Here is a 108280-nt window from a genome sequence, read left to right on the forward strand (position 1 = left end):
TAGGACCTATCCAGGATTGTGTCTTGTGGCTGCAGGCCTCCCCCTCTAATTTTCTGCCCAATCCGTGGGTATGGAAGTACCTGTTGGCGTTAGTCTCCACAGGGCGGAGCAGAGGTTTTGGTTGGCGGTAGGCCACGCTGGAAATTACGTGAACACCGAAAGCGATGCTCAATGACCGCTGTGTATACAGATCAGGAAGCGCTTCCTGTTCCGGCCCGGTGGTCATGTGACCGCCGTGACCGGAGAGTGCAGGAGCTGTTGGGTCTCCCATAGACCTCGATCAGCCCTGCACTGAGGCTGTACAGCTCTGTATTCTGCTGTACAGCCTCTCTGGGGGGGGGGGGGGGGGGGTATTTACCCTGTAACTGGGGGCTACTATGTCAGCCCCAGTTATAGGAGAAATCAACAGTGAAAAAAATAAAATTAAGTTAAATGTCCCCCAGAGGTCTTGTATGACCTCATGGGGGACGCAAAGTGTAAAATAAAATAAATGTGTAAAAAAAAAAAAGTTTCACATGTTAAAAAATAAAAATAAAATTCACAAATTAAGTAATTAAAAATTTGTTATTGCCGCGTCCGTGACGGGCGGCTCTATAAATATATCACATGATCCACCCCGTCCGATAAACACCATAAAAAAAAAAAACGGTGTCAAAAAAAGCAATTTTTGTCACCTTACATCACAAAGTGCAACACCAAGTGATCAAAAAGGCCCACAAAATGGTACCAATAAAACCGTCACCTCATCCCACAAACAATGAGCCCCTACACCGCTAAAAAAAAAAAAAAACTATGGCTCTCAGACTATGGAGACACTAAAACATCTTTTTTTTTTGTTTCAAAACTGCTATTATTGTGTAAAACTTATATAATAAGAAAAAAGTTTTTTATAAAAAAAAAAAGTTTCACATGTAAGAATTATTTTTTTTCCCAATGAAGTAATTAAAAAAAGTTACAAATAGAAAAAAAAGAAATTAGGTATCGCCACGTCTGTAACGATCTATAAAAATATCACATGAACTAACCCCTCAGGTGAACACCGTAAAAATTTTTTTTAAAAAAATGCTAAAACAACCAATTTTTTTGTCAACTTGTCCCATAAAGTTTAATAATGAATGATCAAAAAATCATATGTACCCAAAAATGGTACCAATAAAAACATCAACTCTTCCAGAAAAAAACGAGCCCCTGAACAAGACGATTGGCAGAAAAATATAAAAAAATATGATGTTCAGAAAAAGGAGACACAAAAACATAATTTTTTTTTCAAAAATTCTTTATTATGTAAAACTGAAACAAACAAACAAAGAAAGTAGAAATATTTGATATCATTGCGTCCGTAACAACCTGCTCTATAAAAATAGCACATGGTCTATCCTGTCAGATGAATCTTGTAAGAAATAAAAACTAAAAACGGTGCCAAAACAGCCATTTTTTGGTTACCTTGCCTCACAAAAATCGTAATATAGAGCAATTAAAAATCATATGTACCCAAGAATAGTACCAACAAAACTGGCACCTTATCCCCTAGTTTCCAAAATAGGGTCACATTTTTGGAGTTTCTACTGTAGGGTTGCATCAGGGGGGCTTCAAATAGGACATGGTGTCTAAAAACCAGTCCAGCAAAATCTGCCTTCCAAAAACCATACAGCGCTCCTTTCCTTCTGCGCCCTGCCGTGCGCCCTTACATCAGTTTACGACCACATGTGGGGTGTTTATGTAAACTGCAGAATCAGGGTAATAAATATAAAGTTTTGTTTGACTGTTAACCCTCGATGTGTTAAAGAAAAAAATGGATTAAAATGGAAAATCTGCCAAAAAAGTAAAATTTAGAAATTTCATTTCTATTTTCCTTTAATTCTTGTGGAACACCTAAAGGGTTAACACAGTTTGTAAAATCAGTTTTGAGTAACCTGAGGGGTGTAGTTTCTGTAATGTGGTAATTATGGGGGGTCTCCACTATGTAAGCCCCACAAAGTGACTTCAGAACTGAACTGGTTCTTAAAAAGTTGATCTTGGAAATTTTCGTCAAAAATTTCAAAAATTGCTTCTAAAATTCTAAGCCTTCTAACGTCCTGAAAAAATAAAATTACCAAAATTATCAGAATGTCCTGGAAAAGTAAAAACGTTCCAAAGTTATTACCACATATCAGATTTGCAAAATAAGGCTTTGTCAGGAAGTGGGTAAATGGCCCAGTCTGGAAGTGGTTAAGAAAAAAAGGCTTTCATCCAGCAGACACACGCTGCAGAAATCGGCTGGGTGAAGCTCCTGAACAACTGAACGCGATCGCAGGCAAAACTGATTGCCTTCGCCTGCGAAATTGCACATTTTTCACTGAACGAATTCGCAACGCATCCGGACCTAATCCGGACACGCTCGTCTGCAAGGGGCCTAAGGGTTACATAGCATCTAGAGATGAGCGAATCGAAGCTGACAAAGTGGCATTCGATCCGAATTTCAGAAAAAATTCAATTCGCAACGAATGAGAATTTCCTCACGCTTCGTGGTAACGAATCGCATTTTTCCCAAAATGGCGGCTACACGTGTGAGGACATGGGGCAAGGAACTCTGGGAAGGCGGGATCACCCAGAGTGCTAGGAAAGTGATTTACAAGTGCAGTGAAAGATTATTTGGGGATCCAAATAGCCGATATACAGCTCTGTCGTTCCAGCTAGTTGTTACTGGGCTGCAAGTGCTATGTTGGAAAGCCTTTGGCTTAAGAGTTGGTGGCCAACGAGTTAACTACAGGGGAGGGAGGGGGGGGCCCACTGGCCACCAATGAGTTAACTACAGGGGAGGGAGGGGGGCCGGCCGCACTGGCCACCAACGAGTAAACTACAGGGGAGGGAGGGGGGCCCACTGGCCACCAATGAGTTAACTACAGGGGGGGGGGGGGGGGGGCGGCCGCACTGGCCACCAATGTGCTAACTACAGGGGGGGGGGCTGCCCCCTGCTGCCTGGCAGCACCTGTCAGGCAGCAGGGGGCAGTCATGTACTCAATTCTTTTAGTATATTCTAACCTGAAGCGTCCCCATCACCATGGGAACGCCTCTGTGTTAGAATATACTGTCAGATCTGAGTTTTCACGAAGTGAAAACTCAGCTCTGAGAAAGCTTTTATGCAGACGGATCTTCGGATCCGTCTGTATTAAAGTAACCTACGGCCACGGATCACGGACACGGATGCCAATCTTGTGTGCATCCGTGTTCTTTCACGGACCCATTGACTTGAATGGGTCCGTGAACCATTGTCCGTCAAAAAAATAGGACAGGTCATATTTTTTTGACGGACAGGATACACGGATCACGGTCTCGGCTGCAAAACTGTGCATTTTCCGATTTTTCCACGGACCCATTGAAAGTCAATGGGTCCACGAAAAAAAACGGAAAACGGCACAACGGCCACGGATGCACACAACGGTCGTGTGCATGAGGCCTTAGTATCTTATTCAGTACGACAAGAAAAACATGTACGCATTTCACTTCTGCAGTTATTTCTGTTGAAAGCGTATACGGGCGTATTTCATTAAAAAAAGAAAAATATATACATACTTCAGTGCACTGTTGCAGTTATTTCTGGTGAAGGCGTATAGGGGCGTATTTCAGTCCTATAAGAAAAATGTATACGCACTGCACTCTTTAAGTTTTTTCTGGTCAAAGCATATAGTGGCCTATTTCAGTCCAACAAGAAAAATATATTCTTAGTTCACTTCTGCAGTTATTTCTGTTGAAAGCGTATAGGGTCGTATTTCAGTACAACAAGAAAAATATATTCTCAGTGCATTTCTGCAGTTATTTTTGGTGAAAGCGTATAGGGGCGTATTTCAGTACTTCACTTCACTCTTTAAGTTTTTTTCTGGTCAAAGTGTATAGTGGCCTATTTCAGTCCAACAAGAAAAATATATTCTCAGATCACTTCTGCAGTTATTTTGAAATAAATATAAAATAAAAATATATACGCACTTCACTCTTTAAGTTTTTCCTGGTCAAAGCATATAAAGTCGTGTTTCAGTACAACAATAAAAATATATTCTCAGTTCTCGTTGGCGGTTATATGTGTTGAAAGCATTTAGTGGCCTATTTCAGTACAGAAAAAAAAATATACACACTTCACTGGTGCAGTTATTTGTGGCAAAAGCGTTTAGTGGCCTATTTCACTAGAAAAAGAATAATATATTCTCAGTTCGGTGGAAAAACAAATTGTAATCAGCGTTTAGCGCTGCAGTTATATGTGGTAAAATCTTATGTGACGTATTTGTCACCGCCAGTTCTGTGAGAAGGTCTGACAGACGTCCTTCTCTACCTCTTGCATGACGTTCTTTGTTTTGGTTTCACTTTTTCATCTCCTTTCCTTCTCCCAGGTGTCACCTATTTACACTAATCGTCTCCCTTTATATTCCCTCCCATACTGCCTCACTTTGCGGTTTATACTACTTCCTGGATGAACTGTTCACTGCTGGAGGCTGCTGCTGCTGTTTGCTCAGATAAGTATTTTCATGTATTGTGTTTCCTTGCTGGCTTGATTCTAGGTGAATCACAGAAAAAATGCACCAAACGGATATGCCACTGACTATACTGGCTAGTCATAAATGCAGATATTAAAAGCTGAGACTTTCGCCAATATATTCCTGTCAGGAAAATATCGGAGCCCATCATGCACCACGTCACGGTCACTCAGCATGGCAAAGGGTCCTACCACTACGCTAACTATGGTGTGAACACGGTCTGAAGGCGATGTAATCCAGCTCACAGCCAGGCTTCCACACAAACGCCTAGCAGGACAACTAGTGCAATGTGAACAAAGCCAGACTGCAAGCCACAGCCATATCAGACCCTGTGATGGAGGTCACCAGGTGCAAAGGAATGTTTGAATGCCAGGTAAAGGCACATACACTACATATAAAACAAGACAAAAACACAGAAATATAGTGGCAATACTGGAGGAGCTGCTCAATCCCTAACACTGTAGCGTGTTTTTCATTGGGGGAGCAGCCCCACCGCATGTGGACCGCAGCAAACGACTATCCCCAGCAAAAAATGCATACGGTGGAGGATGTCGGCGCGGTCCACATGCACCACAAGGGCATCCTACACAAAACGGAGCATTGCACTAGTTGTCCTGCTAGGCGTTTGTGTGGAAGCCTGGCTGTGAGCTGGATTACATCGCCTTCAGACCTTGTTTTACACCATAGTTAGCGTAGTGGTAGGACCCTTTGCCATGCTGAGTGACCGTGACGTTGTGCATGAAGGGCTCCGATATTTTCCTGACAGGAATATATTGGCGAAAGTCTCAGCTTTTAATATCTGCATTTATGACTAGCCAGTATAGTCAGTGGCATATCCGTTTGGTGCATTTTTTCTGTGATTTATATGATTATATTTTCATCCGCACAATGCTCCGTTTTGTGTAGGATGCCCTTGTGGTGCATGTGGACCGCGCCGAAATCCTCCACCGTATGCATTTTTTGCTGGGGATAGTCGTCTGCTGTGGTCCACATGCGGTGGGGCTGCTCCCCCAATGAAAAACACGCTACAGTGTTAGGGGTTGAGCAGCTCCTCCAGAATTGCCACTATATTTCTGTGTTTTTGTCTTGATTCTAGGTGACCCTGACTCCGTCCGTATTAAGTGCAGGGAGCCGGTGGTCGTGTCCCCTCACTATTATAGAGTTTTCAGGTGTCACACAGTCTTAGGTACGTGGCCTTGCATGGGCATAGCAGTCAGGGTGAGCTCTTAGGGTTTTATAGGGCTCACCTATATGCTCCTTAGTTTGGGATCAAGCCAGTCGGCCGTTTATTCATAAGTTCCAGCTATCTGCAACATCATCCCTGACATTATAAACCGCCGTAACCGTATTAAGCATGGATCCGGTTTCAGCCTTGATTGACCGCATGCAAGGTCTTTCGCTGGAGGTAGCAGATCTCCGTAAAACTGTGTCTCAGTTTCAGGTGACTGGTTCTGCTGGCGTTCATGGAGATTGTTCCGAGCCTAAGATCTCGCTTCCGGATACGTTCTCGCTCTCGCTTTAGAGAGGCTGGCAAACTCCATTTTCGCTTACTTCCCCATTCCTCTGGTGATGAGGAGCAGAGGGTGGGGATCATCATCTCGCTGCTCAGGGATAACGCTCAGTCTTGGGCCTTTTCGCTGCCGGTGGGGGCACGACCCCTCCGAACAGTGGATTAATTTTTTGTTGCCCTGGGACAGATATATGATGATCCGGATCGTATTGCTCTGGCTGAATCTAAACTGCGTCTTTTATGCCAGGGTAAACAGTCCGCAGAGATATATTGTTCAGAATTTCGGAGATGGGCAGCTGATACTGGTTGGAATGATGCTGCACTCCGAAGTCAATTTTGCCATGGTCTTTCAGAGGGATTGAAAGATGCATTTGCCTTTCATGAGAGACCAGCCTCGTTAGAGTCTGCCATGTCTCGGGCTCTTCGTATTGACAGGCGTCTTAGAGAGAGAGGAGAGATCACTTCTGCCTGTCATATTCAGCCCAAGGACAGTGGGGCGGTCTCATTCAGTGCGCAGGGGTCTCAGTCTCTCTCAATCTCCTCTGAGGAGAAGGCCATGCAGCTGAGTTTTTTGAGGGTAATAAAAACAAAAATAAAAAAACCCTTTAAAAACTTTCCATTTGCTACTATTGGCAAGGTTGATGCGGAGATTGAAGGTTTGCCGTTTGCTTGTAGTTCCCGTTTTCTCCTACCTGCCAGGGTGGCGCTAGAGAGCAAGAGCATTTTTTGTGAGATTTTTGTAGATAGTGGAGCAGCTGTCAACCTCATTGATAATCAATTTGCAATAACACATGGTTTCCAGGTATGCACTTTGGGAAAGGATATTCCTGTTTTTGCTATTGATTCAGCTCCACTTTCTCAGAAATCATTAAAGGGCATAGTTCACAATATCCGTTTAATTGTGAGTGATGCTCATGTTGAGGATGTGTCATGTTTCGTCCTTAGCGGTTTGCCTACTCCTCTAGTGTTGGGGCTACCCTGGCTCACTAAACATAACCCCACCATTAATTGGCAATCGAGGCAAATAAATGGTTAGAGTGACTTTTGCAGAGAGAATTGCCTCACGACATCTGTTTCAGAGGTTTGTACTAAGACTGTACCATCTTTTCTCTCTGAATTTTCGGATGTCTTCTCTGAGAGTGGTGTTCAGGAGCTGCCCCCTCACCGGGAGTACGATTGCCCTATTAATCTCATCCCAGGCGCCAAGCTGCCTAAATCTCGTTTATACAATCTTTCCCAACCTGAAAGGGTCGCTATGCGTGCATATATCTCTGAGAGCCTGAGAAAAGGACACATACGACCCTCGAAGTCACCTGTTGCCGCTGTTGGATTTAAGAGGGGCATACCAGTGCTCCAGACTAAAAAAAATACCTAGTAGCCATTGGCTCCTGAACTGAAAAATTTAGGAGCCAAATCACATTTTTAGTCGCCAAATCGAAACCGAATCCAAATTTTGGTATCGTGACAACGCTACGCCAATCAGATCGGCGTAGGGTTGTTCTGATACCAAAATTTTGATTCGCTTTTGTCACCATAAAGAAGTATTGCGATACTCAATACCGCGCAAAAAAAAAAAAAACACCAAAAAAAGCCGCGTGCATTTTGCATTTTATGAAACGTTCGGCCCATAATAGAACAGTCCTATATATTTTTTTTTGGGGTGACAAGGTGACTAACAAAATGGCGAATGCTCACCGCATAGGAGATATGTTTATTTATTGTTTATATATTTTATACGGTATGTAAAATTGGGAAAGGGGGGATTTAAACTTAATATTTTAGGGTACTTTCACACTAGCGGTTTTCTTTTCCGGCACTGAGTTCCGTCACAGGGGCTCTATACCGGAAAAGAACTGATCAGTTTTATCCCCATGCATTCTGAATGGAGACTAATCCGTTCAGGATGCATCAGGATGTCTTCAGTTCAGTCGTTTTGATTGATCAGGCAAAAGATAAAACCGCAGCATGCTACGGTTTTATCTCAGGCGGAAAAAACTGAAGATTTTCCTGAATGCCGGATTCAGCATTTTTCCCCATAGGAATGTATTAGTGCCGGATCCGGCATTCAAAATACCGGAATGCACCCGCACTGAATCCGGACCCATTCATTTCTATGGGGCTGTGCACATGAGCGGTGATTTTCACACATCACTTGTGCGTTGCGTGAAAATCGCAGCATGCTCTATGTTGTGCGTTTTTCACGCAACGCAGGCCCCATAGAAGTTAATGGGGCTGCGTGAAAATCGCAAGCATCCGCAAGCAAGTGCGGATGCGGTGTGATTTTCACGCATGGTTGCTAGGTGACAGTCTATTCACTGTATTATTTTCCCCTATAACATGGTTATAAGGGAACATAATAGCATTCTGAATACAAAATGCTTAGTAGAAGGTCAATATAATAAACATTATATACACCCCAGTATAATAAACATTGGTGGCGCAGTGCGCCCCCCCAACACCCCAGTATAATAAACATTGGTGGCACAGTGCGCCCCCCCCAATATAATAAACATTGGTGGCGCAGTGCGCCCCCCCCAACACCCCAGTATAATAAACATTGGTGGCACAGTGCGCCCCCCCCCCAATATAATAAACATTGGTGGCGCAGTGCGCCCCCCCCAACACCCCAGTATAATAAACACTGGTGGCGCAGTGCGCCCCCCCCCCAACACCCAGTATAATAAACATTGGTGGCGCAGTGCGCCCCCCCCAACACCCCGTATAATAAACATTGGTGGCGCAGTGGGCAGTGCCAATGAGGGTTAAAAAAAATATATATAATTAACTCACCTCCTCCAATTGATCGCGTAGCAGCCGGTCTCCTGCTCTTTCTTCCGGACCTGTCAAAGGACCTGTGGTGACATCACTGTGCTCATCACATGATCCATCACCATGGTAATGGACCATGTGATTAGCTCAGTGACGTCACCACAGGTCCTGAAGAAAGAACAGGAGACCGGCAGCTACGCGATCAATTGGAGGAGGTGAGTTAATTTATTTTTTATTAATTTTTTTAACCCTCATTGGCACTGCCCACTGCTTCACTAATGTTTATTATACTAGGGTGTTGGGGGGGGGGGGGGCTCACCACGCCACCAATTGTTATTATACTGGGGGGGGGGCACACTGCGCCACCAATGAAGATAACTGACCTGTTAATACAAATACAGGAGGCGGGTGCCGGAATCAAATAGCAGCTGCAATCCGCTGCAGTTAACCCCTCAGGTGCGGTACCCTGTCATAGAGGTCGGGTGCCGGCTATTTGATTCCGGCACCCGCCTCCTGTATTTGTATTAACAGGTCAGTTATCTTCATTGGTGGCGCAGTGGCCACAGCCCCTCCCCTCCTCCTCCCATCTTCCTTCTCATTGGCGGCGGCAGCAGCACAGGGGGGAGGGAGAGACTCCTTCTCCACTGCGCTGCTGAGAAGAACATCGGCGGCGGGCAGAGAACTATCATCTGTGCCCCGCCGCTGTATTCAACTGCAGAGCTGCGGCAGGTCTAGTCGCAAATGGCGACAAGATTAAAAAGTCTTGTCGCCATTTGTAAATTCTAAGTCGCATTGGCGACCATTTTGGTCGCCACCTGGAGCCCTGCATATAACCTAGTCAGGGTCAGGGAAGGGGACGAATGGAAGACGACCTTCAATACCCCTGAGGGTCATTCTGAGAATTTGGTTATGCCCTTTGGTTTGATGAATGCTCCGGCCGTCTTCCAACATTTTGTGAACAGCATTTTTTATCATTTAATGGGGAAATTTGTTCTGGTGTATCTAGATGACATTTTGATTTTTTTTTCTCCTGATTTCAAGACTCATAGGGACCACCTACGTCAGATCTTGCTGATTCTGCGGGAGAATAAATTGTACGCTAAACTGGAAAAATATGTGTTTGCGGTTCCGGAGATTCAATTTCTTGGTTTTCTTCTCTCCACTTCTGGTTTTCGGATGGACCCTGAGAAGGTCCGCGCTGTGCTTGATTGGGAGCTTCTTGAGAATCAGGAGGCGCTGATGCGGTTTTTGGGTTTTACCAATTATTACAGAAAGTTCATTTTGAATTATTCCTCTGTTGTTAAGCCACTCACTGATATGACTAAAAAGGGGGTAGATTTTTCCTTCTGGTCGGTAGATGAGCTTAAAGCCTTTTCTAGTATCAAAGAGAGTTTTGCTTCCGCTCCCATTTTGGTACAACCTGATGTCTCTCTACCTTTTATTGTTGAGGTGGGTGTGGGTGCGGTCTTATCTCAGGGTCCCTCTTCTGCCAAATGGCGACCGTGTGCCTTTTTCTCAAGGAAACTCTCCTCTGCAGAGAGAAATTATGATGTGGGAGATAGGGAGTTGTTGGCCATCAAATTAGCTTTTGAGGAATGGCGCCATTGGCTAGAGGGAGCCAGACACCCTATTACCGTGTTTACCGACCATAAGAATCTGGCCTACTTGGAATCGGCCAAGCGTCTGAACCCGAGACAGGCCAGATGGTCATTGTTCTTTTCTAGGTTTAATTTTGTTGTCACGTTCCGCCCTGGGGTTAAAAATGTGAAGAAGGATGCCCTGTCAGGTTGTTTTCCGGGAGGGGGGAACTTTGAAGACCCGGGTCCCATTTTGGCTGAAGGGGTGGTCGTCTCTGCTCTTTATCCTAATTTAGAGGCAGAGGTTCAGGCAGCCCAGGCAGAGGCTCCTGATCTTTGTCCTCCTGGGAGGTTGTTTGTGCCTCTCGCTTTTCGACACAAGGTTTTTAAGGAGCACCACGATACTGTCCTTGCTGGGAACCCGGGGAGTAGAGCCACAGTGGATCTCATTGCTCGGAGAGTCTGGTGGCCGGTTCTAAGACGGTTGAGGGTTTTGTGGCAGCCTGCGAGACCTGCGCTCGTGTCAAGGTCCCTCATTCACGGCCATCGGGTTCTCTCCTCCCGTTACCCATTCCTTCCCGTCCTTGGACGCATCTGTCCATGGACTTCATTACGGACCTGCCTCGTTGCTCGGGGAAGACTGTGATTCTGGTGGTAGTGGACCATTTTAGCAAAATGGCGCATTTCATTCCCTTTTCTGGGTTACCCAATGCTAAGACGTTGGCGCAAGCGTTTGTTGATCACATTGTTAAATTGCATGGCATTCCTTCAGACATCGTTTCTGATAGGGGCACGCAATTTGTTTCCAGATTCTGGAAGGCCTTCTGTTCTCGCTTGGGGATTCGGTTGTCGTTCTCTTCTGCTTTTCCCCCGCAGTCGAATGGTCAGACTGAAACGCGTCAATCAGAATCTGGAGACATATCTGCGCTGTTTTGTGGCGGAGAATCAGGAGGATTGGTGTTCTTTTTTGTCCCTTGCTGAGTTTGCTTTAAATAACCGTCGCTAAGAGTCCTCTGATAAGTCACCATTTTTTGATGCATATGGGTTTCATCCGCAGTTTGGGACATTCTCTGGAGAGGGGTCTTCTGGTTTACCTGATGAGGAGAGATTTTCCTTGTCTTTGTCATTTATTTTGGCAAAAGATTCAGGGTAATCTGAAGAGGATGAGTGAGAGATATAAGCGTGTGGCGGATAAGAGACGTGTGCCTTGTCTGGACCTGAATGTGGGTGATCTGGTGTGGTTGTCTACAAAGAATATCAAACTGAAGGTTCCCTCCTGGAAGTTGGGTCTTAAGTTTATTGGGCCTTACAAGATCTTGTCCGTCATCAATCCCGTTGCCTTCCGTCTTGATCTTCCTCAGGCTTGGAAGATCCATAATGTTTTTCACAGGTCCCTATTAAAACCTTATGTCCAACCCACTGTACCCTCCTCTTTGCCTCCTCCTCCGATTGTTGTTGATGGTAATCTTGAATTTCAGGTCTCTAGGATTGTGGATTCTTGCATTATCCGCGGTTCTCTCCAGTACCTCGTTCATTGGGAGGGTTATGGTCCTGAGGAGAGGATGTGGTTCCCAATGGCGGACATTAAGGCCACTCGTCTCATCAGGGCTTTCCATAGGTCTTATCCTGAGAAGGTGGGCTCTGAGTGTCCGGAGTCCACCCGTAGAGGGAGGGGTACTGTCACCGCCAGTTCTGTGAGAAGGTCTGGCAGACGTCCTTCTCTACCTCTTCCATGACGTTCTTTGTTCTGGTTTCACTTTGTCATCTCCTTTCCTTCTCCCAGGTGTCACCTATTTAGACTAATCGTCTCCCTTTATATTCCCTCCCATACTGCCTCACTTTGCGGTTTATACTACTTCCTGGATGAAGTGTTCACTGCTGGAGGCTGCTGCTGCTGTTTGCTCAGATAAGTATTTTCATGTATTGTGTTTACTTGCTGGCTTGATTCTAGGTGACCCTGACTCCGTCCGTATTAAGTGCAGGGAGCCGGTGGTCGTGTCCCCTCACTATTATAGGGTTTTCAGGTGTCACACAGTCTTAGGTACGTGGGCATGCAATTGTCTACCATTGAGACCCTTGCATGGGCATAGCAGTCAGGGAGAGCTCTTAGGGTTTTATAGGGCTCACCTATATGCTCCTTAGTTTGGGATCAAGCCAGTCGGACGTTTATTCATAAGTTCCAGCTTTCTGCAACATCATCCGTGACAGTATTTCGGTGGAAAAACAAATTTTATTCAGCATTAAAAGTGCTGCAGTTATATGCGGTAAAATCTTTATTAATGTATCTCGGTTGAAAAACAAAATTAATTCAGTGGTCAGCGCTGCGGTTATATGTGGTAAAATATTTATTGACATATGTTGATGAACTTCGCGACTCTTCCGGGCTAAAAGCTATCTTGACGCTTTGTCTTCTCAATGTCTGTAGCTACTAGAGGCCTGTTCATGCCAGGCAGGTTCCCCCAGAAGTATCTTGGTCAATCGACACTCTGTCATTGTGCCATTCTGTGGCTTCCTTATGCTGCTGCCACCTCCAGACTGTCATTGTGCTGCTCTGTGGTCTCCTCATGCTGCTGCCACCTCCAGACTTTGTCATTGTGCCGCTCTGTGGTATCCTCATTGTGCCGCTCTGTGGTCTCCTCATTGTGCCGCTCTGTGGTCTCCTCATGCTGCTGCTGCCACCTCCAGATCCTGTCATTGGGCCACTCTGTGGCCTCCTCATGCTGCTTCCACCTCACCACTATGTCTTAGGGCCACTCTGTGGACTTCTTATGCTGTTCCCACCCTCCCCACTTCATGACTGGGCCACTATTTTGCCTTTCGGCCTGGCTGACATAATGATTTATTTGACCTTGTTTTTTGTGGGTTATTGTACTAACGGATCAGAGGAACAGGTTCTGTAGACATCTATGTGGAATCAGCTGAGGACGATGTAAAAGGAGTGCGCTTCTTCATGGCGCTAACATCGACCTGTAAGGCTGAGGTCACACTTGAGTTATTTGGTCAGTTTTGGCCCCATGACTGCCCAAAGTGAAGTGTGCAGTGATTCTAAGATCGACGCCTGTCATCTGCGTGTCATACTGACTCACGGTATTGTTGTACTAATACAGCAGACTCCCTATGCGTGTTACTGCAAGGCACAGTGTTCTACACCACTGCAGCCAGGAAATAGCAGTTTTTAACGCGATTCGCCGCAAATAAATTCGGATCAAAGCTAATTTTTCTGAAAAATTTGGCGAACCGGTCGAATCGATCTCTAATAGCAGCATAAATCAATCTAATGCTATGTGACCCCGGCAGTACAGAGCTCCAGCAGACACACCAGCGCAGTAATATAATCTATTCTCAGTATTCCACAAGACCAGTAGCAATCAGCTCTCAGCCTTCCCGTCAGTCCGTCTTACTGCCGGCAGAATGAGGAGGACTCCCCCGGCCTAGGGGTTCGCTCAGCAGTCCCAAGGCACGCAGATTGAGGAGGAGAGATTGCCGCCTATACTGCGCATGTTCTAGAAAAGGATGGCGATGTCCGTGCGCGGCTCCTTACTGACACGTGGGTGACGGGCAGACAGCGCTTAGCTGCTCCGTTCTGCTCCAAAGACATGCGGTAAAGTTAAAAAGAGGGATAATAGCACTGAAGCAGCCTATTAGGCACAGGCTAGTTCAGCTGCCAGAGGAGGTCCCCTTCGTTTCCCACATCTCTGCTTGCTGGCAGTGAACGGAAACCTTCAAGGTTGACATTCACAGACTGAATGTCCATGTCCGGCCACAGTTACACAGTGAGCAGCACTAGAATATGGGCAATCTTTCCTCAAGAAACAACAGGAAACAAGAAAGGGTTTTCATTCACTGACAGGCAAGCAGTAAAGCTCCCGAAGTATTATATTTTATCTGTTATATTATATTTTTTCTAAATGTAAAAAAACTAAAACAAAAGCTGTCACCCCCCCTTCCCCGTTATGCTAGTCCCGTCCACGAGTGATGCCTTCTGATGTGGTCACTGGTTGCAGTGGCGACTCTCAAGCGATTGCAGTGGGGATAGTTTATTTTAACCCATTCTGTGTCACATATAGAAGAATACTGGTTTGAAACCTCTTAAAAAAAAAAAAAAGGAACTCCTTAAAGGGTTTGCATACACTAATTTCTGAGACTGGCAGGACCTTTGTAGATGACTATACTTACCTGATGCCCAGTACGGGGTCCCCGCTCGTTTGCTCCCCAGCCTCCGTTGCTTGTCTTGATTCCCTTCATGAAAACTTCCTATTTGACGCCGTTGCAGCCAATAACTGACCACTGCTTCCTCAATGGTCATGTGATGCACGGGGAGCAGATCTCCACCGTGGCCAGTGATTGTCTTGATGCCACTTCAGCCAAACGTTTTCATGGAGAAACCCAAGACAAGCAGCGGAGGCCCGGAAGCGAATGAGCCAAGGCCCAGCACCTAGGGATTACCAACGCGAATCCGGCTAGTCTGACAGGTCATGGAAATGAGTGCACAACCCCTTTAACTGCGTGGGCCGTAGCTTAGAAAACCCCAAGCTCCTAGGCATCCCAACTATATTATATGTATTTTAAATTTGGCGACTAAACATTTTATCTGGCTCCTAAATTTTTCAGGTTAGGAGCCAATGGCTCGTTGATATTTTTTTTTTAGTCTGGAGCACTGCTCAGAAAAGAAGAAAGGGTTTCCCTTTTCTAGTTTCCCCAAGCAGAAGTGGCCCTTTGGTAACCAGACTGAAAAGGAAGACTTCAGAGAGTAAAAAGAAGTTCTGAGTGGAAAAGAAGTAATAAATGAATGGTCTCAGTCCTGAAATACTACCCGGCAAAGACACCAGAATGCAGGTCAGAGGCCTGGAAAAATATATCGGCAAGTTCCTGGCTAAAAAGTATTATAAAAGATGGGTACCGGCTAAATTTTGTTGAGCCACCACCATAAGGGTTAAAGGTCCTGTATTTTTGTTCTGATTCAATAAAACACAGATCACTGTTCCAGGAAGTAGCTATTTTGAGGAACAAGTGGGTTCTAAAACCAGTCGTTAAGAGACGAATTGGGGAAACGGTTTTATCGAACGTTGTTTCTTGTACCCAAGTCACGTGGTTCACTAAGGACTATTATACATCTAAAGGACTTGAATATCTTCCTGTCCTACCAAAAATTTCTGATGAAAATAATAAAGAAAGCAATTCAATATGTTTTTCTGGATCGTGTCATGGCTACAATGGACCTCAAGGATGCATATTATTATGTTCCGATATATTTCTCAGGATGGAAGTCCAGACAGGGGACTCAATTCGGCATTTTCAGTTTGCCGCTTTTCCCTTCGGGCTGGCTCAAGCGCCCAGGGTCTTCACAAAACTAATGGCAGAGGTCATGGCTGAGATCAGGAGATTAGACATAATCATTGTTCCTTATCTGGACCATTTACTTCTAGTAGGAAGCTCCCCAATCAATTTCAGGATTCAAATTCAGGAGGTTATTGAGATTTTGACACCCCAAGGATGGGTAATCAATTGGGAGAAGTCATCCCTGTCACCAAATTACCGTTGTACTTGTTTAGGAATAATTCTGGATTCCAGGAAGCAGGTTTCTTTTCTCCCGGAAGATAGGCCTTTTACAAGAGAAGGTGTCCTCAGTAAGTCTTTCCAGAAGGGTAACATTGAGGGAAACCATATGACTGCTGGGCCTAATGAGATCCAGCATTGGGCCCAGTTTTACTCGAGGACACTTCAGGCCCACATCCTGTCATTTTGGGACGGGGTCCCAACATCTTTAGACAGGAAGATTGTGCTCCCTGTTCCAGTACTAAGTTCCCTTGGTTGGTGGAAGAGTTTAAGCAACCTAGGAAAGGGACTAGAGTGGTTACAAACCGATCCTTTGATTTTCACCACAGATGCAAGTCCCTCAGGTTGGGGAGCTCACTCAGTTTTGGGATTCCTTCAAGGTCTTTGGACTTGTTCTCAAAGGAATGACTCTCAGAATGCGAGAGAGCTGAGAGCAGTCCTCAACATACTGTCTCAATTTGTTCTTCACATAGGACACATATACCAATTTTGTTGGACAGTGGTACTGCCGTGAAATTTCTGTTCTCGGAACTGCCTGCTCCCGGTGACCGCATGTGTTTCAGAGCGGCTCGCGGCGCAGGCACAGGTATGGACTTACCTCTGCATTGCCGGGCTTGGGAATAAAGATGGCAGATCGCATGTGTTCGTCGGCGAACACTGCGAACTGGCCATCACTGAACCAGGTCCCACACACTAAATGGCAGTCACTCATGGAGAAGCGGTGTCTATCCCTGACAGTGGTTTATCTGAAGGGGACCAAATGTTCAGGCAGACTACCTCAGTCGTCAAAAGATAAGTCACAGGGAAATGTGTCTCAACCAGGAGGTCCTTGTTCAGATAACAGGTCACTCAGAAGAATAAGAAGTGCAAGAAGTTATTTTCTCTGAACCTGGGGGATCATCCTTGGGGTGGAAGGGGGGGAGGATCTGTGCTTTGCATTTCCCAGATTCATTCAGAAGTTGAGGAAAGAGAAGTCAAGGGTAATTCTGATTGCCCCCTTTTGGCCAAGGAGGGTCTGGGTCTCCTGGCTCAGGAAACTGTCCCTTTCAGATCCACGGGTTGTTGCAGAGAGGACGGATTTATTGTCTCAGGGTCCTCTTTTTTCCATACAGAGGTACGAAGCTTCATCTGATGGCCTGGATCTCAAGACGAAATTGAGACCTTTCAGATGAGGTGATCTCTACTCTTCAGGAGAGTAGGAAAAGAGTCATGTCAGGCATTTACGTTAGAATTTGGAAGGTCTACCTAAGGTTCATTGAGGGAGAGGTAGACATTTTGCTACCTCCTAGTATTCCACTGCAGGTCTTAAAGTACCATCAGGATTTTTGGCCCATTCTACTAGGCAGAAGCTTGGAGATATTTTATATAAAAATATATATGAAGAACATTTCAGACCTATGGATCTTGCTACAAACTGATGATGAAGAAGAGGTCCTGTCATGGGCTCATGGAAAACAGATTACCGGAAAGAGTAATCTAAGTAATTGTGACCACTACAGCCTATCTAGTTTTATGAACGCCAATGGCGGTCACGGGACAGGGCATGGCTGGATAATGTGATCTAATACAGGAAACCTGGACCCTCTAGTCTTCTGCTCCAGAGTCCGAACATCGTATATTAACACTGGAGATGCTGCCTGACATCTGAAGACTCAAATCCAGAGAAACAAGATTTTTTAAATATTTTTATTATAAAAACATATTGAATAAAATTATACATCATAACTTGTAGTGTAAATGTCCCAATAAAGTGTTAAACCAAAAAGAAATCCCCCCCCCCCCCCCCCCCCCCCCCCTACCAATGTCACATTTATTTTTATAGCGGAAATAACCAATTTTATCCATGTCACCCGTCAGGGATGAGGTAGACTCATAGCTCCTTCTATATGTATCACCCTGCAGGAGGAGGGGCAGACTCATAGCTCCTTCTATATGTATCACCCTGCAGGAGGCGGAGCAGACTCATAGCTCCCTTCTATATGTATCACCCCTGCAGGGGGAGGGGCAGACTCATAGCTCCTTCTATATGTATCACCCTGCAGGGGGAGGGGCAGACTCATAGCTCCTTCTATATGTATCACCCTGCAGGAGGAGGGGCAGACTCCTAGCTCCTTCTATATGTATCACCCTGCAGGAGGAGGGGCAGACTCATAGCTCCTTCTATATGTATCACCCTGCAGGGGGAGGAACAGACTCATAGCTCCTTCTATATGTATCACTCTGCAGGAGGAGGAGCAGACTCATAGCTCCTTCTATATGTATCACCCTGCAGGAGGAGGAGGGACAGACTCATAGCTCCTTCTATATGTATCACCCTGCAGGAGGAGGGGCAGACTCATAGCTCCTTCTATATGTATCACCCTGCAGGAGGAGGGGCAGACTCATAGCTCCTTCTATATGTATCACCCTGCAGGAGGAGGAGCAGACTCATAGCTCCTTCTATATGTATCACCCTGCAGGAGGAGGGGCAGACTCATAGCTCCTTCTATATGTATCACCCTGCAGGAGGAGGAGCAGACTCATAGCTCCTTCTATATGTATCACCCTGCAGGAGGAGGAGCAGACTCATAGCTCCTTCTATATGTATCACCCTGCAGGAGGAGGGGCAGACTCATAGCTCCTTCTATATGTATCACCCCGCAGGAGGAGGAGCAGACTCATAGCTCCTTCTATATGTATCACCCTGCAGGAGGAGGAGCAGACTCATAGCTCCTTCTATATGTATCACCCTGCAGGAGGAGGAGCAGACTCATAGCTCCTTCTATATGTATCACCCTGCAGGAGGAGGGGCAGACTCATAGCTCCTTCAATATATATCACCCTGCAGGAGGAGGGGCAGACTCATAGCTCCCTTCTATATGTATCACCCTGCAGGAGGAGGGGCAGACTCATAGCTCCTTCTATATGTATCACCCTGCAGGAGGAGGGGCAGACTCATAGCTCCTTCTATATGTATCACCCTGCAGGAGGAGGGGCAGACTCATAGCTCCTTCTATATGTATCACCCTGCAGGAGGAGGGGCAGACTCATAGCTCCTTCTATATGTATCACCCTACAGGAGGAGGGGCAGACTCATAGCTCCTTCTATATGTATCACCCTACAGGAGGAGGGGCAGACTCATAGCTCCTTCTATATATATCACCCTGCAGGAGGAGGAGCAGACTCATAGCTCCTTCTATATGTATCACCCTGCAGGAGGAGGGGCAGACTCATAGCTCCTTCTATATGTATCACCCTGCAGGAGGAGGAGCAGATTCATAGCTCCTTCTATATGTATCACCCTGCAGGAGGAGGAGCAGACTCATAGCTCCTTCTATATGTATCACCCTGCAGGAGGAGGGGCAGACTCATAGCTCCTTCTATATGTATCACCCTGCAGGAGGAGGAGCAGACTCATAGCTCCTTCTATATGTATCACCCTGCAGGAGGAGGAGCAGACTTATAGCTCCTTCTATATGTATCACCCTGCAGGAGGAGGGGCAGACTCATAGCTCCTTCTATATGTATCACCCTGCAGGAGGAGGAGCAGACTAATAGCTCCTTCTATATGTATCACCCTGCAGGAGGAGGGGCAGACTCATAGCTCCTTCTATATATATCACCCTGCAGGAGGAGGAGCAGACTCATAGCTCCTTCTATATGTATCACCCTGCAGGAGGAGGAGCAGACTTATAGCTCCTTCTATATGTATCACCCTGCAGGAGGAGGGGCAGACTCATAGCTCCTTCTATATGTATCACCCTGCAGGAGGAGGAGCAGACTCATAGCTCCTTCTATATGTATCACCCTGCAGGAGGAGGAGCAGACTAATAGCTCCTTCTATATGTATCACCCTGCAGGAGGAGGGGCAGACTCATAGCTCCTTCTATATGTATCACCCTGTAGGAGGAGGGGCAGACTAATAGCTCCTTCTATATGTATCACCCTGCAGGAGGAGGGGCAGACTCATAGCTCCTTCTATATGTATCACCCTGCAGGAGGAGGGGCAGACTCATAGCTCCTTCTATATGTATCACCCTGCAGGAGGAGGGGCAGACTCATAGCTCCTTCTATATGTATCACCCTGCAGGAGGAGGGGCAGACTCATAGCTCCTTCTATATGTATCACCCTGCAGGAGGAGGGGCAGACTCATAGCTCCTTCTATATGTATCACCCTGCAGGAGGAGGAGCAGACTCATAGCTCCTATATATATCACCCTGCAGGAGGAGGGGCAGACTCATAGCTCCTTCTATATGTATCACCCTGCAGGAGGAGGGGCAGACTCATAGCTCCTTCTATATGTATCACCCTGCAGGAGGAGGGGCTGACTCATAGCTCCTTCTATATGTATCACCCTGCAGGAGGAGGAGCAGACTCATAGCTCCTTCTATATGTATCACCCTGCAGGAGGAGGAGCAGACTCATAGCTCCTTCTATATGTATCACCCTGCAGGAGGAGGGGCAGACTCATAGCTCCTTCTATATGTATCACCCTGCAGGAGGAGGGGCAGACTCATAGCTCCTTCTATATGTATCACCCTGCAGGAGGAGGAGCAGACTCATAGCTCCTTCTATATGTATCACCCTGCAGGAGGAGGGGCAGACTCATAGCTCCTTCTATATGTATCACCCTGCAGGAGGAGGAGCAGACTCATAGCTCCTTCTATATGTATCACCCTGCAGGAGGAGGGGCAGACACATAGCTCCCTTTTATATGTATCACCCTGCAGGAGGAGGGGCAGACTCATAGCTCCTTCTATATGTATCACCCTGCAGGAGGAGGGGCAGACTCATAGCTCCTTCTATATGTATCACCCTGCAGGAGGAGGGGCAGACTCATAGCTCCTTCTATATGTATCACCCTGCGGGAGGAGGGGCAGACTCATAGCTCCTTCTATATGTATCACCCTGCAGGAGGAGGGGCAGACTCATAGCTCCTTCTATATGTATCACCCTGCAGGAGGAGGAGCAGACTCATAGCTCCTTCTATATGTATCACCCTGCAGGAGGAGGAGCAGACTCATAGCTCCTTCTATATGTATCACCCTGCAGGAGGAGGAGCAGACTCATAGCTCCTTCTATATGTATCACCCTGCAGGAGGAGGAGCAGACTCATAGCTCCTTCTATATGTATCACCCTGCAGGAGGAGGGGCAGACTCATAGCTCCTTCTATATGTATCACCCTGCAGGAGGAGGGGCAGACTCATAGCTCCTTCTATATGTATCACCCTGCAGGAGGAGGGGCAGACTCATAGCTCCTTCTTTATGTATCACCCTGCAGGAGGAGGAGCAGACTCATAGCTCCTTCTATATGTATCACCCTGCAGGAGGAGGAGCAGACTCATAGCTCCTTCTATATGTATCACCCTGCAGGGGGAGGGGCAGACTCATAGCTCCTTCTATATGTATCACCCTGCAGGAGGAGGAGCAGACTCATAGCTCCTTCTATATGTATCACCCTGCAGGAGGAGGAGCAGACTCATAGCTCCTTCTATATGTATCACCCTGCAGGAGGAGGAGCAGACTCATAGCTCCTTCTATATGTATCACCCTGCAGGAGGAGGGGCAGACTCATTGCTCCTTCTATATGTATCACCCTGCAGGAGGAGGAGCAGACTCATAGCTCCTTCTATATGTATCACCCTGCAGGAGGAGGGGCAGACTCATAGCTCCTTCTATATGTATCACCCTACAGGAGGAGGGGCAGACTCATAGCTCCTTCTATATGTATCACCCTACAGGAGGAGGAGCAGACTCATAACTCCTTCTATATGTATCACCCTGCAGGAGGAGGAGCAGACTCATAGCTCCTTCTATATGTATCACCCTGCAGGAGGAGGGGCAGACTCATAGCTCCTTCTATATGTATCACCCTGCAGGAGGAGGAGCAGACTCATAGCTCCTTCTATATATATCACCCTGCAGGAGGAGGGGCAGACTCATAGCTCCTTCTATATGTATCACCCTGCAGGAGGAGGGGCAGACTCATAGCTCCTTCTATATGTATCACCCTGCAGGAGGAGGGGCAGACTCATAGCTCCTTTTATATGTATCACCCTGCAGGAGGAGGAGCAGACTCATAGCTCCTTCTATATGTATCACCCTGCAGGAGGAGGGGCAGACTCATAGCTCCTTCTATATGTATCACCCTGCAGGAGGAGGGGCAGACTCATAGCTCCTTCTATATGTATCACCCTGCAGGAGGAGGAGCAGACTCATAGCTTCTTCTATATGTATCACCCTGCAGGAGGAGGGGCAGACTCATAGCTCCTTCTATATGTATCACCCTGCAGGAGGAGGGGCAGACTCATAGCTCCTTCTATATGTATCACCCTGCAGGAGGAGGAGCAGACTCATAGCTCCTTCTATATGTATCACCCTGCAGGAGGAGGGGCAGACACATAGCTCCCTTTTATATGTATCACCCTGCAAGAGGAGGGGCAGACTCATAGCTCCTTCTATATGTATCACCCTGTAGGAGGAGGAGCAGACTCATAGCTCCTTCTATATGTATCACCCTGTAGGAGGAGGAGCAGACTCATAGCTCCTTCTATATGTATCACCCTGCAGGAGGAGGAGCAGACTCATAGCTCCTTCTATATGTATCACCCTGCAGGAGGAGGGGCAGACACATAGCTCCCTTTTATATGTATCACCCTGCAGGAGGAGGGGCAGACTCATAGCTCCTTCTATATGTATCACCCTGCAGGAGGAGGGGCAGACTCATAGCTCCTTCTATATGTATCACCCTGCAGGAGGAGGGGCAGACTCATAGCTCCTTCTATATGTATCACCCTGCAGGAGGAGGGGCAGACTCATAGCTCCTTCTATATGTATCACCCTGCGGGAGGAGGGGCAGACTCATAGCTCCTTCTATATGTATCACCCTGCAGGAGGAGGAGCAGACTCATAGCTCCTTCTATATGTATCACCCTGCAGGAGGAGGGGCAGACACATAGCTCCCTTTTATATGTATCACCCTGCAGGAGGAGGGGCAGACTCATAGCTCCTTCTATATGTATCACCCTGCAGGAGGAGGAGCAGACTCATAGCTCCTTCTATATGTATCACCCTGCAGGGGGAGGAGCAGACTCATAGCTCCTTCTATATGTATCACCCTGCAGGGGGAGGGGCAGACTCATAGCTCCTTCTATATGTATCACCCTGCAGGAGGAGGGGCAGACTCATAGCTCCTTCTATATGTATCACCCTGCAGGAGGAGGAGCAGACTCATAGCTCCTTCTATATGTATCACCCTGCAGGAGGAGGGGCAGACTCATAGCTCCTTCTATATGTATCACCCTGCAGGAGGAGGGGCAGACTCATAGCTCCTTCTATATGTATCACCCTGCAGGAGGAGGGGCAGACTCATAGCTCCTTCTATATGTATCACCCTGCAGGAGGAGGGGCAGACACATAGCTCCCTTTTATATGTATCACCCTGCAGGAGGAGGGGCAGACTCATAGCTCCTTCTATATGTATCACCCTGCAGGAGGAGGAGCAGACTCATAGCTCCTTCTATATGTATCACCCTGCAGGAGGAGGGGCAGACACATAGCTCCCTTTTATATGTATCACCCTGCAGGAGGAGGGGCAGACTCATAGCTCCTTCTATATGTATCACCCTGCAGGAGGAGGAGCAGACTCATAGCTCCTTCTATATGTATCACCCTGCAGGGGGAGGAGCAGACTCATAGCTCCTTCTATATGTATCACCCTGCAGGGGGAGGGGCAGACTCATAGCTCCTTCTATATGTATCACCCTGCAGGAGGAGGGGCAGACTCATAGCTCCTTCTATATGTATCACCCTGCAGGAGGAGGAGCAGACTCATAGCTCCTTCTATATGTATCACCCTGCAGGAGGAGGGGCAGACTCATAGCTCCTTCTATATGTATCACCCTGCAGGAGGAGGGGCAGACTCATAGCTCCTTCTATATGTATCACCCTGCAGGAGGAGGGGCAGACTCATAGCTCCTTCTATATGTATCACCCTGCAGGAGGAGGAGCAGACTCATAGCTCCTTCTATATGTATCACCCTGCAGGAGGAGGGGCAGACTCATAGCTCCTTCTATATGTATCACCCTGTAGGAGGAGGAGCAGACTTATAGCTCCTTCTATATGTATCACCCTGCAGGAGGAGGGGCAGACTCATAGCTCCTTCTATATGTATCACCCTGCAGGAGGAGGGGCAGACTCATAGCTCCTTCTATATGTATCACCCTGCAGGAGGAGGAGCAGACTTATAGCTCCTTCTATATGTATCACCCTGCAGGAGGAGGGGCAGACTCATAGCTCCTTCTATATGTATCACCCTGCAGGAGGAGGGGCAGACTCATAGCTCCTTCTTTATGTATCACCCTGCAGGAGGAGGAGCAGACTCATAGCTCCTTCTATATGTATCACCCTGCAGGAGGAGGAGCAGACTCATAGCTCCTTCTATATGTATCACCCTGCAGGGGGAGGGGCAGACTCATAGCTCCTTCTATATGTATCACCCTGCAGGAGGAGGGGCAGACTCATAGCTCCTTCTATATGTATCACCCTGCAGGAGGAGGAGCAGACTCATAGCTCCTTCTATATGTATCACCCTGCAGGAAGAGGGGCAGACTCATAGCTCCTTCTATATGTATCACCCTGCAGGAGGAGGGGCAGACTCATAGCTCCTTCTATATGTATCACCCTGCAGGAGGAGGGGCAGACTCATAGCTCCTTCTATATGTATCACCCTGCAGGAGGAGGAGCAGACTCATAGCTCCTTCTATATGTATCACCCTGCAGGAAGAGGGGCAGACTCATAGCTCCTTCTATATGTATCACCCTGCAGGAGGAGGGGCAGACTCATAGCTCCTTCTATATGTATCACCCTGCAGGAGGAGGAGCAGACTCATAGCTCCTTCTATATGTATCACCCTGCAGGAGGAGGAGCAGACTCATAGCTCCTTCTATATGTATCACCCTGCAGGAGGAGGGGCAGACTCATAGCTCCTTCTATATGTATCACCCTGCAGGAGGAGGGGCAGACTCATAGCTCCTTCTATATGTATCACCCTGCAGGAGGAGGGGCAGACTCATAGCTCCTCCTATATGTATCACCCTGCAGGAGGAGGAGCAGACTCATAGCTCCTTCTATATGTATCACCCTGCAGGAGGAGGAGCAGACTCATAGCTCCTTCTATATGTATCACCCTGCAGGAGGAGGAGCAGACTCATAGCTCCTTCTATATGTATCACCCTGCAGGAGGAGGGGCAGACTCATAGCTCCTTCTATATGTATCACCCTGCAGGAGGAGGAGCAGACTCATAGCTCCTTCTATATGTATCACCCTGCAGGAGGAGGGGCAGACTCATAGCTCCTTCTATATGTATCACCCTGCAGGAGGAGGGGCAGACTCATAGCTCCTTCTATATGTATCACCCTGCAGGAGGAGGAGCAGACTCATAGCTCCTTCTATATGTATCACCCTGCAGGAGGAGGGGCAGACTCATAGCTCCTTCTATATGTATCACCCTGCAGGAGGAGGGGCAGACTCATAGCTCCTCCTATATGTATCACCCTGCAGGAGGAGGGGCAGACTCATAGCTCCTTCTATATGTATCACCCTGCAGGAGGAGGAGCAGACTCATAGCTCCTTCTATATGTATCACCCTGCAGGAGGAGGAGCAGACTCATAGCTCCTTCTATATGTATCACCCTGCAGGAGGAGGAGCAGACTCATAGCTCCTTCTATATGTATCACCCTGCAGGAGGAGGAGCAGACTCATAGCTCCTTCTATATGTATCACCCTGCAGGAGGAGGGGCAGACTCATAGCTCCTTCTATATGTATCACCCTGCAGGAGGAGGAGCAGACTCATAGTTCCTTCTATATGTATCAACCTGCAGGAGGAGGGGCAGACTCATAGCTCCTTCTATATGTATCACCCTGCAGGAGGAGGGGCAGACTCATAGCTCCTTCTATATGTATCACCCTGCAGGAGGAGGGGCAGACTCTTAGCTCCTTCTATATGTATCACCCTGCAGGAGGAGGAGCAGACTCATAGCTCCTTCTATATGTATCACCCTGCAGGAGGAGGGGCAGACTCTTAGCTCCTTCTATATGTATCACCCTGCAGGAGGAGGAGCAGACTCATAGCTCCTTCTATATGTATCACCCTGCAGGAGGAGGGGCAGACTCATAGCTCCTTCTATATGTATCACCCTGCAGGAGGAGGGGCAGACTCATAGCTCCTTCTATATGTATCACCCTGCAGGGGGAGGGGCAGACTCATAGCTCCTTCTATATGTATCACCCTGCAGGAGGAGGAGCAGACTCATAGCTCCTTCTATATGTATCACCCTGCAGGAGGAGGGGCAGACTCATAGCTTCCTTCTATATGTATCACCCTGCAGGAGGAGGAGCAGACTCATAGCTCCTTCTATATGTATCACCCTGCAGGAGGAGGAGCAGACTCATAGCTCCTTCTATATGTATCACCCTGCAGGAGGAGGGGCAGACTCATAGCTCCTTCTATATGTATCACCCTGCAGGAGGAGGAGCAGACTCATAGCTCCTTCTATCTGTATCACCCTGCAGGAGGAGGAGCAGACTCATAGCTCCTTCTATATGTATCACCCTGCAGGAGGAGGAGCAGACTCATAGCTCCTTCTATATGTATCACTCTGCAGGAGGAGGGGCAGACTCATAGCTCCTTCTATATGTATCACTCTGCAGGAGGAGGGGCAGACTCATAGCTCCTTCTATATGTATCACCCTGCAGGAGGAGGAGCAGACTTATAGCTCCTTCTATATGTATCACCCTGCAGGAGGAGGAGCAGACTCATAGCTCCTTCTATATGTATCACCCTGCAGGAGGAGGAGCAGACTCATAGCTCCGTCTATATGTATCACCCTGTAGGAGGAGGAGCAGACTCATAGCTCCTTCTATATGTATCACCCTGCAGGAGGAGGGGCAGACTCATAGCTCCTTCTATATGTATCACCCTGCAGGAGGAGGAGCAGACTCATAGCTCCTTCTATATGTATCACCCTGCAGGAGGAGGAGCAGACTTATAGCTCCTTCTATATGTATCACCCTACAGGAGGAGGAGCAGACTCATAGCTCCTTCTATATGTATCACCCTGCAGGAGGAGGGGCAGACTCATAGCTCCTTCTATATGTATCACCCTGCAGGAGGAGGAGCAGACTCATAGCTCCTTCTATATGTATCACCCTGCAGGAGGAGGAGCAGACTCATAGCTCCTTCTATATGTATCACCCTGCAGGAGGAAGGGCAGACTCATAGCTCCTTCTATATGTATCACCCTGCAGGAGGAGGGGCAGACTCATAGCTCCTTCTATATGTATCACCCTGCAGGAGGAGGAGCAGACTCATAGCTCCTTCTATATGTATCACCCTGCAGGAGGAGGGGCAGACTCATAGCTCCTTCTATATGTATCACCCTGCAGGAGGGGGGCAGACTCATAGCTCCTTCTATATGTATCACCCTGCAGGAGGAGGGGCAGACTCATAGCTCCTTCTCTATGTATCACCCTGCAGGAGGAGGGGCAGACTCATAGCTCCTTCTATATGTATCACCCTGCAGGAGGAGGGGCAGACTCATAGCTCCTTCTATATGTATCACCCTGCAGGAGGAGGGGCAGACTCATAGCTCCTTCTATATGTATCACCCTGCAGGAGGAGGGGCAGACTCATAGCTCCTTCTATATGTATCACCCTGCAGGAGGAGGAGCAGACTCATAGCTCCTTCTATATGTATCACCCTGCAGGAGGAGGAGCAGACTCATAGCTCCTTCTATATGTATCACCCTGCAGGAGGAGGGGCAGACTCATAGCTCCTTCTATATGTATCACCCTGCAGGAGGAGGAGCAGACTCATAGCTCCTTCTATATGTATCACCCTGCAGGAGGAGGGGCAGACTCATAGCTCCTTCTATATGTATCACCCTGCAGGAGGGGGGCAGACTCATAGCTCCTTCTATATGTATCACCCTGCAGGAGGAGGGGCAGACTCATAGCTCCTTCTATATGTATCACCCTGCAGGAGGAGGGGCAGACTCATAGCTCCTTCTATATGTATCACCCTGCAGGAGGAGGGGCAGACTCATAGCTCCTTCTATATGTATCACCCTGCAGGAGGAGGAGCAGACTCATAGCTCCTTCTATATGTATCACCCTGCAGGAGGAGGAGCAGACTCATAGCTCCTTCTATATGTATCACCCTGCAGGAGGAGGGGCAGACTCATAGCTCCTTCTATATGTATCACCCTGCAGGAGGAGGAGCAGACTCACAGCTCCTTCTATATGTATCACCCTGCAGGAGGAGGGGCAGACTCATAGCTCCTTCTATATGTATCACCCTGCAGGAGGAGGAGCAGACTCATAGCTCCTTCTATATGTATCACCCTGCAGGAGGAGGGGCAGACTCATAGCTCCTTCTATATGTATCACCCTGCAGGAGGAGGGGTAGACTCATAGCTCCTTCTATATGTATCACCCTGCAGGAGGAGGAGCAGACTCATAGCTCCTTCTATATGTATCACCCTGCAGGAGGAGGGGCAGACTCATAGCTCCTTCTATATGTATCACCCTGCAGGAGGAGGAGCAGACTCATAGCTCCTTCTATATGTATAACCCTGCAGGAGGAGGAGCAGACTCATAGCTCCCTTCTATATGTATCACCCTGCAGGAGGAGGGGCAGACTCATAGCTCCTTCTATATGTATCACCCTGCAGGAGGAGGGGCAGACTCATAGCTCCTTCTATATGTATCACCCTGCAGGAGGAGGGGCAGACTCATAGCTCCTTCTATATGTATCACCCTGCAGGAGGAGGAGCAGACTCATAGCTCCTTCTATATGTATCACCCTGCAGGAGGAGGGGCAGACTCATAGCTCCTTCTATATGTATCACCCTGCAGGAGGAGGAGCAGACTCATAGCTCCTTCTATATGTATCACCCTGCAGGGGGAGGGGCATGCTCATCATTCTCTCCTGTTTGTGTCACCCTTGGGGGAGGGGCAGGCTGATTATCCGCTGTTTTCTACCCTGTAATTAGCGGTCCATATCCGGATGTTTGCTGCTATAAATACTTTCCATTGGTCAGGAGGTTGGCAGTCCTGTGGCAGTCGGCAGGGAGGGTTACAATTTGACAATTCCAAGAAACGTGGCTTGACTGTTGATATCCAGGCTGGCATTCCTCCGTGGTATTTCCAGCACGATAGTTTGTCCCTTTCGTAGACGGAAAGCACCTTAGAGAGAGCAAAATACAAATCTCAGATATGCAGGAACATCTCAATAAATTAGAATATCATGGAAAAGATCATTTATTTCAGTAATTCAGTTGAAAAAGTGAAGCTCTTCTATTCCACAGATTCATTGCACACAGTGATCCATCTCAAGCCTTTATTTCTTGTAATGTTGATGATTACGGCTTACAGCTAATGAAAACCCATCAGTCAGGATCTCAGAACATTAGAATATTATATAAGACCAATTAGAAAAAGATTTTTAATACAGAAATGTTGTCGTACTGAATAGTCTGTATGTGCCCTCAGTACTTGGTCGGGGCTCCTTCTGCATGAATGCGGCGTGGCATGGAGGAGATCAGCCCGTGGCACTGCTGAGGTGTCATGGAGGCCCAGGTAGCTTTCATAGAGGCCTTCAGCTCGTCTACATTGCTGGGTCTGGTGTCTCTCATCGATTCTCTATGGTGTTTAGGTCGGGCAATCAAGCACATTGATACCGAGGTTATTACACCAGGTACTGGTACTTTTGGCAGTGTAGACAGGTGCCAACTCCTGCTGGAAAATAAAATCAGCATCTCCATAAAGTTTGTCAGCAGAGGGGAGTGCTCTAAAACTTCCCGCTAGACGGCTGCACTGGCTTTGGACTTGATATAACACATTGGACCAACACCAGCAGATGACATGGCTCCCCAAACCATCACGGACTGATGTCTCTGGGTCATGATTGGTTTGACACAAGAAATGCCACAGTTGTAGCCCATGTCCTAGATACGTCTGTGTGTGGTGGCCCTGGAAGCACTGACTCCAGCAGCAGTCTGTCACCGCCGGCCTTGGGAGAAGACCTTAGAAGTTCAGATAGACGGAAGACTCAGGAGTCAATCTGACAGATCTCTCTTGTTTTCATTGTTGCTGACAGGTTTCCACCTCTTCGCAGATGCTGCTCATTATCAGTCAGGTGGCTCTTTATATGTTCCACCTCTCACTTGTTTCCCTGCAGCTGATAGTTCCTCTGAGGAGTGCTCTGCTTGTGTGGTGGTTCTCCTGTTCCAGTTGCTTCTCAAGCTAAGTCCTTTCCCTTTTCTTGTAGTATCTGTCCTGACTAGGCCTCAGAGAGACACTGGTTCCTTCAGATTGGAAGGAGCCGGTTGCCTCTTTCCCTGTTCCCTAAGCTGAGAGTTTGGTGCAGTGTGTCAGCAGTCTTAGGTTCCCCTGCATGTGTATTTCTACCTTTGAGACTTGCACATGTGGAGAGTCAGGGTTTGCTAGGAGGTGACCTCTTTATTCCCTAGGCTTGGGGGAGAATCTGTAGTTGTTTTGTTGTTGTTCCCTTTGGTTGTCTTTCCTTCCCCGTACTACCCATGACACAGTCCACTCCTTGTCAATCTCCCCCAAATTCTTGAATGCACCTTTTTCTACCACATTTTTTCCTTCCACTCACTTCCATTAATATGCTGGGATACAGCACTCTGTGAACAGCCAGGGTCTTTACCAATGACCTTTTGTGGCTTCCCCTTCCTGTTGAGGGTGCCAATGACTGTCTTCTGGACAACCTGTCAAGTCAGCAGTCTTCCCCATGATTGTGTAGCTTACTGAGGGGACCAGATAAAGGCTTGGGAAACCTCTGCAGGTGTTTTGTGTTGTTTAGCTGAGGAGATTGTGACACCATGAGTCTACAAGATTGAACTTTTTCACAATATTCAAATTTTCTGAGATCCTGACTTTTGAGTTTTTTTTTAGCTGTGAACCATAACCATCGACAGTAAAAGAAATAAGCGCTTGAAATAGATCACTGTGTGTGTAATGAATCTATAGAATACAGGAACTTAACGTTGTGAATGGAATTACTGAAATAAATTCACTTTTCAATGAGATTCTAATGTATTGAGATGCACTAGTAATATCTACACCTCTGCCTCTCACAAGACATCCCAAGCTTGTCTACGTAGCTTTGACAGATTAGAGGGGGTTCTTTTTTTTGCTATTTTATGGATGTAAAGGTTTCCATATAACTTCAACAGCTGTCAGTCAAATGCTCTTTCGGCCAAAAGCTGTCTCTCCTGACACATCATAGATATCGGTTTGGCCTGTGGAAGACACTTAGTTTTGACGACTTAACTATGTGGAGAACAAAAGGATAAAGATTTCAATTCAAAGCACCTGATCCTTTATTACCCCGACATCATCTGTCTGGGAAGAGTCGGGAGCTCCCCATACATGTTAGACTACTTTCACACTGCGGATCCGTCATGGATCTGCAAAAACAATACCGTTACAATAATACAACCGCATGCATCCGTCATGAACATCATTGAAAGTCAATGGGGGATGGAACCGTTTTCAATTGTGTCCTTCTGCCAGTCACTACTGCGATGCCTCCGTGCTGTGCCAGTCACTACTCTGATCCTTCTGCCAGTCACTACTCTGGTCCTTCTGCCAGTCACTACTGCGATGCCTCCACCCTGTGCCAGTCACTACTCTGTTCCTTCTGCCAGTCACTACTGCGATGCCTCCACCCTGTGCCAGTCACTACTCTAATCCTTCTGCCAGTCACTACTGCGATGCCTCCGTCCTGTGCCAGTCACTACTCTGATCCTTCTGCCAGTCACTACTCTGGTCCTTCTGCCAGTCACTACTGTGATGCCTCCGTGCTCTGCCAGTCACTACTCTGATCCTTCTGCCAGTCACTACTGCGATGCCTCCGTGCTGTGCCAGTCACTACTCTGATCCTTCTGCCAGTCACTACTGAGATGCCTCCACCCTGTGCCAGTCACTACTCTGATCCTTCTGCCAGTCACTACTGCGATGCCTCCGTGCTGTGCCAGTCATTACTCTAATCCTTCTGCCAGTCACTACTGCGATGCCTCCGTGCTGTGCCAGTCATTACTCTAATCCTTCTGCCAATCAATACTGCGATGCCTCCGTGCTGTGCCAGTCATTACTCTAATCCTTCTGCCAGTCAATACTGCGATGCCTCCGTGCTGTGCCAGTCATTACTCTGATCCTTCTGCCAGTCACTACTGCGATGCCTCCGTGCTGTGCCAGTCACTACTCTGATCCTTCTGCCAGTCACTACTGCGATGCCTTCACCCTGTGCCAGTCACTACTCTGGTCCTTCTGCCAGTCACTACTGCGATGCCTCCGTGCTGTGCCAGTGATTACTCTGATCCTTCTGCCAGTCACTACTGCGATGCCTCTGTGCTCTGCCAGTCACTACTCTGATCCTTCTGCCAGTCACTACTGCGATGCCTCCACCCTGTGCCAGTCACTACTCTGATCCTTCTGCCAGTCACTACTGCGATGCCTCCGTGCTGTGCCAGTCCTTACTCTAATCCTTCTGCCAGTCACTACTGCGATGCCTCCGTGCTGTGCCAGTCACTACTCTGATCCTTCTGCTAGTTACTACTGCGATGCCTCTGTGCTGTGCCAGTCATTACTCTGATCCTTCTGCCAGTCACTACTGCGATGCCTCCGTGCTGTGCCAGTCATTACTCTAATCCTTCTGCCAGTCACTACTGCGATGCCTCCGTGCTGTGCCAGTCATTACTCTGATCCTTCTGCCAGTCACTACTGCGATGCCTCCGTGCTGTGCCAGTCACTACTCTGATCCTTCTGCCAGTCACTACTGCGATGCCTCCACCCTGTGCCAGTCACTACTCTAATCCTTTTGCCAGTCAATACTGCGATGCCTCCGTCCTGTGCCAGTCACTACTCTGATCCTTCTGCCAGTCACTACTGCGATGCCTCAATCCTGTGCCAGTCGCTACTCTGATCCTTCTGCCAGTCACTACTGCGATGCCTCCACCCTGTGCCAGTCACTACTCTGATCCTTCTGCCAGTCACTACTGCGATGCCTCCGCCCTGTGCCAGTCATTACACTGGTTACCCGTACAGTATAGGATACAGTTGAAACTGCTCATTCTCACCCACAAAGTTCTCCACAGTGCTGCACTCCTACATCTCCTCCCTCATCTCTGACTTCCATCCTACTCGTGCTCTCCGTTCAGCCAATGATTTACGACTGACATCCACCATAATCCAAACCTCTTACTCCCGTCTTCAAGACTTTTCCCTAACTGCACCAGTTCTCTGGAAGGCCCTACCCCAAGCAATTAGGATAATTCCCAACATCCACAGTTTTAGGTGCTCCCTAAAAACAGATCTTTTTAGGGTGGCCTATTACATCCCCTAATCTAACCCTTCTCCATTCTGCACCTTCAGCCTCATTCTTCTGCACCTGATCCATCATCCATCAGTATCCACCATATCCCATGCTCTCATAAGCCCTACAGATATCGGCTGGTGGCGGCTCATGCAGCTTTATATTTACATCTCTATTGGCCAGACCATTGTACAAAGCACTTTTTACCTTCTGTGTCACCCCTATCTCCTCATAGATTGTAAGCTCTTGCGAGCAGGGCTCTCACTCCTCATTGACTTGTTTGTTGCTATGTAATGTAGGATTTAGTTTGTACCTGAACCCTCTGATTGTAAAGTGCTGCAGATTATGTTGGCGCTATATAAATAGAAATTATTATTATTAAGAGTATTCCGGGTATGTCCTTAATCCTCCAGTCTTAGGGCAGGATTTGAAGATGAGAAGAGTCTTACCCGACGTGTAGCAAGTGTTAAATGCCAGAGTTTTATCCCCCGGCATGCTCTGAACACATCGGAGAAGAATATCTCTTTTTTCATCTGTCTTCCGAAATATTATATGACCCATAGTGTACGTCGTATCTGTGTAAAACACCTAGGACAGAAGCAGGAGATACAGAACTTTGGCTTTGAGGTGGAAAGATGACAATGGATCATAACAAGACATGAGAATAGGTAGTACAATACCTGGCTGTATATTGAGTATATCCCTGAATGCTTCACATGAACAGTTTTGCCTTCAGCCTGCAGAGATTTCCCCTCCTGTAGGGACACCTTCCAAAAAATTTCCGTCCGGTCCTGGAAGACTAAGACAAGAGAAGACCTTCATTAATGAACATCTAACTTTTAAGAAAGGGTTTCCTTCAAACAATGGCTTCCAAGCTGCACAATGTAAGTCGTAGTCCCGCAACAGTTGAAGAATCACTGGTTGGAGACCTCTGTGTTAAGTGGACATCATTTACTGTGGATGGCAAGAAGATCTTTGGCCAGATCAATGTCAACCTCTGACATGAAACGTGAACTAGAAAAAATAAACCCTATTTTGGATGTATTGGAGAAGACAAGCATGCATGGAAGATATGAAGTCAAAAGATGAAGAAACGCCACAAGATGTAAATCGTAGAGCCACACGATACCAGTAAGAGGCCTTGACCAAATGATGAGGGAACATTATGAAGAAACTTTTCTGTAGACTGATTAAATAACCTGCAAAATAAAATCTGTCTTTAGAAAGGGGCAAATATTTTATGTTTTATAGGAAATTCTCACCATTGGAATATATCGACTCTGGTACCAGGTGAAGGAGAGAACGATTTCCTGAAAGAAACAGCACAGTATGAGTTGTCAATGCCAAAGATTATTGCCCCAGTTCTTCTTTATCATCGGTGTGTGAGGACAATTGATTTGAGGTTAGACCTGCACTGTTATGTGACTGCATGCCCTGGCCCTTACCTCTCCTGTACAGCGATCAGGTGGACTATCTAACTCATGGGACTGTCAAATGAAGATAAGTTAATAAGATGGACTAAAGCCAGTCATACGCTCGTTTAGCCGACATCTACTTTTCTTGAACCTCTCATATCCTTCATACATATTCACAGGCAGCTTGGCCAAGTGTGGATGTGCTCTAAGTGGAGAGTAAAACCACTGCCAAACTGCACTGGCAACGGCTCATCTCCCCTGAGAACAAAAGGATTACTCATGTTGAAATCCAACAAGCCTGACCCTTCTTTCCCCAGGCATCTGCCATAGGTAATGAGTCCTCTTGACCCACCTGTACACATGCATGGGCAGCTCGATAGAGTGTGCATGTGTTCTCAATGGGGAGTAAAACCATGCCTGACTCTACTTGTGGCATCTTGCAGTGCCTTGCAAAAGTATTCACCCCCCTTGACTTTTTTCGTATTTTGTTACATTACAGCCTTAAGTTCAATGTTTTGTTAATCTGAATTTTATGTGATGGATGAGAACACAATAGTCTAAGTCGGTGAAGTGAAATGAGAAAAATATATAAATAAAATAAATAAAACTATTGTTTAGAAATAGAAAACAGAAAATTGTCATGTGCGTATGTATTCACCCCCTTTCTTAGGAAGCCCATAAAAAGCTCTGGTGCAACCAATTACCTTCAGAAGTCACATAATTAGTGAAATGATGTCCACCTGTGTGCAATCTAAGTGTCACATGATCTGTCATTACATATACACACCTTTTTTGAAAGGCCACAAAGGCTGCAACACCTAAGCAAGAGGCATCACTAACCAAACACTGCCATGAAGACCAAGGAACTCTCCAAACAAGTAAGGGACAATGTTGTTGAGAAGTACAAGTCAGGGTTAGGTTATAAAAAAAAATATCTTTGATGATCCCCAGGAGCACCATCGAATTTATTATAACCAAAGAACATGGCACAACAGCAAACCTGCCAAGAGACGGCCGCCCACCAAAACTCACGGACCGGGCAAGGAGGGCATTAATCAGAAAGGCAGCACAGAGACCTAAGGTAACCCTGGAGGAGCTGCACAGCAGAGACTGGAGTATCTGTACATAGGACGACAATAAGCCGTACGCTCCATAGAGTTGGGCTTTTTGGCAGAGTGGCCAGAAGAAAGCCATTACTTTCAGCTAAAAACAATAAGGCACGTTGTGAGTTTGCGAAAAGGCATGTGGGAGACTCCCAAAATGTATAGAGGAAGGTGCTCTGGTCTGATGAGACTAAAATTGAATTTTCGGCCATCAAAGAAAACGTTATGTCTGGCGCAAACCCAACACATCACATCACCCAAAGAACACCATCCCCACAGTGAGACATGGTGGTGGCAGCATCATGCTGGAGGGATGGGACTGGGAAACTCGTCAGAGCTGAGGGAAAGATGGATGGTGCTAAATACAGGGATATTCTTGAGAAAAACCTGCACCACTCTGTGCATGATTTGTGGCTAGGACGGAGGTTCACTTTCCAGCCGGACAATGACCCCAAACACACGGCTAAAGCAACGCTTGAGGGGTTTAAGGGGAAACATGTAAATGTGTTGGAATGGCCGAGTCACAGCCCAGATCTCAATCCAATAGAAAATCTGTGGTCAGACTTAAAGATTGCTGGTTACAAGTGCAAACCTCCAACCTCAAGGAACGGGAGCAGTTCTGCAAGGAGGAATGGGCAAAAATCAGTGGTAAGATGTGGCGACTGCTCATAGAGACTTATCCAGAGAGACTTGGAGCTGTGATTGCCGCAAAAGGCGGCTCTACAAAGTACTGACTTTAGGGGGGTGAATAGTTCTGCACATTGACTTTTTCTGTTATTTTGTCCTATTTGTTGTTTGTTTCACAATAAAAAAAAAAACATCTTCATAGTTGTCGGCATGTTCTGTAAATTATATGATGCAAAACCTCAAACAATCCATGTTAATTCCAGGCTGTGAGGCACCAAAATACGAAAAAAGTCACAGGGGTGAATACTTTTGCAAGGCACTGTACATTTCTAAGAACAAAAGGATCAAGCATGTTGGAATCCAACAGCCCAATGCTTCTTCCCTCCTTTATCAGCTGTCATGAAGCCCCCAAACCTGAAGGTCAGCTGGTCCCATCAAATTTGAAGGGTTCTGCCAACATTAATGTGTGTAGCCACCTTAAGAATTATCAGCTATGGAGGGTTGTTCCATCACTCTCTCCATAACAAAGTTCTTCAAGTGTCTCTCAACTTGGCTGTCATGGACATTCCTGCGACAGGTGGCAAGAGATCGGTGAGACTGGCAACACGTGGTTTGATCTGACATGTTTTCTATTTGGATTAAATGGCGTCTGAAGGGATATATGTGACTCCATTTTGTCTTATTCAGCAACGTGTATTACATTTGGTTAGTGTACTTACAAAATGTCTCTTCCCCCTTAAGGAATGTGTGACACTTCCTTAGCTGTTTCAAGGATACACATACATTCCTTAGTTTGTAAGTATGAACAGTCCTAGCCATATAAGGTCATCTGGCTCAACTGTATGCTAGCCTATGTGTATACCTGATTGGTCAAATGCTGTTACTATGAGTCAGCTATTATGTAAATGCAGAAGCTTATGTGTGACCATACTATTGGTCAAAACTAATGCTAACATATGATTGGATGTCAAGGAAGCTCAACCCCCTCTATTATAACTGTTTGCCAACTGTGAAATAAACCAGAATGGATTGGAAATAGACATGTGTTCATGTGGTCAATCTAATTCATTCTCCCGGTACCGGATAAGGCTTAATTCAAGCTGATCACCGAAATCAGTGTCAGGGACACACGTTAGGCAAGAGAGTAAATTTTCCTAACAGCTTGGGGGCTCGGTTTCCGGGATTGGGAGGGTCAACTCTTCAGGTCTACAGTGAAAGACATCAATTCTTGTCCTCCTTGGACCTGGGAGCAATGACCAAAATCTCATTCAAGTAAGTCGAACCATCTATTTATGATTTCGGTGGATTGCGATGTCTGGGACACGCGCAAAAGCTCTGGGAGCTTGTTGATTTTAAGCGGCTCATTGAGTCCATATCGTTAGGTATAAAAATGCTGATTATAAGAGGCTTAGTAAGTCCATATCGTTAAGAGATAGTGCACTATATGAATAATCTGTTCCGGGAACAGAAGGATACAAGCTTGAATTAACTCTTATGTATATATAGTATAAGTATTTTAGAAGTATTAAGATTATCTGTCTGTGTGAGATGTTGGCCGGGTGGTAAGTTTACGGTCGCATCCCACTGTGAAATCATTCTGTTTCTATCACTGCCAACATGTAAATTTTGTTGCACGGTCTAGTCCCACAAATTATTTCCTAGTTAACACATGAGTAGACAATTGGGCAGGATGTGAGAATTGACAGTTAAAATGTGAAACAGAATGTTATGCCCGGCTGGCAACAGGGATGAAGAGCTGTAAAAAATCTGTTAGAAGCTTACAGACAGTGTACATCAGAACTCCCGTGATTGTGAAGGGGGGCTATTGTGAGTGAGAAGACACAGCAGTGTCAGGAAGTTAATTCATGGCAAGGGAAAAAGTGTTTCAGTGTTTGCAATTAGAAAGGGCTTGTGTTAAAACGTTCAGAAATGAACTGGTTAAGTTTTGTTGCCCTAATGATATGTGTGTGTTTAAATAGTGACGATTTATAGCCCTGGAATTAGAGATTACAGCACTAAAAGATGGACAGTTAATGCATAAGTGTATTGATAATTGAAAAAAGAAGTTGAAGGATAATAATAGGCTGGTGCAAGCTGAGTTATGGTGGAAAAGTGTATATGGAAGTGACTGAGAGAACTTGAAGTTAGAGAAATGAAATGAGCAGCATTTCTTATTACAAGATGGAGGATTTGGGTGTGGTAGGGAACAAAAGACCAGGAAAAGGTTGCCATGTGGCATCCCTTCCCCCACCACCAAAATGTCACTTGTATACCTACAAAAACTTTTCCTGTTTTCTCTGCAGTGTGCTCTCAGAGAGAACTCCCTCCCATCTCACCCCCCCTCTCCTGTGCTCAGGAATTCAACTAACCTACATATGGGGGTTGGGGGGGAGGGGGGCTTCTAATTGGTAATGCATGAGCAGAATGTGAAGATACTAACCTGTGTTATCTATAAGATATTCCAGATAGGGCTCCAGTATTGGATTGGATCTTTCCAAATTGTATGTTCCGATGGTTTAAAATGTGCCTGCAGTGATGATGCTAATTGGAAGTGTCCAATCCTATCAATCTAAGGTTGCACCCATTCTAAGTCCTTATTCAGATATGAGTAAAAGTTTAAGGAACATGTGGTACAGCTGAACTCTTGATGTATTGCTTTACTTCCCCTGTTTGAACACTCCTGAAATAAGAGACGCAAGGCAAAGGAAATGGAAGGGGAAGTTATATAGAATAAGGGGCGTTGTGTATAACACTAAACCAAAAACTACATGGCATATAAGATGATTTGTTAATTTTAACAAAATGACTGTATGATTAACATGTATATTGTCTTACAGTGACAGACCATCAGCAATTCTGGGTGTGGTGTGAATATCTGTTTCCAGGAAAGCTGTGTTTGTCTGTGCTGCAAATTTTGGAATGTAACAAAGAAATTGTGTAATTGGGTGAAAGATACATGATTCAGTGGAATGTGAATGGGTGTGGCTCTGAGTTGTATGTACGTAGCAGAGCTGTGTGTGCAATTCATATTTTATGTGTAAGGGCGTGGTTATGAGCTGTTAATGAAAAAAGAGTACATGGAAAAATGTATATGAATGCGTATGGAGTATGGTACTTGTTTTTAAATATGCGCATTGAGAATTTTATTTTATTTTCTTGGAAGTTTTTGGTTTTTATTGGTACCAACAGCATTGATCAAGCTGTACATTTTTATTTCAATGAAAAGTTTTTATGGGCCCTTTGTGTGTTCATGTCTGTATTGTCAGATCTGTTTGTTTCAATGTTTGCAGTTACATGTTACATGTTAAGTGTTGTGCTTAACATCAGAGCTCTGCTCGTATGGACAGCTAAGATACTAATGGCAGAACAGAAGAAGGACCAAAGCGTCCGACTAAAAGCGGTGGACTTAGATCACTCAGAATTAGAGGAAATAGACCCATCATTATGGGCAAAAGGGGACTATGACACAGGATTCATTGACTGCACACCATACAAAGCAACCATCAAAGAGGGCAGTACACCTGTATATCAGAAACAATACCCACTGTCAAAAGAGAAACTTGATGGGCTTATGCCAATGATAAAGGAATTCCTACAAAAGGGAATCCTGGCAGAGGTGATTTCACCCTACAGCACGCCCGTGAATCCAGTGACAAAGGCAGATGGTACTACCCGCTTTGTACAGGATTTAAGGGCCATCAACAACATCATTGTGCCTATAGCCCCTGTTGTACCTGATGTCACTTAATTATTATCTGCCATTCCAGCAGACGCTGTTTGGTTCAGTGTGATAGATCTGAAAAATGCATTCTTTTCTATCCCAGTTGATAAGATAACCAGACTACTTTTTGTTTTTTGCTTTGACAGACGTCAAACTGACCTGGTGCAGAAATGCCCCAGGGATATGCTGATTCACCTGTAGTGTACAGCATAGTCATCCAAGCGATGTTAAAGCCATGGTACATCCCCCCAAGGTTCTGTGCTGCTGCAATATGTCGATGATCTGTTACTATGTAGCATGTCAGCGGAGGCCAGCAATCAGGATGGTTTATCACTGTTAAAATGGTTGTCAGGATGTGGTCACAAAGTGACACTTAAGAAAATGCAATGGTGTAAAATGCAGGTTGAATACTTGGGCTTTGTCCTCACAAAAGGTGAACGGAGAATCAGCGCAGAAAGAGTCCAGTCTATTGCGGGTTTGGTCGCCCCGCACACCAAGAAGGAAATGTTATCTTTCCTTGGGATGATAAACTACTGTAGACAATGGATTCCTGATTGCTCCTATTATGACAATGTTTTGAGGCAAGCCACTCTGGAAGAAAATCCAGATTTGATTAAATGGTCTTCTGAAATGTACAATGCATTTGATTATCTGAAATGTTCACTCATGTCGAGTCCAGGGCTGGGCCTCCCTGACTATAATATGCCCTTCCACATGTTTGCACGCCAAAATTGTAAAACCATGGCGGGTGTACTGACACAAGAAAACGGAGGCAAGTTGCGTCCTTGTGTGTTTTTCTCAAAGGTAATGCCCACCCCTGTTCAGGGGATGCCGGCATGTCTGTGTTCTCTTGCAGCCTGTGCTATGATGGTAGAGTTGGCAACTCCTTTCACAATGTGACATTACACCATTTTGCACACCACTCATGATGTTGTAGGCCTACTCAAGGACATCCACACTCAACACAGCAGGCAGCTGAGCTCATTGCACTCACTAGGACATGTATTCTACATGCTGATAGACCTGTCACCATCTATACTGATAGTAGGTACACACATGGGGTAGTGTGGGACCATGGTATGATCTGGCAGAGGAGAGGATTTACGGCAGCAGATGGTAAGGATCATGTCTCACAGGGCAATGCGCTGGCAGTTAAGGTGGCGAAATGAGTGGCCAAATGCAACCTCACAGGTTTGTATAACCATTGGGAGATGCCATGTCTGGCACCTCCAACCCCTGAGATGTTGCAAATGCTTACTGATCTTCAGTGGTATGCCACTGAACAGGAACAGCAAGACTGGTGTTATTCAGTATTGCAGAAAAATCCTGAGATAGGATTGGTCTGCGAAGAGTGGAAGTTATGCATTCCCCAACACAGTGCTTCCATCTTAATAGCACATTTCCACAGAGTAGGACATAAACAGCATTGAGATACTCATGGGTAGGCCTTTTCCCCACACCATGGGCAAGACGCCCCCTGGTAGTGCAGGAAGGGGACTTGGACCTGATCAGAGAGGAGTAATAATCTGATCAAGGTCCTCAGTAAAACTGAAGAATAAGTGGCTTGTAAGTCTTTTTCTCTTTCACAGGAACCAACCCATCCATTCCGGATAGGCGACCAGGTGATGATCAAGATCTTAAAGAAGGGAAAGGAACCAGGAAGCTTCACTTTACAGACAACCCACCGAGGTAGTCGCGATCACCAGAACAGCAGTCCTCACTGAACAGTTACCCACGTGGATCCACGCCACAAGGATTAAGTTGGTGAAGAAAAGAGAGGTACTAACGGGGGCAGACAGCCCTGACCTCCAACGAGGCCCAGAGGTACTAACGGAGGCAGACAGCCTTGACCTCGAAGAAGATACAGAAGGGGTACTAACGGAGGCAGACAGCCTTGACCCTCAACGAGATGACGCAGTCGGGAAATTCCTCGAGATGGCTGAGATGTAGTGCCTTAATAATTGCAGTTTTGTGTCTCCTACTTACTGTCCCATGGCTGTGGAACAGACAGATATACTTGAAAACAGAATGCAGAGGGGAAGACAATCTATGCAAGACAAAGGAGAACTTATGGCTGTACCTGGCCAAAACTCTGAACTTAACTGACTTTTGTCTCCAAACCACTTTATCTGCATCTAACATTTTGGAGACATGTCTGGTAGCGGTCCCCACCCCAGTAGATGTATGGACGGGGCTCCTATGTTCCCAATGGAATGACACAGATTTGGAGGATCATGATGTTAAATATGGATATGTAAATCCTTATCATGCTTGTTATGACTGTCCTACATATGAGACTCTGCAAAGTAATATGATAGAAATAATTACAGGTCTTGTCACAGCAGCAGAAATATGTTATAACTTCACCTGTGATGAGACACTATTGCCTCCCTGCATACAAGCAAAAATGCAGAATAAGACTAAGCCAAATATTTGTAATAGAGATTTAGGTAGTTGTAAAAAGATAATATCAGGAAAGAATATGCAATGTAATATTACAAAAACAGTACCATCCCTAGACAAACATGTACCTCTACCAGCAGGATGGGTATTGGCCTGTGGGAATACTAGTTACACGTACATACCTGCCAATATTACAGAGGGACCCTGTACAATAGCTAGGTTGACATTAGCAATGATACCACTATTCCCAGCAATGCAGATACGACACACGAGAGACACTTCCCTACAGTTACCAGACAATTGTGATTATAATGTGAATCTCCTCTCTAGATCAGAATATATGAGTTTAGGGGTATCTTTGATAGGGGTACCAGGGTTGGCCATATATAACCACAGGACAATATCAAAACTTGCCTGTTTTATGGTAAAACAGATAAATGTCACTGGTGCAGTTCTGCAAGATATGCTGCTGGATATACAATCGTATGAAAAGGCTATCTTGCAGAATAGGGCAACTATTGACTATTTATTGCTCCAACATGGTATAGGATGCTCAGCGTTCGCAGGGATGTGTTGTTTCAATTTATCAGATCACTCCCGTGGAATAAAAGATAAAATAGGCCAATTAGAAGATATGAGAAAACATATAAAACAGGATGTTGACCAAGGTTGGGTGGGACTGGCTTTTTGGCTGAATACCTGACTTTGGTCAAATAAGGTATGTTTTAGGAGTGGCACTCGCCGTGGTCGCTGCAATAGTGGGTCTCTGCTGTTGTCTACAGTGTGTGCCCTCCCTTCTTACCATATGTCAAAAAGTGGCCGAAAGAGGGGTACACTCAACATCCCTCTATACTCCGGTAGAGGTAGAAGAGGCAAACACAACCTCAACAAAGCCTGAGGATTATACTCCTGAAGGGTATATGGAATACCTAAAGGCTTACAAGCAAACCAAGGAAGAGCAGAGAAAGAACCATATAGTATTAGGTATATATATAAGGTTCTTAGAGGGGATTGAAGGGATATATGTGACTCCATTTTGTCTTATTCAGCAACTTGCATTACATTTGGTTAGTGTACTTACAAAATGTCTCTTCCCCCTTAAGGAATGTGTGACACTTCCTTAGCTGTTTCAAGGATACACATACATTCCTTAGTTTGTAAGTTTGAACAGTCCTAGCCATATAAGGTCATCTGGCTCAAGTGTCTGCTAGCTCATGTGTCTATACCTGATTGGTCAAATGCTGTTACTATGAGTCATCTATTATGTAAATGCAGAAGCTTACGTGTGACCATACTATTGGTCAAAACTAATGCTAACATATGATTGGATGTCAAGGAAGCTCAACCCCCTCTATTATAACTGTTTGCCAGCTGTGAAATAAACCAGAATGGATTGGAAATAGACATGTGTTCATGTGGTCAATCTAATTCATTCTCCCGGTACCGGATAAGGCTTAATTCAAGCTGATCACCGAAATCAGTGTCAGGGACACACGTTAGGCAAGAGAGTAAATTTTCCTAACAGCGTCTGTGTTGTTTCTGGTGCTTGCCGCACCATCTTTTCCCAGGTGTGACTATTATGGTCATTTAACCTTTCTATTTATTGCTGTTTCTCCCACTATGCTATGTGGTTTATAGCTTCAGTTTGAGTTGTGGATAGCTGGTGTGTGGATCTCGGCTGAGTTCCTGGTGCTGCCATAGCCACTTGAAGTTAAGTGTTTTCTTTCCCTTTTGTATTTTTATTTTTTATTTTTACTTTTGTGTGTTGACTTTCCCTGTCATTTGTATTAAGGCCTGTTATAAACCGCCAAAACCGTCATTTTATTTCTTGTTTCAGTACTGCCATGGATCCTATTGCTGCATCTGGCCGGACAGCTGCAGGGGCTGTCTTTGGAGGTAGTTGACCTCCGCACGACTGTCTCACAGATCCAGAAACCACAGGCTGCTGGTCCTTGTGGTTGTTACCAGGTCTGTCACGAACCTAAAGTTGCCCTCCCGGACAGATTCTCTTTGGGACGTGATAATTTCATTATGTTTAGGGAGGCATGCAAATTGTATTTTAGGCTACGTCCACACTCATCTGGGGATGAGATTCAGAGAGTTGGTGTGGTTATTTCGTTGCTTAAAGGGGACTTATCTATGATGACCTGGATCGGACCTCCCTGGCCGAGCCCAAGCTACATGGCCTTGCTCAGGGAGAGCGTTCTGCTGAGATCTATTGCTCTGAGTTTAGGAAGTGGACTACGGATACTGAGTGGAACCATCCGGCTCTCCATAGTCAGTTCTGTCAGGGATTATCAGAGAGGCTGAAGGACGCTTTGGCCTTTCATGAGAATCCTAAGTCTCTGGAAGCCGCTATGTCTCTTGCAGTACGCATTGATAGACTCCTGAGAGAGAGAGATCTAGGGGCCCCCACTCTCAGGACGTAATATCACATAAGGTATCATCTTCCTTTGACACTTTGGGTCAGGATACTCCTGGGTTTATGTCTGGGACAAACCCATGCAATTAGGGGGAGCTACTCCTGGATCTGCTTTTAGGCATATTAGTCTTGGGAAGGGAATGTGTTTTTTCTGCGGACAAAAGGGACATTTTATCGATGTATGTCCATGCATTCAGCGTCAAAAAGAAAAAAAAAGGGGAAGTCTAATTCCCATCTGACTCTTGGAGGGGTGAGAGGGGAGTCAGAGACTGTGCATTTGTCTTTGACTGGTAGTACCTGATTTCTCCTGACTACCGAGGTGGCGCTAGAGTCCAAGACTGTGGGGATTGAGGTGTTTATCGACAGTGGGGCAGGGGTGAACCTGATTGATGCTCAGTTTGTCCGTATGCACGGGTTGTCTCCAAGCGCATTAGAGAAAAACATTTCCATTTTTGCTATTGATTCTGCACCTCTAGCTTAGAAGTGTTTATCTCAGATGCTGACTTTCATCAGGAATTCATCTCGTGTTTTGTGTTGGAGGGTCTCCCTGCTCCGTTGGTTCTGGGTTTGCCATGGTTAAGCAAGCACAATCCAACCATCGATTGGCCAGCTAGACAGATTCTGGATTGGGGTAATTATTGCGTTGACAATTGTCTGAATGCATCTTTTTCTGTTTTAACTACTAAGACATTACCCTCTTTTATATCTGATTTTGCCAATGTATTTTCTGAAAGTGGATGCCAGGCTTTACCCCCACATCGGGAATATGATTGTGCTATCAACCTTATTCCCAGAGCTAAGTTGCCCAAATCTAGGTTATTTAACCTTTCTTGACCCGAAAGAACGGCCATGAGAGAGTATATTACTGTGAGTTTGGCTAAAGGACACATAATATCTTCCAAATCTCCAGTGGCAGCAGGTTTTTTCTTTGTTTAAAAAAAAGGCCATGTCTGGATTTCCGTCAGCTCCATCGGATTACTGTCCGTGATCCTTACCCCCTTCCTTTGATTTCTGATTTATTTAACCAGATTGTTGGTGCCAAGGTGTTCTCCAAGTTGGACTTAAGGGGGGCATATAATCTGGTCAGGATCAAGGATGAATGGAAGATGGTTTTAATACCCCAGTCACTTTGAGAACCTGGTCATGCCTTTTGGGTTGACCAATGCTCTTGCAGTTTTCCAGCATTTTGTGAATGACATTTTTCATCACCTGGTGGAGAGGTTTGTTGTCGTGTATTTGGATGACATACTAATTTATTCTCTAGACTTGCAGACTCATCAGGATCACGTTAGACAGGTGTTACAGATCCTAAGGGATATTAAATTGTACGCAAAATTAGAGAAGTGTGTTTTTGCTGTATATGAGGTGCAGTTCTTCGGCTACCTGCTGTCATCTTCAGGTTTTTGAATGGATCCAGAGAAAGTCCGTGCTGTATTGGACTGGGATCGACCCGAAAATCTGATGGCTCTTATGTGGTTTTTGGGGTTCACCAACTATTACCGAAAACATATTCAGAACTATTCGACAGTTGTGAAACCCTTAACTGACATAACTAAGAAAGAGACGGATGTTTCAGTGTTGTCTGATTCGGCGTTGCAAGTCTTTTCTCAGTGCTTAAGGAGTGCTTCTCTTCTGCCGCTATATTGGTGCAGCTGGATGTATCACAACCTTTCACTGTGGAAGTTGACGCGTCCGAGGTGGGGGTAGGAGCAGTTTTATTGCAGAGCCCCTTACCTGGTAAATTGTGCCCATGTGCATTTTTCTCTAAAAAACTCTCTGCCGCAGAGAGAAATTACGATGTGGGTAACAGAGAGTTGCTGGCCATTAAGTTGTCTTTTGAGGAGTGATTTCATTGGTTAGAAGGAGCGATTCCTCCGATCACGGTGTTCACAGATCACAAAAATCTGGCTTACCTGGAGTCGGCTAAACAACTTAACCCGTGGCAGGCCAGATGGTCTTTGTTTTTCCCCAGATTTAATTTCATTGTCACTTATCGTCCTGGGGTTAAGAATGTCAAGGCAGATGCCTTGTCACATAGTTTTCCTGGAGGTGGTGATTTTGAAAATCTGAGTCCGATACTGTCGGAGGTGGTGGTGATACCCGTTCTATACCCTGACCTAGAAGTGAAGGTGTTAGAGGCTTAGGGAGATGCACCGGAGTCTTGCCCCTCTGGGAAGTTGGTGGTTCCATCAGAATTGCGTCATAAGGTGTTTGAGGAACATCACTGTACGGTTCTTAAGGGACACCCTGGGAGTAGATCCACTGATGACCTCATTTCTCGTAGATTCTGGTGGCCGGGGTTGCGTAAGTGTGTTGAGGACTATGTGTCAGCCTGTAGTACCTGTGCACGCGCTAAGGTGACACATACTCGACCTTCCTGATCTCTACTTCCGTTGCCCATACCGCCCAGACCATGGACTCACTTGTCTATGGATTTTATTGTTGATCTACCTAATTTGTCTGGAAAGACATTTATTCTGGTGGTAGTTGATCGTTTTAGTAAAATGGTGCACTTTATAGCATTGCCTGGCCTACCTAATGCTAAAACACTTGCGCAAGTATTTGTTGACAACATTGTGAAACTTCATGGCATTCCCTCTGTTGTGGTCTCGATCGGGGGACTCAGTTTGTGTCCAGATTCTGGAAAGCGTTCTGTACTCTGCTGGGGGTACAACTCTCTTTTTCTTCTGCTTTTTATCCTCAGACGAATGGACAGACGGAGCGCACTCATCAGAGTCTGGAGACTTAAGATGTTTTGTCTCTGAGAACCAGGAGGAATGGTCCTCGTTTTTGTCTTTAGCAAAGTTTGCCATAAACAGTCGTAGATAGGAGTCCACTGGTAAGTCGTCATTTTTTGGGGCATATGGGTTTCATTAATAATATCACTGCAGTACGGAACGCTATAGAAATTAGATAAAACTAATACTTTATTAATTCACAAAGGGAAGAAAGGAAACCTACAAACTATATATAAAATTCTAGATGACCTGACTAACCACAATCCCTGAGATTGTGATGACCTGACTAACCACAATCCCTGAGAACGGGTCAAGATGACACATGAAAACCGCATGAGCGGTACCGCTCAGGTGTGGATAGGGTCACTAGAAGATCCACTACTGGTGCGTTACTAATGTCTTCTTACCCACATTTTATGCTCCTGACGTGCCACACATGGCGAAACGCGTCGAGCGATAGTGGGGGCAAACTCTTGCTTTTTATATGTTGCTTTGAATTGCGCTCACACTACAGCAGTGGTCTGTGTCAATCCAGCCCTCTGTAGTATGTGAGCAGCTGTGCAACCAAGCTTCTTTTTTTGCTCATACCCAGCCAGTTTAGTGTCCCTTGATTCGTGCTTGTAGGGTCGACACTCAGACATCTGGTTCACAACTGAACAGGTGTTTATTAGTAGGTCAGACCCTATGGGTAGATGTTTATCAATGGATTAGTTTGTTAAATTTAGTCCAGGGCCTACCAAGCTGGGTTTTCTTGAGCATAGCACCTTGTCCGTGCCACGGTGCACACTTTTGGTTGTATGAGCTCACCACGGCCGGCTCGCTCAGGTGTGGATAGGGTCACTAGAAAATCCAGTAGTGGATTTTCTAGTGACCCTATCCACACCTGAGCGGTACCACTCATGCGGTTTTCATGTGTCATCTTGACCCGTTCTCAGGGATTGTGGTTAGTCAGGTCATCTAGAATTTTATATATATTTTGTAGGTTTCCTTTCTTCCCTTTGTGAATTAATAAAGTATTAGTTTTTTATCTAATTTCTATAGCGTTCCGTACTTCAGTGATATAATTTTGATGGTGGAACGTGTACCCAATACCAGTTGTCAGTGATTTGCATATGGGTTTCACCCACAATTTGGCACATTCTCTGGTTCGGATACTTCCGGTATCCCTGAGGAGGAACATTTTTTGTCATCATTGTCTTCTATATGGCGGAAAATTCAAAATAACTTGATGAATATGGGCAACAAATATAAACGTGTGGCTGACAGGAAACGTATGAATGGTCCGGACCTAAGTGTGGGTGATTCTGTGTGGCTGTCCACAAGAAATATTAAGTTGAAGGTACCTTCTTGGAAGTTGGGTCCAAGGTTTATTGGTCCATATAAGATCACTGCCATTATTAATCCTGTAGCTTTTTGTCTTGAACTTCCTCAGGCTCTGAAAATCTTTGTTGAAGAGATATGTTGAACCTTTTAGTGTCGTCCCCCTTTCTACCCACTCCTGTCATGGTGTACGGCAGTTTGGAATTGCAGATCGCCAAGATTATTGACTCTCGAGTTCTCCGTAGATCTCTTCAGTATCTTGTTCACTGGAAGGGTTATGGACCAGAGGAGAGGATGTGGGTACCGGCATCTGACGTGAATGCCAGTCGTTTGGTCAAAGCCTTTCACAGGTCTCATCCGGATAAGGTTGTTCCTGGGTGCCCGAAGGTCACCCGTAGAAGGGGGGGTACTGTCACAGACGTTCCTGTGACAGGTGGCAGGAGATCGGTGAGACTGGCAACACGTGGTTTGATCTGACATGTTTTCTGTTTGGATCAAATGATGTCTGTGTTGTTTCTGGTGCTTACCGCACCTTCTTTCCCCAGGTGTGGCTATTATGGTCATTTAACCTTTCTATTTATTGTTGTTTCTCCCACAATGCTGTGCGGTTTATAGCTTCAAATTGAGTTGTGGATAGCTGTGTGTGGATCTCGGCTGAGTTCCTGGTGCTGCCATAGCCACTTAAAGTTAAGTGTTTTCTTTCCCTTTTGTATTTTGTTTGGGTTATTTTGTGTGTTGCATTTCCCTGTCATTTATATTAAGGCCTGATGGAGACTCCTGTTCGTCCTTCTGTCTCAGTCCTGACATTAGTACCAGGGTCCAATAGGGTGAGTTAGGACATTAGGTATTCCTGTGTATGAAATCACCTACCTCTGGGGTCTGTTCATATTGGTAGTTAGTCAGGACTTTGATTAGGGTTTTACTTGTAGATGTCCATCTCCTTTCCCTAGTTTCCAAGCCTTATTCCCTCACCCCTTTCCCTCCTATGTTCAGTGTGATGTTTCCCTCCCACACCCGAATGTGACCTTTGCATAGACCTACAGAGATGGCCAATATCTATCCCAGTTTTCCATTTGCCAGATTAATTTGTCTAATCTGAATGGACAATCCTTCTCCTCTGCACTGGTCCCTAGCTAATTGCAACTTAGGGGACATCTGCTTCCAGGACCAGCTGCTATCACCAGGCTAAACAGATAACCCACCCTTATTTCATGACAAGACAAAGGGTGTTTTACACAGATGATACATGACCTCCACCACCTCTCTTTATAGTCCACACTTTATAATAAGGGCAATTGAGCAGTAGATACCCCTCTATGATATCCTTTGTCTCTACCCTCTCCATAGGCATGAGCTGAGGGTAGAACAGAGATGGATGGAAACAGTGGCCCACCATAACTAGCCTTACCCATTAGGTAACAGTGTGTGGCTGGATTAGCCCTAATTTAATCTGTATAGGGGCAACCCAACAATCGGCCATCAAGGGAAGAGGGGTTGAGCAGATTTGATTGTTTTTTATAATGTCTAATCTTTTTTTCCCATCTGGGAGATGATCACTATGATGGCTTATGTATGACCTATTTACATTACTTAGCGAGACCATTATGACTTATAATAATCAAGTTAATCACAAGCCCGTTCCTGTGCTATGAGGACTCTGTAAACACTGCTTCATCTGTAGGCTGATATTTGAAACCTCTGTTGAGCGAGTCGTCGAGTGCTTAGTAGTGCTCTCCATGAGATCTTTGTATTAACTGGCACCAGAACACGGAAACATCTAATGTGCTGAAGTGGTAGCATTGCAAGCGGATTTATTATCTCCATAACAATACTCGTTACTTGATCTTAGCTGACTATTTCATTTTATGCAGTCATTGCACAATCTTTTCTGTGTGTCAAGGGGAAGAATGAAATGAAAAAAAAAAAATGTGCATCTGTGAACAATGGGGTGACGAGAAGAAGCATAGGCCAAAGGCAAACATCCCCCCCTATCATCTCACCAGTGTGTTTCCGCTTTTTGTTCACCGAGACATCTCTCTTCTGCCGGGGGGAGCAGAGCTGTGAGTCACAGAACTTTCTCACCTGTAATGTAAAGGTGACAGGAAATCATTTTCAACATCGCCATCCTGGTCAACCAGTTTTTAGGCTGACAACTAGCAGTAAGAATCTATTATTTGGTAGCCCTGAAAGCACGAGTCTTCGAGTCATCAGATCTCAGCAGGAAGGACCATCAGTTTTATGTTTATGACAATCTTCATACCCTAGATCCTTTTGCTCTTGGGAACATAAGACACTTCTTGCCGCAGTTTCCTCCTGCTTTCCTACCTTGAATGCATGCTTGTTCAGGAACGATCTACTGTCCATGAAGACCACCCAACTCTACCTCGATGGCAGATTTTGGATCAGGCATAGTGGACTTCAACGAATCCTCTTCTCCCACAGAAGATAAGCCGGTGCCAGAGGAGTCTGAAAGCAGCTTGTCTTCCTCTTCCGATTGAAACAAACGTTTTTGTTTTTTACTCCCTGCATTACCGAAGCACAGGTTTATTGGTTTCATTTTTATGGTGTTCCTTATGTGGTAAAACTGACCCATGCCTCATACAGAATCCAATTGCCCTACATTTCAAAGTGGGAAACAGACCTGGGCTCTACCTTAACTTATGACCAGTGGAAACAAACTTGGGATTCCACACAGAAAAGTGCCCAAAACACATTACTGTTAGAGACGTAGTTTAAAGTATTACTCCGCTGGTATTTAGTTCCATCCAGAATGGCCTACGCGCTACCGGGCTACTCCCTCAACAGTTTCAGGGGTTGTCAATCTACAGTTGACGTAATGCATATCTGGTGGGCCTGCCCTCGGGTGAAGTGACTTTAGATCAGAGTCTATAACCTTATTAACTCAGTAACGGGTTATAATGTCCGGAAGAACCCGTTTGAGGCATTGCTTAATAAGAGAATTCTGAGAATTGTTCGCACTCCTGACCGTGAATAGGTTTCTTTTTCTTTGCCACCAAACAAATGATTACCACGGCCTGGAAAAAACCCTCCCTGGTCAAAGAAAAATTGACCTCCATTTTAGCAGACCATCACGATCAATTATTAAAAATATGGACACCTTGGGTGGAATACTCCCTTCCTGAGCCTCCAAACAGACCATTACTGTCTATTTAAGAATTTACCTATACATGCTGGTGAGTGCTTAATCTGAGTCTGCCACCCTGGAAGAGATCCCTTCCCCCACCCCAACAGTTTGCCCAGCACCACCCCAAATTTTTGGGGAGATAAAACGATGAAAAAATTTAGTTTTGGCCATTTACATATTTTTTCCATTATGCTGTTTGCCGTATGGAATAAATATTTAAATATTTTGGGACATGGTGATGCCCATGATGTTTATTTTTTATTGTTTATCTTTAGGGTACTTTCACACTTGCGTTTTTGGATTCCGGCAGGCAGTTCCGTTGCCGGAACTGGCAATCTGTATGCAAACGAATACCATTTGTAGACAGATCCGGATCCGTCTCACAAATGCATTGCAATACAGCATCCGTCTCTCCGGTTGTCATCCGGAAAAACGGATCCGGTATTTATCTTTTTCACATTTTTAAAGGTCTGAGCATGCGCAGACAGCAAAACCGGATCCGTTTTTCTGGAAAACACTTGGGGCCGGATCCGACATTAATACATTTCAATGGAAAATCCGTCATTCCGGCAAGTGTTCCAGAATTTTGGACGGAGAAAATACTGCAGCATGCCGCAGTATTTTCTCCGTCCAAAAACCGTACAGAGACTGAACTGAAGACATCCTGATGCATCCTGAACGGATTGCTCTCCATTCAGAATTCATTCGCATAAAACTGATCAGTGTGAAAGTTCCCTTATTCTGCAGTAACGGGGGATGATTTGAATTTTCAGATATTTTTAATTTTTTGGAAATATTTTTCTAAACTTTTTTTTTAACTTTTTTTTATGCACCCAATGGCCTAACAACATACAATTATCAGATTGCCATTTCTATTTACCAATGGATTTAAGACATTGCTAAATAGAAAATTCTGTATATTCCAATATAGTGCCGCCCCCTTCAGGCCTACATTGGAATATACCTTGGAAAGGCCTAGTAGTCTCCAGCAGGCTCAGATCTTTCACAACGAATGAATAAGCGTGTGGGGGAGCCGTTCCAAGCCTGGAAACACAGTGCTTCTGGGTTTTCAGATCTCAGATGCTATGGTCACATTTGATGATGTCTACGATCGGCATTATCGCTGAATGCAGACATTAGTCCCAGGTTTCTGCTGTTTAAAACCACAGAAACCCGGCGGCTTTGTCACCCATTGCACTCTCGAGGGGACACCATTTTTACAGATACTCTGTACATGTACGGCAGAAGTTGGGAAATGGTTAATATAGGGCATCAATATTATATTGGTGCTACCGGCACCCCCACTGATTGCCAGTGTGAAAGGGCCCAGCGCTCTTTTTAAATTTTTGTCATGTTTATGTTTTAATTCATATTTTTTCATATTTATATTTTAATTAATTATTACATTTTTAAACATTTTCTTTCTAGTCCCATTAAGGACTGTTTAATTATTATTATTATTTTTTTTTTACTATAATGCATGCCTAAAATGTACCCTAAATTGAATGGTTATAGGATGGCCCTGGGGCCCTTTGTTAGGCCCTGCCTGTCACTATATAGAACTCCTAGCAGTCAGGCAATTCCCCATAGTTGTCATTAGATCGTTGTCTTTCAGAGATATAATGAGTTCAGAAAGTTTTCAGACCCTTTCGCTTTTTCACATTTTATGTTGCTCCTTAAACAATAAAAATAAAAACAATCAAGTTTTCTCCGTCAATCTGCCATAATGAGAAAGTGAAAACTGAATTTTCAAAATTTTTGCTAATTCATTAACCCTTAGGCTCCCAGCGCTGTACATATGTGGTGGGTCTTTAAACATGGCCACTGCTTGCACATGCATCGGTCGCCATAGCCGACGAGTCTCTGCGGAGGCCCGCGGCTCATGTGTGCGACCGGCAATAATGCCTACCGTAAGCATTTAATCCTTTAGATGCTGTGGTCAAGAGCGGTCATGGCATCTGAATAGCGAAAAACCCAGAAGTGCACACTTCTGGGTTAAAACCGGCTCCCCCGAGCGGAGAACGGGGAACCCGGTCCTTCTGTCTAATACGCTGAGTCTCTCTGAAGAGACCCAGCCTATCAGACCTGCAGTTCTTATATTGGCCTGCAGGTGGCAGGCCAATATAGGATAACAGCAAATTCAGCTTGTACTATAGTTCTATGGAACTACAGTATAAACAAAAAATAATAATCTAACTAGTCAGTATTGTAGACTCCTAGAGGGGCTAAAAAAAAAGTAAAAAATGTTCAAAAATATAAAAAAAATTAAAAATTTTAATAACCCCCCTTTTGCTAGAATAAAAATATAAATACATAAACAATAAAAAAAATATAAACATCATGGGCATTGCTGTGTCCAAAAATGCCCGTACTATTAAAATATAAAAATATTTATCCCATATGGCAAATGGCATAACGGGAAAAAAAATCAAACTGGCCGATTCACCTTTTTTCATTGCTTCACGTACCCAACAAAATTAAATGAAATGTGATCAAAAAGTGGTATCAAAAAAACCACAGTATTAAAACACAAGCAAAACCACACATACGGTATGTGGTATCGTTGTAATCATACAGACCCAGAGAATGAAGGGCACAGGTCAGTTGTGGAGAAATTGTTTTTTTTTCCCAGTTCCACCCCATTTACATTTTTTTTCCCTGCTTCCCACTACATTGTATGCCATATTAAATGGTGGCATTAGAAAGTACAACTTAGTCCGCAAAATAAAAACCTTCATACGGCTATGTGAACGGAAAAATAAAAAAGTTATGGCTCCGGGAAGAAAGGGAAGAAAAATAAAAAAGGAAAAAAACCTTCCAAGGGGTTAAAAGGAGAAACTAACATTTCTCATGGACATACATATTCAGACACTTGACATTTAGCTCTGAGGCCTCCCATTCCTGTGGATCACCTTTGAGATATTTCTACACCTTGATTGGAGTCTTCTGTGGTAAATTTAGTTGACTGGACGTGATTTGGAAAGACACAGCCCTGTCTACATAACGTCTCACTACTGACAATGCATCAGAGCAAAAACCAAGCCATGAGGAGGAAAGAACTGCCTGTAGAGCTCAGAGACAGGATTGTGTGGAGGCCCTGATCTGGAGAAGGGGACAAACATATTATGCTGCACTAAAAGTTCCCAAGAGCTCAGAGGCCTCCATAATTCTTAAATGGAATAAGTTTGGAACGACCAGGACTCTTCCTAGAGCTGGACACCCCATAAAACTAAATAATCGGGGGAGAAGGGCCTTAGTAAGAAAGGTGACTAAGAACTCAATAGTCACACTGACTGAGCTCCAAAGATCCTGCATGCAGATGGAAGAAACCTTCAGAAGGTCAACCTTCAATGCAGCCTCCAGCAATCTGGCATTTATGGAAGAGTGGCCAAAAAGAAGTCTATCCTCTGTGAAACACACATAAAGCCTGTCTAGAGTTTGCAAAAAAACACTTAAAGGACTGGGAAAAATAAGATTCTTTGGTCTGATGAAACTAAGATACAAATTGTTTGGCCTTAATTCTAAGCATCATGTCTGTAGGAAACCAGGCACTGCTTATCACCTGCCTAATACCATGCCCCCAGTGAAGCATGTTGGTGGCAGCATCATGCTGTGGGGGTGTTTTTCAGTGGCTGGGACAGGGAGACTGGTTGGCCTGTTGAAGGAAAGCTGAATGGACAGAGATATACAGTACTTAATGAAAACCTGATCCAGAGTGCTCCGGACCTTAGACTGGGCCGAAGGTTAACCTTCCAACAAGACAATGCCCCTAAGCACACAGCCAGGACAACACAGGAGAGGCATAGGGACTACTCTAAAGGTCCTTGAGTGGCCCAGCCAGAGCCCTGACTTAAACCCAATTGAATATCTTTGGAGACCTGAAAATAACTGTCCACCAACGGCCCCTATCCAACCTGACAGAGCTTGAGAGGATCTTCAAAGAAAAATGGCAGAAAATCCTCAAATCTAGGTGCACACCTTGTGGCATCATCCCCAAGCAGGCACTGCCAAAGGTGCTTCAACTAAGTCCTGACTAAAGGGTCTGAAGACTTATGTCAATCCAAGATCTTAGTCTTTTGTTTTCAATAGATTAATAAAGATTTGGAACATTCTGTTTTCGCTGTCTCATTATGAGGGGAAACGTATAGCACAAAAAGCAAGATAACAAAATGTGAAAAAAGTGAAGGGGTCTGGAGACTTTCAGAATGCACTATTTCGGTAATGCCACATGGACCTAATACACTGTGCCGGGTAGACCCCAAAATAAATTCAAACCCCTAAATGAATCCAATTCCGAAAATTAGTTCAGACTCCAGACCGGATACCAAAATTAATTTAAACCCCAGAACAAACCCCCTAAAAATAAATCAATTATGAGCACAGATTATACCAAAAATAATCAATTCAGACCAATGGATCAAGGGATCCTTCTTACAAGTAGGGAAAGTGGAGAACCCCATTAAGGGGTTAATAATATGATATATCAAATTGAAAATAAAATATTAAGAATTTTATGAATATCGTACATTTATAATTTTAATGATTTCTTTTTTTTTCTATTTTTTGTTTTTCCTGTTTATTGTTTTTGTACTTATTACTGTTCTTTTTGTTGTTTCCCCAATATTATATTACATCTAATAATAATTTTATATTATTTGAATACATTACGCCTGTTTTTATTATTTTTATTTTTGTGGTTATTACTTTTCTTTTTATTACATCAATCTTATGTATCATATTACATCTAGTATAAATTTTATATTATTTAACCACTTTACTACCGCTGCACGACTTTCTACGTATAAAAGCGTCGGGTTACATGGCGATCTGCCGCCACAGATCGCTGTGACCGCGTTGTCATTAGACAGTGGCCGTGGCCAGCTGGAGCCGTGTGCTTGTAATACACGCTTGTAGCACTCTGCTACAAGTGTGTCTTACGTTCAGGAAGTTGAAAGCTGGCAGGGAGCGCTATTTCTTGTGTAAGAAACAGCTGGCTTTAAAATGAAATGTCAGCCTGCAAGCTGGGAATTAACCTCTTCCTGCCTTGACGGTGGCAGAAAGGGGTTAATTCACTTTAAAAAAGTAAATGAAAAATAAAGAAATAATTTTAAAAAATGTATAAAATAAAAAATTAAAAGATTTAAAAGCTATAGCAATAGTTACTAGTATTAGCAATAGTAATTCGCCTACGTACACACCCATACAAACAATCCTGCCCCTTTTTTGTTCATAAAAAAATAAAAAATAAAATATTTATTTATTATATTTATTAGTTTTAGTAATAGTATAGTGGAATTTGTATGTGTAAAATATACAAACATACACACACTTGTTTATTTAAAAAATCTAGGTATTTGTTTTAGCTATATTTAGTATAGCAGGGTATTTTTTTCTGTGTAAAATATACAAACGCACGTAAAAATTTAAAAAAAAACCCAAAAAAAACCTCTTAAAATGTCTAAATTTCCCCAAGATGAATACCTTAGGCGAATAACATTAAAAAAAAAAAGTCACTTTCAAGGGGCTTGTAGCGTTTTGGCGCTGTGCAAATTTTTTTCTGGCAGTAAGGTGCTATAGAACCAGCGATAGAAATATAGGCAAAATGCGCTCCAGTCTTTTGAAGTCTTGCGGCGAGCCCAGCCTGTAGATACATTCCATGAAGAGCGCTTACTTATTTTCAAAGTACAATAGTACGGTAATGATTTTAGAAATGTTTTGTCTTGAAACCTTTTGTAATAGTTAGAAAAATTGATAATTCATAATTTTCAGTTTTTCCTGAATTTTTTAAAATATTATATCCATCATCTAATGGCACAAAAGAAAGGTCTAAGGTGTCCCGAGAGAAAATGATATCAAATACATGTAGGCTGGCTCCGACATGAATCGGTTATTTGCAGTTAGGGTACTTTCACACTTGCGTTGTTCGATTCCGGCAGGCAGTTCCGTTGCCTGATCAGGCAAACTGTAGGCAAAGGCATGTCCTTTTTTCGGAGTGATCAGGATCCTGATCAGTCAGAAAAATGCATTGCAATACCGGATCCATTTTTCCGGTGTCATCAGGCAAAACTGATCCGGTATTTATTTTCTTCACATTTTTAAAGGTCTGCGTATGCGCAGACCGGAATACGAAATCCGTCAATGCAGCAGTTTGAATGCCGGATCCGGCACGAATACATTCCTATGTAAAAAAAATGACGGCATTCAGGCAAGTGTTCAGTTATTTTGGCCGGAAATAAAACCGTAGCATGCTGCGGTATTATCTCCGTCCTGAACAGTCAAAAAGACTGAACTGAAGACGTCCTGATGCATCCTGTACGGATTAGTCTCCATTCAGAATGCATGGGGATATGTCTGATCAGTTCTTTTCCGGTATAGAGCCCCTGTGACGGAACGCAGTGCCGGAAAAGAAAAAAACGCTAGTGTGAAAGTACCCTAACTGATCAAAATATCTGAAGTGTGAACGAAGCCTAATCTGTATGTAGTTTATTCCAATTAAGTAGCACAAGTTAATATTTGCTCAAGATGACCTATAAAACACAAATAGATTACTTTACAGCCAGTTCTGTGGTAATATTAGATCATTGAGGTATATAATTTGCACTGTGGCCCTGGCAGTCAGGGGCGTAACTATAATTCATGGGGCCCCATAGCAAAATAAGATGGGACCCCCCCCCTACCAAAATTAAAACAGCAGCATAAGTAGCAAGACTTATAGATATGTATCATAGCACAATATAGCAGAAAACCCACGTTATAGCAAAAAGACACCATATTATTATTCCCCACAAAAAGGTACAATGTTCTTGACCTATTTGGACCCCCTCAACCTCAGGGGCCCATATCAAGAGCTATGGCTATAGTTATGCCCAGTCATTGTTAGATGCATGGATCAGCAGCACACAAAAAGTGGCCAGAAGAGTTCTGAAGAGCGGTCAACCCTCTAAGCGGGACATTAGAAGATCCTACATGAAGGCACTTACCTCCCCCTTGGACTGCTCCTTACTCTTCTGAAATACAGAAAGTTCTCTCTGCAAGTTCCCAAGATGAATGGACTGGTAGACCAATGCAATTAGGCAAAGAAGGACACCCAACCAAGATCCTGTCCCACCCCACATGCCCCGTGCCAGACTTGGAACCACGTTGACTGTCATGGTATGAGCCATGGCGTTCCTTGCAACCAACTGGGCAAAGGCAGGAGGTTATTCAGAAAGCAGGGCGTAACAGCGACTGTATAGGATTAATCCGGTGAAAAATCTTGGAAAAATTGGTGGAAAATGTTCCCTGGAGAAGACAGTCCTGCAAGCTGGTATGAAAGTGGCTCCGATGGATTGTGCCGGAGACAACGAAAGAAGAGAAACAAAACCGAGCCAAAAAAGGGAACGTCAGTAATTGAACAATGAAACTGAAAGTGGCAAGGGAATAACTGAAATTATAGAGAGAGAGAGAGAGAGAGAGGGAGAGATGTCCAGGAAAGAGACTGCCTAAGAGAGAGTCATGTATATTACTGCTATAAACACGAGATGCTCGGGAGAGCTGACCAGCCAGCCAAACAGTAGTGACTATGGATAGGTCAAAGACATTTCGTAATCCCCCCCGCCCGCCCGCCCCCGGGAATCTCTGATTATAATCTCTCATTAAAGTGGTACGGTCAGGTTAATCATCCTTCCCCGTCAATAAATCCATAAAACCCCTGGACAGCAATGAGTTAAATGACTCACCAGGAAAATCCTAATATGCAAAGCAGGTAATAATTTTTTTTTCTTGTGAAATGCCAAGTTGTGTCCAAGACTTCTTGTCCTGCCAAAAGATCGGTCACAACTGACTGAAGTAAGGACGCAAGAGTTTACGTCCATTCCGTGGAGTGCCAGCTCTGAGTACAAGCATCTCAGGCAAAGATGGATGAGGCCCCAGCGTCACGAAGTGATTCTTACAATATTTTTTAAGATTTTTGAACTATATTTGTAAATTTTTTTATCTGTTTGATCCACAGGTGAACAGGATGATGATTATTATTATTAGGCTTAGTTTCGAATTCAAAAATGTTATTTTACAAACCTGAGCCATTAAGACTGGTCAACTTAGGCCTTTTTCACACGGGCGTCACGTGTGAGGGCCGGATAGGATGCAGGTGCATCGCGGGAAAATGTTTCCGCGCGAGTGCAAAATATTTTAATGCGTTTTGCACGCGCGTGAGAAAAATTGGCATGTTTGGTACCCAAACCCGAACTTCTTCACAGACGTTCGGGTTTGGGTTAGGTGTGTAGCTTTTATTATTTTCCCTTCTAACATGGTTATAAGGGAAAATAATAGCATTCTGAATACAGAATGCTTAGTAGGTGGTCAATTGAGGGTTAAAAAATAAAAAATAATTTAACTCACCTTCTCCTCTTGATCGCGTAGCTGCCGCTCTCTTCTTACTTCTTTAATCATGAGCTGCCGGCTAAAGGACCTGTGGTGACCACATCACATGGTCCAATCACATGGTCCATCACCGTGGTGATGGACCATGTGATTGGACCATGTGATCTGGCGTCACCACAGGTCCTTTTCTTGCACACAGCTAAGAAGAAGACAGAAGAGAAGCCGGCTGCCCGAGCAAGTGGATTAAGGTGAGCTAAATTATTATTATTTTTTTTTAACCCCTCCAGCGCTATTTTACTATGCATTCTGTATTCATGTTATAAGGGAAAATAATACAATCTACAGAACACCGATCCCAAGCCCAAACTTCTGTGAAGAAGTTCGGGTTTGGGTACCAAACATGACGATTTTTCTCACGCGCGTGCAAAACGCATTACAATGTTTTGCACTCGCGCGAAAAAATCGTGCATGTTCCCGCAACGCACCCGCACCTTTTCCTGCAACGCCCGTGTGAACTCAGCCTTAGGTCCGGATGCGTTCAGGGAAACTCGCACCATTTTGCAAGCAAGTTCAGTCAGTTTTGTCTGCGATTGCGTTCAGTTGTTCAGTTTTTTTCCACGCGAGTGCAATGCGTTTTGATGCGTTTTTCACGCGCGTGATAAAAAACGGAAGGTTTACAAACAACATCTCCTAGCAACCATCAGTGAAAAATGCATCGCATCCGCACTTGCTTGCGGATGCAATGCGTTTTTCACTGAAGCCCCATTCACTTCTATGGGGCCAGGGCTGCATGAAAAAGGCAAAATATAGAACATGCTACGTTTTTCACGTAATGCAGAACTGATGCATTGAAATTAATGGGTCAGGACTCAGTGCGGGTGGCTATGCGTTCACATCACGCATTGCACCCACGCGGAAAACTCGCTCGTGTGAAAGGGGCCTTAGGTTGCTGAAGCTGGCATCTCAACTGGTCCCATAAATGCTGGATTGGTGATAAATCTGGTGACCGGGCAGCCAAGGAAGCGTTGTAATCTGGTGGAGACATTCCTGGGAAACCCTTGCTGTGTGTGGATGAGCATTATCCTGCTAAACGATGCCAGGTTGAAGTTCTACCATGAGAGGATCACACGTGGCGGCAGGATGTCCTCCACATATCGCTGAGCTGTTAGTGTCCCTCATATCACTACTAGGGGTGACCGACTATCATATGTGATGGCTCCGCAGATCATCACACCAGCAGTTGGGGCAGTGTGTCCTCCACAGCAAAGGCAGTGCTCACCACCAGGCCTCCATCCTCGAACTGGACCGTCATCAGATTACAAACCTAATTTGGATTTGTTGCTGAAGACAATTTGGTTCCAGTCCCTGGTAGTCTATTAGCCCAGCAACCCATACCTGAGATTCTGTCCCCACACGCAGGTACGGGCTTCTTCACTCGCTGCTGCAGGCCATGCTGACAGGTGCGGGCAGCGGGGTTGTTAGCTGTGGTCTGCATTCCTGCCACCAGGAGGCTCAGTTCCTTGTGTGTATTTAGGGTGTGTGCGGGCGTGTCTCTCCACCCTCTGTGAGGCAGACTGCGCACGCCTCCCATCTTCCCCAGCCTATGGCCTGCCTGCAGGAGGTATTTGAAGGCTCCTCTTTTACAGGAAGGCGCCGGAGCAACTTAGGTACCTAGCTAGTCTAGTTTCCTGTTTGAGTGAAGGTGTTCTGTTGGTTCTTGTCATTCTGTGTACCGGACTTCGGATTATGTTTTACGGACTTTGCTTGATTGACGCCTGCCCTGACCCTGATCTACGTTTACGGACTTTGCCTGACTGCCGCCTGCCCTGACTTCTGCCTTCGTACCCTGACTACGCCTCCGTCTGATCAGCCTCTGACCTCCCAGCATCCACTGGGTGTATTGTGTCACCTGGAGGTCAAAGTCTCTCCTCACCATCAGAGGTATCGGGTGAAGAATGAGGGGTTTTCCTCAGACATTGTCCTCAGAGGGAGTTGGGGCAGCGGGATTCCACCCACTGGTCATAACACAGTCCAGGTTTCTCGTTCACAACACACGAGCAAATAGTGTTGAGCTAATCGAAGCATCCGAAGTGGACTTCGATACAAATTTCAGGAAAAATTTGATTCTCTGCAAAGCTGAATTTCCTCATGCTTCATGGTAAAGAATAAATTTTTCCTGAAATGGCAGTAAAAACAAAAAAATGCATACCTCATACATTTGCACGCGTAGAGGTCGCTGCGGCTATCTTAATTGAATACACTGTGCAAAATCTCACGATTGCCGCCGCGGCCTCTATGCTATCGAATAGAGAAAGTGAGTATTTTTAATTTTTTTTACCAGATTAACTCCTGAAAGCCCTCAATGTTAACCTCAGCGATGAATGCAGCATCTGAGGGGTTCAATGACGGAGGGGTGGTGCAATCGCTGTTCCCCGTCATAGCACCCTCTACATCCAAAGAAATGCACTTCGCGACAAAGTAATTAGTCACGAACCAAATTTCTTTGTGAAATTTGGCGAAGCAGCCAAATTTTATTTTCCATAACTGGGTCAAACAATCCTCTCTACTGGTGGTCTGTCTGGGCCGTCCAGAGCCTGTTCACCGCGTGCCCGTGCCTCCATGTATCCCCTGTTCCCAACACCTCCTCACAGTTGGGACAGAGCGGCCTGGATGGTGGGCAGTTCATTGAAATGATCATCCTGCTTCTCTCAGTCCAGTGATGCGCCCCCATCTCAGTGTCTGTCAACTGGGCAAAATGTCTTCGAGTCCGTCGTAGAGGCATGTCTAGCAGTCAACGATCTCTTACCAAGAGGTCCACTACCCAAGGTAAGGCATGAATGTGGTCAACTTTGAGATTGCATTCTGTACTTTGAAATAATCAGTAGTAATACATTTCCGATTGTGATGGATAATGTACCATTCAATTGTTTCCTCCTTCCGCCGTACCCGTGATGTGGCACACAGGTTAGCAATACATAGCCTCTGGCAGCAATTTACATCCCGCAATCATCTCCTCTTTATGGGGATTAGCGATCGATACTGCGATCACTCATCCCCATACAGATTTTTTTTGTTTGCTGGGGGCACATCCCTGTTCATACAGGGCAATCTGCTGATAGCTGATGATTTTATGTACCGCATACAATATGTGATCACCCAATAATCAAGCTTTTTCTCAGGTGATTGCTGGCATATTTATATGGAGCGGTTATCAGGAACAAGTGTTCGAACAAATGCTCATCCCCAAGAATTGCCTCGATCCTCGGGCCTCCGTATAATGGCCTTTAGGCTCTAATTGGTACTAAGGCATCCTATATACCCCTTGATGATTCACTTAACAAGATGACACATGCTTTCCAGAATAGCAAAGTAGGGTGAAACGCTGGAGAAAAACCAGCTGCTGTCTGCAAGAGAACTGCTGCTTGGCTGACAAATAGTAAGACAACCGCAAAGGTTAGAAAAACTTTTATCAATGTCTTGAGGTGTCCAAGTCCAGAACTCAAGTCACTTGCCATATTGCCAGCATTACCCTCATTGCTAGCACTTAATTGAGAATAAATCTGGGGAGAGGATTAAGGCCCCTTTCACACGAGCGAGTTTTCCGCGCGGGTGCAATGCGTGACGTGAACGCATAGCCACCCGCACTGAATCCGGACCCATTCATTTCTATGGTGCTGTGTACATGAGCGTTGTTTTTCACGCATCAGTTCTGCGTTGCGTCAAAATCGCAGCATGTTCTATATTCAGCGTTTTTCTCCATAGAAATGAATGGGGCTGCGTGGAAAAATGCATTGCATCCGCAAGCAAGTGCGGGTGCGATGCATTTTTCACTGATGGTTGCTAAGAGATGTTGTTTGTAAACCTTTAGTTTTTTATCACGCGCGTGAAAAACGCATCAAAACGCATCGCACCCGAGCGGAAAAAACTGAACGCAATCGCAGACAAAACTGACTGAACTTGCTTGCAAAACGGTGCGAGTTTCACTGAACGCACCCTGAACGCATCCGGACCTAATCCGGCACGCTCGTGTGAAAGAGGCCTAGACTTTTTGAACTATAGAGTGGCAGCTGTAGTTCAATGCAGTGACTTTATACAATGTTGTATACTGCAGTTATCATTTGACTGTTAAACTAAATTAAAAATGTACAAAAGGTATAGGTGCAGCTCCAGCCTTAGGCTAGGGCTGCATGGAGACCTTATTTAGCACTACAGATTGATTTTAATACATGACAGCTGCAGTACACAAAATTGCATACAAAGCAACGTAAACCTGCTGCAGTCTGCAAGAGAACTCCAACTTTGCAGAATATTGGTTTTCCAAAAAGACCTAAAGACAAAGCTAAACAGGCATGATTTAGCAAATAGTCCGATTTACTTAAAGGGGTTGTCTCATCTCAGACAATGGGGGCATATTGCTAGGATATGCCCCCATTTTCTTATAGGTGCGGATTTCACCACCTATATCGGAAACAGAACCCCGCAAAGTGGTGGCTGGAGGTCTCCAGTCCGGCCACCACCAAACCAAGCCAGCGCTTAGGTATTTTCGGAGGCCCCATAGAAAATAAATAGAGGGCGGCTGCACAGTGCGCCCTCCACCACTTTCAGTGCTCCGTTCTTGATATAGGTGCAAGACCCAGAGGTTTACCCGCACCTATAAGACAATGGGGGCATATCCTAGCGATATGCCCCCATTGTCCGTGATGAGACAACCCCCTTAAGAATGTGTGGGTGAACGTGAAGATACATTAGCTGTGCATTCACAGTACCTATGCCAGAGCTTCGAAAGTTTTATTGTATATGTCTGAGGGTCTGTTCACATGCTGCAGTCAGATTGCAGTTTGCTGCAGGGAATTCTGCAAAATTGCGACAGAATGCAGCTCCTCTGAAGCAATTTTGCAAATAATCAGAAAAAATTTCGATTTAATCACACCTTGTGAATAAAGCCTAAAGATGATGGAGATGTATTCAAACAAATCTTGGTTATCACATTGAATCCAGGTTAATACTTACTTGGAGGGTGTACACACTTATGCATTTGATCATTGTAATGAATTAATTTGTGTTGCACATAGACATCAAGTGGGATTGGAAAAACATGGCTGCTTTCTTCTAGAAATAACTGCCCATAGGTTGTGCCAACTTACCACTGACGTAAATGGGACTGAGTTCTGTGGAAAGGTGTGGTGTTTTTTTTTAAGCAGCTGTGTTTTTCTAATCACAGGCAGGAGTAGCTGAGCAGATTAATATATAATTTTGTTGGAAAAGAATCAGTATACATTGTCATTTGTCCATATATTCTGGTTTAGGAGTCCAGTGGGTGGTCCTACTCAGAGACTGACAGTTATCCAGTGGGTGGTCCTACTCAGAGACTGACAGTTATCCAGTGGGTGGTCCTACTCAGAGACTGACAGTTATCCAGTGGGTGGTCCTACTCAGAGACTGACAGTTCTCTGTATACAGGCTGTCTATAGCAATGTAGCCATGGCAAGCCTGTCAATTGATGCCTGGCCTCCTCAGGGATTGGGTGGGCATAGCTTCTGTGTCCATGCTATCACCATGATGTAATTTGTATGCCATTTAGGCTTAATGCAAGTCAGTCCATGACAAACGGTTACAACATGGTGGCTTAAGGGGTTCTCTGGGAATTAATAAAATGAAAATACTTAAATATTACTTTATTATAAATATATTCCTAAGTACCTATCATTAGTTATCATGGCTCGTTTTGTCTAGAGAGCAATCATAAGGGGAGATAAAATGGCCGCAGCCCTATAACTACACACAAAACCTGTCCTAATCACACAATAAGTTACTTCACAACACTGAGCTAAAGAGCTGCCTTATCCTCCTTTCTGCTCTGCTTGTCAGGGATTATGATCCTAGATACAGTTTGTGGCGGAACCCGCCTCGCCACTGGGCATTGGAGAGGCCTGGCTGCCCGCCTCCTACCTGCTGACTATGGCCCCTGGTGATTTGGTACGTTTGAATGCAATATTTAGGCATGTGGTATTTTATATTGCTGCTACTGGCCCTTTAATGGCCATGTTATGACTTTTAGGAACAATGCCCCTTTAAGACTGTGTAGCAGATTGCATTCAGGCTGTCTTAAATATTATGTATGTTATTATGTGTTCGGTTAAATTGTATATGTGCATGCCAGGGTTCAAGTTAGTCCATTACGTTTGGTAATTGTATTTTGTGGATTGCGTCTGAGACAATGCTTATTGTGGTGGTTAATTACATCTCAGACAATGCTCATTGTGTTTTGTTTATTGCGTTACAGATAGAGGGAAGGGGATTTTGTGTACAATTGCTGGGAAGGTTTAAATACTGTAGATACATATGATTGGCTGTTTTTGCAGAGCCTGTGGGTGGTACCTTGTTGGAAGATGTGTATAAATCAATGCTTGTGTTAAAATAAAGGGAGTTCCGGTTTTAACTCTCAAGGTGAAGTGTCGTCTCATTCTTGGGGGAGGATTTATTGCATGCTGTCCCAGTTTGACTGCTAGGAGTGAAAACCTATTCGTATGGTTCCTATTCAACTGCCCACAGCATTCATATGCTTGAAGAGGATTCATATGCTTCTTCGGTTCGGTGATTGTGGTGTCTGCCAGAGTGCTTGGAAACCTCAGGAAAACGCTAGGCGCCACCGTAAACGGAGGTACTCAGTCGGGGTGCCAGGTGATCCGTTACATTGGTGGCAAGCAGTGGGATGGCGTCCTGGTGTGAGAGGAACAACACCCTGGAGACACAGGAATTATTATGGAGCGGCATAGAACCAGCAAGTCCCTGGACAACGCTCGAGGTAGAAAAAGAATGGAACCGGAGGTTACAGAACCTCTTGGCACCACTGGTCAAGCCAATAGGAGATTCAACCAGGTTGGACTGCAGAGAGAGCGCCCGACAAGAGATGTGGGAAGAAACCCTAGAAAGTGTCCAGCGTTGGCGAGGTGAGCGTCTTCCCAGCAAGGAGCAGCGGTTACAAGCCAGAGTGGCCCTACGGATACCTATGCTGGGAGAACAGGCCCAGGAGGAATTGGTGAGGCAACTTAATTCACTGGCATGGAGGGAACTGGGTCTCGATGATGCATACCAAGCGCTACGTTGGTACGCGGTTCAGCGGGTTCCCGGAATGGCCAAATTTGACAAACCCGAGGGCATGGATTATAATGGCCCTGGCTTATTATGGGGGGCCTTTGCAGAACCGGAATTTGGGAGTGCGGCAGAGTCACGGCTTTGGGACATTTTTGACTATAGAGAGGCCGTGCTGGATCTCCCTATGGCCGAAGACCTAAGGCCAGACCTGATTGAACTGGCTGTCCAGGAATGGGAACTGGAGCAGGATTACCAGCACCTGGTCAGCTCCAGTCAGTCACCCTATACCCTGCAAGTACCACCAGAGCAGTGGGAGATCAAACAGAATTATGCGGACTTATATGATCAAGTGACACCGCCTGTCTCTAACCTGATGGGGCTTATGGACTGTACACCATTGGGAGCGTTGAGTTTCGTTCCCCCTCCCCAACAACTAAGCCCGTCATCAGGAGACCTGCATTCGGTACCTCCTACTCCCCAACCAGTCCCAGAAATGAGGGACCTTATCGACTGGTCCTGGGAAGACCCACAGATGGCAGGTGGAGATGGGACCGAGATCTCTCTACCGGCCCTACAGAGATACTGGGCAGCCGGCCCAGATCTCCAACTCCAGCAGCAGTACCAGGAGGAGGAGGTAAGCAACCCCTCCCCTCCACAGCCAACTCCAAACCAGGTACTGGGGTCAGTAGAGGAGTCGTTAGCCCCCTCTGGCCCCCTCCCAGCAGAAGAGCTGGCATCTGGGCAGAGCGCCGCTGGCCTCTGCCCTACTTGTCCCCTTACTACCCAGCAGGACTGTACTCCAGTCCCTCCAGCAGAAGAGCTGGCATCAGGGCAGAGAGCCGCTAGCCTCTGCTCCACCGACCCCCTTGTTACAGGGCTGGCTTGTACCCCCCTCGCCCCAGCAGGATTGCTGGCATCAGTGCAGAACACCGCTGGCCGCTGTTCCCCAAGTAGCCCCAGCGGTTTGCCTAGCACACCAAGGGGAGACAGTAAGCCCCACAACAGTGCAGATGGGACCGTAGTCTCTGTACCTGCACCACTGGAGATATGGACAGTCTGTCCTGGTCCACAACAACAGGACAATGTATTGGAAGGAGAGGCAGTCTGTTTTCCCCTACAACAAGGGAGGGTGTCGCAGAGAGAGGAGCCTGTTACCCCTTCCCCCCAGCAACAGCTTTGTTCAACCAGGGGAGAGGGCACCCTGGTTACCTTCCCCCCAAGTCATGGATCTACAACTGGGCACAAGTGGCAGGGGGCCATAGGGACAACTACACCCTTGGAGAAAGGCCGGCTGACTATCAGAGCCCCAGACCGCCTGGAGGTCTGGAGTCTGGATAGTCTCAATGGGAAAGGGGAGAAATGTGGCGGAACCCGCCTCGCCACTGGGCATTGGAGAGGCCTGGCTGCCCGCCTCCTACCTGCTGACTATGGCCCCTGGTGATTTGGTACGTTTGAATGCAATATTTAGGCATGTCGTATTTTATATTGCTGCTACTGGCCCTTTAATGGCCATGTTATGACTTTTAGGAACAATGCCCCTTTAAGACTGTGTAGCAGATTGCATTCAGGCTGTCTTAAATATTATGTATGTTATTATGTGTTCGGTTAAATTGTATATGTGCATGCCAGGGTTCAAGTTAGTCCATTACGTTTGGTAATTGTATTTTGTGGATTGCGTCTGAGACAATGCTTATTGTGGTGGTTAATTACATCTCAGACAATGCTCATTGTGTTTTGTTTATTGCGTTACAGATAGAGGGAAGGGGATTTTGTGTACAATTGCTGGGAAGGTTTAAATACTGTAGATACATATGATTGGCTGTTTTTGCAGAGCCTGTGGGTGGTACCTTGTTGGAAGATGTGTATAAATCAATGCTTGTGTTAAAATAAAGGGAGTTCCGGTTTTAACTCTCAAGGTGAAGTGTCGTCTCATTCTTGGGGGAGGATTTATTGCATGCTGTCCCAGTTTGACTGCTAGGAGTGAAAACCTATTCGTATGGTTCCTATTCAACTGCCCACAGCATTCATATGCTTGAAGAGGATTCATAGGCTTCTTCGGTTCGGTGATTGTGGTGTCTGCCAGAGTGCTTGGAAACCTCAGGAAAACGCTAGGCGCATCCGTAAACGGAGATACTCAGTCGGGGTGCCAGGTGATCCGTTACACAGTTCAATATGATCTTCAGCTGAATCTCTGTAGGAATGGAGTTCATGAGGTGACATGAAGTACAGAGAGGATGGACAGGACAGACTGTGGTAATGGAGACTACAGTCGTGGCCAAAAGTTTTGAGAATTACATAAATATTGGAAATTGGAAAAGTTGCTGCTTAATTTTTTATAATAGCAATTTGCATATACTCCAGAATGTTATGAAGAGTGATCAGATGAATTGCATAGTCCTTCTTTGCCATGAAAATTAACTTAATCCCAAAAAAACCTTTCCACTGCATTTCATTGCTGTCATTAAAGGACCTGCTGAGATCATTTCAGTAATCGTCTTGTTAACTCAGGTGAGAATGTTGACGAGCACAAGGCTGGAAATCATTATGTCAGGCTGATTGGGTTAAAATGGCAGACTTGACATGTTAAAAGGAGGGTGATGCTTGAAATCATTGTTCTTCCATTGTTAACCATGGTGACCTGCAAAGAAACGCGTGCAGCCATCATTGCGTTGCATAAAAATGCCTTCACAGGCAAGGATATTGTGGCTACTAAGATTGCACCTCAATCAAAAATTTATAGGATCATCAAGAACTTCAAGGAAAGAGGTTCAATTCTTGTTAAGAAGGCTTCAGGGCGTCCAATAAAGTCCAGCAAGCGCCAGGATCGTCTCCTAAAGAGGATTCAGCTGCGGGATCGGAGTGCCACCAGTGCAGAGCTTGCTCAGGAATGGCAGCAGGCAGGTGTGAGCGCATCTGCACGCACAGTGAGGCGAAGACTTTTGGAAGATGGCCTGGTGTCAAGAAGGGCAGCAAAGAAGCCACTTCTCTCCAAAAAAAACCATCAGGGACTTATTGATCTTCTGCAGAAAGTATGGTGAATGGACTGCTGAGGACTGGGGCAAAGTCATATTCTCCGATGAAGCCTCTTTCCGATTGTTTGGGGCATCTGGAAAAAGGCTTGTCCGGAGAAGAAAAGGTGAGCGCTACCATCAGTCCTGTGTCATGCCAACAGTAAAGCATCCTGAGACCATTCATGTGTGGGGTTGCTTCTCATCCAAGGGAGTGGGCTCACTCACAATTTTGCCCAAAAACACAGCCATGAATAAAGAATGGTACCAAAACACCCTCCAACAGCAACTTCTTCCAACAATCCAACAACAGTTTGGTGAAGAACAATGCATTTTCCAGCACGATGGAGCACAGTGCCATAAGGGAAAAGTGATAACTAAGTGGCTCGGGGACCAAAAAGTTGACATTTTGGGTCCATGGCCTGGAAACTCCCCAGATCTTAATCCCATTGAGAACTTGTGGTCAATCCTCAAGAGGCGGGTGGACAAACAAAAACCCACTAATTCTGACAAACTCCAAGAAGTGATTATGAAAGAATAGGTTGTTATCAGTCAGGAATTGGCCCAGAAGTTGATTGAGAGCATGCCCAGTCGAATTGCAGAGGTCCTGAAAAAGAAGGGCCAACACTGCAAATACTGACTCTTTGCATAAATATCATGTAATTGTCGATAAAAGCCTTTGAAACGTATGAAGTGCGTGTAATTATATTTCACTACATCACAGAAACAACTGAAACAAAGATCTAAAAGCAGTTTAGCAGCAAACTTTGTGAAAACTAATATTTGTGTCATTCTCAAAACTTTTGGCCACGACTGTACATACAAGTGCTGCTGCTCATTAACCACATCCCCATCTCCTCTCTGTACTTCATGTCTCCTCATGGACTCCATTCCTACAGAGATTCAGCTGAAGATCTTATCAGCTCAGGACCATGATCCCTGACGAGCAGAGCAGAGAGGAAAATGAGGCAGCTCTTTAGCTCAATGTTCTGAAGTAACTTGTGCTCTTGTGTGATTAGGACAGGTTTTGTGTGTACTGATAGCATGGCGGACATTTTATTTCTCCTAATTATTATTCCCCAGACAAAACGAGCCATTATAACTAATGAAAGGTATTTGGGAATATATTTATAATAAAGTAATATTTAAGTATTTTCAGTAATTTTATTTTCTTAATTCCCAGAGAACCCCTTTAAAGAGTCTTTCTGTGTTGATTAGTGTTAAAAATGTCACTGAAATAGTTCATATGGGGGGAGAAGATACTTTTTATAGGTCCTGTATATGCTCTTTATTATACTGCCCCAATACAATAGTCAAATAATAAGCAACATTATCATTTAAGGTGTCCCATGTATAAAATTTATTTGAAAGTGATCAGTGTTATATAAATTCATCAAATATCTAGTTATGACCTGTACAGACCATCAATACTCTGGAACCGTTATTGCAGTCCATAAGGTTAGTGGGTTGAAGTTAAATTCGGAAAAATAAACAAAAATTATACAAAAAGTTCACTAGTTTCTGCATACATCAGACAAGTAGGCACTTTTTGATCCCCAGTGTTCATTACCAATACGTATGCTGAACCCTGTTATCCTGTAGTAAATACTACTTTGCATGAGTAAGATGTCTGTTGTCTGTATAGTTTTCCATGTAGTCTTTTGGATTTGTCTAGAGCTCAATGGCTTTGGAGAACAGCACAAATGGAAAGACAACTAAACATCGGATCTTTGATCCAGTGGAGCAAAACCTTCCACTTGACACCCAAAGCTTTGTATTAAACATACAATGAGCAGACCCAACTCATTAGTGAAGACTATTATGGCTTGTAAAAGTTCAAGGTTTGGATTAAGACTATGAAGAAAGTCATGGACACCATAGTCTTTGAAAGGCATGAAGAACCAACCTGCAGACAAAATAAGAATATTGGTCGTATGTTCACTATGGGTCAACTGGATTCCATGAACTAACACAATATATAGAGGTTTTTTACTCTATGTGATCGAGAACATGGGACTAGACTAAGGCATGTCATAGTAATACTTTTTGGATCAATTGCCTTTTGACATGAGTAGAACCTTCCACTTGATACACAAAGCTTTATTGTATTTGACATACTATGAGAAGACAAATCTCATTGATGAAGACTGTTATGGCTTCTAAAAGTTAAAAGCTTGGATTTAGGACAGTCAAGGAAGTAATGGACACCATAGTCATCAAAAGGCACAAAGACCCAACCAAAGGACTGGATACGAACACAGGTTGTATGGTCACCATGGGTCAACTGGGCTCCATTTGGTGAACTAACAGAAATGATAGAGATTTTTGTACACTATGTGATCAAGAACATGGGACTAGACTAAGTTATGTCATAATAATATTTTATGGATCAGTAACCTTTTTCCTATACAAAGCTTCTGTCTCCTGTCTGATCTACTATGTAGTTAGTCTTGTAAGTTCTGCTTGCTAACCGTAACTGGAAAGTTTTGCTTAATTGTTGACTCACTATTTTCAGTGGCTGCTAACATAGTAGTCTTTGTTCTCAAGATGAATTGGATCTTGTGTCATGGCTTTGATTATTTAGAAATATGTGTTCATTCATTCCAGAGTTGTTTTGGTGTTTCAGTTGACCTTTGGAACCAGGCATTATGGTGACAATGGACAAGATTGTGGAAAGTCTCAATGGACCTGGAAAAGACCAAAGTAGGTGAGGAAATGCTCTACCCTCAAGCTGACTTTGGGTAGAGTTTTGATGCGGAGGGTGTGGCCAGGACGAAGGACCACAAGCCCTGAAACACTGCAGGTCTTCAGTTTGGGGTCACGGATACTTGCAGCAGTAGCAGAAAACTCTTGCAGGCAACGAAATATCAGATTACCATCTAGAAGTAAATCCAACTTGATGTAGCTGCTTCGGTCCTCATTAAAGTGCACCTTGGAAGAAAGGAGATGGAAGCTTTGTAGGCAAACATTAATGGAACCTATTAAAGAAGTATACCATCAACAATATATGACTGAAGAAGAGATAGACCAAGACAGGGAAGAGGTAGACAAATTAAAAGAGGTAGAGCAGGGAATGCTAGTAAGTTGTTTTGGTAACAAGAAGACTATTAAGGCAATTATGGTAGCAATAGAAGGTTACCAAAATTCGTGACCAATGTCAGTTGTTGAAAATTCAGTAATAGACTTTGTTTAGTTATAACTCCGTCAGGCTGTTCCTCTGCTGGAGCAGCCTGCCTGATAGCTTTACTGTATATGTCAAAGTAGACACTTGACTATGAACCAGTTTGAAATGTGGCACCACTTTCTACTATCCCATAAGTTATCTCTAGTAGAATGGTAATCAAAGTATACTACCTAAGGGACAAAGATGTTGGACTTTCAGCAGGTACTCATTTTTTTTGTGGAGGTCCAACTGGTAGAGAGTATTTATAGCAATGTTTCTGAATCTTTGATGTCTGCGGATTGGTGTCTGTAGTATTACTGATAGCCTGAGTCAAAAATCTGTAATGTTAGACATTGACTTACAAGGTAGATACTATAGGCCTGTAGCTGGTGGGGTGTACATCTCACCTAGTTTTCTAGGATGGTGAGATGAGGAACTCAGAAAGCAGGATTTCCTCAGCAAATCTAGTTTGCTCAGGCTTTTTGTTGATAAGTTGACGTTCTGGGCCTAGGTTTCTATGGAAAGGCAGGTAGGATTGTTAGTGGATCTTGCCATTGACTCCCGGCTCCAGGACCAGTCCAGTCAATATATAATGGCCGGGCTATTTTAGGGCTGCAGTTGGTGCAGTTCTGGGTAAAGAAGCTGGAGTTTTAATACTTTGAAAAACTTACCACTTGTATGAACTGTACTGCTTTGTTGATGTGTGGTACTAGACACTAAGCCAAAACCTGGTTAGTTAGCAACCATATTGTGTTTAAGTCAGAGCCACACAGGCATAGGCTTTGACTTTGCTTAGTTATATTATGTTCCTGTTGTCAAAACTTATAAATGACACTGACTGAGGTAAGTTGCATAAAAAATTCTGCTGTGTGGATTGCAACCTTCTTGTGTGCCACCTACGGAGTGTCCATCTACATGTTTCTTTACCTAAATCCTCACACTACTTATAGATTGTTGTAAATGGCCACAAATGGTTTTGATGTGAATGACTTGGTGTGGTTCATTGTAGACGGTTGTCAAGATGTTAGCAATCTTGTGGTGGATATAAGAAGAAGGATGAAGATGGTTTATGGTAAATGGTGGTAGTAATTCTGACTAAAGATATGGTAGCTCAGAAAAGAAAGTGAAACAAGATAAAAACAAGATGGACTGGAAGTCAGATTTAGTTCCTGGAATGGGAAGTGAAGAACCCAGGAGGTAACATCTTTCTCACCTGGCAATACAAATAGAACAATCCCTTGACGTTGACCATAAACTCCCCCTTTCCATCATCATATCTGACTGGGCTGGTAGAGTTTCGTGGAACTTCAGTCCAGTGAAGGATCGTACCATTATCATCTGTGAAGATAGAAGGTTATAGTTTTATATCACACAGTGGAAAGAAATTGGAAGACATCTGTCGTCTGCCTACATCATAATTTTTGAAGATATATAAAGCATATTCTATCCTCTTCAGTAAGGGTACTTAGCTTCTATCATATTTGGACATTTGTCCGACATATTCGGCTTTCTCTATACTGGTCCCCCGATGAACCAACACATCTAATAGGGGAAATGCATCGGGACACTTGAAAATTGGAGATCCTATACCGCATGGGACAACTGATTGAAAGAACTGGCATCATTGTGACTGGGAATTACTGGATAGGTAGGGACTCTCAGTGAGGGTACAGCCACCGTTAAGTGGGGCCGCCCCTTTCGGGGCGATTACTCCGCTTTTAGGCAGGGACAGTACAGAAATTTAGGGATAGCTTCCCTGATGCCTAAAAGCGGACTTTATGCATTAACCTACATGCTCCTTCCTAATTACCTGGAGGACTCCAGACCATAAGTCTCTGCAGCAAGTATCCAAGTCTCTGCAGCAAGTATCCAAGTCTCTGCAGCAAGTATCCAAGTCTCTGCAGCAAGTATCCAAGTAATCCCCACTGAGTGATAGGGTGAATGTGGTCCCTTTACCATAGGGGTCTACAGTATCGTGAGTGACCACACTTGTGGCACCAGTTAAATATTATTGAATTTATGCACATGTCCCTTATGCTGATAATGATCTCCATTTATCTATGTTTTGTTGTGGGGATATATATTAATATATATTTTAAGGTATCACTAATAAATGTTACATTTTAAGGGTAATTACATTATTCAGTGACGCCTTTATCTAACACAGTGGAAAGACATCTGTCGTCTGCTCACCTGCATTCATCTGTTGTCCTCCTTTTGGCAATTTTACTGAAAAATACAAAAGTCATCGTTGACGCCAGACAAAATTCTTTGCACAAGATCAATTACTTTTAATGCCTCATTCAAAGCAAACCCTTCTGGAAGGAGTCCTGGATCACAATGACAAAAATCTGTAATGCGCTTTTCTTCTAGGGACTCAAAGTGCAGGGATAGTTGTGGAGCTGGGGCGACTCCCTGGGAAGTCTGTGGTTGACATATTGGAGTAGACTGAGATGATTACCATATTGAGATGGTGTGAGCTTTATCACATGTTCTCCTTCTGGAAGTATTGATTATTAGACGTTAGCCATAAAGGCTTGTCCATGGTCAGCAGCAACAGTGGAAATTGGTATTAAAGGGATTTGTCTCATCACATGTGGCAATTGATTGGTTGCAGCAGGTCCTGTTACAGCACCAACATATTTACCCTTTCATATTGACATGGTGTTTTTGCACCTAAAACTGGTGTTCCCTTGATGTTTTTGTTTTACACATCTCTCTTTGTTTTGTGCGAAAATATCTCAAGGTTCGAAGATTCTGAGATGCTCAAAGCTCACTGTCTGGCACCAAGAACAATTTGTCTGCCGCAGTCCATTTAAAGGGGTTATCCGAATCAAAATTTTTTCCCTGTCCTTCCCCTGCCAAGCCCTACAACTTACTAATATACTTGTGCTACTTTTTCTCCAGAGATCAGCAGAGTGGTCACGTGACTGCGCCCTCTGTAGAGACTTTATTTCCTCTGACATCACGACCAGACCTCCCATGATGCCCTTCATCAGAATCCCCAGCCAAATAGTCTTGATGTCAGACCCATGTGATCTTGGAATGGGCCGGTCAATGCTCTCAATCCACTAGCAGGGTAGGCAGAGTCCACTGCTGGTCATATGAAAGCTATGTGGGAGGAAACAGCAAGGGGATGATGGGGGATGTAGTGGCGTTTACATTTCTGGCTTAGCTTGCCGCACACAGCACTATGGGAAGTGTTGTGACTGCTGCTCATCTGGATGGTAGACAATGGATCATAGCTGAAGAACCGAGATTGAAGCGCAGACTCTGGAAAAGTGGACTATTCTGCTCTGTAGGAGACTAAGTTTACACAATTAAATGACATTTTTCAGGATCCTGCAGAACCTCTTTAAGTCTCACTTTTTTAACTCTTAACTAATTCGAGAATTTAGATTGGAATATTTCACTTCTTGGAAACATTGTTCCTTCTTTGACCTACACTCAATGCCAGGTTTACACTGAGCTGAAGATCTGAGGAAAATGAAGACTAAGCTGAAGATCTGAAGAATATGAAGACTAAGCTGAAGATCTGAATAATATGAAGACTGAGCTGAAGATCTGAGGAATATGAAGACTGAGCTGAAGATCTGAAGAAGATTGATTGAGATGTTGGAAGCATTACCTTCATAATGAGCTGCGGTGACTACTGAAGATTTCCGATTATTTTGTTTGTTTCTTTTATTACCAATTGCTGGAAAAGAAATATGAATAGTGAGGAGAAAATATCACACTATATCACTTCACGACAGGAAAAAAGCTGAGTCATTTCAGGTGGACATTTTTTTAAAGGTTTAAGCTAGAGTGAAGCTGCACATTTTGGGGAAAGTACAGTAAATCTCCACATTTTGGGCAACTTAAATACAGTAAAGTTGAATGTTTGGGCAACATACAGTGAAATGCCACTTTGAAGCTCCACATTTTGGAAATATACAGTAAGGCTCATTTTTGGGGCAGGTTACAGTGATGCATCACAATTTGGGCAACTTGATGTAAAGCTCCACTTTTTGGGAAACTTATAGTAAAGCTCCATTTTTTTGGCAATACGCAACTTTTGGTCCAACTGTAGGGCATAAACAACTACTGTATTTTTTGCTTTATAAGACGCACCTGATGATAAGACGCATGTAGGTTTTTGAGAAGGAAAATAAGAAAAAAAATATTTTGAACCAAAAGGTGTGCTTTTGGTGGGTTTTGAACTAATGGTGATCTGTGGATGACGCATTGTTATGGGGGATCTGTGGATGACGCACTGTTATTGGGGATCTGTGGATGATGCATTGTTATGGAGAATCTTTGGATGACACTGTTATGGGGATCTGTGGATGACACACTTATGGGGACATCTGTGGATGATGCATTGTTATGGGGGATCTGTGGATGATGCACTGTTATAGGGGGATCTATGGATGATGCACTGTTATAGGGGGATCTATGGATGATGCACTGTTATAGGGGGATCTATGGATGATGCACTGTTATAGGGGGATCTATGGATGATGCACTGTTATAGGGGGATCTATGGATGATGCACTGTTATAGGGGGATCTATGGATGATGCACTGTTATAGGGGGATCTATGGATGATGCACTGTTATAGGGGGATCTATGGATGATGCACTGTTATAGGGCGATCTATGGATGATGCACTGTTATAGGGCGATCTATGGATGATGCACTGTTATAGGGGGATCTATGGATGATGCACTGTTATAGGGGGATCTATGGATGATGCATTGTTATGGAGAATCTGTGTATTGGTGTATTCTGAAGGATGAGGGGAGTTATAGTCATATTTAATATAAACACAGTCCAGGGACTGTTCTGTAATTGGCATATGACTATAACCCCCCTGATCCATAGGAATCCACCCATGTACTGCAGTATATGAGTGGATACCTATGGATGAGGGGGGTTATAGTGATTTATGACACACATTTATAGCCCCTGTGCTCGACTCACCGAGAGACTAGATCCACAAAACCGCCGTACACAGCAGGAGCAGTGCTGGTACGGCGGGAGATAGGAAGGAGGCTGATTGGTGGAGGTGTGGGTAGCAGGATGCACTCACCACCAATCAGCTGAACGGCGCAGGCTGGCGGCAGCGGAGCACAGTAAGTGAAGCCACCAGCCCGCCCACCGCTTTACACCCATAGGGGAGCTCAATGGACGTGTGGGCTGGCGGCATACAGAGCACATTAAGTGAAGCAGTCAGCCCGCTGAACAGTTTAATGGCAGGCTCAGGAGCTGTTATTGAGAGCTCCTGAGCCACCTAATTTGCGTCATGTTCGTTTTAAAAGATGCAGTGACTCCCCCCCCCCCCACTTTGGAGGGTGAAAAAGTGCGTCTTATAAAACGAAAATTATGGTAACTAAGGCTTTTTGGAATATGTTGTAATGTTTGTAGGTTCCACCATTGTTTGTCATTACCTGAACGCCTGTGACGTCTCCTATCCTCTGTCAGCTTCTGATACAGAAGTTGATGTTTTTCCCAGACATTCTGGTAGTAGATCTAAAAAAAAAGTTGTTCATTAATCGCATTGGATATCATCCCAAGGCACAAGAATGGATCATTATTGGTTTAGAAGATTTAGGGTTAGGTAACCCTCTTTCAGTCTTATGGTCATTAGATAGAAAGTCAACGCAAGTCCGCTGGAACGCGGAAGATCATGATGAAGACGAGTAAAAGTAAAAAGATGTGGAAGAAATATAATAAAGGAAAGCTTCCCTTAAAATCTGTCATAATGGTGATAAGAACTAAAGTTAGGAGACCAAAAATGAAACTGTAATTGAGGCAGAAAATCCAAGAGATAGAAAATCTCTGAGAAACTTGAGAAATATCTATAAGGATGCATCTGCCATTTACAATTGTAGTATGGACTGTTGGTTACTAAGCTCTTGCACACAACGGAAACAAACAATATGGTCGTTGCATGATATGAGACCAGAGAATGTTATGCAAGTTTTATTACTTTGCCCCGTTATAGATGAAGACTAGAGATGAGCGAATTTAGAAAAAATTTGATTTGGCCGGTTTGCCGAATTTTTTGAAAAAATTCACTTCGATCCGAATTTATTGGCGGCAAATCGCGTTAAAAAAACGTCTATTTCCTGGCTGCAGAGAGCCTCTATAGTGGTGTAGAACACTGTGCCTTGCAGTAACACGCATAGTAAGTCTGCTGTGGTAGTGAAATAATACTGTGAGTCCGTATGACATGCACATGACAGGCGTCGCTCTTAGAATCACTGCACACTTCACTTATTTGGGCAGTCACGAGGCCAAAACTGACCAAATAGCTCAAGTATGAACTCAGCCTTACAGGTCGATGTTAGCGCCAAGAAGAAGCGCACTCCTTTTACACCGTCATCAGCCGATTCCACATAGATGTCTACAGAACCTGTTCTATTAAACGCTTATACAAGTAGAGCCCCCCGACAGAGTGGAGAGGGTGTCAGCAGTAAGTTTGTGTTGACGTCACTGAATATTTTGCCCTTCCTCTGATCCGTCAGAACAATAACCCCCAAAAAACGGATCCTGTCTGTGGAGCATCCTCCTTCACTCGGTCAGCATTTGCTCAATAATCCATCAGTTTTGCTAATGCCCAAAAGAAAACAGGAGTGGATCCAAAACAGATGACACGTGAATGGAATATTTGTATGTCTGCTGTGTTTTGTACCGACTCCTGATTTTGGCTACCAAATCATACGCCAATTCTGATGGGACCATACAGGCCTTACAGCTGCTACACAGACAGGATCCGTTGGGCATCTCATTTTTCCTTCCTTCTGACAGATCAGAAGAAAGGTCAAATAAATGATGATGTCAGCCAGGCCTAAAGGCAAAATAGTGGCCCAGTCATGAAGTGGGGAGGGTGGGAACAGCATAAGAAGTCCACAGAGTGGCCCTATGACATAGTGGTGAGGTGGAAGCAGCATGAGGAGATCACAGAGTGGCCCAATGACAGATTGTGGAGGTGACGGCAGCATCAGGCGGCCACAGAGTGGCAAGGTGACATAGTGTGGAGGTGACAGCAGCATCAGGAGACCACAGAGTGACCCGGTGACAGAGTGGGGAGGTGGGTGGCAGTACGAGTACCAGCTGAAGATGGTGGGTGAAAGAAGGAGCACTTGACATCAGATGTGTGGCATCAGGCAGGTGGCAGCATCAGAATAGTAGATGAGGCAGGTAGCCAGAAGAAACCGGTCTCTTTTGTCAACGTGTTGGTGTGGCACCATGGATGATCTAGTCTGATGCATCAGGCTCTGGTGGGTGGAAATCCTGGCGAGTTCTTCTTGGGGTAACTATGGCACCCGCTCTGATGCCACACTACTGGCCAGGCAGGACAGCTTTTCCAGGGCAAAAACTGGCTGCCCAGTAGTCCAGCGGATCTTCAATGTGGGTTGGCAGGGTACTGTCCAAGTATGCCACCACCTGCTGGTTCAGGTCCTGCTCCAGGTCTAGTTGCTGCTGTTGGTGAGTAGTTTCTTCACTAGGCGGGTGAAGAAAGCTGCTCATCAGCGACTCTAGACTCAAGTTGCTGCTGATGGAGCTGGAACTGCTCCTATCCCCCCACCCTGCAACAGTAGCCATGGCAGAGGAACATGAGCGCAGAGGGCCCACCCGGTCAGACCTGCGAGAGGATGGACTATGACGCAGATAGGCAGCGGCCAACTCACTACATAGGATGTCTCTATAGTAGTTCAGTTTGTCCTCCCTCTCAGCGGGTGTAAAAGCCCCCATTTTGGACCGGTAGTGAGAGTCCAACAAGGTGGAGAGACGTCATCCCTCTGCCGAATGTTGACAATTCGGCTGTCACTACCCAAGCAAGTGAGCATGCATCGGGCCATTTGTGCAAGTAACTCGGAGGGACTCCCTGCCTCCATCTCCACTGCATACTGCCACGGTGTGTCTGGGTCCTCTGCCTCGTCTTCCTCATCGCCCTGTAGCTCCTCTGGCTGCTCCTGCTCCTCCTCTCCTGTCACCTGTGTGTACAAACCACCCATTTCGCTACACATTGCTTGTGCTCCCCATGTCCTCCTCCTCCAGTTCAGCCCCCACAAGGCTCATGTGGCCGTAAGATCTAGGCGCCACATCTCCAGTCCCCTGACCAGCCATATTTACCTGCATCTGTTCCAGGACATGAAGCAGTGGAATGACGTTCACCCCATAGTCCTGGCGACTGACAAATAACGTGGCCTCCTCAAAGGGCCTGAGCAGACGGCAAGTGTCACGCATGAGCTGTGACTGGCTGACATCGAAGTTACACAGAGGAGTACTCCTGTCCGCTTGGGTCATCAAGAAATCGTTTATGGCCTTTCTCTGTTCGTATAGTCGGTCCAACATATGGAGGGTGGAATTCCAATGGGTGGAAACGCCGCATATCAGCCTATGTTGGGGGACGCCGTTCTGCCGCTGCAGATCAAGGAGGGTGTGCTTTGCGGTGTACGAGTGGCTGTAGTGCATGCAAAGTTTCCTGGCCATTTTTAGGATGTCTTCCAGATGGGTGGAAGACTTCAGGAACCGCTTGACAACCAGATTGAACACGTGTGCCATGCAGGGAGCATGGCTCAGCCCTCCTTGACCCAGCGCCGACACCATGTTCTTCCTGTTGTCTGTCACCATGGTTCCGATTTTGAGTTGTCGCGGATAAAAGCCAGGATTCGATTTCTTGATGAAGGACATAGAGAAGTTGCTCCCCTGTGTGACTCCGTTCACCAAGCCAAACGAGGTGCAGAACAGCGTGACACCGCCGTGCCCTGCACATGTGGTATGCTGGAGGGGCATGGTGAATTGTCCCTGCAGTGGAGGCTGAGTACACGGTGGAGGATGAGGCGGACATTGTCGCAGGACCAACGGCGTCACAACGTAGAGGCAGAATCGGCGTCACCTGGCCAAGTTGCTGGTGTGGCTGTGCAGGAACCCCATTCACCCAGTGGGCCATAAAGGACATGTATTGTCCCTGACCGTAGTTACAGCTCCACACGTCGGCGCTGCCGTGCACTTTGGCAGACACCGACAGGCTCAAGGACTGGCCCACCTTCTGTTCTACATGGGTGCTGGTACTGTCTTTTTGGCAAAGAAATGACGGCTTGGGACTCTCCACTTCGGCTCGGCACAAGCCATCAGTTCTCTGAAAGGTGCAGAGTGCACCACTTGGAAAGGGAGGGACTGCAGCACCAGCAACTTGGACAGGAGCACATTCAGCTTCTGCACCGTTGGATGAGTGCACGCATACTGTTGTCTCTTGGCAATTGCTTCGGTGATCGATTGCTGACAGAATGACTGACGAGGAGGAGCAGGAGCATCAGGACCAGCAGATGATGGGAAGGACAGACAGCTCCCTTCAGCTGAGGTGGTGGAACTTTGACTGCCTGAAACCGGGTTTCGTGCCACTGGGTGATGCAGCGGTTGCTGCGGCAGGCTGGACCACCACATCGGAGCCATGGTTTTCCCAGGCCACTTTATGGTGACGTTGCATATGTTGACGCAGGGACGTGGTGCCAACATTGGCACCCTGGCCACACTTTACCTTCTGCCCACAGATTCTACATATGGCCATGTTCACCTCCTCCGGCGGCTTAACAAAAATTGTCACACTGCCGAGTAGGTGATTTTACCCCCAACACTACGCACTGACTGCTACCGCCGCTGCTTCCGTGAACCCCTGCACCACTACTTTCCGGGCAGGTAGGCTCCTGCGATGCAGGTGGTCTACCCCTGGCACGTTTGGCTACCAACCTCCCACTGCTGCCACCCTGCTGACTCCCGGCCACGCTAGCGACTTGCTGGCTCCGCAGCTGCCTCACGGGCAAGCTGACACCCTCTTCTCTCGATGATGATGAAGCCCTTAATTCACCCGGCTCTCGAGTGCGATCAGCTACATCATCATCATCGAGTACTGTCTGCACGTCACTGATGTCCTCCTCAACGGTCTCTGGGTCAGGAGCCTCACCGCTCGCAACACCAGCTCCCATTCCACTCTCCTCATCACTACTTGCCCACCTAGCGGAGGAAGCGGCGGATGTATCCTTCACATCTTGGCTTGCCAGTAGCTGCTGCTCTAGTAGCTTGTCCTCACTGTATAGTTGGGCTGAGCCCACAGCATATAATACTTCTCTGGTTGTGGGAACAGAAAGGGACAGAGGACAGGTGAGGGCACAGGGCTTGCTCCCGGGCCATGGCAACTAAGGGTTGTGTCTGACGAACCCACCGACTCTTGGCTAGGGGTGTCTGATGTCACTTGGGACGAAGTGGATGACCGAGTCAACCATTCAAAAACCGCTGGGTTTCTGGTCAAGACACGACCACTAAATGACACCGGGAGCTCAGGCCTTTCGCTGTGACTCCTGCTGCCATGCCCCCTTACTCTGCTGTGACCTGTGCAGGGCCTGGCACTTCTCTGTCTGACATACTGTTAGATCTAATAAATATATAAAAAGGAAATTAAAACACCCCATAAAAGTCTGTAATTTTCTCGCTTCACCACACAACGGCAAATACTTTTTTTGTGCCACTAATACACGCCACAAAAGGCTTTAGAACATATAACTGCACCGCTGAACGGCAAATATATTTTTCTTTTTCCACTAGTACACGCCAAAAAGGGCTTTAGAACATATAATTGCACCGCTGAACGGCAAACAGGCCCTTATTTTTTTCCACTTATACACGCCACAAAAGGCTTTAGAACATATAACTGCACCTCTGAACGGCAATTGTATATATTGTTTTGCCACTAATACACGCCACAAAAGGCTATACAACATATAACTGCACCGCTGAACAGCAAATAGGCCCTTATTTTTTTCCACTTATACACACCACAAAAGGCTTTAGAACATATAACTGCACCTCTGAATGGCAAATATATATATATATTGTTTTGCCACTAATACACGCCACAAAAGGCTTCAGAACATATAACTGCCCCGCTGAACGGCAAACAGGCCCTTATTTTTTTCCACTTCTAAAGCCTTTTGTGGTGTGTATAAGTGGAAAAAAATAAGGGCCTATTTGCTGTTCAGCAATGTAGTTATATGTACTAAAGCCTTTTGTGGCGTGTATTAGTGGCAAAACAATATATACAATTGCCGTTCAGAGGTGCAGTTACATGTTCTAAAGCCTTTTGTGGTGTGTATAACATATAACTGCACCTCTGAACGGCAATTGTATATATTGTTTTGCCACTAATACACGCCACAAAAGGCTTTAGTACATATAACTACATTGCTGAACAGCAAATAGGCCCTTATGTTTTTCCACTTATACACACCACAAAAGGCTTTAGAACATATAACTGCACCTCTGAACGGCAAATATATATATATTGTTTTGCCACTAATACACGCCACAAAAGGGTTCAGAACATATAACTGCACTGCTAAACGGCAAATAGGCACTTATTTTTTTCCACTTATACACGCCACAAAAGGCTTTAGAACATATAACTGCACCGCTGAAAAGCAATATATATTTTTTAGCCATTAATACACGCCAAAAAGAGCTGTAATTTTCGCGCTTCAACACATAACGGCTAATAACCCCTTTAGAACATAAAACTGCACCGCACAAGGGCAAATAAGACATAGAAATATTTCCTTGCGGTATCCAACAGCACTTGCACCCTAATAAGAACGGTTTGCTGGAATTACAGAGCTATATAATGGCAATTTGGATCCGCAGTCAGTGCAGCAAGGTGTAATAGGATTGTTCTTATAACCCAGGCGGTAAACACCCCTATTGGACCCTGTTTTGCTTCAATACTGTGTAATGATTCCTCCCTATCCTTTCCCTACACCTTGAATAATCTTTCCCTGAACTTCTAAATTGTTTTTTCAGCACAATGAAGTCTTTCCTAGCACTGTCCCTAGCGCCTGCTGACATCTCTCCCTGCACTAAGTACACTGGAAAATGGCAGAATCCAAAATGGCTGAGGCTATTTATAGGGCTGTGACATCACAGGGCTGGCTGGCTGCTGATTGGCTGCATGCATGGCATTATGGGTGATCCCGCCTTCCCAGAGTTCCTTGCTCCATGTCCTCACACGTGCAGCAGCCATTTTAAGGAAAAAATGCAATTCGTTACTGTCATGGTTTGACTCTCTCTGTGACAATGGCCACACCCATCTGCCTCCCAGCCAAGCTCTTGAACTAATCTCTGCTTACCTCATTTGCATAGCCAATCAGAGGGGGTTTTACAATTTACCAATTGAAAGAGGTGTTCCAACTGTCATTATAAATATATGTGATGCATTCAATAAAGATTCTGTCAGTTTGAACTCACATACAGCCTGACTGGTGTTAGTTCTTTGAGAATTAAAACGACACGAGCGGTCGTTTGAGGCCGGATCATCAACGGCGGAACCAGCAGATATTGTGGTCACATCAGGGAGTGCCATGAGAGCAGAATAGAGCGAGCAGGGGCTCGTTACATTGGTGGCAGCGGTGGGATTGGCTCTCCAGTTACTGGGACACTCCAAATCACAACTAGGAATGACCAGCTACGCAGCCTGCAGGAGAGACACGCTGAAAGATTTACTTGAGAGCCGAGGAGGGATCGCTGGGACAAAGAACAAGGCCACCTTGATCAGTGAGTTAGCTGAGATGGATCAGAGGGATGGTGATGCTGGACCTCGGTCCTGTTTCAGCAACGAGTTAGAGAACAGTTGGCATTATATGGTACCAACCCATCTGAGACCGCCATACAGAATGCCATCAGAGACATCCAGCTGCAGGATGAGCGGCAAGAGAAAGAACTAGAGCGACAAGAGAGAGAATTGGAGCGACAACATGAGTGGAGAATAGCGGAAATACGGCGATCAGAGACAGCACCTAGAGATACAGCACCTGTCCGTAAGTTGCCCTTTCGCGCATTCAAATTATTTAAGGACGGAGAGGAGGAAATAGAAGAGTTCCTCCAGGACTTTGAGAGACTGTGCCAGATACATAAAGTGCCGTCCCAAGATCGGGTCGCCTTACTGGCGAGTAACCTAACTGGCAAAGCTGCGGATGCGTATCGGGCCATGGAGGATGAGGACGCCATGGATTATGACCGGGTAAAAGCAGCCCTGCTAGCCCGATTTGCCATTACCCCTGAAGCCAGCCGGATTAAGTTTCGAGAATCCCGGAAACAAGGAAACCTAACCTACGTGGAGTGGGCACATCGTCTGCAGCGGAACCTCAAGGGCTGGTTCCAGGGAAGCCATGCTCATACCATAGAGTACATCACCCAGCTAGTTCTCTTAGAGCAGTTCTTTGACCACACCCCTCCGATAGTACGGGATTGGGTGCGAGATAAGCGGCCACAGATGGTACAGCAAGCAGCTACTTTGGCCGATGAATATCTGGACTCTCGGAGATCCATTGGAGGCCAGCGCTATCCACTACCGCGGCCCAGTGTACCGACCTCGAGCCCAACTCCAGTATCTCAGTGGGCTGCCTCTAGACCCTTAGCCCAATCAAAATCTTCTACCGGGCCTAAGTGCTATACATGTAATCAAACGGGTCATCTGCAGCGTTATTGCCCTAACCGATCCCCGAGGTACAAAGAGACTGCCCAGTTATCCAAGTCGGCGAATTATTGCCTCCAGAACGAGGCCAACCCGCTATATGTTCAGGAAGAGTTTGGTGAGCTGTTCGAGGCGGATCCCGTCCAGGCCGCAGCTGAAGATAATCGGCAGCACCATCGTCAGGCGGTATGGGTTAATGGGCAGCCGGCCCAGGGACTTCGTGATTCCGGGGCTACGATTACCCTTATTCAGCCTCACATGGTTCCTCAGTCGGCCCGAACCGGCCAGACTGTGGCAGTCAGGGTAGCAGGGGGCAAGGTGCTGCGCTTATCCACCGCCAGAGTTCACCTGGATTGGGGCTCAGGGAAGCGACAAGTGAGAGTAGGGATACTCCGTGAGTTACCCGCAGAAGTACTTTTGGGGAACGACTTGGGGCATTTGACTTCTTCATTTGCACCAGAGACCGCCATGGCCGTGACCACCCAAAAACAAAGCCACCTACAAGGCAACTCCACTCCTATGGGGACCCAGGAAAGACCAAATCCTCCCACGTTACCCCGACTTGACAACCCTATGTCCTGGGATTCTCCTTCCGACGTTAGGCAAGAAACCCGGAGAGACCCTACTTTAGCGTGCTATAGGGACAGGGCCGGCAAGGATCCAGGGGGGTTAGGGGAAGACAGAATAGAGTGGGAGGGAGGGCTTCTTTATCGTTACACTGAAGGGGTGGGCAACGGGAAACGCGAGGGCCCCCACAAACAGCTAGTCGTACCCCAGAAGTACAGACAGGAGCTATTGAGGCTGGCTCACGACATCCCCTTGGCCGAACATTTAGGGATAGCTAAGACCCGGAGTCGGTTGTCTTGTGCTTTCTTCTGGCCTAGGTTACATGCAGAGGTACGAGAATACTGCCGGACCTGTGAGACTTGCCAGAGAGTAGGAAAGGCGGGGGATCATCCAAAAGCCTCTCTGCACCCCATGCCGATAATTAGGGAACCCTTTAGCCGGATAGCAGTAGACATTATTGGCCCACTGGCCAGCCCCAGTGCTACTGGGAAGAAGTATATTCTTACAGTGGTGGATTACGCCACCCGCTACCCGGAAGCTATTCTCCTATCCAATATCCAGGCTGACACGGTAGCTGATGCCTTACTGCGGGTGTTTACTAGGGTAGGATTTCCCCAGGAGATATTGTCTGATCAAGGAAATCAGTTCACCGCTGAGCTGACCCAGCAGCTCTGGCGCCTCTGTGGTATTAAAACCCTCCAGAGTGCACCCTACCACTCCCAAACGAACGGGCTGTGCGAGAGATTTAACGGGACCCTAAAACAGCTACTTCGGGCCTTCGTGGAGAGTAGGAAGGATTGGGAAAAATATCTTCCCCACCTACTGTTCGCATACAGGGAGGTACCTCAAGAGTCCACAGGGTTTTCACCATTTGAGCTGTTGTATGGGCGAAGGGTTAGGGGACCCTTAGACTTAGTGAGGGCCCAGTGGGAAGGGGGAGAGGATCCTGAAGTCTTCCCCATCCTTAGTTACGTCTTGGAACTCAGGGATCGACTGCGGGAACTTACCGAGCTAGTCCATGAGAATATGCAATCAGCCCAGAGTCAGCAGAAGGTTTGGTATGATCGATCTGCTCGGAATCGCACTTTTTGTGTCGGACAGAAGGTCCTAGTACTAAAACCCTTTGAAGCAAAATAAATTACAGGCCTCCTGGCAGGGCCCCTATCAGGTGGTAAAACAGCTGTGCGACACCACCTACGTGGTCGCCAGCTGTGCAGACACAAGAATTAAGAGGACATTCCACATCAATATGATGAAGGCCTATCACGAGAGGGCTGAGGCAGTAGCCGCCATATGCGCTCCTGCCACCGGGGACTCTAAATACGTGCCGATGCTGGAGCTTCCTGCAATCAGTAATCATTCTGGGTGGGTGGAAGATGTTCAGTTAGGAGATGGGTTAGGACCCCAGGAACAAGAACAGGTCAGGGAATTACTCCAGGACCGGAAAGAGATGTTCTCAACACTCCCTGGATACACTCACTTGGCAGTGCACAAGGTGGAGACCCTCGGGCAGAAGCCCCTGAGACAATCAGCCTATAGGATTCCTGGAGCTGTGCAAGAAGGTATCAGAGCAGAGATTAGGGAGATGCTTGAGTTAGCGGTGATCGAACCATCAGCAAGCCCCTGGGCTTCCCCTGTAGTATTAGTCCCAAAACGGGATGGCACGACCCGATTTTGTGTGGACTATAGGCGACTGAATGACGGTACTGTGACAGATGCCTACCCCATGCCCCGAGTGGACGAATTGTTGGACAAAATAGCTCAGGGACATTATCTGACGACTATTGACCTGTGTAAGGGTTACTGGCAGATTCCCCTGGAGGCGGCCGCCATTCCAAAGTCGGCCTTCATCACCCCGTTTGGCCTTTACCAGTTCCGGGTAATGCCATTCGGGATGAAAAATGCTCCGGCTACCTTCCAACGAATGATAGATCAACTCCTCGGTGGTCTGCAGGATTTTGCATGCGCATATCTTGATGACATCGCAATCTATAGCCACACATGGGAGGAGCATCTCAGACACCTGGGCATAGTGCTAGACAGAATCAGAGTTGCAGGCCTGACCCTGAAGCCAGACAAGTGTAATATCGGGATGTCTGAGGTACAATATTTGGGACATATAGTGGGATGTGGGAAGCAGAGGCCGGAGCCTGCAAAAATCGAGGCCATCCTAAACTGGCCAGTTCCCAGAACCAAGGCCCAGGTACTTGCATTTTTAGGGACAGCCGGGTACTACAGAAAGTTTGTACCTCACTATAGTGACATAGCCAAACCACTGACGGACCTGACCAAAAATAATCTCCCTAGACAGGTCCTGTGGTCCCCGGAGTGCGAAACAGCATTTTAACAGTTTAAAACCACCCTAACACAAGCTCCCATACTGACGGCACCCGATCCTAACAAACGCTTTGTCGTACATACAGACGCCTCCATGTTCGGACTGGGAGCCGTACTAAGTGAAGTTGGCGACGATGGGAAGGAGCACCCGGTGGCGTATCTCAGCCGCAAGTTGTTACCCCGTGAAGTTGGATATGCTGCCGTGGAAAAAGAATGTTTGGCTTTAGTCTGGGCTTTAAAGAAATTGCAGCCCTATGGATGCTCTTTTACCGTCATGACGGACCACGATCCCTTGATATGGCTAAACCGGGTGGCGGGAGAGAATGGCCGATTACTAAGGTGGAGCCTGGCTTTGCAACCCTACAATTTCACCATACAATATCGGCCAGGGCCTCAAAACGGGAATGCGGATGGATTGTCACGGCAAACGGACCTGGAATCTTAAGACTACTTTTCCAACATCCTCGAGTTGACCCGGTGAGGGTCCCACTGTGGCTGTTGGACTGTTTCCCGGGAGGGGGGGTAATGTCATGGTTTGACTCTCTCTGTGACAATGGCCACATCCATCTGCCTCCCAGCCAAGCTCTTGAACTAATCTCTGCTTACCTCATTTGCATAGCCAATCGGAGGGGGTTTTACAATTTACCAATTGAAAGAGGTGTTCCAACTGTCAATATAAATATATGTGATGCATTCAATAAAGATTCGGTCAGTTTGAACTCACATACAGCCTGACTGGTGTTAGTTCTGTGAGAATTAAAACTCGTTTGAGGCCGGATCATCAACGGCGGAACCAGCAGATATTGTGGTCACATCAGGGAGTGCCGTGAGAGCAGAATAGAGCGAGCAGGGGCTCCTTACAGTTACCACGAAGCGTGAGGAAATTTGGATTCGGTGCGAATCAAATTTTTCCTTAAATTCGGTTTGAATTCCACTTCGTCAACTTCGATTCGCTCATCTCTAAGGAAGACCATCGGCTGTCATGTTGTTCATCCCTCATACAATATGCTTTGGTAGCACGCATGCAGGGTCCAGTAGACAAAGTTCTGGTAATAGGTAGGGACTAGGGATGAGCGAACTTCTGTTTTCAAGTTCGGCGTACAAGGTTCGGGTTATCTAAGAATTCCGTTATGGATTCCGCTACCACATAACTTATGGTCCGTGGTAGCGGAATCCATAATGGAATTCTTAGAGAACCCGAACCTTGTACACTGAAGGTGCCAGTCATGGATGTGGCAGTCTACGAACACCAGAGAAAATGGAAGAATGGGCTATACAATGCATGCAGCGTGTGACTCTCTTACCTGGGTATCAGCGCTGGGCTCTTGCAGTGGATGCACCTGAAGAACGAACAAACAGGATGTTAGGAAGTCTAAACTGGACATCAAAATTGACATCGTGTCTTATACTCCAGTCACATCCAGAGCTGCATAAAGAATTCTGCTGACGCAGCCCTAAAACAACCGGATCAGTACATCCACATTAGAAGAGCATGTTCAGTATAGACCCTGAGTCTGCAGTAAGGTGGGAGGTTCTACCCGCCATAGAGACCGGGCATGTGACTAAGAGTCCAGTAGGAGGGGCTTGACACTAAGCTGCTTGATGGGAAAGTGTCCTAGTGACTACCTTTACCCAACAGTAGTGGGAGCTGGCTGCAAGAAGATTGATAGAGCTCCCCCTAGTGGTGGGAGTTTTATAATTACACACAATACACACTGATCTTGGTCGCGCGACCTAAGTATCTCAGTGTAGCAGAGTGTCCTTAGAAATTATCGGGGTTGCAGTGCAACTAACACATTTGCAGCGACCGCAGAATTGCATAAAATCCAGCAGGGTTGGATCTTTAGCAATTCTGGGGTTGCGGTCTCATTTCTATGGGACACTTGGGTACGACACGTCGCACTGCCAAAATCACTGTGTATCTGAACCCTACAGAATGGTGGGAGTTGATTGTTATAAAGCTAATTCTTTTAGTTTTTCTATGGGGTTCTTGCTGTGTATGCAGCTCTGGATGTGATCGGAGTATAGGACAACTCGAGGGGAGTACGCTGGGCATTGGTATGTGCAGGCAGTAAGTTTTACGTTCCATGCAGAACTGCATTTTAAGATTTCCTAAAGGAACACATTGGGGTATGCTGGCTGCAGGGCCTGAGGGGGCGGGGCATGACACAGGCACCCTCGCTGGTGTTCTGCCAACCCCTCTCCGGAGGATGAGCTTCTGTTCTCAGATGATATGTCATGCTGACTCGAGCACGCTGCGGCTTGTCACTTCTTCTCTGTACGTTATTACATAATGGCCGTCAGCTGAAGGAATAGGACCAGACCCAGCCGAGAAGACGCCGACAGCAGGCGACACTGTACAGGAGTCATAGTAATGGCGTCCTGAGAACGGCCGCACGAAATCCATCTGCTGAGCTGTGTATCTAATCCTATCCAGTGTGATACTGTCTGCTGAGCCGTGTATCTAATCCTATCCTGTGTGATACTGTCTGCTGAGCTGTGTATCTAATCCTATCCTGTGTGATACTGTCTGCTGAGCTGTGTATCTAATCCTATCCAGTGTGATACTGTCTGCTGAGCCGTGTATCTAATCCTATCCTGTGTGATACTGTCTGCTGAGCTGTGTATCTAATCCTATCCTGTGTGATACTGTCTGCTGAGCTGTGTATCTAATCCTATCCAGTGTGATACTGTCTGCTGAGCCGTGTATCTAATCCTATCCTGTGTGATACTGTCTGCTGAGCTGTGTATCTAATCCTATCCTGTGTGATACTGTCTGCTGAGCTGTGTATCTAATCCTATCCTGTGTGATACTGTCTGCTGAGCTGTGTATCTAATCCTATCCAGTGTGATACTGTCTGCTGAGCCGTGTATCTAATCCTATCCTGTGTTATACTGTCTGCTGAGCCGTGTATCTAATCCTATCCTGTGTGATACAGTCTGCTGAGCTGTGTATCTAATCCTATCCTGTGTAATACTGTCTGCTGAGCTGTGTATCTAATCCTATCCTGTGTGATACTGTCTGCTGAGCTGTGTATCTAATCCTATCCAGTGTGACACTGTCTGCTGAGCCGTGTATCTAATCCTATCCTGTGTGATACTGTCTGCTGAGCTGTGTATCTAATCCTATCCTGTGTGATACTGTCTGCTGAGCTGTGTATCTAATCCTATCCTGTGTGATACTGTCTGCTGAGCTGTGTATCTAATCCTATCCTGTGTGATACTGTCTGCTGAGCTGTGTATCTAATCCTACCCTGTGTGACACTGTCTGCTGAGCCGTGTATCTAATCCTATCCTGTGTGATACTGTCTGCTGAGCTGTGTATCTAATCCTATCCTGTGTGATACAGTCTGCTGAGCTGTGTATCTAATCCTATCCTGTGTGATACTGTCTGCTGAGCCGTGTATCTAATCCTATCATGTGTGATACTGTCTGCTGAGCTGTGTATCTAATCCTATCCTGTGTGATACAGCCTGCTGAGCTGTGTATCTAATCCTATCCTGTGTGATACTGTCTGCTGAGCTGTGTATCTAATCCTCTCCTGTGTGATACTGTCTGCTGAGCTGTGTATCTAATCCTATCCTGTGTGATACTGTCTGCTGAGCTGTGTATCTAATCCTAACATGTGTGATACTATCTGCTGAGCTGTGTATCTAATCCTCTCATGTGTGATACTGTCTGCTGAGCTGTGTATCTAATCATATCCTGTGTGATACTGTCTGCTGAGCTGTGTATCTAATCCTATCCTGTGTGATACTGTCTGCTGAGCTGTGTATCTAATCCTATCCTGTGTGATACTGTCTGCTGAGCTGTGTATCTAATCCTGTACTGTGTGATACTGTCTGCTGAGCTGTGTATCTAATCCTATCCTGTGTGATACTGTCTGCTGAGCTGTGTATCTAATCTTATCCTGTGTGATACTGTCTGCTGAGCTGTGTATCTAATCCTATACTGTGTGATACTATCTGCTGAGCTGTGTATCTAATCCTATACTGTGTGATACAGTCTGCTGAGCTGTGTATCTAATCCTCTCCTGTGTGATACTGTCTGCTGAGCTGTGTATCTAATCCTATCCTGTGTGATACTGTCTGCTGAGCTGTGTATCTAATCCTATCCTGTGTGATACTGCCTGCTGAGCTGTGTATCTAATCCTGTACTGTGTGATACAGTCTGCTGAGCTGTGTATCTAATCCTATCCTCTGTGATACTGTCTGCTGAGCTGTGTATCTAATCCTATCCTGTGTGATACTGTCTGCTGAGCTGTGTATCTAATCCTATCCTGTGTGATACTGTCTGCTAAGCTGTGTATCTAATCCTATCCTGTGTGATACTGTCTGCTGAGCTGTGTATCTAATCCTATCCTGTGTGATACTGTCTGCTGAGCTGTGTATCTAATACTATCCTGTGTGATACTGTCTGCTGAGCTGTGTATCTAATCCTATCCTGTGTGATACTGTCTGCTGAGCTGTGTATCTAATCCTATCCTGTGTGATACTGTCTGCTGAGCTGTGTATCTAATCCTATCCTGTGTGATACTATCTGCTGAGCTGTGTATCTAATCCTATCCTGTGTGATACTGTCTGCTAAGCTGTGTATCTAATCCTATCCTGTGTGATACTGTCTGCTGAGCTGTGTATCTAATCCTATCCTGTGTGATACTGTCTGCTGAGCTGTGTATCTAATCCTATCCTGTGTGATACTGTCTGCTGAGCTGTGTATCTAATCCTATCATGTGTGATACTGTCTGCTGAGCCGTGTATCTAATCCTATCCTGTGTGATACTGTCTGCTGAGCCGTGTATCTAATCCTATCCTGTGTGATACTGTCTGCTGAGCCGTGTATCTAATCCTATCCTGTGTGATACTGTCTGCTGAGCCGTGTATCTAATCCTATCCTGTGTGATACTGTCTGCTGAGCCGTGTATCTAATCCTATCCTGTGTGATACTGTCTGCTGAGCCGTGTATCTAATCCTATCCTGTGTGATACTGTCTGCTGAGCTGTGTATCTAATCCTATCCTGTGTGATACAGCCTGCTGAGCTGTGTATCTAATCCTATCCTGTGTGATACTGTCTGCTGAGCTGTGTATCTAATCCTATCCTGTGTGATACTGTCTGCTGAGCTGTGTATCTAATCCTGTCCTGTGTGATACTGTCTGCTGAGCCGTGTATCTAATCCTATCCTGTGTGATACTGTCTGCTGAGCCGTGTATCTAATCCTATCCTGTGTGATACTGTCTGCTGAGCCGTGTATCTAATCCTATCCTGTGTGATACTGTCTGCAGAGCTGTGTATCTAATCCTATCCTGTGTGATACAGCCTGCTGAGCTATGTATCTAATCCTATCCTGTGTGATACTGTCTGCTGAGCTGTGTATCTAATCATATCCTGTGTGATACTGTCTGCTGAGCTGTGTATCTAATCCTATCCTGTATGATACTGCCTGCTGAGCTGTGTATCTAATCCTATCCTATGGGATACAGTCTGCTGAGCTGTGTATCTAATCCTATCCTGTGTGATACTGCCTGCTGAGCTGTGTATCTAATCCTGTCCTGTGTGATACTGTCTGCTGAGCTGTGTATCTAATCTTATCCTGTGTGATACTGCCTGCTGAGCTGTGTAACTAATCCTATCCTGTGTGATACTGCCTGCTGAGCTGTGTATCTAATCCTATCCTGTGTGATACTGCCTGCTGAGCTGTGTATCTAATCCTATCCTGTGTGATACTGCCTGCTGAGCTGTGTATCTAATCCTGTACTGTGTGATACCGTCTGCTGAGCTGTGTATCTAATCCTATCCTGTGTGATACTGTCTGCTGAGCTGTGTATCTAATCCTACCCTGTGTGATACTGCCTGCTGAGCTGTGTATCTAATCCTACCCTGTGTGATACTGCCTGCTGAGCTGTGTATCTAATCCTGTCCTGTGTGATACTGCCTGCTGAGCTGTGTATCTAATCCTATCCTGTGTGATACTGCCTGCTGAGCTGTGTATCTAATCCTGTCCTGTGTGATACTGCCTGCTGAGCTGTGTATCTAATCCTGTCCTGTGTGATACTGCCTGCTGAGCTGTGTATCTAATCATATCCTGTGTGATACTGCCTGCTGAGCCGTGTATCTAATCCTATCCTGTGTGATACTGTCTGCTGAGCCGTGTATCTAATCCTATCCTGTGTGATACTGTCTGCAGAGCTGTGTATCTAATCCTATCCTGTGTGATACAGCCTGCTGAGCTATGTATCTAATCCTATCCTGTGTGATACTGTCTGCTGAGCTGTGTATCTAATCATATCCTGTGTGATACTGTCTGCTGAGCTGTGTATCTAATCCTATCCTGTATGATACTGCCTGCTGAGCTGTGTATCTAATCCTATCCTATGTGATACAGTCTGCTGAGCTGTGTATCTAATCCTATCCTGTGTGATACTGCCTGCTGAGCTGTGTATCTAATCCTATCCTGTGTGATACTGCCTGCTGAGCTGTGTATCTAATCCTGTCCTGTGTGATACTGTCTGCTGAGCTGTGTATCTAATCTTATCCTGTGTGATACTGCCTGCTGAGCTGTGTAACTAATCCTATCCTGTGTGATACTGCCTGCTGAGCTGTGTATCTAATCCTATCCTGTGTGATACTGCCTGCTGAGCTGTGTATCTAATCCTATCCTGTGTGATACTGCCTGCTGAGCTGTGTATCTAATCCTGTACTGTGTGATACCGTCTGCTGAGCTGTGTATCTAATCCTATCCTGTGTGATACTGTCTGCTGAGCTGTGTATCTAATCCTACCCTGTGTGATACTGCCTGCTGAGCTGTGTATCTAATCCTACCCTGTGTGATACTGCCTGCTGAGCTGTGTATCTAATCCTGTCCTGTGTGATACTGCCTGCTGAGCTGTGTATCTAATCCTATCCTGTGTGATACTGCCTGCTGAGCTGTGTATCTAATCCTGTCCTGTGTGATACTGCCTGCTGAGCTGTGTATCTAATCCTGTCCTGTGTGATACTGCCTGCTGAGCTGTGTATCTAATCATATCCTGTGTGATACTGCCTGCTGAGCCGTGTATCTAATCCTTTCCTGTGTGATACAGTCTGCTGAGCTGTGTATCTAATCCTATCCTGTGTGATACTGTCTGCTGAGCTGTGTATCGAATCCTCTCCTGTGTGATACTGTCTGCTGAGGTGTGTATCTAATCCTGTCCTGTGTGATACTGTCTGCTGAGCTGTGTATCTAATCCTCTCCTGTGTGATACTGTCTGCTGAGCTGTGTATCTAATCCTATAATCTGTGATACTGTCTGCTCCACCTTGTATTAGGCTACATGCACACAAACGTTGTTTGTTTCTGTGTCCGTTCCTTTTTCGGATAGGATGCGGACCTATTCATTTTAATGGGTCCGCAAAAAACATGGACGGCACACAGTGTGCTGTCCGCATCAGTATGTCTTATTTTTTTCTAGTTTGCGGACAAGGATAGGCATTATTACAATGGAAAAAAATGGATTCGCAAAAAAAACGGATGCCATACGGAATGCCTCCCTTTTTTTTTGTGCGGACCGCAAAACACATATGGCCGTGTGCATGTAGCCTTAGAGCGTGTTCTTGTCTTCTTAACCTCCTATCTAGGTAAGCCGTGTGATACAGGCTTGGATGTACATGGGATGTGTATATCTGTATATAACATGCCCCTTACCCGCTGTTGCTGCGCCCGTCCGTGGCACAGGTTCTGTCCCCAGGAGGTAGTGGTCAGTAGCAGATTCAGGGATGCCAAGACAAGAGAGGTGCCCCCTAGTGCCAGCGCCAGAAGTAGCAGCGGAAGCAGAGAACCTCTGCCCGTTCGTTTCTTACTCCAGCGAGACATTGAGGCTCTCCTTATTTCTAACTCATTCTATGGCCCCACCACCTGCACCCCCTCCCTCTGCAAAATGTGCCGCCAAAATCCACCCTAAGAAACAACGACGACGACACCCGACTCTACATGTCTCCAAATGGGGAAGTAATGAAGATCAGAGGGCCATGTCTGGGGGGGAAAAAATGCAAAAATTGACTTTGTCGGAGAAAAAAAAAATCAGCAGAAGAAACTTTCAAAAATTTCCCTCTAGTTGTGATTGGACAAGATCACGAGTTGACGTTGACCAGAGAGCAGCCATATTGTATTGCCCCACTAGGACCACCATGGACAATGAAGGGTTAAGGGGACATTCAGACACCCCTCTCCTCGCAAGGCCACTTAGGCGACGGCTGCGATGGAGAAGATCCCGCTGAGTGCGAAGGGTGGCCTCTCGAAGAAGTGACAGACACCCTGAGGAGAATGAGGCTGGACTGCTGCAGGAGTAGAAGAGTGAGCGGGCACTTGGAAGAGTTGTACTCAGCTGGTCGGACTCAGCGCTCGTGTTTTTCTTGTCTCTGGATGAGCTCCAGAAAAGAAGGAAAAAAATAAAGAATGGCAGGAAATAGAAGGAGAGGAGGAAGGAGGAGCGAGAGGGGGAGAGACAGCGAGGGATTGCATAAAGCACTGACAGGAGGAGAGGGGGAAGTAACAACAAGCAGCAGTCACTGCTGAGAGGATGACCATCAACAAGATGGATGGAGACAATGACTACTCAACACATGACAGGAAATAATAGTGGTGGTAGTAGTATGTGTGAGCTTCTTACAGCATGGGAAATTGCACCTGTGCGACCGGGGGAGTATCCCACCACGGGGACGGGTCCCTGACAAGTAATGGCAGTGATTCAGCAGAGAGGTCCGGGTCTAATGCAGATCTGTGTGTTACTGGGTAAAAGGTTACAGAGTAAGAATAGATGTGGACCAAAACACCCAGTATACAGGAGAGGAGAAGTGGTACTGTGCAGTGTCTGTATATACAGAATAAGAGCAGATACTGAGGATTACACCCAGTATACAGGAGAGGAGAAGTGGTACTGTGCAGTGTCCATATATACAGAATAAGAGCAGATACTGAGGAACTCTTTTTAATTTTATACAAAAATACAAAAACTTTGCCATAAAATTTCCAAACAATATATAAATCAAGGTATAAAGTATATACACTTACCCTACTGGCCCAGCTACATGCATACTATCTCATTCATACCTACTAAATAGAGAAAACGAAAAGAGAAAAAGAAACCTAGCCTAAACATCCGATCCGGCTGAACCCTGACTATATACAAATTTATACAAATAGTTTATAACTGAAAATAAATGACAACTTATTACAAAAAATAATCAACACAAATTAAATAATCATAATAGAAATCATAATAGAAATATCAAATAACCTTTTTTTTTTTTATAATTTTTTTTTTTTTTTTTTATATTATTATTATATTATTTTTTTATTATAATTTTTTTTTTTTTTTTTAATACACACACACACACACACACATTTATGAGAAAACCTATACTATCCCTATGAATCTATCTATCCCATCACCTTCACCCAGGGCCAACCTCCGCCTCTTGTCCCTCCATGAGGCCAGCCCTTCCACCACCACCCACACCCAGCCCCTCGCCTCATGTCCTCCTATGTCCGCATAGTCCAGGGCTGGATGTAGGTCTCCCCACACAAAAATATGAACCCCCCCACCCCATCCCACCCAACCTAACTACACCCCACTTACCCTATCATACAATATATACATCTTATAACAACCATATCAATCTATACAAACCAATATTAAAATCCACCCGAAGGCCCAAGTTCAGTCATTTGCAAACCTTTCTTCAAAAACTCATCTTAAATACAAAACAAAAACCTAATGTGAAAGCCTCAGCCCAACACCAGGAAAAGTGCTACTGAGGCTAAGGCACATCAAAGGTGAAGCCTCTCCAGAGGTAAGAGACCCCATCCGTACCCACCTTCTCGCACTCAAGAGAGCGAACCTTCGCCAGGTCACCTAGAATGTTCCTACACACCTCTTCCACAGGGAGGACTTTCTGCTGGGTTGAAACTAAACACCGTGCGTTCCATGTGAAGTATCTGATCACTATGCTAACTATAAAAGCTGTGCATGGGTCCCTTCCTCCCAAACCTTTGAATGCTCCATAAGCCCATTCCGCATAGGAGAGGTTGGCTAGCCTAGGCCAGCCAATGGATGCACCCACCCGTTTGTATACCTCTGTATTAAAGGGACACTGAAGCAGGAAGTGCTCCATACTTTCCAGTATGTCGCCACACTCCTCCCGGGGACAACCCCTTTTATCAGAGTTCCTGTACTTCAAGTTGTCCCTTACATACAGCTTCCCGTGAAAGCAGCGCCAAGCCAAGTCCCAAAACTTCAAGGGGATCCTTGCCGAATTTAACAACTGTAACCCCTTGTCTAGATCCCGGCTTGGGCAATCCTTAAGGGCCAGGGGCTTCCAGAAGTGGGTCAACAAGACCCTCTCGTCAAGGGATCTCCTTGACTGGGTCTTGATTTCCCTCACTCCCAAACCCCACTGGCGGATCACCTTCAGAATCGGGGTGACATAAGCCGGAAGATATCCGTGAGGTGTACGCAAATCCTTCACTTGCCCTCCTGTCTCCCACTCCTGGAAGAAAGGCCGAAACCAACCCCTGCAAGAGACTACCCACGGAGGAGCCCTCTCTTTCCAGAGGTTTGCCAGGTTGATCTTAACAAAGGTGTTCACAAGGAACACCACTGGGTTGACCATACCCAACCCCCCTAATCTCCTCGTACGGTATGTCACCTCTCTCTTGACTAGGTTCAGCCTATTCCCCCATAACAGTTGAAAGAACAGACTGTAAACCCAAGTCCAGAGAGGTTCTGGCAAGACACATACACTGGCCAAATAGATAAGCAAAGGGAGAAGGTAAGTCTTGATCAGGTTCACCCTTTCCCTGAGGGTCAAAGACCAACCCTTCCACTGGTCAACCTTCTGAGCGGCGATCGTGAGCCTGCTGTCCCAATTTTGGGTGGGATAATCCCCATGGCCGAATTGAACGCCTAGGACTTTGGCTGACGACTGGGGCTCTGGGAGGGTGTCCGGGAGACCGAAAGATGGATCACTTATCCCGGTTAATCACGGACCCGGAGACTTCCGAGTAGCGTTCTACCTCCGACATCACGTATTCCGCCTCCCCTCCCGAGGACACGAAAACAGTGACGTCATCGGCATACGCCACCACCCTCAGAGTGGCTTCTGGCTCCTCCAGACTCATCCTGACTCCCGCTAACGGTCCTCGATCAATCCTCCTAATAAAAGGATCAATTGCAAACACGTATAAGAGCGGGCTCAATGGACAACCCTGGCGGACTCCAGACCCAACCTCAAAAGGGCTGCCAGACCAACCGTTCACCAGCGGGAAACTCTCTGCCCCCGCATACAAGATCTTTAACCAATCGACAAACCCTCCCGGCAGGCCATATTACAGAAGGACTGCCCAGAAGTACTCGTGGTTAACCCGATCAAAAGCCTTTGCCTGATCTAAGGCCAGCATGTACCCCTTCCAGTTACCTGCCCTACTCCGTTCCACTGCCTCTCGGACACCGAGCACAGCACTAAACGTGCTTCGGCCTGGAACCGAGCAATGTTGGGTCTCCGAAAGGAGCCGGGGCGCAAACTGCACCAACCGATTAAACAGTATCTTGGCCAGGATCTTTCTGTCCGTACTGAGAAGCGCTATGGGACGCCAATTCTCAATACGGCTCGGATCTTTACCCTTTGATATAAGGATCAGAGCTGACCTCCTCATTGACTTTGGCAGAGCACCCGAGGAAAGGCACTCATTGAATACCTTAGTCAAGAGGGGAACCAAGGAGTCCTTAAAGGTCTTATAAAACTCGGATGTTAAGCCATCCGGGCCTGGCGACTTCTTTAGGGCAAGCCCTTTGATCGCCAGGCTGACTTCCTCTTCTCTGATTTCTTCTATCAAAACGTCAAAAGAGCGGTCTACTCTTGACTCAGGGATGGTTTCAGACAGGAAAGCCGAAATCCTGTCCCAATTCAGATCCTTCTTCCTCAAGAGGCACGAGTAGAAGAACTTGACGATTTCCAAGATCCCTGATCTGGACCTATCCAGAGATCCCGTTCCATCGACCAGTCCTGTCACCAACTTACTTTTCACTGACATCTTACATTTCCTGTAAGGGTCGTGCGAGCGGTACTTCCCGAAATCCCTCTCAAAAACCAAAGATGTGTGCCTATCGTACTGGCACCTCTTAAGCAAAGATTTCACCCTAGAGATATCCTCTCGGCTACCTCCAGTCGAGACCAGTTGTTCGAGTTTCCTCCTCAGACCCTGATACAAGCGGTACTTGTCCAGGGACCTGAGGCTCGAGAGCTGGCGGAAGAATTTTGCCACCCGATCTTTGAATATCTCCCACCACTCCGACTTAGTGGCACAAAGATCCAGCAACTCTACCTGACTCTGAAGGAAGTCCTCAAAGGATTGTCTCACCTCTGCTTCCTCCAGGAGGGCTGAATTTAGCTTCCAATAGCCTCTTCCCATTTGGGGGGATTCTGCAACATTTAAAGAGAACATAATCATACAGTGATCGGAGAATTCCACCTCTACCACCTCTAAAGGTGAAAAAGTAGTCTCCTCCTTTAAATAAAACCTGTCTATTCTAGACCTAATCTGACTACCTCTATAATAAGTGAAACCACCGTGGCCTGGGTGTGCCTAATGTGGACATCCACCAGGCGAGCCTCGCTAGCTATGCTATTCAGGGATACACTATCATAAGCCAGCCAGTCTCTGGCGCCTCCCCGGTCTTTGGACCTTGTGACTGTATTAAAGTCCCCGCCAAAGACCACCTGCCGACTCGTAAAAAGGAAAGGTTTGATCCTCATAAAGAGACGCTTCCGATCCCACCTGGTTTGGGGACCATAGATGTTTATCAGGCGAAGCTCTTGACCCTTCATGAGGACATCTAAAATCAAACACCTCCCCATTTCTAACTTAATCACTCGTCGGCTTTCTACTGGTGCGGTAAAAAGAACAGCCACTCCGCTATACGGCTCAGCCGCAAGAGAACAATATGATGGACCACACCTCCTTTTTTGCTTTATATATAGCCGCCAAATCTGGCAGCCTGGTCTCTTGCAAAAATAAAATGTCAGCTTCATCCTGGCTGAGAAAATCAAAGGCTGCAAACCTAGCCGCATCCGATTTAATACTGGCGACATTAATGGTCGCCAGCGTCAACAGAGTGAGTGCCGCCATACAGAGTGATTAAGTTAGACGGCCCTCTTCCTTCCCTTCCCCTTCTTCTTCTTACCCCTCTTGGGGCTACCCCCTAAGGTGGCACGATTTCTTTTGAGAGAGACAGTGGTGTCCATCTCATTAGTCACCACCGCCTCCCCCTTCGCACCACCCTTGTCATTCCCATTCCCAGTGTCTGGACCTGCCCCACCTCCCGAGGACCTTGCATCCTCACCGGAGGGAGGCGCGGGCCCTTCCAGAGGCCCCTTCTCTTGCCCCTCCGGCCCCCCACCTTCAACCTCCTCCCCGGAAGAAGAGGAGGCGGAGATCTCATCCAAGGTGAGGTATCGGTTGGAAAGATCAAGGGGAAGAGAGTCAGGATTAGAGAAGTCCAGGGGGGAGCTGGCTTTGCCTTCCACAGGCACTCTAGTCGGGCTAGATCTTTTTTTGGTCAGACGTTTCCTTCTTATTCTTTTAGACTCTGTCTCACTCCCCTCTGTTGCACTCTCGTAGCAAGAGGACAGAGTCACCTTGGAACGGTCTAGTCTCCTGAGTTCCTCATTCCCCTCGATATCCCTCAGGGTCTCAGCTCTAGGAGAGGCATTCTCTTGGGAGGGCACAGGCATCACCCCAGGACGGGGTTCCACCTGCCCCCTCTCCATTTGACGCCTCTCCCTCCGTCTCTGCTGGGACGGGCCGTCTTTTCTCTTCATCGACCCCACTGCCCTGTCGCCTTCGCCAGCACTCGCCTCGGCGGTGAGGGCCTCCCGGCTCGCCTCCGCGCGTGCACGAGCCACTTTGGCGACAGAGCGAGGGCAACGACTGAACGGGTGCCCTAGCTCACCACATAGGTTGCATCTAATCTGCCCACAAGATGCAGCTAGATGGCCTTCACCCCCGCACAACGCGCACCTGTGCACTTGGCAGCTGGCGCTGAAGTGCGAAGGGCTGCCGCACTTGTAACACAGCTTAGGCTGCCCCCTGTAGAACACCATGATCCTATCCCGGCCAAGGAAAGCAGATGATGGTATGTGGGAAACCGACCCCCCTGAATGTTTCAACGTAATCTGAAACGTCCAGGCACCCGACCAGATGCCAAACTCATCCAGGTTCTTGCTAGGAAGACCCTGGACATCCTCGTACCTGCTCAACCAGGTCAAGATGTCAACACAACAAAGTGACTCGTTACGGGTCAGAACGGTCACTTTCTTGACTTCATTCTGGCGGGTTATCGCTTGCACAAAAAAAAAACCTGTCCGGCTGGTCTTTTGCCAGTTCATACCCAGACCAGAAAAGTTCAAGACCCTCTGGCCGGGCAAAACTGACATCAAACTCCCAGGTGCCATACGGATGTATCAGGGAAAAGATGTCACATGCCCTGATGCCCATCCGAAAGAGAAGCTCTGCCACCCTCTTCCTGGTAGGGCACGCTTCATTGTCTCTCCATTTCAGACAGACAACATTCCATCTGGTTGACCCGGGGCCGGTTGGGGGTGGGGACCAGGTGGTCTCGCCCCCCGCCTTGCTCTCGGAAGGCACGCAGGCCATGCCTGTCTATCCAGAAGGATAGATCTACCTGCTGCCCCCCTACTGTAATGGAATTCTCCCCTCTCCTAAGAGCCTCTAGAAGTTGCCGCTGCAAGTTACCGTCACCAGACATTGGTAATGGGGAGGACAATGGGGACCGCCCCTCCCCCCCGGCGCCGGCGACCACACCAGCATAACTTCTGCCAGGCGTAACCGATGCATGAGGGGCAGCCGGACCGGGCTTCCTCCACCACCCCCGCCCGCCCGTCCCCCGCCGCCATGCCAAAACCGGCAGGGTGGGCTGCAGGGCGCACGGGAGCGGCAAAGCAGACCGGGGCAGAGGAGGCAGACCCCAGGACAGGGATCCCGGCAACGACCTCTGCAAGGGGGGCAGTGGCAGCCACACCGTCCCGCCGCACCTCCACCTGGCACTTGTCCAGTGCCCCAGCAGAGGCGGGCGGAGCCATCCGACCACCAACCATGTCCCCCTCGCCACCCGCCCCGGGAGCCTTTCTGTCTGGCCCCTCCTGCTTCTCCTCACCGGCCCTGTTACCGCAAACAGGGACGGCGTCCTGCGCCATCTTTGCCATGTCTTTCTCCCCACTCCTACGTACCGGTCCCACAGCAGAGACCGGGCCAGGGAGGATGGTGGGGTTCGTGCCCTGAGCTGGCTTTTCAGCTGGCCCAGGGCACGCAGGGTGGGTCACATAGACATACCTCACCTCTGGCTTTAATGTCTTTGTCTTTCTCCTCTTTCCTATTGGCTCATCTTCAGGTAATTCATCACCAAAGCAAATGTCCTCACGAATTTTGGGGGACTCCAGGTGGCGTATTTCGGCCATAAGCTGCCCCCCAACTCCACTGTTCTCACTGTACTCTCCTTCCTCATCGGAACTAGTGTGGGGCAGGAATACCTGCTCTGCGGTGATACCTGTGGTGATACCAGTTTCCGCAGGTTGCCCCCCCATGTTCGACTCTTCCTCCTCACTAGAGGAGTCATCTTCTTGCTGTTTTTGGTTTCCAGCCATTTCATTGAACCTTTCATCATTCATGAGCTTTTCTTTAAAGGGACCACTGTTATCCAGAATGGCCCCCATTCTTTCTTGCAGCTCTTTAATAATTTATTTTAAGCCTTTTATTTTTTTTTATATTTCTGGCCTGTTTTTTCTTGCCGCTTTATCAACCTTCCCCCTCTCGAGCTTTAAGCGCTCTCTAAGCTTCTTGAGGGTCCTATTCACTTCCTCATACTCCCGTAGGTAGGCCGTGATCCGGGAGCTGTAAACGGCGATTAGTTCCTGGGACTTCATACTGCCCCAGTCAGTCTCAACCGGAACCGGCCCATCCCCAGGAGCACTCCGCGTACCTCTTGGAGGGCTACTGTCCGACCTCCTGGAACTGCCGGCGATGGACACGGCTTCACCTCCGGGGGCTGCAGGGGCCGCTGCACCACGACTCCTGCTGGATCTTCTGAGCCCCGGGGCGGAAGATGGAACTGAGGCCGGTAGCTCACCTTCCTTACCTCCCGCTGGCCTACCCCGGGAAGCAGGATCCTGGGTCTTCAGTCGCTTCATGGCCCAGGACCCCACCACCTCCCTGGGGAGAGAGGCAGGGCCTGGGCTGGGAAAGGTGGAAAAATCCCTGAAAGTCTGTCAGCAATTAGCAGGAGCTCCTCCAAACACAACCACACCCGTCCACTGGCTCCTGCACACTGAGGATTACACCCAGTATACAGGAGAAGTGGTACTGTGCAGTGTCCATATATACAGAATAAGAGCAGATACTGAGGATTACACCCAGTATACAGGACAGGAGAAGTGGTCAGAGGAAGTAACATCCCCAGGTCGATGGATTAGGGGCAGTGATGGCCAGTTCGCCGTGTTCGCCCACGAACACATGCGAGCTGCCATCTTAACTGACAAGTCCGGCGATGCACAGGTAAGCCCTTACCTGTGCCGCGAGCCGGTCTGAAATGAAATGCGGTCACCGGGAGCAGGCAGTTCTGAGAACAGCCACCGGGGGCCTTCATCGGGCTGTTCTCGGAACTGCCTGCACCCGGAGACCGCATTTCATTTCAGACCGGCTCGCGGCACAGGTAAGGGCTTACCTGTGCATCGCCGGACTTGTCAGTTAAGATGGCAGATCGCATGTGTTTGCAGGCGAACACGGCGAACTGGCTATCACTGATTAGGGGATCTATTTACAACCTTTACGAATTTCTCCAGTCACCTCTTCATGTAAAATTTGCAACGCGGCCACATGGTCAGCGTCTTTACCTCTAAAGTAGAATTACAGGCTAGACATTGTCATAGGACTCTACTTTTACCATCGAATAGTTGAATGTAGTCTTCTCTCCCACCCACTTAGACACTGCTTTAGTCTCACTTGTGATTGTGCTGCCATAGAACATCCAGGAAAATGAACATTTACCAGAAGTTTTCATTTCCTATAGTCCATAGGCAGCACGACTTTCCCTCCCCTTTATAAATGTAATATTGCTGGATAAAATTACACTCTCCTTCCTTCTGCTCAGCTTTATAGGGGACATGGCAATTAGTCAATTGATTAATTGATCTTTACTGCTTGTTAACCAGTCTCTGCCCCTGTGCTGCCTACGGACTACAGGAAATGAAAATTTCGGGTAAATAGATTTTGGTTATACCCAGCATAGCTGCTAACAATGACTGCTAGAACTTCCTCCTGGACACAGCTCCAAGTGTAAGAACAGCTCAGCTAAATTGTGACTTCATGCAGTGTCCGTGACCAGACCCACCCTACACCTGCACCACGATCCTCAGGCGGCCTTACAGGGAGCAGTAATGAATGATGCTCAGACTGCCAAGTATCCCAGCCTCCTCACAGGGTGGGTGTGGGACCGGCCGAACGCTATGTTACTGGAAATAGACAGGAAGAGGCAAACACAAGACCCTTGGCTGAATACTAGTAAATGCTGCGTAACCTGGATGTCAGTGCTACAGTACAGGGAGATCATGAGCACATAAAGGGCATAGCACAGGGATGGCCAACCTGCGGCTCTCCAGCTGTTGAAAAACTACAACTCCCAGTATGCCTAGACTGCCTACAGCTATCAGCGCGCAGCAGGGCATGGTGGGAACTGTAGTTTTACAACAGCTGGAGGGCCGCAGGTTGGCCGTCCCTGGCATAGCAGAACTACTTTTCAAAAAATGTATCCAGCACAGTAGGGAGGTCAGATAAAACGTTTGGTATTTGCGATGCACAGCAACGTCAAGGGGTCCCTTTAAGAGGAAAAAAAGTACTTGTTTTCGTGATGCCAGTTGCAGTGAAGCAACAAGGGCACAGGGTCCATTTTTAGTTAAACTGTGGATGGTACCCAGAGGTAGGAATGCCAGA

The 108280-nt window shown here is 46.1% G+C and overlaps 1 protein-coding gene across 1 annotated transcript; it reads right to left on the reverse strand.

Moving 5' to 3' along the window:
• Positions 1-28829: 28829 nt before the first annotated feature.
• On the reverse strand, positions 28830-98734 carry LOC120988949. Its single transcript, XM_040416759.1, has 14 exons — positions 97925-98734; positions 91548-91583; positions 79262-79343; positions 77458-77526; positions 76023-76058; positions 75043-75167; positions 73348-73597; positions 72454-72572; positions 59183-59383; positions 51058-51139; positions 34571-34618; positions 33989-34107; positions 33758-33896; positions 28830-29152 (listed from the first exon to the last, which is right to left on the reverse strand). The coding sequence occupies exons 1-14, from the start codon at positions 98090-98092 to the stop codon at positions 29043-29045; spliced, it is 1584 nt and encodes a 527-aa protein (XP_040272693.1). The 5' UTR covers positions 98093-98734; the 3' UTR covers positions 28830-29042.
• Positions 98735-108280: the final 9546 nt, after the last annotated feature.

The sequence above is a fragment of the Bufo bufo genome, chromosome 1, assembly GCF_905171765.1.
Source record: "Bufo bufo chromosome 1, aBufBuf1.1, whole genome shotgun sequence".
NCBI classification, from domain to species: domain Eukaryota; kingdom Metazoa; phylum Chordata; class Amphibia; order Anura; family Bufonidae; genus Bufo; species Bufo bufo.

Excerpts from the sequence above, each read along its gene's own strand:
- LOC120988949 (XM_040416759.1), bottom strand. The coding sequence starts at position 98,092 with ATGTCTCGCTGGAGTAAGAAACGAACGGGCAGAGGTTCTCTGCTTCCG. Across the intron at positions 76,059-77,457 it reads CACCGCAGCTCATTATGAAG|TAAAATTGCCAAAAGGAGGA; the intron begins GTAATGCTTCCA and ends TGTATTTTTCAG. Across the intron at positions 59,384-72,453 it reads ATGAGTTGGGTCTGCTCATT|TTGGTTGCAAGGAACGCCAT; the intron begins GTATGTTTAATA and ends GCCTTTGCCCAG.